The sequence below is a fragment of the Gossypium hirsutum genome, chromosome D12 (genome assembly GCF_007990345.1).
Source record: "Gossypium hirsutum isolate 1008001.06 chromosome D12, Gossypium_hirsutum_v2.1, whole genome shotgun sequence".
NCBI classification, from domain to species: Eukaryota; Viridiplantae; Streptophyta; class Magnoliopsida; order Malvales; family Malvaceae; genus Gossypium; species Gossypium hirsutum.
Genome location: NC_053448.1, coordinates 50,897,914 through 51,040,711, shown reverse-complemented (window position 1 = coordinate 51,040,711; position 142,798 = coordinate 50,897,914). Strand labels below are relative to the sequence as shown.

The following is a 142,798-nucleotide window of genomic DNA, read 5'->3' as shown; positions in this document are numbered from 1 at the left end:
TAAAACAAAAAAAAATAGATATATGAGTTGTCTACAGATATAATAAAAAACATAAATTAAATAAAAATTAACATATTTCTATTAAAATAAGTTTTAAAAACAATATGAATGCATCTAAATAAATTTAATTAATCTTTATATATATGGATGAACAATTATATATAATATTACTATTGAACTCATTTCGGTTCAAGTAAGAAAATAAAAAATCAAATGCATAGAGGACTAAAAGGGAAGCGCTTGTAAACCAAATTATAATTGTTGTATACAATAAATCTTAAGAATCAAAACTAACAAAAAAAAAAGGAGAAGCTAAAATTTGGGCTTCAATGCTTACTGCTTGAAGCTTATCAACCTAAATTATGCTATGGATTTATCATTTATTATTTTTGTATTTCGGCTCAAATAAGAAACCAAAAAATAAAAGAACAGTATCTAACAATTGTATATGATCAATCACGTTGGGGAAATCAATTATTAAAATCACATCACCTTCACCCAAACTGCGTGACTAGGAATACCCGAATGGACCACGAACAGCATATAATAACCCGGAGGTGCCACGTTAGCATTGGTCGGCCCATCCACTACCAGCTTGAAATTGGCCATCGACAATTGAACCACGCTCGCCGTGTTCAAAACCACCATGCGTTGGCTCATCCCGGTCGAGTGTGTCGTGAATGACGGCCATATCAGCGCTACCGAAACCGTGCCCTGCCTAAAAAGCGACACTGAAAAGGACACCCCGAATCTACGGCCATACGACACCGTACTCCCCGACTCCACCGATATAATGGAGGGCCTTAACGAGTTGAATTTAGCATCCAAGTAGTAAGGATTATAAGCCTCCAAACTCAGCTCGGTGGGGTACAATCCTGTGAATACATACGTAGTATGCGGATTGCCCCCAGCCACTAATATCCTGCCATCTGGAAGAAGGATTGCTGTGGAGTGGTACATTCTCGGGACCTTTGACGGGGACAAAACAGTAAATCTCTGAGATAGTTGTGCATTAACGGAGTACAGAATCGGACTGAGAACCGGGTTTACAGCATCCTCCCAACCTGCAGTCCCATTAGCAGCGCCGTTGATAATGATCACATCACCCGTGGGTAAGAGTATCATGTCAGACATGACACGTGGCATGGGCATGGCCTCCATAAGCCATTGCGGATTTGCATCGTTCACTCTCAGCCTGCCACATGTCCTCGACGCTTCTACAAAGACCTTCATCTTATCCGACTTCATGAATGCCCCCGCCGGTGCACCGCCGCAAATGAGCACCTCAACCACCGGAGGCCACCTCTCAGACAGCCTCAATGGAAGCATGACCGAAGAGCCGGTACTAGGATAGTTTCTCTTATCATCTCCAGGAATAAGAGGGAACTGTTTTAGAACAATGTCCCTTTTATAATCAAACAATATGGATTTTTTGTTAGCGAATATGAATAGATTCCCATCTGGCAATAAATGCAAGAAAGGGTAAAGATTGTTCTCTTCAGGGTCCCTAGTTTCCACCAAGAAACGAAGGTAAAAGCTCTTCCTGTTGTTGAGGGCGTCATTTTTAGGGTAAAACTCATAGGTAAAGACCCTTCTACCGCCAAGAATGATGATTCGTCCGTCAGGTAAAACTTGGTTAGTAGCGTACCATCGACGGTCGACAAGGCGAGTAGCGTTGAGTTCATTCCAGTCGCAGGCGACAGAGTCGGCTCCACATGGGGCGAAGGTGCGAATCACGTGGTCGCCTTCATTGAATCCGCCGGTTTGGATAAGGGTACCGTTGGGGTCGAGGGCACCGGAAGAGCAAAAGGTGTCTGTTAAGACGTGGAGGGGACGGAGAGTGTTGGATACGACATCGTAAAGGACAGAGTGGGCAGTGCAGTCGTTTTTAGGACAGAAGCTGCCGGGGGGTAATGAAATGTTGGAAGAGCCGAAATCCGTACGGTCAAAGATGACAACTTTGTTGTTTGGTAGGAGTTGGAGGTGCATGGCGGAGACGCCTACGCTTGATTGTAAGAGCTGCCAGTTACCCCCTGATACATTGGAGGAAGGCGAAGTTTGGTTGACCAAAAGCCATGGGTCAGCTTTAGTTAACTTCAAGAAAGAATAAAGAATGCATAAAGAGGAGAAGATCATGAAAAGAGATGGATTCTTGAACCCCATTTTAGCTGGTTCTTGATGGCCAACCAGAGATTTTAACGGGAATTGATTGGTGTAGGAATATATTAGTATGGAAAGAGAAGAGATTGCAGCATGTGAAGCTGATGAGTTACAAAACACCGGATGTTTAGAATTAAAATTAGGGAAATATTAAAAAGAAGGAGATGCCGCTGCCTGTCAATGTTTGGATGGGACTTATGAGACTCTGCGGAGTATATAGATGGGTTTGATTCATAGTGGCCAAGTTTGAGAAAACTTTGTAATGGCTGAGGAGTGCGGACTTTATTATTGTCTTCCAAGAGAGACAGCTTTTTCGTTTTTTTTTCTTTTCCTTTCAAGCAAGGGAATTGAAAATTTTGGAAAGAAAGCTTGTGATTGGAAAGGATGATTGCTTACGTGTGGATTTAAATTAAAAAGATACCTACGTGTGGGAATTAGGGTTTGTAATAATGGAAAATATGTTGCTTCATGGTCAGTGATTCCATTTTTGGAATCACCGGTCAACTCTTTGTGATTTAAGATTTAAATTAGCATTTATGATTTAGCATTATTTTTGGAAAGTACAACTTTGAATTTTTACTACACTAGAAAAAATGCTTTAGAAAACAAAAGTGCTTTTCGACTTTTAAAAAATCACTTCTGAGTTTAATTATCTATTTCCTCTCATTCATCTCACTCAAAATAAGGTTTTTTTTTTCATTTCCATTTCTAAAATTATTAAAATATAACATTAAAGCTTAAACCAAAACTTTTCATATTAAAGCTACAATTTTAGATTTAAAATTAAACTTTTCAAAAGGTAACTCTTGGTATTAGTATTTAGTGTTTAAGTTAATATAATTATAATTTAGTATTTATGAGTACTGTTGTAGAAGGCATAAAATAATGGAGAGGCAGAAATAAGCTCGTGAATGTTTGTCGGATCAACGGGTAGGGGTGGATTAACTTTCAATGGTTCATCGTTAGCGATAGTGTTGGGTTGTGATTGAGAAGCTAACATGGTTAGCCAGGCTGGGCGAATCTTGATTCGTAACTTACAAGTGGCAAAGGGCGTCCCCACCACTGTTGGATTTTTGTCTATCATATCGTAAGCGGCGGCCCAGTTCACATGACCTTATCAGTTTCATTTTGATAATTAATTTCAAGTTCCCTATCAAATATATAAATTACTAGTTTTTATTTTTTGAAAATGTTACAAAATTGGCAATATTTCAAAAATAATAAGATTGAAAAAGTAAAAGCAAAATAATTTAATATAAAATTTATTTTAAAGAGGTTGGTTGTATGTGTTAATTAAAATATATTAAATTATACTAATACATTATATTGTTAAATAATTTTTTTACCTACCATGTACTAATTGATTGTATGAATCAATTAAAATAAATTAAATCATTTTTTAATTTTTTTATAAATTTAATGAACTATTTATGGAAACTAAATTTAACATTATAATTTTTTATACAATATTATATTTTTATAAATATATAAATATATATTAGATTAAGTGAATATTTATTGTTATCAAATAATATATCGAAATACATGTATTTTTCAAAGCTATTTACAGACTTATAATACTTGCCAAATTATATGCATTTTTTTCTCAAATATATGTGTTGGAATATACATATATATCTTAAAACCATGTGAAATTGTTAATGCAAAGATTAAGGCCTCCATTTACTGACTTATAAGTCACATCAAATTGAGTAATAATTATGGAAATAATTTGTAACTCAAAGAATTCAACTACAACTAAAACTTTCTTAAAATTTCAATGTTCCTCACCTTATATTATAGTATATGATATATAATTTGATGATGCTTAAAATTTATTATTATAATTATTATTAATGGCAAAAAATTATATTTATAACTTATTTTAAAAAACAGAACTACTTTAAATATAATTAAAAATATATTTTCAAACTCAAATAATTAATCAGAATTCAACATTTTCATATATTCTCTCGTACCTTCTTTTATATAATATATATATGATTTTAGAAATCATATAAATAAATATTTATACTTTTTAATAAATGATATCATGTTATTTATTATCAATACATTTTAAAAAAATGATATTACATAATTTAATAATTTATATTTTTTAATTTATTATCCTTATATGCATTTATGGTGAAGTTTGTTATTAGTTTTTTGTATTATGTGTAAGTTGTTGTTTTAGTCTTTATATCTTAATTTGATCAATTTTAGTTTTTATATTTTTTGAAATTTAAAATTTTAATCTTAACTTAAACGATAGCTATTAAATTTATTAAGTCAAATTCTGCTATTACTATTGTATTATGCATAAATTGTAGATTTAGTCATTGTTCTCCAAATTGATAATTTTTAGTTGTTTTTGGATGGGTGTTGGTTGTGGTGTAGTGGAATCTTTTACCTCACAACTACAATAACTAATCTCACCGTTATCGTTATTTTTAATCTTATTGGAGGTAAACGCACCGCCCATCCAAAAGCACTCTTAGTTAGGCGAACCTTACATTAAGCAGACCTTAAACATCATGCAGCACCATGACAAAACTAAGCCATCTCTGCTAAGAGCGCATGGAACGTTGGGCCCATTAATTACTCAATCGTCCTAAGATGTCACATCACCAACCTAGAAGGTTACATCACCATTGCTACAAGGAGACAAGATGTGACTGTGCCGTCATTAGTGAGCTTATGATGCGTGGCATCCCTTGTCCCTTGTATATAAGTCCACTCACAACACCAAAGAGACCATCTCTCTCTCTCTCTCGTTTATGGGCGGGCTACCCACCTAGGCCCGAAAGCTCGTCTGAAATTTGGGAGGGTTTGGGCAAAAATATTGGGCTCGAAAAATGGGCTTGGGAAAAAATTAGGCATGTTTATAAAATATGGGCCAGGCTTGGGCTTGAATATTTGAGGCCCGAGCCTGACCTGACCCATTTTTAAAGTTTCTAGTGTTTTATATCATGTTATTTTTATATATAATGTAGTTTATAACACACAAAAATTAAATCTATACTATTATAAAGTAAACATTTAAAAAAATCAAGATGACTATATATAAAAGGTCAAATTATGCTATTAGACCCTGTACTTTGCACAAGTTATGGATTTAGCACTTGTACTTTTATTTGGTCATTTTCAGTCTCTGTACTTTTAGAATTTGAAATTGTAGTCCTGACCAAATGGTAACTATTAAATTCGTTAAGTTAAGTTCTGTTATTTTCGAAATTTGATGCATCAAACAAATTATTGAAGTGGAATGCTATGCCAACTTGTTGTTTCTATATATTACGCACAAAAAAAATCAATTAGTAGGTTTAACGACCATCATTTACATTAAGATTGAAATTTTGAAATTCAAAAAATATAAAGACTAAGAATGATCCAGTTGGAAAACATAGACTAGATCTATAACTTTATACATAATATAGGACTAATAGTATAATTAAACCAAACAGATTTAATTGCTACCATTTGGTCAGGACTAAAATTTTAAATTTTGAAAAGTACAAGGACTAAAATTGATCAAATTAAAGTACAGGTACTAAATCCACAACTTATACAAAGTATAAGATCTAATAGCATAATTTGACCCATATAAAACTATAAAAAATAAAAAATATATAAAATTATTAAATATTAAGTTAATATAAATATAAATAATTTTTTTAAAAAAATAATATGGGTGAGCTTAAAATAGACTTAGGTTAACAAATTACAAATATGAGTAGATTTGAGCAAAATTTTAGACCCATATTTCAGGTCAGGTCGGGCTTGACAAGCATAAACTACATTTATATTTCAATTATTTGTGTTGATAGAGAGAAATGAAGAGGGTTGATAGAGAGATAGATAATAATAAAAATATTTATCTAATTAATCTTTTCTATTTAACATAAGATAAGAAAATTAATTTTCTAGCTTTCTAAAATATAAAATAATATTATTTCAATTATTTTGAAATTAAAAACTATAATAATATTAAATTTTAAATAAAATTGAATAAAATTGATACAGCCTTAATATTTTAGAAAGCTACTTTGTGTTGAACATTTTATAAAATTGATACAACCTTAACATAGTAACATTTATGTTGTAAAGTTATTTTATATTTTAGAAAGCTACATTTATAGTTTTTAATTTCGTGTAGGTTACAAACAATCAATATACATTTTTAAAAAAATCTATATAGGTTGATACAGTGTACGTTATTTTTTTTCTTTTAACATTCAATATACAAAAATTTTAAAATACAGAAAATTATTAAAAATATTTAAAAATATAGAAAAGTGTAAAAAAATATAAAATTATTAATACTTTCAAATGTTACTAGATGAAATGTGTATAATTAATTCAAATATAATAAAAAAGTATATATAATAAAACGTTTTATTTTGTTTATAAATAAGTAAGGTAGACTATATAGATACTCACTTAATTATAATAAAAAAATACACTTTAGGCACCTAAAACAAAAAGCTTATAATTTAGACACCCACATTACATAATTTGTTCATTTTAATTACTTCCCTAAAAACTTTAACACAATTTTGATATGACATTTTTTGACATGTGGACCAATCGGAAGTCATATGCACAATTTACCATTGCATACCACTTTAAACTTGAAAGGACTAAAATATAATTCACTCAATACTAATTATTAACTAAAATAAAATATCTTATTAATTATTGAGTTTAGGTTCCGACCCACCCCAATCATCGCTGACCTAACATCGTCCTAAGCTATTTATTCCGGGTCAATTTACTCACTGCTTCCCCGCTCTACTCAACTATTTGCACCATAAAGAAATGGAGTAGAAATGGGCATTTGTTGCAAAGCATTTAACGAGAGTGATCAAAATGAACGAGTTACGTAACGTGGGTGCTTAAATTGTAAAATTTTTATTATTATTTTATTTTAGATGACTAAAATGAGAATTTTTGATAGTTGAGTGACTATATATGTAGTTTACCCAATAAATAAAGGGTAGATATCTACTTACACCAATGTAAACTTAATTACTTTTACACCGGTCTATAATTTTTTATACTATTAATATTTTAAAAAATATTAATCGTGTAAAAGGCTGCACCGGTGTAAATAGATTTTAGGCAGCTTTGGTGCTTCCTTGGAGTGCGATAAGTACTTTCTTATGAATGTAACGATAATTTATGAATTTATTTTTATTTAATAAAAGATAAAATTTATTAATTTAATTTTTATAATAAGTGTTATTCTTAATAAATATTTAGATTAAATATTTAATAATAAAATTTAGTTGTTAATTTTTAAATTATTTTTAATTTTTAATTTTAATTAAAAACAAAATTATTTAAATTTGTCTAGCATATATTTTCTAAATATAATATGCATATATAAAATCATGAATATATTAAACTTATTTTGGAATAAATTAAAAAAATACTTAAAATTATGATTATTTTAGCTAAAAGCTAAAATAATGAATTCCAAGTATTGCCATGAACAAAACTACAAATTATTAAATTAGATATCTAACCCACAATTCTTACCTAACTTAAATGGAACAATTCTACTCCTATTTTATAAAAAAATAAAAATAAAAATAAATGTATAATCAATTTTATCATATTCGTGGAAAAATACAAAATTAAATTTTAAGAAAAGTAAATAATACTTTACATACCAAATACTGATGAAATTTACCTTCCTGCATGACACCGGAATATTTGCAGTTTAAAGTTGAAAAGCCAAGTATTCAAGTCGCAAATCATGGAGTATCAATTGGAATGGGCTGGAGTAAACTGGTACGAAGCTAGAAGAAATGGGCTAAAGCACGCAATCGAGCAAAGCCCCAATTTCTTGTCTTTTTTAAAAGACGGGCGAAAACCAGATTGAACAACCGATGTATTATAGTTAAAATGTCTCCTCAGGAAATTAGATCTTCCTTTCTACTGCCACCGAACAGTTAAGAAAGAAGAAAAGGATAGCTCATAAGCATTTGATCTCCGATCAGGTAAACAACCGTTCACGATTTTCCATTTTCCATTCATCTCTTTGTTTCTTTTGTTATGTTTAATCAAATGCAAATTGTTCAATCACATTTTTGTTCTTGAATTTCATTTTTCGCTTTTTTTTTTCTTTTTGAAATTTATCTAGCTTTGGATTTGCCTGATTGTACACATTCGTGATTAATAAGGAAATCGGATACTGTAAGAGTTCACAGCTTAATCCAGTTTACGAGATTTTGTTTCCTTGATTTCACTTAGTTAGAATTATTATTTTTATTATTATATTTTACTTGAACTTTATTGTAAACTTTGAAAGTTAAAACTCAAGATGATTCGAAGACCTGAAGGGAAAGGAATTCGGTGAAGAAAATTTGGTCTAGTTTAGCTTATTGTTGGAAGAGTGGTTTGGTTCATTCAGTTTCGTAGAATTTAAAGTTCACTTTTGCTTGAGAAACTGGAGCTGAGTGAGAAACTTGATCGATTTTGAAAGAGAAATAACCATTAGTTGTGCGCATTGTGATGGCATTCTTGTTTTAGAGTAGAACTTGTTCCTCGAGTACTTCAGTTGTAAAGTATCATTGCAGAAGCTGATTTTGGTGGAAACAATGAACATTCTGCTGCTGCGGTCCAATCAACAGGGAACACCAGAATCACCTCCAGTACAAGAGGATATGGCGGAATCATCTTATGTTCCTAAGTCAGTGACAAGTTTGGAAAGGCTTATTGTACAGGATCCATTTCCAGAGTATCTGACGGTTGAAAATCATGGACAAAGCAACGGTTTATTAGGCAAGAATGCTGGTGCTGCTTGTGATAAGAATGCTTCAGTCATTGCTAGCCACACTGATATTTCCGAGGAAGATGGATGGATCATTATTCCAAATAGTAAGTGCAAACTATCCACTAAAGCTAACTAATCCACACATTGTTGTTTGGCAATTTTTGGTTCTTGTAGTTTTTCCCATCTATATTTATGGTTTTATTGATTGAATTTTATTCATTTTTGTTATTTTTTCTCCTCTCCCTATTCCTTGAAAACAGTTAAATTTGTAAAATACTGATTTGTCTTTATTAGAGATATTTGCTACTAGTGCATGACCTCATGCTGTGCATTGAATCAATATGATTTTAACATCCTATATCTGAATAATTGAGGTTGTGTAGAAAGCCAATGGCCTGGTATTTGTTTTAATTGCTGATTTATAATGTCTGGAAACTAGAATGAGAATGCACTAATCACTGAAATATGATGGTACAAGAAGTTATTTTGATCATCTAGTTGGTTAATAAGGTAAGTTTTGGTAGGCTGTGATTTTAGTATAGGAGTCATTGGTATGGCATAGAATTGTGCTTGTGATGGCTTGTCAGGTTCACGATGTTGCTGGAATTATTTTAAGTATATTTCAGTTTGATAATAATTTCCTGAAGTTTGTATAGGTGCATGCTCTTGATCTACTTCCTGAACTAGTATTCAATTTATTCCATAATTCTTAGTCCTATATTAATCTTGATATGCTTTTCTAGAGGATCTCCCTGATGATTGGGATTGTGCACCAAACATGCGTTCATTACGCTCCCTGGATCGTTCTTTTGTTTTTCCTGGTACCTTTTTATTTTTCAGATCTCTTACTTCTCTAAGATTTAGTGTGCTGTTGATTTGCAGTCACTTAGGAGATATTGTGTTTGTAACTTGAAACTATTCCTGTTTCCTTCTCCAGGTGAACAAGTTCATGTTCTAGTATGCTTATCAGCATGTAATCAGGAAACAGAAATTATTACACCATTTAAAGTTGCTGAAGTGATGAGTAAAAATGGCATGCGGAAAGGCACTGAGAAACAAAATGGAGACATGGAGGGTGAGACAAGTTCAGTGGCTGGAGGAGAGGAAGTGAGTCCTAATGGTGCAGTAATAAGTCAGAATGATGAAAACTTGGAGAAAGAGAAGATTGATCCAGCAACAGATGTCTCTGATAGTGAATCATTTCTTAGAATGGAAGAGCAGAGAAGACAGACTGAAACACTATTGAAAAGGTTTAATAACTCTCATTTCTTTGTGAGGATTGCAGAGTGGGATGAGCCTTTGTGGTCAAAAAAAGGTGCTTCTCAGATAGCTTCTGATTCATATGAAAGTGATAGTCAACAATCTATTGCAAATGAAGCCAAAAACATTACCAAGAATATATCTAGTTGGACTGCAGTTATTGATAGAGGAAACTTTGATGCTAATGTTTCTAGTGGAGTTGCTAGAGATACTGTTAACTGTTGCTCTCTTTCCAATGGAGATATAGTGGTAAGAACCACTGAAGAACTAAATTGTTAAAGATATTGTTTTCCTATTTGCTTTGACTTTGAGATAAATGTGGCAGGCATTTGCACTTAATTTCTTTTAGCTGATATTAGCAAGTTAACTGTGTCTGTTTTACATGCAAATGGTGTTATTGTAAAAGCTGCTTGATAGTTCTGTCTAACTATGTTGGATGTATTATTGTTGAACCTGGTAAACATTTAGCTGGGTGTAAATGAGCAATGCTCACTTCCCTAGAGAAAAGAATGGCAGGGGCAGGGTCACATAGAAGTTATACATTCTCTGCAACCTATCTCTGACTCTTGCTTGAACCATCCCTTTCTGTCTTGCCTCCAATTAGAGGCTAAAGCGTTTTCCAATCCCCCACTGTCAAAACCTGGCAAGAATTCACCTTTCTATCCCAAGAACTGTCTCCTTTTTCTGACAATAAATCTTTTAAAAACAAAGCTACAGACAATTGGATTTCCTACGAAGCCAAACAAAAAATTGAAAAAAGAAAATGAGGAGAATAGAGAGATTTTGAGCCAAGTTGTTGAAGATTAACCATATTGATGACAAGATGGGTGCACTATTCGTTAGTACCTTAATGTCAAGTAGAGCTCCTAAACTCCATCTTTGTGGATCTTTGCTACTGAGAGTGTTAGACATTGCCGTTTGATATCAAGATTTGCTGATGTAACCTATATTCAAAGACTTGAGTTCTTGGATGGTGTTGTGAGAAAAGGTTGGTAACTTCGAGGAATGTAAAAAGTAATTTCAGGTAGGCTATTCTTACCTTATAATTTGGAGGGTTGCTTATGAGGGCATTGCTAGTCATGTAACCGAATTTCAATATGCTACATTTTGCAACCTGGCTGCTGACTTTTTGGTTCCCTTTTTTACCCCCAGAATACTGGAGGAAGCTTATTCAGATTTTAAACTACTTTCAGTTAACTATTATCTAGGGCTTCTCTTGTTCTAGAATTGACTGCAGAAGCCCTTAGATGCAACGCTTCTGTTTTGTTTCATAATCCATTGTTCTAGTTGGCATATTGAATCAACTGTTTTTTTGGCTAGTTGACTTGTTGATTCAGACTAATGATTCTCATTCTATTTCTCTGTGTGGAAGGATGCAGGTACTTTTACAAGTAAATGTTGGCGTTGGTTTTTTCAGAGATCCTGTCATTGAAATTCTTCAGTTTGAGAAATATATGGACAGAAACCTGTCTGAGAATCAGGACAACGGAGTTTATGCAAATCATGATCCATGTGGAGAACTGTTGAAATGGTTGCTTCCTGTGGATAACACTCTTCTTTCACCTCGTGCTTTATCTTCTCATCCTTTAGGTTCTGGAATTGGTAGCCCATCTCATAGGTCTACCCTTTCTGCCTCCTCTGGCTCCCAGCTCTTTTCTTTTAGTAATTTTAGAAGTTACTCCATGTCATCGCTTCCTCAAAATGTTCCTCCTTCTCGTGGACCCGCTAAAGCACAAAGTTCTAAATTATCATTTGACCTTGATGAGGTGGACCATTACTCTTCTCAAAAGATTTTGAAGAGTCAAAGAACACGGATTGAAGATATTTTATCATTTCGGGGTGTGTCACTAGAGCGAGAAAGATTTTCTGTCCGTTGTGGATTAGAAGGGATCCATATCCCAGGAAGAAGATGGAGGAGGAAACTTGAAATAATTAAACCTGTTGAGATTCATTCTTATTCTGCCAACTGTAATACAGATGACCTCCTTTGTGTTCTGATAAAGGTAAATCTTAATGTTTACTATACCTGATAAATCACAAACACTTCGTCTCCACTCTCTGTGGACATGGTCGCTAGGTTCTTTTATTTACTTGTGAAGTTATTTTGCAGAATGTTTCTCCAGCACATATACCAGATATTGTAGTATACATAGATGCTATAACACTTGTTTTAGAAGAGGCTTCAAAAGGTGGACCACCTGCTTCCTTACCAATTGCATGTATTGAAGCGGGAGACGGCCATTGTTTGCCAAATCTAGCTCTCAGGTTGTTTTCACTTTAGGTACCTTAATTTACTTCTCAATGTTTTTTGACATTTAGCAGTTTAGCATGATGATTAGGGTATACCCTGAAAAAGAAAAATATATTCATCTTCTTTTGCCATATCTAGTCACGCTTTCTTAGAATGTATGGCGTAATGTGCTGGTTCATTTTACGAGCAACAAAACCAAATTGTTGTAGAATATTAAATAAGCAAATTTGCTACAAATGTTGCATACATGACGACTGACTTTGAAGGGTATACTGTATACATATATTTGGCTGTTATCCAATATCTTGAAGTGGGTCTGGAATTAAGGTTTAACAGAATTCTATCCCGTGAGCTTATTGATGGTTTCTGTTGCAGGAGGGGTGAAGAGCATTCTTTTATTTTAAAACCAGCTTCTTCTATATGGAAAGACCTCAAAATTTATGGAGGAAAGTCCAAGTCATCCACTTTGAAACCTCGTTTGAAGACTTCCGACAAAAAGGGGAGTACTTCAAATGTTCACAAGTATGCAATTATGATATCATGCCGCTGCAATTACAGCAGTACGTGCTTGCATTTCTCTTAGTTTACAGTATCATCCAACAAGTTTGCAGTAATATACATGTTGTAACTATTAGCGTATTGGTTCCTTTTTATGTTTTAGAATCAAGATTGTTTTTAAAGCAGCCAACAAATTGGAGACCACGGGTTTCAAGGGATCTTATGATATCTGTCACATGCAAAATGTCCGGACAATATTCTAGACCCAATGAAAGAATCACCCAGCTTCCAGTTCAGGTTTTATACTATTTGATTCTCACCCTCTTTCATCCTCGTGCACTATCAATATTTCTAACCATGACAATTCTCATTCAACTGGCGTGATTGTCAGGTCTTAACTCTACAGGCATCAAATTTGACACGTGAAGATCTAACTATGACAGTTCTTGCCCCAGCCTCCTTTACCTCACCTCCATCTGTGGTATCCTTGAATTCTTATCCGACAACACCATTGAGCCCATTTATTGGTTTTTCTGATCTTGCGGGGAAAGCAAGTAGCGAGAGGCCCAATAGTGCAGTGAAGAGATTCAGCTCAATGCCCACTGTATCAGAGAATCAGAAACAGAATGGTGATGCTAGGACTAGGTTTACATCTTCCAATGAGCAGTTGACTACAATATCTAATTTTATTCCAACTTCCTATTGGGGATGTACTCATCTCTGGCTGCGGAGTAGAGTACCATTAGGGTAATGCATCACCTTTTATAATACTATTTTTAAATTTGGATATAGAAAATGATAACAATTTGATTGATTGCTTCAGATGTGTTCCTGCTCAATCTACGGCTACCATCAAGCTTGAGCTACTTCCATTGATTGATGGCATTATAACTTTGGACAGTTTACGGATTGAGGTTAAGGAGAAAGGTATCCATTTGCTATTATTATTATTATTATTATTATTATTATTAAATGATCTACCTTGCAAGTGGCATAATTGAAAATTGTTATATCTGGTTTCTATGTTTTCTATGAGATCTATTTATGATTTGATAGTTAGCCTCGCACTGATCTTGAGCACATCATATATCCATGTATGACACTGAAAGATAAAACTCCGGTGCATTTAGAGCATAATAGAATAGTGCTTGCATTTTCTGGATTGCATTGTATTTAGTAGTCTCTTCTCTTCAACCAATAAGGTAGTATATTTTATGTTCACATTCTCTCGGGCACCTTTTGCAGATCTTGCTGATTTCATTTTAGTTTCTTCATTCCATAAAATGTTACGCTTTGTTACTGGATATCATCAAATGTAATGTTTATGGTTGATCCCAAAAGCTAAAATTTTCACGGTGACTCCCCTTATGATGCAACAGATCGTACATATATCCCAGAGCACTCACTGAAGATAAATGCAACTTCTAGTGTCTCCACAGGGATTATTTAGGATGGATTTCAACTTGCGTCTCATATGTTACTTTAAATTGAACCATCAAGGATTTCAAAGCTTCATTTTGTAACCTGGCATTGGGCTTTTAGTGCCAGATTGTGCAGAATCTTTGAAACCAAGATGGTTATCTTCCTGTGTTGAGCAAAAAAAAAAAGCACTTGCTTTGCTAACCCGTATGAAAAATACAACCGCGAGGATTTCTTCAAGCGGCTGCTATCTTGAGAACGGCATTTTTTATATACCCTCTTTGACAAGAAAGAAATGTTCTTTTTAGGAGAATCTAGAGGCGTGAGAGTGTACCAGTTGCAAATAAAAAAAATCAGAAAACCAGAGTGCTTTATAGATAATCTGGTCATACAAAAAATTATTAGGATTCTAAGACAGCGATGTTACATTTGAAAAATAACGATTCCGTAATCCTCTTATAAAAACTGCTGTAACTCATGGAGATGGCAGCAAGCAACCCTGGTTCATGAGCATCTCACATGGCTTGAAGTTTGCAGATCAAGAAGACTAGCACCAGTTATGAAGCTGGTACTTGTGTTTTTTTTTTCTTTGGCATTTGAATATTTTATGGTGGATAAGATATAAGTTGCTATCTGCATCAGTCAGTTTGATTACTGGTCATACAGTTCATCCTTCCCTATTCTACCTTTCTGCTTTGCCAATTTTAGTTCCGTTTTCAGTTGGAAACTAGCCGTCTTTCAGGAGCAAAATAGGCTACATCAAAATGGAGGAATTAGAACACTAATTAAGGCACCAATGATGAGTTTTAATTTAAATGAAAGCCAACCAGAATCCAACTTAAATGCCAACTTTAGTCGAACGATGGGACCATGAGAAAAGTCAGCTTCCGATGATCAAAATCTGGGGGGATGTTTATCCCCGAAACCAAAATCCAAATAAAATGTGAACTAAATTCCAATTTTGGAAAAAGGTCGACTCCAATAGTCCATTGACCAAAGATTAGTTAATGTAAATATTTTTGGACCATGAGAAAAATCTACTCCAATAATCCATTGACCAAAAACTAAATTATTTTTGTAAATCTCCAGATCTGAAATCCACTAGCCAAACAAGGGCCACTTTAGGATAAGATGAAGAGTTGGCTGCTTTGTATTTTCAGATAATTATTAAGAATACTTTTAATAAGACATTAAGAATATTGTTAATATAAGAATTGCTACCCAAAGTTTTCTAAGGTTGTTCCGGTGATTTTAGTGAGAAATGAAAGATTTTCGGAAAGTTTGATAATATTTTAATGTGCAAAGGGTTTTTTTTTTAGTATTTTGGCGGTGAAAAATTTTATATAGCCATTGAACTTGATGTGGATTTTTTTTTTGGACAACTGTTTTGCTAAAGCGAGTCATTAGTTGAGTTATAGTAGATTTTCTATACGTGTACTCAAGTGTGATTGCAGTTATTGCTATAGAGTTTTAAGTAGGCCATCATGTGATTTGACGATGATTCATATGCTAAACATATAAGAGATAAGTGTTAATGAAAGACATAGTCTTGTCATTGTATGGTCGTACAATATTAGTTCAAGTGTTCCCTTTAAACAAAGTAACTTCTTAGTTTTGACTTGATGAGCTCTTCGTTGTTTTGGTCTTGGATCAAAGTGATTGATTTAATAAAATTACTTATTGAAGTGACTGCATAAAGTACGCTTTTTATGTTGTTATTATTTAAATTACTATATGTATAATAGTTTATTGAATATATAAAAATAATAAACAATAATCATATCAATATTATTATTGTAACACCCCTGCACCTAACCCAATTATCGAATCAAATATAGGAATGCTACATTAAATATCAGAGTATTAACCAATCAAACTTTAACAAGCAAAGCCTCAATTTGGACCTATTTGTAACTTATCGAGTCATTAATTAACCATTACCAATGTTAGGAAGGAGCACAAAAAGTTCCTTAAACATTTTAGTATTTAAAGTAGTGTTTTAAAGTGAGATATGAATTTTTGCGAAAAACGGGGCACATGATCGTATGGTCAGGCCGTGTAAGTCTCTGAGGCCATGTGGTTCCAAAACTGACCAATTTCAGCACTCACATGGTTGCGTGGTTAGCCCGTGTAACTTTCTAAAGTCGTGTGAGCCAAAATTGAAGGAAATTTTGTAAATTTTAAATTTTTACACCTTAGTCCCTGCATATCAAATTCCAATAGCAAACTAACCAATTGATAATTTAAACATTTAAAACCACCATAACACTATCTTACCATCGTACTACTCAAACATTTAGATTAAGTTCTTATAATTTATAAAGTTTATAAGGTTTACATTTTTGTCCTTTCTAATAGAAACACACACTAAATACCTATGTACATGTCATTCTAACCCAAAATTTAAAAGTCATACTCTCTTGGCCTCGAGATGTGATGAGACGAGTAGGCCTCAAACCACTTCTAAATTCTCTTTCCCGCTTCAACCTATGTGTTAAAGAAAACGCGTTTAGCTAATGTAGCTTAGTAAGTACTGCAAGAACTAAATCATAAACTACATTTTATATTGTAAATACATATGTATATATAATTATTCATAGTAACAATCACATTTATCAAAATTACACTTACCAATTCGTATTTCACTTACAAGGCCCAAAGAAGATTGATGAGAATAATTAGGACATACGGAACAAAACTGAACACCGCCGAAGTGGATAAACAAGAAGCGCGCAATATATTCCTTAAGAGCATGCCATTAATATCTTAATAATTCATATCCATCTACTTGGGCTTAGTATCAATTATACCAACTTTCAATTTCTTCCAATTTAGCTCTTAATCTTATAATTTCACATATAACTTCCATTTAATTTCACATCTTTTTTACAGACATACAATAATTTTAATACACTTAACTTACTTTACCACTTTAATTCTCATTCACATTCTTGTATCATAGTTTACTATCTTTATAATTTAGTCTTTTATATTATTACTATACATAAATATAAAATTAAACATTTAATTTATAATTCTTACTATAGATATCTAAAGAAATAGGATTAAATCCTTGTAGAGTTTCCTTCTTCTTCACTCCTTGACCATACCTTTTCCTTTTTCTTCAATTTGATCCTCTTCTTTCTTCTATTTTTCTTTATTTTAATAGCAAATATATATAACATCCACTTGTTAAAATCATAACCATATAACATATCCATGCACAAATAATGAAATTGACATGAATACCATGAAACATTTTCATCCTCTTACATTGATTTCTTGTTAATACAAAGTAACCTTAACTTTCTCTCTCCTTTCATCTAACTATCAACTCCTTTTTCATGAAGCTAAAATAACTACCTTGCTCTACTCTTGATTTGGTTGAGAAATCATGAAAGAAAAATGAAAAAACAAGCTTGTTTGACTAAAAAATGGTGAAAAGGACATAGATGAAATAAGAGTGAAAGTTTGGTTTTGAGAGAAAAGGAAGTGACGGGTGGGTTGCAAGAGAAAGATAAGACTTTCTCATCTTTTCTTCCAATCTCTTGATTTTTACTAAAAAATTGGCTAAATTGCTACCTAGTCCTTCAACCTCTCTTCTTTACACTTTGCCCCAAATCATAGTCCATAAATATCTTGCTTTTCTAATTACTATTTTAACCTTTATCATCTTTACAATTCCCATGCATGAATCACATTTTATTTGGTAAAATTTATTCCTAATCCTTCCTTGTTTTTCATCTACTCCTATGTTATTAACTTAACTTTTATTTTTTACATTTTTGCCCCACTACTTTTCATTTTCATATAATTTAGTCATTACTTCAAATCATAATTTCCTATCCTGAAAATATTTCTAATTTCTACCAGCTCTAATTACTTTCTATACTTTTACTCTCAAATTCCTATTTAGTCTATTTCCAAAAATTCTCTAATTTTCCTAACCTGACACGCCATTGAACCACACCCTCTATATTTTAATGATGTTACAATTATAAATATTATATTAATCGATCTTAAAAAGAAATAACTTATGTCACGATTTGGCCTTCAAACTAATTTTTTTTCTCATTTTAGCACTTTTTTTGGTCTCATTTTGGTACCTAAACTATTCTTTTTTATAGTTTTCTTGTTAATAAAGTTAAAGATGTAACACCCCTATACCCGATTCGACCTAAGGAACCTGATGTAGGGATATTACATTTGGTGCCAAAGTGATTTTGGCTAATCACTAATATATTTTGAACATTAAAAAAAAAGTTTTCATAACTTATATTTTAGTCCCTACTACTTGAAACACACTTGATCTTCCTAAGTACATGTCATTCTATTCAAAATTTTGAAACATACCCTCTTGGCACTTGGAGATGTAATGAGATGGATGCCTACAACCTCAATTACAACTCTTCAAAATCACTGTACCTAATCTGCACATGGAAAAAAAATTGTACACTGAGTAAAACTCAGTGGTATTTCTATAATCCGAATATTTAAAGACATGATAATATAATATGCATATTTTAATTATAAGCACATTTGAATATTTAAGACCACATTTATTCAAACAATGACATTAGCCATTCAATATTCAATTCATAAATACATCATTTTATACCATTCTCAAATCGCATCACTTGCTATATAATAGCTTTTCACAATTTAATATATATAGATCATTTATACAATAATATTATTTAATCCATATCCAATTCATGAATACGTAATTCATGTGTCTCATTTTCATGTTTCAATTCACTATCCCATTTTCATTTCACATACAATATCATCCAATATCAATCATAGTACTATTTTATTTAATTACCCTTATTAACACGACTCGGACTCGAACGGATACACGGATCCAACCAACACACCAGTTTGGCACCCAATGCCTCATCGAAAAATCCATAGTAATATACGCCTAGCGCTATATAAATTTGACACCCAATGTCTCATCGGTTAAACCGAAGTAAATTGGCACCCGGTGCCTCATCAACTCGAAGTCGAAGAAATCCCTGAATTCTTCCTATCCTATGGCATGCCACTTATATCCGACTCAGCCGATACAATTAATAAGGTTCCAAATCACTTTCCAAATACAACCTATATCCAATTATCATATTTGCACATTATCACATATTTATTCATTTCAATTCAAATAATCAATACATTCATAATATGTATATCAATTCAATCCATTTTAATCAACTTTAATTCAATTCAATATCAAAGTACCAAATACTCACCTCAACCACTTACCATATGCATTAAATCAAAATACAACAATTAGTAACTAGGTTCGGATTATAGGAATACAAATCAGGAATTCCGAGCTATTCCACGTCAACTTTATATTTTCTCTTTTTAGTTGAAGATTCCGGTACGACATTAACAATTAAACTTTGAAATTTTTGAAACCATTGGCCGTGAGTTCTTCTTTCTTTCTTTCCCTTTTTCTTTTCTTTCTTTCCTTTCTGATTTCGTTGGCTTTCTCTCTTTTCTTTTATTCATTCATTCTTTTATTATACTTATTTTATTATTTTATTATATATATTTACTTAAATATTGAGTAAAACATATTATAATATATATTTTAACTTTAATTTATTAATAATATATATAAATTTTACACTTATGCCGCATCATTAAAGAACAATGGCATAATTGCTTCTTTAGCTCCTTTAATTATTCTTTGATCTATAATTTAACTTTCACCCTATACGTAATTTAGTCCTTATACCTAATTACTCTTAATTCAAGCAAATTCACTTAACCAAAACCTAATTAACTACATAACTAGCTTCGTAAATATTTATTAAAAATATTTACGAGTCCGATTTACGAAAATAGAGTCCCGAAAATATACTAAAAAAATAAGTGGCATACTTAACCAATGAGAAACGCACCATGTATTTGGCTTTTTCCCTTGCTATCGATGACATGACCATCGACCGATGAGGTGGATGTTGAGTGTTGTTGACTGTCATTGACTGATATTGACCAATGTTGACCGTCAAAATAAACCTAGACAATGGATATCTAAGTTCATTTAAATTTGGACAACCATTTGTGTAAGTTCATTCCAGACGAGATTTAAGATATTACAAAATTTATTAAAAAGTTGTAAAAATTATTTAAAATTTGTAATTAATTATTAATGATTATGAAAAAAATATTATAAAATTATTTAAAAATTTGACAATAGTTTAAAGATATCTTCAAGTTTTTTTTTTAATCATATTCCGATTTTTTTTCCTTTCCTTATAATGAGAAGGCTTTGTTAAAAAATAGCAGAGGTCAAAAACAAAGAACCAATAATTTTACTTAATATTTCAATTTTTTTTTATGTTTTCAATGGGTATTTGATATTTCCATATAGATAATACAAATAGAGAAATTTTAAAAGGTTTAAAAATAAATTTCCCTCATTTTCTCTCACTTTATATTTTTTTGGAATTTTTAATTTTAATTTATTTTTAGAATTTTGTTAGAAATTTCTAAACTTTTAAAAATAATTTAATTTTTTTATCATTTTTATATAAATCAGGATTAAATTGATAGAAAGTATAAAAACTGATGACTAAAATTGTTATTATACCAACTAAAAAAGTGTCACCATTAGTCATTTAACAATCGAGTGAGTAAAAGTATAATTTTGAAAACGTTAGAGATCAAATTGTAATTTTTTTAATTAAGTGATCAAAACAAAAACTTATCCACAGTTGAGTGACTAATAGTGTGGTTTACCCTAGTTAGGGGTGTAGTTGAGCCCAAATTCTACCAAGCTCGAGCCCGATACTCGACTCTAGCTCAATCAAACGTCTATTTTTAAGCTCGAACTTGGCTCTAGATATAATCAAACTACTTGAGCTTGAGCTCAACTCAATAAATCAAGCTTAGGGTTAGTAATATATATTAAGGATGATAATGTAATTTAATAATATAAAATATGAAAAGCTCAATAATGCTTGTGAGCCATTCGAGTCACGTATTACTAAGCACGAACTGCTCAAGCTCGGCTCGATTAATACTGAATCGAGTTTGAATTTTTTCAACTCAAACTTAAATAGTTTGCAAGTACCAGTGTCTCATTTACACCCTAATCCTAATCATATATCATATCTAATCACATATATATAATATAACAAGGTATAAAAATATATAGTGATGCTAAGTTGCAATCTCTCCATTTTTATATTTAATTATTATAATTTTTAATTATCCATTAAATTTTTTAATAAAATCATATTACAAGTATTTAGTAAAATTTCAAGTTAAAAAAAATATATAAAAAAAAGCTTATTGATTTTCAAATTATATTAAACATGTTTTATCTTAAACTTCAAATTAAAATAAAAAATCATTAAAAAATAATCTTAAAATATAAATATAAAACTACAATTAACATACAATAAAGTAATTTCATAAAATCCTAAGTAGTGTAATGCAACAAAAGCAAATGGATAAATCAATTTTCTTTCTCCAAATCATCAAGCTTTAGAGGATTAAGAAATTCACTGAACAATTTAGAACATATTATTTCAATTATTTTGAAAGCAAATTTTCGACAAGCTAGCGAGAATGAAGAGGGTTGACAGAGAGATAGATAATAATAATAAAATATTTTTCTAATTAACATAGGATAGGAAAATTTATTTTTCTTTATTCCTTTCAAAATTAAAAATTATATTAAAAACATGACAATCAACGTTTTAAAATCTTATTTGCTTACTTAACCTTTAAATATTTAGTAAATTTTGAAATTAAAAATATAAAAAATCAATTGATTTTCAATTTATATTAAAAATTATTTATCTCTAATCTTAAATTTAAAATTTAAAAAGGTTTTGTTAAAAAATTATCTTAAAATTAAATCAATTTTATTTAAATTTTAAACTAAAAAAAGGCTTTATCTTAAAACTAGAAATGGAATAATATTTGCTTATTATTTATATTTATAAAAGGTTAAAAAAGGGTGTTATTTATATTTCTATATTAAAGTTAAAAATTAAAAATATATTATTTATATTTATATTTATCTTAAAATTAAATTTAAAATTTAAAATTAAAAAGTGACTATTAAAGTAGTTTTAACAAGGATAATGAGTAAGGACTAAAAATTATATATAGAGAGGAAAGAATTGAAAGATGAGGAATAAGACTGTTATCATAAACCAAATTTCATCTTCCACCAAGTGAGAGAATTTTGGTAAAAATATATATTTAAAATTGAGTTTATATAAAAAATAAGACTTGTTATTTAGATGGGCCAGGCTTCGAGTAAAATTTTATACCTTTAGACGTTTGGGCTATTCGTCCAAAAATTTCATGAATTTAATTTACTCGAATTTAAACTTTTCATTTTGGCCAATCAACTTCATATTTGTATTTCTCGAAAATTTTATTCAAGATCTTCATTTTCTTTTATTATTTCAACATTGTAAAAATATTATCAATAAATTTTCATTTTTACGATTCCATAATTTATCATATTGGTATGATTTATTGAGATTTTCTTTAGGAGCAATCAATTTTTTTAAAAATCTTTTGTCCAATCAATTTGTGAGGATTCAGGCATACATTTACTAAATCAAAATTGTGATTGCCAATGCCATGGTATTTGCAAATTGGTTGCGGTAGGTATTTAAATTGTAAAAATAGAATATCGGTAATGACAATATATCGCAAAGAAAAGAGAAATAAAAATAAAAAACACACAGATTTTTATGTGGAAACCCTTTCGAGACAAAACCACGGGTAAAGGAGAAGAAAATTCACTATGTCAAATTCGAATTATTACAAGAGGAGTTTCGACTTCATCTATTTATAGGTTAAAAAAACCTAATTCTAATCAAAGTCAAATATATTATGTTAATAAATGTTAACTATATTATACTCATAAATACTAAATCTTCTAGAAAGAAGATATATTTTGTTTAACTTGACTTGCAAGTAATCTCTTAGAATTTGGGTCACACAACTCTAACAATCTCCACCATGACATGAATTCTCAACGAAGAAGTTTTTCACCTCTTCCATAAAACCCCTTAAGGGTTTAACTTCAAAAATGAACACCAACCAAGTCTAAGCAATGCTCAAACTTGGTTATAGGAAGTGACTTAGTCATCATATCTGCAGGATTTTCATGAGTATTAATTTTGCTCACAACAATATCACCACAAGCAATAATATCACGAACAAAATGATACCGAACATCGATGTGTTTTGTTCTCTCATGAACATTTGATCTTTGGTAAAGAAGATGACACTCTGACTGTCACAAAATATTGTACTGATTTGAAGGTCTTCATTGAGTTCACTAAATAGTCCCTTCAACCAAATAGCTTCTTTACAAGCCTCAGTAATCGCCATGTACTCAGCTTCAGTGGTAGACAAAGCGACTGTAGTTTGCAAAGTGACTTTTCAACTAATTGCACAACCTTCGATTGTAAAGACATAACCTATGAGAGATCTTCTTCTATCAAGGTTTCCAACAAAATCAGCATCAACATACCTAATAACTCTATATTTAGTTCTTCCAAACTATAAACAAACATCAGTAGTACCTTGTAAGTATTTTAAAATCCACTGAACTGCTTTTCAATATTCTTTACCGGGATTCGTCATGTATCTACTAACTGCACTGACTGCATATGATAAATCTGGACGTGAACAAACCATAGCATACATGAGAGATCCCACTACACTAGGTATGGAACATGTGACATTTACTCAATCTCATCATCTGATCTTGGAGACAAAGCCGATGAAAGTCTGAAATGGGTTGTTAAAGGAGTACTAACAGGCTTAGCACTCTGCATATTGAACCTGCAAGGAACTTTTCAATGTACTCCTTCTGACTTAGGTACAATTTACTTGCTTTTCTATCTCTGAGAATCTCTATACCAAGTATCTTCTTTGTTGGTCCCAAATCTTTCATCTCAAATTCTTCACTTAGTTAGGGTTTGACCTTTTTTATCTCTCATTTATCTTTTGCTGCTATCAACATGTCATCAACATAAAGGAGTAGATACACAAAAGAACCATTACTGTTTTTCTTAAAGTAAACACAACTGTCAAAACTACTTCTTTTGAAATCATAAAAAGTTATAAATGAATCAAACCTCTTGTACCACTGTCTTGGTAACTGTTTCAAACCGTAAAGGGACATTTTCAGCAAGCAAACATAGTCCTCTTTTTCTGAGAATGTAAAACCCTCTGGTTGTTGCATGTAAATATCCTCCTCAAGTTCTCCATGCAAAAATATAGTTTTTACATCTAATTGCTCAAACTCCAAATCATGCATGACCACAATACCAAGTAAAGCTCGAATTGAATTATACTTCACAATTGGGGAGAACACATCTGTGAAATCCACTCCTGGAATTTGACTGTAACCCTTTGCAACAAGCCTTACTTTATATCTGAGTTCTTCAACTCCTAGAGTCCCTTCTTTCTTTTTAAACACCCATTTACAACAAACAACTTTTTTACCTTTAGGAAGTTTCACAAGATCCCATGTTCTGTTTCTGTAAAGTGATTTCATCTCATCTTGCATAGCAAACATCCACTTTTCTGAGTCTCCACAGCTAACCGCTTCAAAATAATTAGATAGCTCTTGGTTTGTATCTATATCTTCAGCCACATTTAAAGCATAAGCAACTAGATCAGCCTCGGAATACTTCTTTGGAGGTTTAATTTCTCTTCTAGTTCTATTTTTTGCAATAAAGTATTGTGGTAAAGAAGCAACTCTATTCTGAATTTTTGTACTGGCTTGAAAAGTCAACTCTGTTGTAGATTCTGGATTAATCTAATGCTCCACCTGCTTTTGATTTTCTTTATTGAAAGAGTCTTTAAGAGATAAATTAGGTGGCATAACAGTTTCATTAAAAACATCTCTGTTAATCACAGCTTTTCTATTTTCAAGACACCATAACTTATACCCTTTTATACTAGCGTTATAACCAAGAAAAACACATTTAATGGATCTCGATTCCAATTTTCCATTATCAACATGAGCATACGCAGGACACCCAAAGATCTTTAAATCAAAATAGTCAACAAGATTACCAGACCATATCTCTTGTGGAGTCTTTTTCTTAATGGCAATGGATAAAGATCGGTTGATCAAAAAACATGTAGTAGAGGCTGCTTCGGCCCAAAACGACTTTGGTAAGTTGGCATTTGACTACATCGAACCTTCTCCATGATCGTTTTGTTCATTCGTTCTACAACGCTGTTTTGCCGTGGAGTATGACGAACTATCAAGTGTCTCACGGTCCCTTCTGACTTGCACAATTTATTAAACTCATCAGAACAGAGCTCTAAGCCATTGTCTGTGTGGAGGTATTTTATTTGTTTTCCCTTATGTTTTTCAATCATAGTTTTTCAAGACTTAAATGCGGAAAACAGATGGCTTTTCTGCTTCAGAAAGAACACCCAAACTTTTCTGAAAAAATCATCAATAAAAGTTAGCATATAATTAGCTCCACCTCTCGAAGGAACTCTGGATGGCCCCCACATATCAGAATGAATATACTCCAATGTTCCCTTCGTGTTATAGATTCCTCTAGTGAATCGAACTCTCTTTTGCTTCCCAAAAACGCAGTGCTCACAGAACTTTAGTCTGCAAATTCCTTGCCCATCAAGAAATCTTTTTTTGCTCAATTCTGTCATGCCATTCTCACTCATATGCCCTAAGCACATATGCAAAGTTTAGTAATATCATCATCTAACAACGAAGAGGAAGCGAAAACTTCATCACCAGTAACAGTAGAACCCTGCAAAACATATAACTTGGCAGTCTTTCTCTGCCCTTTCATCACAACGAAGGAACCTTTGGTAATCTTTAAAACCCCACTTTCAGTTGTGTATCTGTACCCTTTTGAATTAAGAGTACTCAACGAAATTAAATTTCTCTTCAATTCTGGAACATGTCGCACGTCACTAAGTGTTTTGACAACTCTGTCAAACATCTTAACTTTAATCGTTCCAACTTTTGCAATTTTACACGAAGCATTATTTCCCATCAAAACAACACTTTCAGACACTATTTCGTAAGTTGTAAACCAATCCCGATTGGGACTTATGTGGAAGGTGCAACCCGAATCAAGGATCAATTTCTCGCTCACCTTAAAATTGTTGACAGAAGCGACTAGAAGTTCACCATCGATGTAGTCTTCTACAACATCAATTTTACTAGAATTTTCTGGTTGTTTTCCCTTTTGATTTGCAGCCTCTCTTTTGATCTTGTTCTGTAGCTTATAACACTCAGATTTAATGTGCCCTTTCTTCTTGTAGAAATTACAAGTTTTACCTCTATTTGAAGACTTCGATCTACTCTTAGATTTATTGCGAGGATTTCGTTCTTGTGTCCTTCCACGATCATCATCAGTATTCCGATCTTGTCTCTCATGAACAATGAAACCCTCTCCCTTACAGTCTGGTTTAACCACAAGATGCTTCATCTTATCATACGAGGTCAAAGAATCTTAAACCTCATCAATTGTGAGAGACTCGTGGCTATATAAAATCATGTATCTAAAGGTTGAATAAGACGGTGGCAACAAACAAATTAGAATCAACTCTAAATCTTCCTTATCATACAAAGTAGAATCAACGAATAAAGTTTAACAAGGTTGAACCTCCATGGCCTCCAAGTTTGAGAGAATTTTTTTAAACACTGTTAAGTATTCATGCATAGACGCAGCTTCCTCTAAACGATGAGCATAAAGATGCTGCTTCATATGCAACTTACTGGTTAGAGTTTTCGACATACATATTTGTTATAGCCTATTCCATAATGTAGTGGCGGTCTTCTCCTTCATCACATCTTGCAAAATTTCGTTAGACAAATGCTGATGTAATTGTGTTAACGCCTTTCAATCCTTACGCTTTTTTCTCTTCATTCGTTAATGTCGAAGATATCTTATCTATCCCTAGCAGGGCATCCTCCAGATCTATTTGCGCAAGAACTGCTTGCATCTTAATCTGCCACAACGCAAATCTGGTGTCGCGATCCAACAGCGGAATTTCATACTTCAAAGACACTATTACCTTAATCAAGACGAATAACCCGAAAGCTCTTATACCAATTTGTAAAAATAGAACGTCGGTAATGACTACAGATTTTTACGTGGAAACCCTTTCGGAAAAAAATTACGGGCAGAGGAGAAAAAAAATTCACTATGTCAAATTTGAATGATTACAAGAGGAGTTTCGACTACATCCATTTATAGGTTGAAAAAACCTAATTCTAATTAAAGTCAAATATATTATGTTAATAAATGCTAAATATATTATACTCATAAATACTAAATCTTTTAAAAAGAATATATATTTTGTTTAACTTAACTTGTAAATAATCTCTTAAAATTTAGTTCACACACAACTCGAATATATAACTTAAAATGAGGGTAATAAATGGCAGCTTTTGCTGATTTAAAAGTTGAAACTGACAGAGAAAACGAGTCCGTAGACTAAACGTCTCCAACTCCTTTTCCATTGTTTCCTAGCAGATTCTTCTTATACGCCGTCGTTTCCTGGAAATTGCATAATCTTAATTATATTACTATATAAACCATATCTTTTGGCAGCAGAATAACAGCACACTTTGTATAAAAAACAAAACAGCATACTGTATTTTACTCAAACTTTTTGGTACTCTTCAATTCCGATTTCTCACCTTCTTTTAGGTATTTCAAAGATATTCTTTTGTTGTTATTTTTAATTAATGCAATTCAGCTGCAATTTTTTTTATTTCCTCTGTGGTTTCGCTTGCTTCGTTTTCTGTTTGTTTTGCTGTCGGAAATTAGGGCTTAATCTCCAGTTTCTTTATGACTTCACTCGGTTTCTTCGTTTTCTGTCAGAACCGTCATGATTTCCTTATTTCAATTCAATCTTGACTTTTTTAAAAAATATATATTTTTTGTTTTACTCGGAATAGTTTAAAATAGTAGTAATTTTAAGTTAAACAATATTTTAATGGAAGTAATCTTCTTTAACACTTTGAAAATGTTATAGGTGGTTTCTCAGGCCGGGTTTGCTGTCAAATTTCTTAGTTTCTAAGCAACACAACGGCTGACGATTTTTCGCATTTGATAAAGTTGTGTTCTTTTTCAAAAAATGTTTTTTTATATGTTGCGTATTTTGTTTGCATCTTTAAATTATAGTTATACTCAGACTGATTAGTTCAATGAAAGGGTTGAACTGTAATTGCATCAGAATGGCTATTAATTCTTTGATTGCCGTCAGTTTCAATGTAGAAAAATTCAAAGAAAGTTTCATCGTTTTGTTCTTATCTTTTCTATTTTATCTTTTTGGTCCGAAAACCTCGATTATAACTGGTAACATCTGTCTTCTTTAACATTTGTTTATTATGATGGGTGTTAAATATTAGTACGAGTTTCTTGTATTATATCTTTTTGGGGGTAGTTAAAGGACTTATAGAAATCGCTTATTCAGTTTTCTACAAACCAGGCGAGAAATGTGTGTAAAAGGAATTTTTTTTTTGTGTGTGTGTGTGTGTGTGCGCGCGCGCGTGTTTTTGGATTAAAGTTAGTGTATTGATTGAAGGCTGTGTATGCGTATTGATTTTTGGAATACTTTATTTTGATCAGAAAATGGGGCAGGCTCTTGGGTGTATTCAAGTGGAGCAGTCAACTGTAGCTATAACAGAAGCATTTGGGAAGTTTGATGATGTGCTTCAGCCTGGTTGTCATTGTTTGCCGTGGTGTTTCGGGAAACAGGCAGCCGGTACTCTCTCCTTGCGTGTGCAGCAACTGGATGTTCGATGTGAAACAAAAACCAAGGTTTGTTGTTGCATAATTGATACCCGCATGACAATGCATCTTTTTTTTAAAAAAAAAAGAACAGTCAATCCCAAATAGCTGTTATTGTGAGATGGAATGCTTGCCATCAGGTAGACAAGGGGAATAATTGGTAAAGGAAGTTTAAATTTCATTCTTTGGAATATATATAAAGAGAAAGGTGTAATTAGTCTGATACCAGCATTGTGACCTCTGAATCATTTATATTGATGCTATAGTTGGTTATGTGCTCATTTAAGTTGAAAGGCTTTTTGGTTTAGTCCTCCATCATTTATTCCATCTGATTCTGATATTTTATTATGCCTTCAGGATAACGTGTTTGTTAACGTGGTTGCTTCAATTCAATACCGAGCCTTAGCTGAAAAGGCACAAGATGCTTTCTATAAACTCAGCAACACTAGAGCCCAGATTCAATCCTATGTCTTTGATGGTATGTGTGCTTTAGATTTCCTTAAATTGTGTAAAAACTTGAATGATAGCTGCTCTGCTCATAATCTAGAATGTCAAATATGTGGTTTGTGCTTATTTGAAGTTTGTCTATAATTATTGCAAAGGTTGCAGGATGCTATTGTGGTTTATTTGCATATCAGGGGGTCAGTATGGAATATGGGGTGTGGGACTTAAATACTTATCTACTGTGCTTCTATGGGCTCTTCCTTGTGAAAGTTTTCAGTTGAACTAAATCAATATATCTCTTCTAACTTTCAAAGAAAAAGGAAAATGCTAATGATGCCCTCTATTTGACATGTTTAATTTCCCACTATAATTATATTGTTTTAGATGAAAGTAACTTATGCTCAGCATTATGTATGAATTATGATTCGGTTCATGGGTTTTGGGAATTTAAATAGCCCTACCACTAACTTCCTCATTTTTCCTCCTCCATTATCCACGGAATCATCATCTTTTTCTCATTGGACAAAAAAGGGATCTATGAAGATGCAAACTGCCACACCTGGACAGAAAGACCCTATAGAGCTTCACTTTTCCTAGGATTGGCTTTGGGCTTTTCCAGTTGAGCTTAGGTTCCAATCTTGTCTCTGCTGTATTGCAGCTTATGAAATGTTTCAATAAGGATTTCCTTGCAATTATTTTAGAACTTTCTAATCCATTATTCTCTTGCACTGTTTCATGACTACTCTAGACTTTCATTTTATCCTCACCTCGTGGAGGATGTGAATAATTGATATAATTTGCAATCTGTGTTTTCATTTTATCATGCCATCTCATACTTTTCCTTCTCGTAATTCAAGTCAATCTGGTTGTAGATCACTGTTCTGACGATGAACTAATGGGATATACTTTAATTTAGTTATTAGGGCAAGTGTTCCGAAGTTGGAGCTGGATGCAGTATTTGAACAGAAGAATGATATAGCGAGAGCTGTGGAAGGGGAACTTGAAAAGGTATTATTGCCCTACCTGCATTGTTGTTTTAGGTTTGGATTAACCAAGGTTGTACAAGGTAAAACTTACGTATTGTTTGAATCTTTAGGCCATGTCACATTATGGGTACGAGATTGTTCAGACTCTTGTTGTGGATATTGAACCAGATGAGCATGTGAAGAGGGCAATGAATGAGATTAATGCAGGTATGATTCGTGCAACTTTATGAATTATATATATTTATTTCGCCTTTTATTTGGCTCTTTTCCCCCTAATTTTTTGAGAACTTGCCTTGTTTGTTAATGTTAATTGTCCTCGCTTGAAGAAATTATGTTTGAAAATCTTTAGCTTGTTTAACATAAATTTTGTTCTCTCAAAAAAAAACCCCATAAATTCTGTAAATAGGTCTGATATATGTTGGCTTGTTATAAATAGCGGCAAGAATGAGGGTGGCTGCCAATGAGAAAGCTGAAGCAGAGAAGATATTGCAGATCAAGAGAGCAGAAGGAGATGCCGAGTCAAAGTATCTGGCTGGGCTTGGTGTAGCTCGGCAGCGACAGGCTATTGTAGATGGACTTAGAGACAGTGTGCTGGCCTTCTCTGAGAATGTACCTGGTACATCATCAAAGGATGTCATGGACATGGTTCTTGTGACACAGTACTTCGACACAATGAAGGAGATCGGTGCATCGTCAAAATCCAACTCAGTTTTCATCCCACATGGGCCAGGTGCTGTAAGAGACATTGCTTCTCAAATCAGGGATGGTCTTCTTCAAGCAAGCCAAAACAACTGAGTACCCTCAAGTGCTGCTTAGTAGTTTGGGCAACTCAGCATAGTATTGTTTAGTCATTCTACTCAAGAACAATGGCCTTCTTGATATGCATTTGAGTGATAATCCGAGTTTGGCAAAACGGTTGTTATACGTCTTAATAGCTCAAGGTTTTAAGGTTCAGATTTCCTTTATAATTTAGGCTTATTAAATATTGTTTGTGAAAAAATAATGATAGTATTAGCACTTTATTATTGTACCTAAAGAAAATGTGACCCGGTTTATGAATTTGTATAAAATGTTTTTATGGCTTTGTACCTAAAGATGTGACACAATTTAAGATATGATCAACAAATCAACAAAATGCAAAATGCCAATTGCCAGGGTGTTAATTCATTTCAATTGTATTAAAACAAAACAAGCAGTATGTTTAATAAAAAATGGTTTAGATAAATAGTGATCTCTGGAAGTTAATCTGAAATCAAGCAAATAATAGCAAATGACCAAATCCCATGTCTGCCTGCAAGATTTGTGACTGAAAGAAGTAAACAAGTTGAACTAATTGGATGTAAGCAACACTTGTTCAACAAAGCAAATTGCTAAAAAATGGTTTAGATAAATAGTGATCTCTGGAAGTTAATCTGAAATCAAGCAAATAATAGCAAATGACCAAATCCCATGTCTGCCTGCAAGATTTGTGACTGAAAGAAGTAAACAAGTTGAACTAATTAGATGTAAGCAACACTTGTTCAACAAAGCAAATTGCTAATTTCGGTTTGCCAATAACATTATTTTTATAATCCATGAAAGTACACTATTTTTCTCCAAGTCCTCAACCAATCAAAATTAAGGCCCACCTTCCATATGACACAACAAAAACAGTTTTGCCTTTGCCTAGGGCTTGAGTGCCAAGGCCAGCCCAACTTTAGCACTTTTTTCAATTGCTCCGGTGTCCACCTCTCCAGATATTGTGATGAGCGATTTTGGGCGCCATTCATGCTGGATTAGAGCACTTGCTCTGCCATAGTTATTCAGTCGAGCCTTTACCGTTGTCAATGGGTCAAGAGCATGCTGTGTACCAATTGTGAGAGTGTTCTCATTACTTGAAAAGCTATGGCTCAGCTCCGCACCAACCGCTGTGTTAGTCAATGGGCTAACTATGTGGTAGTAGGAAGCATTAAGAGTGTCGCCTTTATCATTCCTAGAGTTAATCAACAAAACTACCTTATCAAAACCAGAAGCATAACAAGTAGAATAATGCAATCAGTGCACAAGGGAGAAAAAAGAAAGGCAGATATTTCTAGGCAACTTTCAATGCTTATGAACCAATAAATGACCAGAGGATCATATAAAGCAATGCAATACAAGTTCCATGTGAAACATAAATAATCAACCCCGGCTCCTGCTCCGGTGAAAGCACTTACAATGTCAAGGAAGCAATGAGATCAGAATGGGTGAAATTCAACCCAGCATTCAATTTTGTAAAGTTACCACTGGCAGTGTCAAATGAGAGATCAGTCCCAACAGTGACACTATTGTTTCCAACCACACCAGAGAAGTTAACAAGGGGATTTGCAGTCAATCCAATGCTAGTGCTTATGCCAGCATATTCATGTTGGTATTGCAGTTCCACCTGTTACAACAATAATAAAGACTTTGTCATGTACTCATGAAACCTACAAGTTTACAGAAGGGAAGGACAAACAAGAAGCTCAAAATGTTGGTATTTAAGAACAAAAAGCTTAATGGCAGGAGTAAGGAAGTCTCCATTACCTTGCCAGACCTTTGATCAGGGGCAATGAAACAAAAGATTGTCTTCAAACCCGGTGCAGGTTCATCAACAGTAATAGTGGCGAAAAGCTGAAACATAAAAATAAAACCCCCAAAAATCACAATTAGATAGTATATCTAAGAAGGTTGAATTCACCATGGCATGAGTTGTACAAGACAAAAACATTCCTTAACTTTGTATTCAATGTAATGAGATGGCATGCATCGAAATTAAAGGTTTACCAAATGTGAAAAAAGAAAAATTGACAACTTGCCTTAGAACTGGTGTCAACTTTGACATTGGTTGTGATGTTCTTGTTCTTCAGCTCGGTGCTTATATCAGCCAACAGCAATTCACCTTTCTTAGTTCCAGTTGATGTGATTGCCTAAATATTTATCAAATTAAAGAACAAGAAAATCAATTATATAAGAAGTAAGAAGGTAGCACATACAAAAGAAACAAAGACCCTAAACCATAAATCTCTAGATTAATCACAAAACCAGGCATACAAAATATTCATGCAACTACATCAAAAGAAATCATATGAAATCTTTATAACTAGGCAAAAGCAAAATGATTTCATACATAAACATGGCAAGTAAATAACATGCTGAACTGCCACACATATTTTACACATAAGTCTTGAAATTATTCAACGAACATAATAGACTAAAAGTCGATGTAAATTATGGGACACAGATAATAGGGAAGTTAAAATGTGAGTTCGTTCTTACAAATAAAAATAAATAAAAAGAACCGGAAATGAACAGCAGAAGCTTCGTGAAATTAGCTGAAAAAGGAAACGATATTTAGATATCCAAAAAGTAAAAAGACGAACTCACGACTCCATTGGAAGTGTAAGTAGTGAGAGTGAACTTGTGGTCGGCCTGGTAATCCTTGTAAAGAAGATCTAAATTAAGAAAAGAAAAAAAAACTAATAAAAACAGTAGAAAAAATTTTAAAAAATAAAGATAAACTAAAAAAGCACGAGTAATTGAAATATCACCTCTAGCCTTTTTGCCGATATCGGTGTAGAGACCAGGACCTTTTCCCATGCTTCTTTTTCCCGAAAAAATGGAGAGGGAACGAGAGAAACGAGAGCTGGTTTTCTGGCTTTTGGTTGTTTGCGAAACACACGGAAGAAGAAAAAGAATAAATTAAAAAAGCAAAATTAAATATTTGGTGATTCTGGACCATTGATCTTGCGTGGATAAAAATATTCGCTGTTCTTGACCGTTGATATTAACTACTACGGTTGTTGAAGCCTCGGGAGTAGGGAATCTAGATTGGGCATATTCGCCGCATCTCATCACGTTTTCGGTCACGGACCTGTGATAATTAATATGTGTTTTATGTAGGCCCTGTTTGGTTTTCTAAAACTATTTTACTTCGGCCCAATCTTACAACCTTCTTTTTAAGTTAGGCTATATGTTATGGGCTGCAGATCAAAATTTGTTAGGAATATACATAAAATATTTCATGAAGATTAGTTGATTAAATGAGACTCATTTAACTCACTTAAATTAGCTCGATTCGTGAAACACATGGAGAAATTCATTTACTTAAAGCCTTAGTAACCCAGTGGAACACTCCAATAAAACTAGAGTTACCATGGTGAATATTATAAATCTTAAGGGATAAAATTGTAAAGAGTTTAAATCCCTTAAGACTTTCATATTGTAGATAAGCTTTAATCTCGATCATCGATGTAATTTAAATTGTATGTTGGATTTGAGAGAGCTCAACTATAAATAAAGGCCTTCTTCTTCATTTGTAATTTTTCAAAGTAATAGAAACATTTTGGGAGCATTTACTCAAATAACTGGCGTACTTAGTTTTTTTGTGGTTTTCTATTCATTTTTTGCTTCTTCGTTTGAGAGTTTGCTTCTATTTTATTTCAGTGTCTTAAAGAATTTCCCTTGAGAATTCTCTTCTTTTTAAGAGATAGGCTAACTTAAGCGGTTTTGAAGCAAAAGAATCACCTAAGGCCACACATTTGCCATACAAAAGTTCTAGTCTCGTGACAGTTGGTATTAGGAGCTAGTGTTCGATAAGGCACCAATTGAGATGACGAAAAGAGTAGACGAGCAGATTGAGCCTAATGAGACCCTTGGGGGGCAAGAAAGCTAACAGATTGAGGGATATGCTGTCAACTTTGGAAGGCAAGGTTGCCAAACTCAAGGTTCCATGGGTGATGTAAGGGAGACTCTTGGAGTAGTTGAGCGCGCACTGTAAAGGTAGACTCGAGGAAAGATCAACTCAGTGAACATGATTTAGGTGTCATCAACGCTAATGTGGAAGAGATGCAAGGGACTCTCAAATCCACCGATGAAAAGCTAACTAAGAGGAATGATGCTCTTGAAACTATGATCATAGTTTTGAAAGAGAAAACTGAAACCATGGCCAGGAAAATTGAAGAGCTCGAGGGAGAGCTCGTTGTGTGCGGAGCTATCGTGAGAAAATGGATGATGGGGGCAACACCCAAACGTAATATAAATGTTTCCAAACTGAAAGAGTTTAAGGGGACTAGGTCCGTAAGGGATGTGGACTACTTCTTACGGGGGGATGGAACAGTACTTCCATACGATGGGCATTAAAGATTATGCCACTAAAGTAAACATCGCTCCAATTTATTTTACTAATGTTGCTTTTTCATGGTGGCGTCGTAGGTCCACAAATGAGAGATAAGGTGATATTGCTATTAGGACTTGGGTTGAGTTCTAGAATGAATTTAAGAAGTAGTTTTCCCCCCGAGCAGGTTGAGGAATAAGCTTAGGCTAAGTTGCATCGACTTAGGCAACAAGGTACAATTCGAGAGTATGTTCGGGACTAAGTTGTTACTCCAAATCCTTAATTTGAGTGGAAAAGAAGCATTCTACTAGTTCAATGATGGGTTGAAGCATTGGGCGAAGAAAGAGTTGCATCAATTAGAGGTCAAAGAACTTACCAAAGTTATGGCTGAGGCAAAGTCCTTTGTCAAGCTTGGTCCGAGGAAAGAGAAGTTTGAGTTTATAAGACAAAGAGACATGCAATGGTAGGGGAGATCATGAGGAATAACAAGATAAAAATGACAACGATGGAAATAGTAAGAATGGTGGTAATGGGAAACCATAGAATGAGAAGAGGAAACCCAACAACCATTTGAGGGGTAAAGAGGATGAAAAGAAGCCAATACAATGATTCATATGTTGTGCTCCATAAATGATGCAAGATTGTTTGGAGCGATCTAAGATATCCACAATTAGTAAAGAAGAGAAAGTAGATCTTGATGAGGAGGACATTAACATCGTAGGCCAAAAGAGGAGTGCACTTGTTGATACAGGGGCATCTAATTTGTTTATGTCGAAAAAAGTCGTGGAAAAACTTGGTCTCTCAATTAGCAAATCAATTAAGAAGACAATATGATAAATTTCAAAGAGGTCTCAAATGTGGAATTAGCATAAGGAGTTGAGCTACAAATTGGCCAATGGAAAGGTAACGAAGTCTTCAAGGTAATTCACTTAAATAATTATGACTTTGTTTTTTGCTTGAATTTTCTTGACAAAATTAATGTTCTTTTGGTTTTTTTTCGATTGCTTATGTATTTCAAATACTAGTCAACAATAATGCGTTATGCTGGTGAGTCGAGACATGAGGAGTGAAGCCAATATAGTATTGACAATCTAGCTAATCAAGGGTACTCCTTGAGGTGGGAATGTTGACTTGGTAAATCGAAGTGTTAAAAAGATCTCATTGAAAATGCCAGAGGTATAAAAAATCGGTATGAAGTTTGTTGAGATATCAGTGGGGCTACCACCTATGATAGAGGTGGGTTGTGCATCAAACTTTGTGAGAAAATTAGTGATGCAAACTGGACAGTTAAACAGAGTAAATGCTATGAGCGAGGTACATCTCAAACACTTTTCTAGTGTTTTTCATTATAACTTACCATTGGCTTGGCAAAGACATAGGGGCCCTTTCAGAGTTCTAAAGCGGGTAAGTCTTGAGGCTTACAAACTGGAGTTGGCGCCAATACTCAAGGTTAACCCAATGTTCAATTTGGGTGTGCCTAAATCTATTTGTGAGGATTAAGGGGATCTCGATCGAGGCAAGTCAAAATGGGAGTAAGTAAAAGTGGTAGGCTCTTACAATTGAGATGCACAAACGAGAGAGATAGTTCAAATGAGACGACTGTGGAGACATAAGCCAAGAAAAATGTTTCGAGGGGTGAAACTACCCAACAAAGAGGTAGTTGGGAAATGGTCGAGGCATTGAGGTAGTTTTGAGACGAGTCAAACTAGTGTCATTTTGAGGATGTGATGAAGGCGTCACAAGAATGGGTGGGGAGAATGTCACGAGCCGCTGACCAAATCCCATGATGAATGCACACAAAATGTCCCATGGAGGTCAATTGATTAAATAGGGTTCATTTGACTCACTTGAACTAGCCCGATTTGTGGAACACATGGAGAAACCAATTTACTTGAAGTCTTGGTGGCCTAGTGGAACACTCTAGTTAAACTAGAGTTACCATGGTGAATATTGTAAATTTTAAGGATAAAATTGTATAGAGTTTAAATCTCTTAGGATTTTCATCTTATGGATAGACTTTAATATCGACTGTTGATATAATTTAAATTGTACCGTTGAATTTGGGGGAGCACAACTATAAATAGAGGTCTTCTTCCTCATTTGTAATAACTCAATTTTAACTCTTCAAGGTTATAAAAACACTTTGAGAGCATTTACTCAAACACTTAGTGTGTTTAGTTTTCTTATGGCTTTTTGGTTCACTTTTTGCTTCTTCGCTCGAGAGTTTGCTTTTGCTTCATTTCGGTTCCTTAGAGAATTTCCCTTGAGAATTCCTGCTTTTTCGATAGATAAGCCGACTTAGATATATTTGAAGTAAAGGAATTGCCTAAAGTCGCACGGTTTGTTAAACTAAAATTCTAAGCCCATGACATATACATGTTTTTTCTATCCGACTAAACAAACATCTCTTAAGGTTTAGGTTAGCTCCTAAATAATGCTTATATATGAAAATATGTTAATAAAATTTTTAATTATTATATTTAGTATCATGTTATTATTACAAATTAATAACGTATCTAAATTTTTGAATTGCTTTTATTATATTTATTGTGACTACTATTTTTCAATACATATTTTATAATTAATTTTTTTATATAAAAATTATATATGTTATGTGAATGTGAAATATTAGATCACATTATAATACATTTTTTGGGTTAAATCATTATTTGGGGTTTGAATTTGGTAACTTTTTTTATAATGAGGTATGAGCTTTTTTTTAAGTTAAAATTGGGTCCTAAACTTAGCAATTGTTCTTGCATTAGGAGTTGGACTTGGTAGCTTTTCCCACATTGAGCCTGAACTTTCTTTTTTTGTTAAATTTAAGCATTGAGCTTGACAATTGTTCCCATATTAGGTTCTGAACTTACCAATTGTTCCTATATTAAAGCTTGGACTTTAGGGCTTTTAATGACTAACTTAGATTTTAAAAAAAGTTGAAGTTCCAATGTGGGAACATTTTCCAAGTTTAGGGTCTAACTTGGATAAAAAAAAGTCCAGATCTCAATGTGAGAACAATTCTCAAATTCAGGGCCTAACTTAAACAAAAAAGTTCGGTCCGAATATGAGAAAAATTGTCAAATTTAAGTCACAAAATGTAATTTAATCCTATTATTTTACTTATTTTTCTGTCACATGCATTATACATGATTTTATGTAATAAACTTTTTAATTCATTAAATTATTTGTTTTTCATATAATTAATATAAGATTTATTATTTAAATTGTTGAATCTATTAAAATATATTAAATAATTAAAAATATTATAACAATTAAAAACTTCAAAGCATAATTAATAACTAAAAGTAATAATGAAATTCTATTTTTTTATGATTTTTTAATTTTTAATGAAATGAAAATACCTAAATAGGGAATGTTAATGCATCGCATCTATTTTATAAGTTTTAGCTTTATGCTGGTGTATTTCAAACATTGAATAATTTAAATCGAAAGTGTAATTTAACATATAATTTTGCCTTCAATAAAATATTTCAAAATCCACATTTAATTATACAAATAAAATATTATTCTAATATTAGAAAGTATTTTGTGGATTTTTTTTCTTTGTTATTTCCTTCTCGCACGTGGAAAAGGGCGGAAATGCGGCGGCTCATGCCTTTTCAAAGATAAGTTTAGACTTGGCTAGGACACCTTTGTAGACCCAAATTTAATGCAAGAAATGAAATGTATAATTTTAAAAAATGAGATAATATTATCTCAATTTTTATAAAATATTTAATGCAATATTTTTATTTTAAAAATGTTGAATTAATATGTATTTTATTATGATACGTTGTACCTGTTAATTAATTATTTAGTCAATAAAAATTTTGATACGTAAAATAATTTTTTAAATAATCAAGTTCATGTGAATAATATAAGCGATAAATTAAATAAAATAAATAATTTAAAATTTAAAACAAATAATTAAATATATAGTTAATTAATTCATTTTAAATTATAAAAGAAGCTGTAAACATCTACTACATGAAGTACTATTGCCGGTAAAGCGGTGTATATGCTGACATAATGGCTTTGAATTGGGAAGAAAGTTTAATGTAAGAACTAAGAATTTCCTAATAAGGTTACGAAACTCCAATCTAACCAGAGTTGCAGGCCAACAATCTTAATACTACCTCTTCTCACATTCTTACTCTAAGCTGAATTCAAGGGATAATAATAGGGACAAGGATGTCTTCATGCTTATCAGCAGTAATGGAGGTCTAATAGCTCGATCTTGTATCACCTAGGATTTAGAACAAGCTATAAACTACATCTGCTATATTAAGTATTATTGTCGGTAAAGCGACTTCCCATCAGAGTGGATCTGCAAGTAAGAAAGGACAAATAGGTTTTGCACTTTATCAAATGAGGTAAAAGTCACCCGCATTAGAGGTATACGCCATTAGTAGAAGACATCAAGATTATGCACAGTACAAACTACCAATAAGATATTATAAATTATTGTATAATTACTATAATATAAATGTTATTGCACGCAAAAATAGTGCAATAGAAGAGTAAGACAAACTAACAATAGTTGTTACATTAAAAAGTTTGGAAATTAATTAGAGATGCATCAACTTGATCAACAACCAATAATTGCATATTAGAATAATTATCATCAAACTATTTTGAGAATGAACTTCGAACAACCAATTAACTATTATCAAAGGCAGCCAAACAACCCTATCACATCACTGGGACATGAAAATCTATCTTCCTTTGCTTAATCATCTTGGAGTCCAATCTCATAACCAACACCTTAATGCTCTATTATAACGAAGTCCTTTAATAATAGTTTTCAAGAAATTTAATAGTGTAATTATCTTGATAAATATTGTGTATACACTATAAAATAATTAAAAACAAGAAACTAAAATTGAAAGAAACAAAGCTAGAATCATTATAGCTTTTTGAAGAAAATAGGGCTGTGATGATTCTTGCCATCATTGGCCCAAAACTTGAAGCTCGCGTATCTAGATTGTATACCAAGCTTGTATAATAATAGGTTTTTGTAGGATGAATACTTACATTCTCTTGTGAAGTCACACGTGAGATCGCTCATAGAACCATATAAATACGTGTTAAATCTAGAATAAGATATGTGTTTAAATGCATGGAACCTACTTAGTATGTAGGGGCGAAGCCATAAATTTTTTCAATGGGCCAAAATTAAATTTTAATTCTTATGATAGTAAAAATATAATTTCACCATTTTAATAGCCTATATCTTTATAATTTTTAAATGATTAAATCAAAATTTCATCATTTTAGGGGGGTAAAGTGTAATTTTACATTTACTAATTTAAAATTTTAAAAATTTCAAGGCCTAAATAGAATTTTTTTTTATTTTAGGAGGGTCGGGACCCCTAGTTTCACCCCTGCTAATATGTCATATCAATCAATAATACCTATATCATATAAATAGAGATACTCACCAAAAAAACACTCAACGGTAAATTAAAATTAAAAGTAAAAAAAGAAAGCTATTATTTATGTATAAGCTTTCATTTAATAGGTTTTTTTTTTCAAATTCAACTCAATTATTATATTTATTATTAAACAAATTAAATTATTAAATTAAGAAATCAAAATACACATCTAGGCAATCCTTTATTAAACAATTAACGGTTGACTCTTTGGACGTACGTAAAGAGCAAAAGTGTAAAGCAGGAGTAGAAAGTAGGCAGATTCATATTTCCCCTTTTTCATTTTGCCGAAAGTAATGGAGATAGACTTGGAAATTGGAATCGACTTCTCCAAGCCAGTAATAAATGATGATTATTATTATTATTTCAGTTAATTTACAGAATGAAAATTAAATCCAAATATTATCTCCATCTTTCCTGAACTAAAAGATTTGTGTTTATAATTTCAACTTACATTAGTTTTGAATTTTAAAACAAATAGACTAAATTATATATTTGTCATTATAAAATGTTAAAATTAACAAAAAAATATATAATTTATTTGATGAGATAATTTCGAATTTTATTGTCATAATTATTAATAAAATACTTAAAAAATGAAATGTAATCAGTATTTTGGTATTTCTGTGTGTCATTGCTATTAATTATAATTAACAATCACATTCTCATGAAAAAGACCAAACTGTACCTTACTTCTTTTGCAACAGGCTTAGATTAGATGTTTTAAATAAATTTGAAGTGCTCCATTCGAATCTGTCAAAAGCCAGAATCCCACACATTTATGATATGCTTAAAAGGGGATACAGTTGCGTTATTTGAAGCTCAACGATATTTTCATTTTTGTTTGGTGCCAAATTAACGATTCAGATCGAACTAAAAAAAAGAAAGAAAAAACGTATACGATTGAGAAAAATAATACAATAATAATCCAATTATCATCTCCTCAACTTTCTCGTTTACGAGATTCTGCAAAAAAGTACTATAAAAATAATATCAAAATCCACGTCTTTCCACTTCCATCGGCGGCCAACCATGGCGGCGGTTACCATAGATTCTCTTCTCCAGAACCCTACCCTGGTATTTCGTCCCAAAGCTAAGGTGTTGCTGAAACCGCCTCGCTCGTTGGATTGTTCTCGAAATCGAAAGCTTCCCCTCTCTCGGGGCTCTTGCTTATGTAGCTTCAATCCTCGTCGGACGATTCATGTCGTCAGAGCCAGCTCCTCTGAAACAGCTCTTATTGGCAACTTCGACATCTCTTCTTCCGATGACATCTTGTACAAAGATATTTTTCCCGTCAAGCGAATTGAAAAGGTTTCTCATCATTAGCTTTATATTGTTGTTTGTATGTCGAAATGGCTGCTTCATGTGTTTTGCTTGTTTCGTTACCTGGAAATGGGAAGTTTTTGAATTTATGTTGAACTTTTTTTTCTTTTTCTTTTCTAAACTTGGATGCTTGGTGGCTGAGAAAATTTCTGGAGGAAAATATGAAAAATTTAAAAATTTTGATTTTAGTTTTGTGAATTCGGCTGGCCAACGATTCTTTATTCAATACATGGTAAGAACTTCTGGGGAAGGTACTGTTTTTAAGTCGATCAGATCTGACTGTTCTGTTCTAGTATCAGTGTGTCTTTGAAAAGTGAAATTACTTCAATTTTGAGCAGAGATCTGGGATTTGTTTTCAGTTTGATTAGATGTTTTCTTATTTTGAGGGGTCACTAATTTCGTTGATTTTTTTTTTGACAAAAAATTTCGTTGATTTGAAATGTTAGGTGGAGGGAAAATTTTTCATCAGGTTGGATCGATCAAAGGATCAGCATGATTGGCAACTTACAGTAGGATGTAGTCTTCCAGGTAAGTGGATTCTTCATTGGGGAGTTTCTTACCTTGGAGATAGTGGCAGGTAAGCCTTGATCTTGCCCCTTTGGATATTTATTTTTGCATGGAAAGATGTTACTTTGCCGTTTCTATTGAGAACTTTTTCTGTGTGCTAAAAAAATTGTCTTTCGGATTTTGCAGTGAATGGGATCAACCTCCTAAAGGCATGAGACCTCCTGGTTCAATTCCCATTAAAGTATGTATTGGCTTCTAATTTTGTATGGAAGGCTGTCTTTTCATTATGAACATATATGTATGAAGTGGAATCTTTTCAGGACTATGCTATTGAAACTCCGTTGAAGAAATTGTCTGAAGGGGATATTTTTCATGAAGTAAAGATTGATTTTAATCCTATCAGTGAAATTGCTGCTATACATTTTGTCCTGAAGGTTCGTATTGAGGTTTTACATTAGACATTATAATCATTAGTCAATCTTATTATCATATCATCTTGCTTTTGCCTTTCCCTGATTTTGGGGATAATATGTTGCTGCAGGATGAAGAAACTGGAGCATGGTATCAGCACAGAGGTATGGATTTTAAGGTGCCTCTTGTGGATTACCTTGAGGATGATGGCAATATAGTTGGAGCGAAAAGAGGGTTTGGCGTATGGTCAGGTTGCTGAAAGTGTTATATTCTGTTTTTGCATGTTCCAGTTTATACAAGAAATCAGTTTCCGCTATTAATTTAAATTCATCAAGGATGGTTTTTTATTTTTAAGTTTCTGGTGTGATAATGCGTACTGGTTGGTGGTCATTCCTGATACGTTATATATTATAGATCCTGGAATTCAGTGGTCTTGAATTAATAATTAACTTTTACTAGAAAAAGACAATCGCTTAATTTACTTGAAAAGATGAGTAGGATTAACATCACTGAAATCACACTATTGTTATCTACCTTGTCTGTTCTGTGGTTTGTACCCTGTGCAATCATGAGTTGTGGTTAGTGTATCAGAGGCTGAATTTTGCTTTCTTCCCCAAAACTCTAGGTGCAGTTACAGGTCAATATAGAATAATGAGTCAAGTGGCCTACTTCCAGGTAATTTATAGGATCCCATCTGAGCCTACTTTAGGGGATGTGGGTAAGGGTGGGAACACAATGAACTATTTTCCCACCATATCTTTCATATCCTTTCCCTTCCTTGTTTAGTGATATACTGACACATTTCTCTGTCTACTCTTGATACCAGGTGCTCTGCAGCAGTTCTCTAATGTGCTACTTAAGTCAGAAGCATCACATGCTGATAGTCAAAACAACAGCATAGAGTCCAAGGACTCCAAAAATAAGAATAGGTGCCTTGAAGGGTTCTATGAGGAGCAGTCCATTGTAAAAGAAGTTTCTGTTGGTAACTTAGTGAGTGTTGCAGTTAGGAAGTCCCCTGAAACAGGAAAAGTTATTGTGTGTTTGGAAACTGATATACCTGGAGATGTTGTAGTTCACTGGGGTGTTTGCAGAGATGATGCTAAAATATGGGAAATTCCTGCTGCCCCGTACCCGCCAGAAACGACTGTATTCAAGAACAAGGCTTTACGCACTTTATTGCAGGTATGAATTGTAATTATATTTTCTCAGCGAGAACTTAAACATAGACTCAGCTCTTACTACACATAAGTAGTTCCATTCTTGCTAAAATATGTTGAGCAAGCTTATATTTTCTTGTTTACATGTTAGGAAATAGTTTTTATTAGTTTCATGCATTTGTTTTGTTTTCCTTTTGTTACTTCTGATAAAATGAAGATTATAATTGTTTGGGGTACAGATGCCAATTTTTTTTGGTTAGATTATGCTGGAACACCTTTCTGCAGTAACTAAAGGATGAAAATATTATAAGAGATTACTAATCAAAGGAATTGAATAGTATGATCGTATTCTCTACACACCACAGTTGCATTTATTTTTCTTCTTTTTAGTTTAGTAACTGTATGTTTGAAAGAGCTAGTTTTTGACTAAAACATATTGTTCGTCTGATGCACTCCAATAATTTTGAAATGAACTTAAGGTCAATGATTAACAACAATTAATTTTTTTGTAACTATGTTCTAGAGTTTTTGACTTTTTTCTCTTTTTTACCCTCTTCATTGGATAGTTTTATCAGGATGTCTAAGATCGGTTTTCTTCTTTTTTTCTTTATCCTTGCGCTTTGTTTAATTTATCTTGATTTAGAATTTTTATTTTATTCATTTCTTTTCTTGCATCAAAATCTTTTTTGCAGCCAAAAGCTACGGGGAACAGATCAGGAGCATTATTCACTTTAGATGAGGAACATTTTGGATTTCTTTTTGTACTCAAGCTGGATGATAATACTTGGTTGAAATTTAAAGAAAACGACTTCTATGTTCCCCTCTTGGGTACAAGTAGTGTTCCAGGTCTATATGGTCAATCTGACAGTACAAGTGAAGAGATTTCTAGTAAATCATATACTGATGGTATCATCAATGAGATACGAAACTTGGTTAGCGGCCTTAGCTCTGAGAAGAGTCAGAAGACCAAAAAGAAGGAAGTACAAGAAAGCATTCTTCAAGAAATTGAACAGCTAGCCGCTGAAGCGTATAGCATCTTCCGGAGCTCCATTACAACTGTTCCAGATGAAGTTGTTTCAGAAACTGAGACAACAAAGCCTGCTGTTAAAATATCCTCTGGAACAGGCACAGGGTTTGAAATATTGTGCCAAGGTTTCAATTGGGAATCTCATAAATCCGGACGATGGTATATGGAACTCAAAGAAAAAGCTTCAGAAATATCTTCACTTGGGTTTACTGTGATTTGGCTACCACCACCCACAGAGTCTGTGTCACCTGAAGGATACATGCCGAAGGACTTGTATAATCTAAACTCCAGGTACATATTACGAGCTTGTGTTAAATAATCAATCTTTTGGGTGTATTAGATGATGCTTGGACTAGGTCATAGAAGCTGAAACTTGCAAAGATGAACTTTCAAGTTTTCCTTTTCCAAGAAACAAGATGAAACTTTGTCTTTTTATGTTTGCTTCAGTGGCTCATATAATGTTGGTGTCCAAGTATCAGATTTTGTACCTTCTCTTCTCCGCTTTGTTGTACTTAAAAGAAACTGTCATTGTAAAACTAAAATGAGACTTCTGTTACTTGTATTAGTCTAAAGATAGCTTGCAAACTACCTATTGGACATCCAGAGATGTAGAAAGTCAATAGTTATGTCTTGTTATGAAAGAAATCATGTGTTACATGCTCCGCAAAGGGCCTAAAGCAAAAGGTTATGTGAATTTCTTGATTTATCAGATATGGAACTATTGATGAGCTGAAGGAACTTGTAAAAAGCCTCCATGAAGTTGGTATGAAAGTTCTCGGTGATGTTGTATTGAATCATCGTTGTGCACACTTTAAAAATCAGAATGGTGTATGGAATATATTTGGTGGTCGCTTAAATTGGAATGATCGTGCAGTGGTTGCAGATGATCCTCATTTTCAGGTATTGATGTTCTCTCTGGTTCTCAAAGCTTTAGCAATACAGGGAACTTTTGAGGTTCATGGATAGCACATCTTAGAATTCTTGGTTGACTTACAGTTCAGTTGTTGTACAAGTTCCCATATGGCTTACCTCTAACTGTGCTTGTTATAGGCAACCATCGTTCAGCTAGCTTCATGCCGTATTTATGCATGTTTTCCAAATTTTCAATCTAGACCTGAAGAATATTGCTTATATTAAGCTTGGTATCGCCCCTTTTGATTGAACTTTATGCATCTTACTGTTTGATGTTCCAGAAGGTATGAACTTTTTTTTTCATACAGGGACGGGGCAACAAAAGTAGTGGAGATAACTTCCATGCTGCTCCAAACATTGATCATTCCCAAGAGTTTGTGAGGAAGGATCTGAAAGAATGGCTTGGCTGGCTGAGGTTAAAACTTGAATTTCATTTCCTTCCACCATCTAGTATGCATAAGAAGATTACTAGAGCATGTATTTTTTTAGTTTGATGATGCTTTTGCATTCTTTCTTTCCCTGTCAAAAGTTGCGATGGACACATACCTACTGAATATTTGGTTTAACACTGGTGCCAAAGATCCCTTGTTTTGTGTCAAGAGCCTACTTAAAATGCTCTAAATTGAGAATAGAAGATGTACAATATAGGTATCATGAAATATTTAGATTTTTTTGCCACTACCATGGATTGGGTTGATTGTTTATATTAATTGTATATGCTGGCAATAGGATGATTACATGAATGAAGTAGAAACATAGTTGCAGTTGTAGTTTATAATAAGTATTTATCTTGAGTTTCTAATAAAAATGCATGGCCTGGCAGAAATAGGTTGTACTGATGGAAAATCTTCATTTTGTAAACAAACAAGGTGCAACATAGTTGTTCCCCAATCCTCGACATTTGAAAATTTCTACCTTTATGCTGGTTATATGGCTTAATTTTACTAAAGGTTTTGTTAAAATTTAACAATATCATGTTCAAATAATGGATTCTCTCGGCATCTCTATTACTAGTTTACTTGCATCAAAATTGCATTCTGTTGAGATATTTTATTAATTCAAATACTTAAAACTTAGGTTCAATTTTATGGTTACGTGTCCCATATTTACACCTTAACTATTTAATTTTTTTTTATTTGGTTTTTGTTTTGAACTTTCTCATTATTTAATTGGTGGCAACTTTTATTCCACGGAAGCTGAGCTGATATACTGTTAATAATTAGGAATCTATGAACATGTTATCTTTGTTTCTTTCAAGAATATTTCTTACCCCATATTCGTCTACATGATAGGACAGATCTATTTCCTTTTCTCCATAATACGTACTTCAACTGCATGAGTTTGTTCATGTAGTATTTTGCTGGCATTTTGTGACTTGTAGGGAAGAAATTGGTTATGATGGATGGAGGCTGGATTTTGTCAGAGGATTTTGGGGTGGTTATGTCAAGGACTACTTGGAAGCAAGTGGACCTTACTTTGCTGTGGGTGAATATTGGGATTCTCTCAGTTACACTTATGGTGAAATGGACCACAATCAAGATTCCCACCGACAGAGAATTGTTGACTGGATCAATGCCACTAATGGAACTGCTGGTGCATTTGATGTCACAACCAAGGGAATTCTTCATTCAGTAAGCATTTATTCAATTTTCTCCTGTTAAGCGTTTTCATGGACACAATCTATAGAATTTTATTCAAACAAAAATTTTGTATTGGTTGTCTCCATAGCTTTGCCCACAAACTGGGAATCACTATTTGATGTTTCTAATTCTAGGTATGTTGCACCTGGCTTTTACTGGTCCTTGCTCTTGGTCGTTTGTCCTTGCAATTATTTCAAATAATTTATTTTCTAAAGTAGTAAGGCACAGGACATATTTATGGATAATTGTTCCCCTCAGGCTCTGGAAAGATGTGAATATTGGAGATTATCTGATCAGAAGGGGAAGCCTCCTGGGGTTGTTGGATGGTGGCCATCTCGTGCTGTTACCTTTATAGAGAATCATGACACTGGTTCTACCCAGGTTTTAAGCTCACTTGAGTCTTTCACTCTTCCTCTTTGTCATTTTTTCTGAGCTGAAGTAATCCAAAGAAGCAATGATGCATGCCAGTCAAGTGTTTGTGATAATAGCACTTTTACTGAAATTGAGGCTTGAAGAAATTGTTGTAGTTCTGTCTTCCTTTGTTTTCCTCTTTCTCATCTATGATAATTGATTTTCTTCTTTAGGTTTCAGTTAAAATTTACTAAATTCTAAAATTTTATAGAAGAGAGCATCCTCACATATGTTAACATGTTTCAGTAGATAGTTGTATGAATTTCTTAATAGGTGATCATGGATGGCCTGTATTACAACTATTTTGTTTGATGCTTTAAGCAAGTTATTATTATTTTTTAAGATTTAAAGGTAAGTTGACTTTTAATATTATGTTAGGCTGACAAAGTAGTCATCTTAATTCTTAATAGATGGTTGATTTTTAGTATATGATTTAATGTGTATATCCACTGCAATTTTTCTTTGATGAAAGGATTCTTGTTTAGACCTTGCTATGATGCTGCTTCCATGGTTTTTTGAAAAGATTTTTTCTCTTACTTATCCTTTAATCCATTTTTGCAACTTTTCTGAAGGGTCATTGGAGGTTCCCAGGTGGAAAGGAAATGCAAGGATATGCTTATATCTTGACTCACCCAGGAACGCCGGCTGTGTTCTATGATCATATTTTCTCTCATCATCGATCTGAGATTGCCAGCCTTATCTCTGTCAGAAACAGAAACGGAATCCATTGCCGGAGTTTAGTAAGTATTAATAACTTTGCTTCATATGTGTGGACCAAGTTTTATGTGGAAAGCTTTTCCCAAATAAATTCAAGTTCTTTTATACTTGGGAACTAAGGCAATCTGAGTGACTTTATGAAGAGAGAATTTTGGGAAGTAATATAAACACTGTTTATTAGATTTCCTCGGAAACCCTTGCTGGACTTGATCCAAGTGTATCTAACTTGCTTATATGGATTGCTTTTAACTGTTCAGGAACAAAATGAAGTATGATGTATAAATCTAATTGATTTTGATTTTTCTAGTTTATCTCCGCCACAAATTTGCTACCTTACTGCTCTTCATTTTCGCTTCTAGAAAGAGTTTAGGCACCTTTTGTTGGCAAATCACCAACCAGATTAAAAATTGACAAGCAGATTTTGGAAAAAGTAAATTATTGACTTGATATTATGAATTATATATGGTAGGTTAAAATCGTCAAGGCAGAGAGGGATGTGTATGCTGCAATTATTGATGAAAAGGTTGCGATGAAGATCGGACCAGGTTATTACGAGCCTCCTAGTGGTTCCCAAAGATGGTCCTTGGCCCTTGAAGGGAGGGATTACAAGGTATGGGAAACATCTTAAATGTAAAACCATTGATATTATTTATGTTTCCAAATGTGTATATCCTATACGGATGCCAACCATCAAGTTGAAGAATGTCGAACCAGTGTCTTGTTTGTTGGGGATAGCAGGAAGGGTGTAGGCCCTCACTGATAATACTGTTTGCTAGTGCCATTGTTGTACCATTTTTTACTCAGAAATACATAGGAGTGATTGATTAAAGGCAAGGCTAGACCAGGTGATTATTGGAGCCAGTTAGCTAATGTCGAAGGAAAGGTATCCTTTCCATACTATAGTTTATGTGTAAATGCTTTACGAGTGTTGAGATTAAATACTGGAAGGCCGATTTCTTGCCTTCTACAAATAGGATACATATATTATATTCTTATTGTTTTTTCTATTCATATTAAATTCTAGTTCTCAGTGTTCCTGCGATCCTGCTTTTTAATAGCCTGGTTCTATCTCTATCTAAATATATCATCGCGATTGTCAGGTCAAGTTTTTTGAAAATTGATATGACCTTTTTTATACGAAAATATAACTGTTAATAGTAGTAGTAGTAGTAGTAGTAGTGGTGGTGGAATGAAAGAATTAAAACCTGGAGATCTCAAAGCTTTGGGCATACTAAGACATACTAAGGTAAGTCACAACTTCGATTAGGACTTCTTCACCGTCCCGAGAGAAAAGATTACCTTTCCAACTCTAAATTTTATTCCAAGCTTTATCGTTGATGAACCTAAAAGTGGCAGATTTGGACCTAGAAATCCATACAAGTAGCCCCAAATAGACTGAAATATAATTATCCCACGAATCAATAAGATCCTTCAACTTTGCCAGGCCCATTTTTTACTAAAAATAAAAATTTTATTCTTATTAACTCGTTGGTTGGAACACTCTGCATAAAGACGTAACATATCTTTCAATAACACGAGCTCGGATGAACAATAACGCACCATTAGCACCAAAAAAAAAAAAAAAAAGGTAAGATATGGATGAAGTTTAATTCACACCTCCATGAAGTTCACCTCAATAAACCGCACCCGTAAAAAGAGCAGGGAGTCCCTCTACGCATAAAATAAAAAGGTATGAGGACATCAGATCACCTTTATGCTATCCCCTCAAAGCCACAATTACCTTCGAGAGACATCGTTAACCTTAGCCCTATCCAAAGTCGAAAATAGACACGGTCACCCATTGAATCCATCTCTCATTGAAACTTGGCATGATCACTTCGAAAAAGTTATAGTAAACTCTATCATAATAACTTTGTAGTAATTAAGATAATTTCTGAAACAAATTTTGATTTGCAATACGTTTCAATTATTGATCAAATTTGATTAGCTGTAAAAGAATTTCATTTTAACAAAGATTGAACAGAATTAAATGGAACTGATTAAAGATAAAATAAAGCAAGGAGCAAAATAGGAAGAGATAACGCAGTTGGGATTCCGGTACAACTATTGGCTAAAGCCGAAGCTACTCTTTACACACATGGATATTTTTAGCTCCAAAGTTGAATCCAAATCGTTACAAACCACTCTCTCAAATACTTCACTTTACAATTATAAAACTCTCCAAAAAAAAAAACTTAAGAGTGTCACAAAATAACCACAAGAAAATACAACAAAGTTATTGACAAAAACACTCAAAACTACCCGAGAATGTGCAACATAAACAACCTATTTATTGGTCTCTTCAAGATCAAGCAACAATGTTTTGATAAAATTGAAAATCTTCGACATTTGTCTTATAAAAACCTTCATAAATAAGTGCTCCAACAGCTTGAAATACTCTTAAAGATAAGGATGAGCATCCACCAAAGTTCAAACTTCTCTCCTTTCTTTTCAAGGCTAATCAAATGGATAATGGTAATATTCTAATTTACCATGAAATTCTCTTATCATTTGTTGTTAACTAATATTAAAATATAAGTTATTAAAAAGTCAAATATACCAACACCCAAAATTTTAATTTCTCCAAACAGCTTGTTCTCAATGTTGTTCAAATAAGATGGTCAAAGTTTCCTACAATCTCCCCCTTTGACATTTTTGAAAAAATCCTGCAACAACTGATTAGCACACAGTCCAAACAAGTCACATACTAAGGGAATTAGAATATCTCCCCCTAAGAGGTAGAATCATGCTGAAATAACCACTTCTCACATCAACAACCAAGCTTGTTCATCACAAAATTAACTACGCATAAATCAAAAACCCAAAGCTAAAAACAAAGGATATAGAGCATAAGGTATAAGTCAAATTTATGTCCATCCATAAAAATTAAAAGTAACAAACTATTATCGAATCAACAAAGTTTTTAAAAAATCAAAATCATATTTCCCTTTGACAAAAGCGAAATACAACAACTATAACTATAAACCAGATCAAAAACATATTCAACAAGTCAACAATAACATTTCATTTACTGCTATCATTTTCTCCCCTTTTTAGCAAAGATGTCAAAAGTGCTCCCCCTCACCAAGAGATCTTTTCAGCAAAAATGACTTTTTAACTATCAACCTTTAAATATAAGCATTAAATAAATTCATATCGATCCTCAAAAACCCCAAACTTGAGCTTTTTGGACAACCAAAATAATAATGTTGTTTCATTTTCGTTTCTCCTTGTGCTTTTTTATCCACCAACCTCTTTAATGCCATGATTAAACCAAATCATATCTTAAAAAAAACTTGTCTTCTAAAATCAACACGAATATAGCAATAACAACGGGTAATAATATCAACTCAGAAGCGTCAACTCAAAATATAGAAACATTAAAAAACAACCATAAGTAAAATCAAAGTAGAAAAAAATCACAAATCATTACTTCCCTTACTATTCATCCCCTGATAGCTTGTATTCTATTGTATAGAGGGGATGAGACTAAAAGTTACTTCATCAACAAGATGAGTTGTAGCTTATGGAACAACAATAGTGTTTTTCACAAAATCTAGATGACATTTGTCCAATGCTCGATAAATCTTCAATATGATCTCCATCAGTTGTAACTTCATGCTTCACACGAGTATCAATCAAACGTTGATCTTTATAACATAAATGTGCTTGATCCTTCCTCACCTAAACTTGTCTAAGTTGTGGTCTCCTTGTTCTTTTTGTTTTGGCAATCGAGTTAAACTTCTTTCAATCTTCCGTCATCTTAAAACAGTGGGGATACGAAGTTTCCTTTCTTCTTGTGACATATGTTGTTGTCTAGGTGTTGTTCCATTAATTGTTGCAATATTAGATTGAATTTTCCTTGTGCTTCTCCTTCCTTGATCATTCATCAACTTGTAACAATGATATCTAATCTGTCTGATCTTTCCACAATAGTAACAAACATATTTGTTATTCTTCCTTTTACTTATCTCAAAGGAAGAAGTAGCAATCATCTCATTAGATTTAACAAAATTCGTAGGAGATATAGGGTTTTTACCAAGTACATTACAACCAGGTTCGGATCTCCCAACAGCTAAGATATCTTTACTTTGCCTTTCATATTTTTTGAGAATGACTTTGGCATCATTAACTCTTGCTCAATTGCTTTCAAAGTTGCATCCATTTTAGCAAAATGATCTCATCCTTTTTTTTATTATATAGTTTATCAAAATTTGCATTGGCTTTTTTAAAATTGATGACAACATTATCTTTTTCTTTGACCACAATTTCAAGCCTTTATTTTTCTTCTTTGAGATTGATAACTTCTTCCCTTAAGAACTCGTTCAATTAAAATAACGCTTCCATGTTCTTCAACATTTGGTTGAACATTTCCTTGTGGTTGTTGAAAGGAATATCTATCATGGTTTGAATTTGATGCTTTAATCACTGTAGGTGGACGTGAGATAGAACAACATTCTTCTTGGACTTCATTATTGCAAACCTTAGTTCAAGATCTCCTTCAAGTGTGTTTGAAGCCCGTTCTGATACCAATTGGAAAAGCCTTCAATTTGTACTCCATTCCAACTATTGTTTAAATAGATAACTTGGTTGGTTGTAAAACAATTTCATTCTAACTGAAATTGGGACAAAATTGAACGGAACTGATTAAAGGCAAAATAAATGAATGATCAAAGAAAGAAAAGATAGCACATAATGTTGGTTAACATAATTCGGATTCACCAATCCTATTCTGCGGAGCCTCACTTAGAAAATGATTTTATTTAACAATGTATCTGGTACAATTATTAGCTAAAGCCCAAACTACCATTTACACACAGATATTTGTAGCCTCAAAGTCGAATCCAAATTGTTACAAACCACCCTCCCAAATACCTCACTTTATAATCAATAAAACTCTCCAAAGAATATCTAAAAAGTGTCACAAAATAATACAAGAAAATACAACAAAAGTGTTGACAAAAACACTCAAAACTACAAAACAATATGTGACACAAACAACTTGTTTATATGCCTTTTTAAGTGTTCAACCAACACCGCTTTAATAGCCTTGAAACACTCATTTAAAAGTTGATTCTATTCTATTAATTATCTTGAGATACTCTGAAAGAGAAAGAGAAAGAGAAAGAGAAAGATAATGATGAGTATTAACCAAAGTTCAAACTTCTTTCCTTCCTCTTCAAGGCTAATCAAATGGATAATGATAATATTCTAATTTACTATGAAATTCTCTTATAATTTGTTATTAACTAATAATAAAACATAAGTCGTAAAAAGGTCAAATATGCCAACACCCAAAACTTTGATTGCTCCAAACAACTAGTTATAACTCTTGTTTGAACAAGAGAGTCAAAGTTTCCAATAGTTTAGAAATAACATAAAAACTTAATTATTAATTCTTGTTAAAATTTACTAAATAAAAATGCATAATAAAATATCCATTTTATTCATATCTATACCATTTATTAAGAACAACCCCTAAGGATTCTGGTAGTGACACCTGGCTTTTAGTTTTAGTTGGGTAATTCATGTGGGTTTAGGTGAGATGATATCTTTATTCAAACTTATCAAGATAAAGCTTTAATGTTGAACTTGAAATGTGACAAGTTATGCTTAAAAACAATCTTAAAGGTTTCTGAGAGTAACATCTTACCTTTTGTTTTAGTTGGGTAATTCATGTGGGTTTGGATAAGATGATCTTTTTGTTCAAATCTATCATTGCATGAAATTTGAAATGTAAAAAATTATGCTCATTAAAAAAAAAATCAAACTTGGAAATGACTTATATGGTGGTAAGTTGCATGTCCATCAAGTGGTTAAAGAAAAAATAAAAAATTTCTAAAGGCATAATACACTGTTTAAAAGTAGCATTGTCAAGAATCTCATATGATGGCTTAATGGTTAAAGGTATTCACTACTTTAGGTGTGGCTTAGGTTTGAGTTGTGTTGTTGTTAGGATTTTGTCCTATTATCGTAATTCACAAAAAAAAAACATTGTCAAGCAGCCCAATCAAAAAGTGAAAGAAAGGAATTTTTAAAAAACTACTTCTTTATAATTTATAAAATTTTAAATTAATAATGGTAAATTTCACTTTGGCCCTTTTAAAATGATAAAAATTAGATTTAATTTTTTTAAAAATTATAAAAATATAAACTATTAAAACTGTGGAAGAGAAAGAGAATTTGTAATGTCCACAGTAATGGCGGTGGTCCAAACAAGCATTTCTCCTCTATTGGTTAATTCTTTGAGGGTTTTACCATATTAGTATTAGTTTCCTGAACTTACAATTATTCTTGTATAAATATAAATATAAATATAAATATAAGTGATATGAAACAAACACAACCCAAGCAAAGTTGAGCCAAAATACTAGTTTAGTTAAAAGCCAAACAAATCCATTTTACTGAAGTAAAAGATTAAACTAACCATATTTACACTCCTTAAAATCTGTTATAAATATAGTTTCAAGCCTCTTATTTTTATAGTAAAATAAAGAGAAGGAAAAATAATAATAAAAAGCTGCTTGGAAGTCTTGAAAAATAAAATATCTAAAATTAAGAGAGAATATTATAGGTTCTTTATGTATATAGTAGAAATCGCCCTAAACCTCAAGAGCTCCGTGGTGAATGTTTCTTCTTTTTGGTGCAGAAAAAAATAAACTAGTCAAAATTTTCAAATTTAAACAAAAGAAGCTGCAGATGAGCTATGATTGCATATGGAAGTTTCGTTGACGAAAAGTCCTAAGGACTATGCACAATCAGACATATTTTCCTGTCAGACATGGTATATCCCAGAAGACAAAAACTTGCATTTTCTTGGACATAAAAAACCAATTTCATTTGTCATACCAAACTTGTCGCCTTGGCTTCCTTTTAACCTTCCACTTTGTCCATTATGATAATATAGATATAACAAAAACTCTCCCCATTGATTATAGTAAATATCAACCATAGGAAGAGTTAAAACCATTGCGTTACAGCCGCTATTTAAACCATAGCTACCAGTTTCTGTCGTGTAAAAGTTTAAATGTAAGACCTGGTTTTTAAATATCATTAACATGGTATAACCTTATCCAAGTCTGGAAATGGTTTAAGAAGGGATTAGATATATATGTCAAAGTCTGAAACCTTGAAGATAACGAGGGAACAGGAAGGAGTCAGTTCTGATTACACTAGACATCCGCTATATAGAATAAGGATTATTCTCTTAGGCCTTCATTACAGTCTTTGTTCAGACATATATCTATATCAGACATCACACTAGGAGTACCAGTAACTCAGGTAATTACACTATAGTTCCAGCTTGGCTGAATGTGGACACTTCATTTTTGTCTTTCGCTGATGTTGTAAGTATCGACAGGTTTTGTCCCTAACCATATCAGACAAATTGCAACAGCAAAGAAACAGAATAAGTAAAAGATCAAGTTGCCGCACCTATATATATCTCAGACACCATTTTTCAGTTTCTCATCGTCCAGCAACCTGCAAAAGTCAATTACAGAACCATGGAAATTGTCACTGCGAAATCTGAATTCAGACCCGGAAGAACTCGTTTGTGCACGGCGGAAGACAATGCTATCGACACTAAGTGCATCAAAAGACGTCGAAGAGATCACTCTAATGGTGCATTAGGCTTGAGTAATCAACAACAACAGCATCAACAGCTACAAGGTGATCAACCTACAGCAACTACTGTGAAGAGAAGTTCAAGATTCAGGGGTGTCAGCAGGTTTTTCATATGCACTTTTTTTTTGCTCTCGTAGTTTTCTTTGTTAAAATGTTTTAATTATCAAAAGGATGAAGCTGATACATGCTGAAACAGACATCGTTGGACCGGAAGGTTCGAAGCTCATTTATGGGATAAAGGTTCATGGAATCCGACACAAAGGAAGAAGGGAAAACAAGGTATTTTGACTTGTAAAATCCGATTTCTTATCAGACACATACACATATTTGCTAATGCTATGATTGTTTAATTTGTCACGTGGTTGAACCTTGGGTGAAAATTGCTGGATGGAACAGTCTATCTTGGTGAGTACTTAAAAACTTTTGAATACCATTTTTCTTTTGGAGTAAAGTAGATTAAATGGAAAACTTAATATCTTTTCTGGTACTTTGGCTATTTTATTAGGAGCTTATGATGAAGAAGAATCTGCAGCAAGAGCCTATGATTTGGCTGCCATTAAATACTGGGGAACATCAACTTTCACAAATTTTCCTGTAAAATTACTGTCTGTTCTGATCTGAGAGTTATTTTCGTTTCTTTGATGCCATGAAATCTCTAATATTTGGTCAAATGCACATACAATACACTTTTCAGGTATCTGATTATGGCACGGAGATTGAGATAATGAGAAGTGTAACAAAGGAGGAATACTTGGCCTCTTTAAGAAGGTAATTTCCCTTCCCAAGTTGCTAAAATGTCAACATTTTCTTATTTGGTCAAAATTTCCATGTATTTAGAGGGTCTCTAGAAGGCAGTATCCCTATATCCATTTTGGGATATGTATCAAAGACGAGTACGTAGATATCATGCATGACTTGAGCTTTTCTGTATTTAATCATTGGTTTTATAGGAGAAGCAGTGGATTCTCAAGGGGTGTTTCCAGGTATAGAGGAGTAGCAAGGTAAGCAAATAAGGAGACAAAACCTAACCTTTATCTCAATGTAGAAAAATAAATAAACATTAATTAACATCATTTACCAACTGCATTGCAGGCATCATCATAATGGGAGATGGGAGGCAAGGATAGGGAGGGTTTTTGGAAATAAATATCTTTATCTCGGCACATACAGTGAGTTTTTTACTTCAATGCTTTTGAACATGCCATTATTATACGTCCAACTTCGGTTAATTCCGACGGACCGGTCTCGTATTGCAGGTACACAAGAGGAGGCTGCTCATGCTTATGATATTGCAGCGATCGAGTACAGAGGGATCAATGCTGTAACCAACTTTGATTTAAGCACATACATCAGATGGCTAAAACCAGGAGCCAACGATGCCCTTATTTCGGAACAAATTAAGACAGCCTCGGCAACTCGGCCGATGATGACATCGAACATTTTCCCAACTGAGCAAACAAATGGCTTAACTCTCTTTAACTCCAATCCTCTAACAGAAGAAGCCATAGATATCCGAAAGAAGGGCGTTGTTAGTCCTTGTCCCAAGTCATCACCAGCATTGAGTCTCCTGCTTAGGTCTTCGATGTTTAACAAACTAGTAGAGCAGAACTTGAACGCAAACTACGACCAAACTGAAGAGAAGATGGCGGTTGGTAAGAATGGAGGGGGAGAAATGTTGTGCAATGAAGTTGATGGTGGTGTACTCCCTTTTATGTGCTCCAACAACACAGGTTTAGAATCAAAGGAAAGTAAAGTTCCATTGTACAATAAAACAGGGCAGTCCATGTGGAATGGTGCCTTAAACCTTTTAACTAACGCATAGGGTTCTCCATATTGGCCCGGCTCGAAGCAAAGCCGAGAAAAGTGATTTGGATAAAAAAAATAAGATTCATTTTCTAAAAGAGTTAAGCCTCATGTAAGTATTTTTTATCTGAATTTGAAGAAGAAAAAAAAACTGCTACTGTTTTTACTTTTTTTTTCATTGTTTTGCTATCGTTTTACTATTATATTACTATTATTTTATTTTTATTATTTAAATATTGTATAACTCTTGTTTTATTATTAATTTTGCTATTAATGTAGAGGTATTTGCTTGTTAAATTGTACTTATCTTAGTGTTATTTAAGTACATATATTTTTACATTTGCTGGAAACATTTATTTTAATGTTTTAAGTATATTTGATTAATTATATTTTTAAATTTATTTTTATATACAAAATTTTAATACGAGCCAACCTGATTCAGATTGTAATATTTTTATCTGGATCGAATCTAACAAAATTTTACATCCATTTTTTAAATCAAGCCGAACCCAAACCTGAAAATCTTTTAATTAGCCTTATCCAACTCGTGTAGAACTCTACTAACGCAGATAAAGAAGAAGTGGATGCCAAGCCGATCCCTGGATTTGTTTTCTACTGTAATAATATTTTTAATGGAATGTAAAAAGGATAAATGGGATCATCACCGAACTGAATGACGAGTAGTCGACTGATAATGGAGCCTTGCATTTGGCGACAAACCACTGTCATGGAGAATTATTTTCTTTACAAAAAAAAAAAATCCTCTATTTGTTTTCCTTTTCCTTTTTCTTTAACTATAAAATTAGTTATCCATTTATCAAAGTGTTTCTATTTTGATCACTCAAGTTTAAAATTTTTCATTTTAGCTATCAACATTATCAAAATTTAATATTTTGATCACTACTTCATTAATAAATTTATACCTTTAATGTTTACTGTTCTATCAGTTTAGTCTAAATCTAAAAAAATTAACAAATTTAGCCCTCAGTTTTACACATTTTGAAAATTTAGTCTTATTTTTAAAATAAAATTTTTAAAAATTTAAGAATAAAAATTTATTTAAAAATTTATTTTTCGATAAAAATACATAAGATTTTATAAAAATGCATACAAAATTATAAAAATATTGATAAATAAATAAATATATATTTTCATATTTTCTAACATGAAATTTATTTATTAAAATAATAATTTTATAAATAAAATAATGGTCTTATAAATAAAACAATTTAATAGGGAAAAAATTATGAGAAAAATTTATGTAGATTCAACTTTTACCTTTTTTTCATCATTAACGACCATCATGTCTTGAAATATGCTAACTTTGAAGCTAAAAATCTCAAAATAAGTTATGACTTATCTCGAGACATAGAGATCCTTGTCTCGAGACATGAATTTGAAATTTAGTATTTGAGTTTGAATTCGAGTCCTAACTCTAATATTAACCTATAAAATTCTATAAATTGATGAAATGAAGTCATTGAATTTCTAAATACATGTATATGAATTAGATGATGATTAAATTGAATGTATTTGTGTTATAGTAGCTTGAGTTGCTTGAGCAATGTAATGTAGCATCACAAATTCAGGTCCGGAGATTGGATCGAGTGTGGGGTGTCACAAACTTTAATTTAGAGAGATGAAATTGGGATATACATGTTGCTATAAAAGGGAAAAGCATTGTTGGCTAACCTTCATCTATTCCTGAGAATATTTCACTCGAAGAGATTGACAACAATGACTTTTTAGTCATATATTTTATAAGCATTAAGAAAGAAATTACTTTTTTGCTTTTATTGTTAATCACTTTTGAGCTTTGTCATGTTATTCTTTTGCATCTGTGTTTTCATACTTTGATATTTGTTAGATGAGTGCATTGCATTGATTTAAAAAAAATGCATTTGTTTAGGCCTAAAAAGGTAGTTTTGTCGTAGAGAGGATGACCAGCCCTTATGCCTATGTTTTTGCTATGGTCATTATCATCATGGGGCGGAGCCTCTCTCCTTCGTCTTGGTTGATTCATCCAATAGGGATGAGACCTCGTACTTTTGTCTTCATGGGCATAACGGGGATGAAACGTTGCACCTTAGCCAATTCATTGATGGAACAAAACTTCACATCTTGACTTTCGGTTGTTTTTTCAAGGAAATCAGGACTTCATATATTAATTTTCGTAAGTGTAATAGGATTAAGACATTATGCCTTGGCCTTCAATTAATTCTTCCACAGGGAACAAGACATCACATCTTAATCTTCTTTTCCATATGCTAGGCCAAATTTTTGTATTCCTTGTTTGTTATTCAAGGGAAACGTCAACCACTTCTTTGGGACTATTATATTTGCCGTGAAGAGGCCGAACAAGATGTCCTCCCTTTTTGAACATTTTGAATAGGATGTCACTGCTAGTGTTGTGCCTTTTGGGTGGATGAACATTCTTTCAATCACCTCCGCTAACATTTTCATTCACTGGTTTCCTTCTTGGTCTTCTATTGAAGTTCTCATGTTGAGGAGGTCGCAATTGTCCTTGTCTTTGCTACTATGAAGATGGTGTACTGAAGAAGTTGAACGAGATGTTTGTTGATAACAATAGTCAACGAAGGTGAGCTAAGATATTCCCCAGCTACTAACCATGGAATTCTCTAGGTCACCCTTTTGAACCAAAGATCTAACATCATTTTCTTATTGTAAAACATTTATCGATCCATCCGTGTTTTGGCAGCAAGGCTCTCATCCTTTGTCACCTTACCAATGGATGCCTCGTTATGCCCCATTGGTTCGTCTGTCTTATGGTTGTTTTGCTTCTTCCTTTCTTGATGATGCCAACCTCTACAATGGGAAAACATTTTGGCCATGTTGGAAAAATAAATTTAGAAAATAGTATTTTTAGGCAAAGTTGAAGTTTAAAATTTTTCTTAAAACCAAGCCTTATGATATTTATAGTAATATATTCTTAACTAAATTATTACTTATGCTTTGTACGAAGCGGTCCAATTCATTTCTCGGCTTTCTTTCTATCAATCGATCTTCTCCTCTATCCTCTATCCTCTATCCTCGAATTGCTTTAAGTATGGGCTCAAATAAAACAAACCAAGTGTACAGAATAAAAATTTTTATTAACTTTAAGTAAAAATATTAATTATTTCTACGGAACCAAAAACTATGAGCTTTTCAAAAAAAATAGAATTTATTCTAAAAAAATTGTCACTATGTTTTTACAGAATAATTATGCTCAATGGCAACGTAATTATTGCTCATAGCTTTTATTTATAGAAAAACGGTACAAAAATTTTGCTTGAACAAGTGTTAACTAAATAATAACATTTTAATATAAAATATAATATTCTACTAGGTCAACCACATACCCTTGTTGGTATTGAATAACTGTCTCGCATATTGTTAATTTATCTAACAATTATATTTTTTTCAAGTTAAACTTAAAGTTGTTCTCACATTGAAGCCTAAATTATTTTTATCTAAATTAATCTCTAAACTTGATACTTATTCTCACTTAAAACTCAAAAATTTAAGCTGGATAAAGAAAATTCAAACCCAATATTTAGCACTTTTAATTTCATACAGCATATCACATATTTTCATAACTTAGTTCCAATCATCATCGTCAAAAAAAACCTTTATCACAATTACCAAAATTAAAGGATGCCGCGTGTATGCATGTCTAATGTATATTTTAAAAGCTTTCCTATATACTTGGAGATAATAAGAATTACGGAAAAATGAAGAATCAAAATAACATAATAAGATTAAAACTGAATCAACTGTTAAATGGGTATAGTTTACAAACAGAGATAGACAATATGAAGTTAATTCTTTGTCCTTGGCTAACTAACTCTTCTGTACTTGGATTTATCATTTCATTACCATGTATAGCTAATTTCTCCTAACTGCCAAACTGCAAATTGTTGGTTGCCAACATGCCATCAACACCTACCTGAAATGCTCCTGCAAATATCAAATTTATGTGAAACAAAATGGACCGAAGCTTTCTTTTTCCTTAAGACTATCATAATATTACTTTCTTTTAGCTATTACAAAATTTTAAGAAATCAACTCCAGAATATTTTTTTAAAGAGAAAAAAACTACAGCCACAATAATGGCATGCCCCAAGAGTTGTAATAGCATTGCCATCCAAAACAGTTTTCCACAGGTTAAAACTTGGCTGAACTTTCTTTAAGAAAAAAAAAAAGATTTCCAAGATTGTGAATCACACCCGTGCAGGCCTCTTGGCTCATCCTCCAAATTATAAATATCATCTTGCACGATAACATCTCGACCTGAATCTTTCATACTTGCAGAAAAAATATCTACAAAGTCTTTCAGACCCTGAAACGAACCAGGTAAAACTATTATAGAAAACAATATGCATGTCAAAATTTTAAACTCCAAAGTTATCAGTTTAAACTCCAGCAAGCAATCATAACCCGGGAAGCAGTAGAGCAAACACATTAATTGGGTTCATCCATGAAAGTTTAAGCTATCACATTCAAGCTAATATTGATAACCTGTCAATGCACACTTCATTCAACCACATGTTAAGTGCGCTACGTGTGTGCATGTGTAGATGTGAGAGCACAAGAGATTTAAAATTTATCTATGAACACAAAAAGATACCTTTGTAGTTGGAGTTCCTGAATGCATGAGTAAAGAACGAGGTTTCCCAGAAAGTTTAAGTTGCTCCTGCAAGAAAATGTCAAATCAGACTATAAGATATAGTCATTAAAACATTTGCAGAGATGGAATGAGAAAGGTTGTTTTTTAGTACAGAAACATGAATCATGTAATTATTACAGACTAGCAGGGATTACCATCAGATTTATAAGATGAAATGATCCAATAAGGAAAGACAAATGACAAAGACAATCTCCAAAACTCCCCATTTTTCCCCCTTCCTTTTTGCTTTTAAATATGATGGAATGAAAATATCATCACATTGCAAACACAAAATGTGCAAACAAATTAAAAAGTCATCTTCTTACTAGTACCAACCTGCAGGGCTTCAGGCATCTTTGCTTTCTTGCCCCCAACCATGTTACAAAGGTACCACACACCAGCATTGGCAAGATCCTGCCAAAAAATAAACATGTGGGTAAATCCTGTTAAACAAAATCAATAAAGAAACTGCATACCAAAAGAATTTAAAGTCAGATGTGCATGAAACTAAATATCACATTCTTTTTCATCAGTGCCACAATCAGCCCATGCAGGTGATCACAGGGTAAAGCAGCAAGGTCAAATAAGTACAAGAAAAGGTGAAATAAGTTATTTACCTGCTTATATTCCAATGAACCTATTTTTCCATCCTGCAAGTGGGCAAAGGTGGAAAAGCAAAACAGATCAGATACATGTACACAAATACCATGACATTCAAGAACAAGGTAAAGCCATTAAAAAGAAATAGCAATGCTCCTTTATGTTTCTGGAGAACCAGATTTCATTAACAAGTTTAATATCTCCTGACATGGGGCAAAATGAAAGAAAGAAAGAAGAGATGCAGCCAATGTGATACAATATAACAACTGCTTCTCAATAACAAAACTGCAAAATACATTAGAGAAGAACAAAAGAATTCTGACCAAACCAGAAATCATTCTCTGCAGTGCGTCCAAATCATATTCAATGTTGGAAAGATCCATACGAGCCTCTTCTACCTGTTTACATATATGAACAACATTAAAGATGGTAAAACATTAATTTGTTTGATCTATCCAATTTGTTGTCTACTGACCCTAAAATCCAAGTATATTAACCAAGAGCCCAGTACCAAACAGCAAATAAGCGCATGATAAAGCTCATATTCTAACACCAAGTACGAATGATCCAAACCCACTTATTTTTATTGAAATCATCACAGATTCATCGTCACAATGAGAAGAATTTGAAAAAAATAATGTCTGACCTACTCTCTTCATTCCTTAAAACTAAAATTCATACGCAATGCAAGAAGAAACAAGTGGGGAAGTGGGCCTTATTCAATGAGGTTGTGTTGCATATGATATTCTGACGTCAAAGTTCAGGTAAAAGAAAAGGAAAACATGTCACTTACACTTTCTTGAATGCTTTTTGAGATTTCCTTTTGTGTTTCCATTTTATCATCCAGGTTCTGGATACGTTGGGTCAAATGCTTCTTTGCAGCCTGACCACATAATTTGTAAAGTAGTGAAAGGTGGTTTTCATACAAAATTTATATACTAACTAGGTCAACTCATATTAGAGATGCACATGATATTGACAATGGAAATCATTTGGTTCGTAGAAAACATGCTCAATGAAAACAAAATGCTAAGAAAATGAAAACAAGAGAATATAAACTTACAGAGAGAGCATCTGACACAGAATCCAGATGTTTTGTTAAGTTCTCCACAGCCAATGCCATATTGCGTTTTGTTACCCAAAATAGATCAGAGAACGAAATGCCCTAGTAATTAAAAAAAGACAACAAAAGAAAGAAACAGAACATATTAACCTAATTATAAAGCAGACCACATGAATGGACAGAAAGAGAGCTAGTTTTTAAAAAATAATAATATCAGTAAGCAAGAGTATGATTTTATCCTAAAGGTATTAATAATGTGGAAGCAAATAAATCAAAAAGGGATAGAGAAATGAGCCAGGCAGTTTGGGCATCCATGTCACGTTCATGTATTTTGCCGTATCATAATCATATTTAAGGCATTTTATATTTATACAAATGCCAGTCTGTTAATAATTCGTATCGTATAGATTTTGAGATATTCCTATCATATTTAAGGTAGTGTTGTTTTCTCATGTTGTCAAACAAATCATGGAAAAAATGCCAATATATCTATAATTTACATACCTTCCACCACATGTAACCATAACCCAATGCCCCCAAGGTAGCAGCAGGGATTACCAGAGAGGTTAACTTAACTGCCAAATCAGAAGAAAAGAAAAAGCAAACAACTAAGACACATTCACTTAGAAAATGCACCGTTCAGTCTAGCTAATATAATCATAAACCGGTTTCACACATTTTCTAATTTTAAAGCTACCAACTACTATTTAAGCAGATATAATTAAAAATACCGCCGGAATCCCCATTCAGAACAGTTATCTGCCGTGCTGAGGCCAGTTGCCTAATCTCCGTTGAGAGACGACGCACCTACGGATTAGTTAACACAAAAAAAAAAGAATCAAATTACAACCAAAAATTTTAAAATTTGAGCTCTATTTAATCATATACCTGAGCCAGAAGGGCATCTGAATCATCTGATTGGTCCCCAGTTTTTTCCAGTCCCTTCACAAGAGACTACCAGATAAAAAAAAAAAGGAAACAAGAAAAAGAAAGAAAGTTAGAAGGACATAATTTAGAGATTAATAAATAAATAATAAACCGAAGGATAGTAAGTTCAATGAGATGGCAGCGAGAAACTAACGAATTGAAATAAATGCGAAACGGTTAAAACTAACCTGCAATTCGCCTAACATGTCCGATAGCTTACCGTTCTTGAGAAGGATCGTACCGGTGTAACCTGAAGAGAAAAAAATTACGAAACGAGAAAAGTCAAAATTGAACTAGAAGAAAAAAAAAACGAGAATATAAGGATGATTGAAGTAAGAGAGTGAAAATGAGAAGTGCCTGCGCCGGCAAGGATCAAAATCTTCGAAAAGCCGACTCCGGTTTGCATCGCCATGGCGGTGATTCTTTTGAAGGGTCACCAGAGAGAGTTTGGTTGAGACTGGGAAAATTTTAGGGAAGAGAACAGAGGAGTAAAATCACGGAGGTATTTAGGTGGCTGCTGAGACAAGTTTGTTTTCCACATGGTTTGTCATTCCTAAACGACGACGCTTCAAATCTAATAGCCTTACATATTGAGGAACTAGGACAGTGTCGTTTTACATATGTTGAATGTTGCGTTGGACTTATATGAGTTGGGTTGGGCTAGTCTAACCTAGGGCCGAGGCCTGATTCCAAAATGATTTTCAAACCCGAGCTTGAGTCTGGTTCAGATTCACCCAAATAGCTTGCTTTACAAATTAAATAATAATAAATTGATTTATTTAAATTTAATTATAAACTTATTTTATATTATTTATAAATAGGAAAATGGATTGGACTGAATCAGACCAATTCAGAGTTGAAAAACATAAACAAAACAATTATCAAAGGAATTTGGGACTCATCTCAAATTTTAGCTAGAAAAGGTATAAAGCATGAAACCACTATATAAATGTTCTTAACAAAATGGTTGATTCATTGAATGATGACATTTCCGATGTCAATGTCTAAGCTATGCTTTCTCTTAGGGCAAATTGAGGAAGATACTTAATAAAGAGGAGCAATATTGAAGCCATCAATCTACGGGGACCTGGCTCAAGAAGGTGATCATGACACTACATTTTTTCATGTCAGAGTTAGTAACCGTAAGAATTTCGACTTTTTTTTCTTGTTAATTTTTAGATTTATTGAATGATGAATTTTTATTTGTAGAGTTTGAGTATTTTTATTATTATTGATGAATATTTTATATTTAAATATTATTTAGAATTATTTATTTGATATTTATAAACATTTTCATTTACATATTTTTTGTAATATCGATAAATATGAAATGATAGATCAAAACATATTGATATTAGCACGTACCAATTCCAATAGAAAAATAGTGGATTCACCTGTGCAATATTGTCTACCTTAGCCTTTATTCCATGCATGATTTTAATTCAATTAAATTGTGTATTTTCATATGCAAAATTCATTAAAAGGTGTTGATTAATCACATGAAACATATTATTACTCATTGCATTAGCTAGTTTTAAAGTGCATTTGTTCTTGATAGACTTATTTTGGATATTGTATTGGTTGTTTATGAGTTTGTGCACTATCTTAAAAGCTCCAAAAATGCCCTTATAAAGGTTTTACATGAAATTGGACATGTTGAAAGTGAATGACTATGTGAAGTAGTCCTCTTTTAGGGACATCATATTTTGTATGGGTTTTGATGCTTCTTGAGATAATTTGATAATGAATTGTGTAACTTTTTTTTCCATTTCTTTTGAATTAATGGTATACTACATAATCCTTTTAGCTTGAGAAAGGTATGAGATAAGGAGATCATTTGTCCCTTTATCTCTCCCTAATATGTACACAAGGTCTTTCAGCGACGTTAACTCAATAGTAGGATTTGGGAAGAATTTAACTATTTGAGGGGTCAAGGCCAATCAACATAGGCCTTAGATCAATAATCTTTTCTTTGCAAACAATAGTCTTTTGTCTTATGGAATGCGAGATTTATGGCTGAACAAGTTAAGGAGGTCCTTAACATATATAAGGTGGGTTCTAAACAAAAAGTAAATTTTGATAAATCTCTCATATACTTCAGTCTAAATACTTATGTTGAGCAGCAATGCAACACCCCATACCCGATCCGATCATTGAGTCCAAGCTACAAGATGCCATATTCGTTGTTGGAGTAACAACAACCATTTACAACACAATTTAACCATTTATGCATGTTGGCAAGTATAAAACATATTCACAATACGTTGTTTAATCATTTTCGGGCCTTATCCAAGCTTACGAAAGCTCTTTTCTAACACGAGGTCGAAACAGGGCCAAATTGTAAGATTTTAAAACTATCAGGTTGACTTTGTGACTTTGGGATGTAACTCATTGACTTCCCTCATCATGACACCATGGATATCATGTCATGACCTTATCAAAACAACAAGTGTTGTTGCGACTTTAAAAGACTCAAGGTCGTGACGCCACTCTCTGTCAATTCAAGTCGCGACGTTAGGAACTCATCGTCGCGATGATACCTCTTGTTTGTGCAATAACCTCTTTGGTACACATTCAAAGCTTCCAACATAAACCTTATTAGCATATGATGGTTCATCCCAATTTAACAAATCACCACATCATGCAAATTTGAGCACATAAGGCTTATGAAACTTTTGAAAACAAATAGTTCAAATAACATTAAACACATGATCATGAACTAGGCATAATTAGGCCTTTTCTGACCTTGAAATGCAAAATCAACCTTAACATACAAAGCAACATTAACATTCAAAACATGGATGAGCATTACTTAGAGAGAGACACTATATATACATGTCACAATGTTAGGTACCAAAATGAACATACTCTTTCTGTTTTGTTGATAGTGTGATACCCATATTGATTCAACCTTAAGATTTTTAACAACTAGGGATGTATGTCAGGAAAACAATGATAAGTGAGAATTTAACTACTAAAAGAATTAGACACATATCTAACTAAATCAAGGCATATAATGTTATAACATAGTGAGCATAGGAAATATAGGTATTCATATATGTCAACATTATAAACATAACCATAATATCATCAAATTGTACCAATTCATATAAGATCAACACAATCCCACATACATTCACTAGACTACTAGTTTATACCTATACGATTATAACCACATACATTTATAACTTATCAAATCCGATTCATTTTCATTTCTCGATTCCAAATTTTAATTTTAACATTTCGCCCAATGCAACCTTAATAAAAATGAACTCGTATACGTGGGTAAACTACACCACACCACACCAATATAGCTCATTTGAGCAAAAACTACACTACACCAAAGCACCGAAGTGCTAAGCCTGTAAGCATCAAATGCATATTCATATGTAAATACATCCCTCCACCACACCAATGTATCCAAAGAGACAATAAGTACTCAATGATCCACAACAAATTTTGGATATCAAATGACATCATAATCTCCACATCGTCAACAAAACTCGTCCATAAGCGCACATATGGCCTTATTGGTATGCCAACTGTATCTTAGCCTTTTGACTGCATGCGCACATGTGCATAAAACAAATGATTTTATAAAACAAATTTAAAGTGTGGTTTTATTGCAAGCATACAGGTAAATTGTAATATTTGTAGTGTTACTATGGAACACTAGAGTATTCCAAGGACCAAACCCAAATGAGATGACGATTGAGTGATAAACAGCGTACAATATAGAGTCTAAGCAACTACTGATATGATTTTATAGTACGACAAATCATAACAAGAAAGTTTTGCAAGAAAATTGAATATGCTAATCTAGGGACCAAATTGTAAAGAGTACAAAACTAAGAGATTAACCAATAAATGACTAACGGTGGTTGGTTGATTTCGATATGGTTCACCGGTCCTCGAATGAGGGGCTTAAATAGCTTAAATTACTAAGTGGCTCCATTTTATCTATTGATCTCAATTTTACCAACTTAGACAAATTAATCTAATTTATTTCTCGATCTCACCAATTAACCCAAGACTAATGAATTGGTGCACAACAAGATTACCTCTCGGTCTCACTTGTCTAAATATTCCCTTAGGGGCATCAATTCCTAAGTTTTTAGGTCTATTCAGTTTAGTCTAATTTATTACGATTTAATCCCTTGTCCAAAAAATCAATTTACCCACATCTCCATCAACCAACCCCCTTTGAGGTTTAGCTGCTCATGTTGAAAATAAAGATAATGCTCATGAAAATGAAAAGCAAATAAACCATTAAAGTAAAGCTTAAGAAAAATATAAAAGTTTGGATTTTTATGCAAGAAAACGTAAAGAACATGAAACTAAAGGCATTTAACAAGAAAATCTAAAGCAATAAACATAAAAGGATCAAACTTTAGTTGATTTATAGTAAAAGAAATTGAAATACATTAAACTAAAACTAGAAATGTCTTAAAACCAAGGTACATGGATTAAAAGTGCAAATAAACCTAAGCTACAGTGATAACTAACTTAACTAACACTATGAACATTAAGAACAATTAGTAAGTGCAGAAAAATAAACTCAAAAACTAAGCAAGAAAAAGAGAAAATAAAAACTCTAAATAAGTTGTAGAAAAAATAAAAGAAAACCTAGAGAAACTAAAGCTGAAAACTTAACTAATATGTCTCTCCTCCTCAGCCAAAATTAACTATTTTAGGCTGAATGCTGATGAAATTTCATTACCAAAATTGCCCTTACACGAGCCTTGTGCGGTTGGTGCATCGAGTGGACAAAGACTACCATTTCTATCCAAGTTTGTCCTCCTTACAATATCAGTGTTGTAATACCCAGAATAAGATATCGCGATACCCCAATCAGTTTCGAACTTGAAGGTCTTCTTTGAGGGTGGATATCATGATACCACTAAAAGGTGGTCTCCAATCTTCAAGCCTGTTGGAGGTATCGTGATTCCAAGGTATAGATATCATAATACCCTTTCATTTGGTGTCGCGTTCAATCTCCAACACGTTCCTACACCACTCAAACACACATTAGGCCCCCCTAATGACACTATTGGCCAATTTGGGTTACAAAATGAGTAAAAATGAGACATTTAAACTTATTAACTTCAAATCTAAAAATTACGAAAAAGACTTGCTTAAGAACAAGATCCTTAAGTATATCGGGAAAGTTTAATTTTCCATATCAAATTATGGCAGATCATCTTTCTACTAATTTTACATGGGCATTAATCATCCATATATGCATAAACATAAGTTGTAACCATCACATATTAATTGTTGAAATTTATCGATTGTATTAGAGTACGAATCACACATACAACTAGTGATACATTTAAAGATATTTTGTCATTCGTCTAGTTACAAATCAATAGATATAGCACCATTCAACTTATCACAGTTCACCTTAATTCATTTATGGTTCCTAATCAAGTATGTCAATTTCCACTATAATCTTAGCATAAGTTCAAACATAGATGAAATGAAAATAAATACAAGGACACCTATCAAACAAGGAAGGGTAGTTAGTTCCATAATAAATTACCTTTCAAAACACAAAAAAATTGAGTAGATCTTTCAAGGCTTATTCCACAACTTTAGTCTTTCCTCTGCAAGCTCCACTTCCATCCAATTCTTGCTCTATACAAGTATATATATACATACCAAATCAATATCATAAATTAACATATAATAGTCACTCAATAGTTTACCAATAATGATGCCAGGAGATGCATGACTGTAACACCCCTAACCTGTATCCATCACTGAAATAGGGTTACGGAGCATTACTAGAGTTTACAAATTAAATACACAAACATTTCAAACATTTCATATCATACAATATTTATGTCAGAAACCAATCGAAATTAAACATATAGTCCCTTATACGAGCCGTCGAGGCCCAAAATACGCATTAGAAACAAGTCGAGATTAAATCAGATACTCAGAATTTTTCGAAAAACATTGAAATTTTTTCAAAGTTGCAGGGGTCACATGGCCATGTGTCTCACACGGTCAGGAGACACGCCCTTGTCTCAGGCCGCGTGGGCATTTGAAATAGGGACACACGGTCGTTTCCCAGCCTGTGTTTGTACCCATGTAACTCCCTGACTTAGGTCACACAGCCAAGTCACACGCCCATATGCTAAGCCGTGTGAGTATACTAACTTGCATTGTTCGTTACGTCTTTTAAGAAGTTCCTCTCGCGATTCAGAGCTTTGCAGTGCGTCTTCAAGTTCTCCTATTTTTTTCTTCAATTCTTCAATCTTATTCAAGCTTGCTTTTAGCTCGATCACAGAGTTGCGACTACGGCACAAGTGAAGCGACCTTTCTAACTCCGCTACCCGATCTTTCAATCTTACTTCTTCATTTTGGCATTCTAATAAACTTTTTTCCAAGGCGCTCTCTCGAGCTCGGGCACCTTGAAATTTCTTCTCCCACTGATCAACTTTGCTCTTTTCTTCCTCGATCTCCTGTTTCCATTGTTCCGATGTTTTCCCCAAACCCGCAGTTCACATTGACAATCGCAGCCTCTTATAATCCGTTTTTAAACTATCTAAATCCTCTTCAGCCTTATTCTTCCCTTTTCTTAACTTTTCAGCTTCCAACTTGTGGATATCAACGTCTAGTCCCAAACGCATCTTTTCATCTTCTAGCTATTTTATCCTCTTTCCAAACTCTGAACTTCTTTTTTCGAAGTCTTGCTTGATGATCTCTAGTTCTGAAGGGACTACTCGTAAATGCTCTTCTATAGGACGACCACATTCTTCTCTTGGCTTTGGGATGTTATCATCGATCCTCTTACTTCGCCATCTGTGATATTCGGAAGTTGTCATTGCTGGAACGTTTCGGCCAAAATTGCTGGAACGGGTGTGACCTTCCTATCAAGTTGATCAAACAAATCTGTAACAGCTTCGTCTATATGCCCCAACGCTTTAGGAAAAATAACCAGCCCATACATACTCAAAGCAAAAACATCAACCTTTTTCTTCGTATCCGAGTGTGCCAAAATCTGATCTCGCAAACTTCTCCAAGGGATACATCTATTTTGTCCCTTTTGTTTGATTCGTGCGGTGACCCATTGCTCACTCATTTCGGTAATTCTCGTTAACTTCTTTGTAAAAGTCGAAACATTAGCAGTTCTAGAATAAACTTTATCCACTTGGATTCTTGGACAACGAAGTAAAGTTGTATACTCCTCCACAGTAGGCACCATGTCTACCTCCCCAAATGTGAAGCAACTATAAGCGGAATTCCAAAATTGGGCCAGAGCTCGAAATAAATGTTCATCTACATTGATGTCAAGCAAGTAGGGTAAATCACCATAATTATAGTAAAACAATTGTTTAACTTCATCATCCCATTGAGCCCAAATTTCTTTCAACTCCTGAAGATTGTTCTGAGTCACATTGATGCTGGTGTAATCCCATAACTCTGATGCATACCCCATTGTCAGACTATCACCTTTCTCGAGTTGCGACTTTTCTGACCATATTTGGATAACCGCATTATCTTCCACCTTGCTAAGAAATTCACTTTCCATGATTGGCTTTTCTATCTAGTAATCGAATGTGAATCAACGCCTTTTATAATGAAATGCCATGCAGACAAAATGCCATGCAATCAAAACAAAATAAGTTAGTATCAAAATTAAAATCTGATACAAGCAAGAAATAATAAAGCACCTATTTGGATATCTACTATGGGTTTGAAGTAGTTCTATCTAGGCTGGGTTCCTAGAGTTCACTACATGTGGTTTGGTTCTAAAGATAAGGTATCCGAACCAGCAGATTCCTCGATCTTCACCTATTATAGGCTCATATAGATCGAGTTCGGTTCAGGGGAATACATTTCCCTATGGCTGCACGGAGATGAAAATCTCACGAAGACATAGGTACGGATGTATCCCGAAAGCGATCTATTATCCTGCACGGAGGTGAAAACCTCACGAAGAAGTAGCTTCTCACTTCCACTTAAAAAGGTGTGACCAAAGGTCATGCAACGCAATGCAAAAGATACCAAAATTTAAACAAAAAGAGCAATTATAAACCACAATGATGAAAATTATAATGAAGAATGAAATGCCATGAAAGGATCGTAAATTTAAATCAAATTTTCAATTTTTGACAAAAAGACAAAAAGTAATCAACTCGTGGCTCGACTCACTTATTTTGAAAAAGTCCCCAGTGGAGTCGCCAAGCTGTTGACACCATTTTTTTGATGAAAAACGGGGTCGACTTGGGTTTTGAAAAATGAAACAAAAACAGGAGTCGCCACCAATCCTTTTTTGATAAGGTGTGATCGGATCACCTTGAAAAGTGGTTATTTTTAATAAACAATTTAATTTTACTAAAATAACGATTTTGGTCCACGAAATTCAGAAAAACGGGTTCGGGAGTCGGTTACGCACGAGGAAGGATTAGCACCATCGATACGCCCAAAATTGGTACCTAGTTGATTACTTAATGTCTTAGTGTCGAAAAATTGAAAACTTTAAAGAAATTTAAAATACAATCCTTAAAAAAAACTCAAATAGCATAGATTAAAATTCAAGAGGATATTTAACAATTTGGTTAAACAAGAAATTGTAACCCAACACCTTAGAGCACGTTCCTCGAATTTCCAAACGCAAAATGTTGCCTCATTTTATAACTTTTGAAAGGATATTTAGCTATTTGGTTGAACGAGAAAAATCGACACCCAGCACCTTAGGGCATGTTATCTCGAATCTTCAAACGCAAAACATTGCCATATTTTGAGATTTTTGAAAAGGATATTAAGCCATTTGGTTTAACGAGAAATCGCAACCCAGTACCTTAGGGCACGTTCTTCGAATTTCCAAACGCAAAACATTGCCTCATTTTATAAATTGAAAGGATATTTAGCTATTTGGTTGAACGAGAAAAATCGACACCCAGCACCTTAGGGCATGTTATCTCGAATCTCCAAACGCAAAATATTGCCATATTTTGAGATTTTTGAAAAGGATATTAAGCCATTTGGTTGAACGAGAAATCGCAACCCAGCACCTTAGGGCACGTTCCTCGAATTTCCAAACGCTAAATATTGCATCAATTAGAAATATTTTCCCCTTTTTTGAAATATGATATTTATATGCATGATGGAATAATAAACATGATAATGTGAATAATAATAAAAAGAACAAAAACGAATAATAAGATAAATCAATCATGCATATACCATAGCAAATAAATAAATAAATAAACTAAAGCATAAAAATGAGCATATAAATAAATACGTAAACAAACATAATAGGAAAATAGGTGAAAATTATAAAATGAAAAGTATGTACATAAAAAGGGACTATATATGTATGTATATACATAAAATTATAAAAATATGAAAAATATATATATGTTATAAAATATAAGTATCTACATGTATAGTATATAGGTTATAAAATGCTAAAATATAAAAAATATAAGTATGTTCATTATAAAAACATGTGTATGTACATAAATATAAAAAAACCAAGATATAACAATGTGCATATATATTCTTATACAAAATTAAAAAATATGTACATACATATATCATAAAAACTTGTTCACTCATATATATACTTGAGATTATAATAAATATGTACAATAGTTTTAACAATAATATATAATAAAAAAAGTACATATTAAAATAATGTATACACATATATATAAGGTAAATGAAAATATAAACAAAACAGAAATTAATAAATAAAGAAAAATAAAATAAAAAACGGAGGGGATTAAATCGAAATCAGGGATAAATTTAAAGGCCCAAATCATAAAGTGAAAAAAAGGTAATTAAAACACGCTACAAAAGAATGAGGACCAAACGTGCAATATTCCATGTCACTCAAACGGTGCCGTTCCAGCGGAATCTAAGCACACGGTCTAAGGACCAAATCGAAACAACAGAAAAATTTAAGGCCACAATTGAAAATACGCGAAAAACTGCATTGAAAACACCACAAAATCAGGGGGACCAATTGCGCAAATAATCCAAGAGGCAAAAACACGCGGATCCTCCCCTCGGGTTGGGTCACCGCGCGGGTCAGAGACCAAAACGACGCCGTTTTTGGTCTCTGAAACCTAAGCCCAAACGGCGTCGTTTCATTTTTATTATTTAAACTAAAATTTTTTTTATCCTCATTTCAGCCCCAACTTCTAAAAAAAACAAACTATCCCCCTTCTCTCTAGGTTTTCAAGCCCGGCCTAAGCCGCTGGCGAGCTTGCACGGTGGCTCCGCCACTCACTGCCGTAGCTCCGCCGCGCCGGAAGGCCCAAAATAGTTTTTTTAGAGAAGGGTTCCTCTTCCTTTTAAAAAAATAAAAAATAAATAAACCCTAAATAGAAGGGTGACCTTTCGGCCTCACCGTCCTTTCAGTCATGGTCCGGGCGAAACCCTAAAGGCTTCCGTAACCCCGACGAACGGAGAAGATCTCCGACGGTGGTTTGTGTCCGAACCTCAGGTACGTTTCAAAACCCCCTATCTATATTTATTTTGTTATTTTTTATCTACACGGTGCGCGAAAAGAAAAATAAAAATCTAAAAAAGAAACAGAGGCTTGAAGTAAGAAAAATATCAACCTTTGACGCTTTGATTGATTTTTCTGTTTTGTATTCTCTTGTTGTTTAAAGATTACATTTTTCTTCAGGCTTTATAGCCGATTACAAAGGTTCTCTCCTTTTTATTTCTGTGTTTCTGTCCTCTTTTGGCTTTGTTTTGCAGGGTTAGGCAAGGTCAACGGAGGTGACCTTGCCATTTCGGTGAAAAGGGGAGGCAGACCTCGGGACGAAGCACCTCGGGTGGCCCGAAAAAGGGGGGAACGACGCGAGAGGGGAGGGAACCCTAGGGTTCCCTGGTGCTTGCTTGATTTTTGGGCTCCAATGGGCCGTCTAGGTTTTTTAGAATTTGGGCCGTTTTAGGCCTGTTGTACATGGGTCATTTAATTTTGGGCCCGGGCATAAATTGAGTCCTACACTTACTTTGAGAAAGATCATAATGGTGGAGTAGGACGAGGAGTGAGAGCAAGAGATGCAAATGGCTTTATCATTGGAGAGCTTATAGAACCATTGAGAAAGATTTATTTTGCAAACCTAATAGAGGTGAGGGCCTTCACCTTGGCATTCAAATTTTCTAGAGATAAAGGCTAACCAGACATTGTGATTGAAGAGAACTCCATTGTTGTGATAAACATTCTCCGATCGAGTGACACAGATTTATTCTTACTCGACATTCACCTCTAAGAGGCTAGGAACATTATTAGCACTTTTACTTTTACTTCTATTTCATTTTCTTTTTTTAGTAGAGTTGGACAACTTAGCTAGATGGGTCATGGGTGCATAGTTGTGTTTGATTCTTTTTTCTTTCTTTTTTTTTTACTTTCATTTCAATTACCTGTCTTTTATTCATGATTATGTAATCCATGACGTTATGGATGCTTGATGAATTATCTTATTACCTTAAAGAAAAGCTTAACATAAACCAATTAAATAAATTGTTAGTCAGCCTTTTTTTTAATAAACCATTTGAAAATATAAAATCAAGAGGTCAAAATATATATTATTAGAAAGATAATGATGTAGTAACCATATTTTCTTCGAATCAAATTTGAATTGAGCTTGAATTTCATGACTTTTGATATTATTATTTTATAATGTTTTTATTACTATTATTTAAGTGTTTCGCTAAGTTGGTTCATTCATCTATTGAGTTCCAACTCAATAGTGAAATTACTCAAAACCATTTTTAATGAAGTATTTAGCATTATTGCTAGCGTGTTTTTGTCTTTTATATTAAATTGTAGAAGAATACACACATGATAAATTTTGAACTTGTCTTGTTTGATTTTTACATAAAATTTTATAAATATATTTGTTACATGAACGTTTTCTACCCACAACATTGTTGTGCCATAATCTAATTATTTTTATCATTTATTTATATCTTATCATTATAATTATTATTTTTAATGTAAGTTTAAATGGATAAAGAGGGACAATTTTAAAAATAGGGTTAGAGGTAGAAGTTAAAATATATAAACATGGAGGGTTTTTTTATCGACCTAGTTTCATTTTTATCACCTTTATTATTCTTCAACGCCACATTCATTGTATTCACTCCTCAACAATGTTGCTTGATGTTTTGTGGGTCTACCAAAATATTTTGGACTAACTCAAGCTGTCGTTTCACCAGGCTAGCGTGTTGCCCCTCCATAATGTGAAAACAGATGATGGTCACTTGTGCCTTGAATAACACATACTACTAAAAAATTGTCTTTAGTACAATGACAAACATTGCATTGTCCAGGTACGACATTCACCAAAACTACAAATATATACAAATACATTTATATTATTTAATAGGAATAATGAATTGCATTGGATCCAAATACAACATCAACATACCTTTTCATTGGCTCGTCAATTGATTTATTGTCACATCCAAGTCATGTCTCTTCTCTAATATATAAGATCCAAGTGACCCCTAAATCTATTTAAATATTCAATACAATAGGGAAAACCTATGGTTGTGAAAGGATGAACACTAACCACAACATCCATATACACACCCATGTTTGTAGAATATTTTGTTACTCGATTTTCACATCACCTTACAGAGCATCCTCTACAAATATGCCAGAGTCGTAGAACATAAGCTAAATCTATCGATTGCATTAAAAGACTCCAATAGTTGAAAATACATGCTATGAACATTGTTGACAAACTTGTCTGGCAACAATACTCTCCCTACCATCTAAAGCATCTAATCTCTAACACATCGATGTATCTCCCCCACAATTGCATGTAGTAGAGAGGTTGGTTGGACAAGCCTCTCTAACTGCATGAATTTCACCTGATTCACATCTAACTCATTCTCTAGCTTATCTTTAGACAAGATGGTACCTAACAACTGATGACACTTGTACACTGCATCGGCGTTACTAGCTCTAATTATTGTCTATCCACCGATTAGAAGGTTGGTTATTAAAGCAACACATTTTAGCATTATAGCTGCTTCCCCGCATGGAAAATGGAATGTATGTGTTTTCAGTCTCTATCTTTCTAACAAGGCGACAAACAACTACAGTATCATAGTGAACTTCATCATCGTAGATGTTGCATATAAGCTAACCGTCTCTAATACATTTATTGGCCTTTGAGAGTTTTAAATTATGTTGAGCATGAACAATTTATCTTTTAGCTATTAAAAAAACCAAAAAAAATAATATGACCAAAAGCAAAATCTTAAAAATATTTTTGCAAAAAATACAAAATTAAAAAATAATTGAATTGGAATTTTTATCACGGTGATGGCATAGTTTGCAATGTGTTCAACGAGTCTTTTTGGAGGGTTTGAGAGTTTAATAGGATTTTGGGTAAGAAGAAAAGAGAAATGGGTGGAATATTTATAAATTGGACATTGACATCTACAATTACTGACTTCTAATACATTAAATAGTTTAGTTGAGACAACAAGCAAATAAAATCCCCTATTCAAACTTCACTACGAACTCAACACATATAGGTGTTGAGGTACTATTGATTGTACTTTTCAATACTTCCCTATCGATATCCACAGGTATTAAAGTAGTTTTAAAAGAATGTATTTTGCAAAATAACTTACCTTTTAATAGATAGTAAAAATGCAATATTCTAATAAAAAACCCTTTTCGTAATTTAATACTGTGAGTGTATATATATAAACTCTTTTCATTTCCTAAATCATAACATATTTAGCATATTTTATAGCAAGGATTCGATTTAGAAGAAAAAAAAAAGGTATTCCTCTAATATTTTAATTATTTTCATATGCAAAGGTATTATAAATTTATATAATTTTTTTTACAAATTAAGCAATTCATTTTACAAAAAATTCCACATGCTTGTATATTTATGTTATGTTAATTTTATTTTTCATAACTTGAGATTCACAATATTTTCTGTCATATTTTAGTTCATTTTATAGTTTACATAATTTTATCACTAAATTAATATTTTTATTATAAATTCATATATTTAAATTTTGAATCATGTATCTATGTACTATCACGTTTAAAAAATTATTCAAATTTGAATGTTGAAGCATAACAAATGAATATATTCTAATTCTAATTTATTCCAAAAATCTAAACAGAAAAAAAAATTATATGAATTTGTCAACATCAAAATGAGCAAATCCCCGTCTCCCTCTATTTGGATTTCTATCACTAAAGGGGTAAATATTAATAACTAATTTAACTTTTTTTTCTTATATTTTATAATTAAATTTTTATTTTTTAATCTAGTACAATATTTTTAATTAATAATTATAATTATTTTTAAATAAATTATAAAATTTTTAACTTTTTTTTATTTTTAAATGTGAATTTTTAATAATATGATGGTGGGTTGAATTCATACTTTTATATGCATGAGGATAGATATGAATTATAGATGATAGCTACTGTACTTAAATTGAAACTTAAAATAAATTATGATATAGAAATTAAAAAAGAAATGTAAAGCTAACTATAACTATAGGTATAGATATTATTTGATAATTACGATTGGATTAGAAGTTGAATCAAGATAAAAATGTTACTAATCAAGTAAGAACAATGATTTCACCATTGACCATAAGCTCTGTAGATCAAATTATAATTTTCCAGCCGACATCAAGTCAGAAGTTTTGATTATTGGAGCATCTTTTTTGCACAATTGTAATGAACATTCTAGAAAAACTAATTAAATTACGTATTATTATTCTTTTCGTATATAATAAAAGAAAATTACACGTAGGAATATTTTATGCATGGCGTCATTTCGCTATACCACGGGCCCACTCAAATAAAATATAAGTGAAATTTAAAAATATTAAATATTAGAATATTAATGCAATTTTCATTAATAATTTTCATTGAAAAAAGAGAGAGTAAAAAGGAGAAGTATATATAGAGGACTGCTGAGCTAACCCTTCGTCGCCTTTCTTTATTTATTTTATAATAATAAAAAGGAAAATAAAATCTTCTCCTTCGGATCAATTGGTTTATAATTAATTGAGAGAGGAGAAATTAGATAAAGAAAAATGGTTCTCTGATAAAAATTTCCGTTTGTTTCCTGAGCAAATCTCGGGAAGGAATACCCTTTTTTTCCCCCTGTTGTTAACTCGTTGTGATTGTGAAGCTTTCTTTAAGAGAATCCTAGTTAACTCGACGCGTTTACCCGGAAAGTAAGAAATCTCTTTTTGTTCCCTTTTTTTTTCTTTGTTTTCTATTTAGGTTCATTTTTTTCTTGTTTTTTTCTTTAATTTTGTTTAGATTTGTGTCTAGTAATTACATGTCAAAGGAAAATTATTGTTTGATTGCCAAGATATGTTGAAGCTTTTTATCGTTGTCATGGTTACGGATCTTGGGTTAGGATTGATTTCTCTTGGGTGTTAATTAGATTTGTGTTTTTAGCTTATTTCCATGGCAATTTTAACTTTTTATGCTTAGATTCTCTTGGATTTTCTATGCTTAGTTTCATATTTAATGGTTGTGATTTGCTGAATCAGTGTCCAGAGCAGAATTTAAAAGCAATAGTGTGCTTTATGCCCCGTATGATTTTTTTTTAACTATTGCGTAATCTGTAAGCAAATAAAAATATCAACGTTTATGATTGGTGTGCGAATTGATGTTTCCCAGCGATTAGAGCTTGAGATTCCTAGTTGGAAGAGTTTAATTCGAACCATGCGATGTTAACTAGAGCTTATGGGATTGAAAACAGTCTCTTCCTGTTGTGTAGCTCGTGACTTGGCGGGTCTTTGCATGCACCTCAAAGTAAATATTGAGATTTGAATGTCAATTTACATGTGAAGCTATAGAACTGATGTTCTAAACTCGGTTTAGTTGTAGAAGTCCGGTTTTCATCTAATTCGTTTGCTGTTTATGCTAAAGAACTGTGGCCTTTTTTATCATTTATTTTGTGCATCTTTGTATTGATTTGGATTGGCTTCCTTTAAATTTACAGGAGGTGAAGATGTCAACTCCTGCAAGGAAGAGATTGATGAGGGATTTTAAGAGGTTGCAGCAAGATCCTCCTGCAGGAATTAGTGGTGCACCTCAAGATAACAACATTATGCTTTGGAATGCTGTTATATTTGGGTATATTATGAAATAAGACTAGAGAATCTTTATGTACTTGCTTTTTAGATTAAAGTTCTATTAAATTGTGCTAATGTCTTTACTTGATGGATTTGCAGACCTGATGACACCCCATGGGATGGAGGTAAAGTAAATTCTGGTGTTTTGGTTTGAAGCATCAATTTTTCTATGTTTGTTTAGTTGATTTGTTTGACCTTCTCTTTAGAAGGTTGCTATGCTCAATATATGTTGATGTAATCTATTCAAAATTTCTGAGCGGTTTTTTGAATGATGGATTTGTTTTCTAAAACGGAGTAAGTTTTGGCCCGAAGATGAAGAGAGCTTCTGAGAATTGTATGAACTGGTACTTAATGCAAAAAGCTGAAGGTTAGATTTGTTCAATGGGGAGTGACATTGTTAATGGGCCTGTAGACTTATTTTTCATGTCAGTAGTAAAGCAGAAGCGGAACAATCTTTCATGGACTAGAACCTTGTGAAATCTTCGAATTCAATGACCCTAAGATTATTGTTAAGGATGTTGACGGCCATACAACCCCTTCATTTTAAACTTTCTAACCAGGATGGAAAGTAGTCATACTTATTTCTGTTGTGAGTTTTAGTTTGAATGGTAGTTCAGGATTATTTAAGCTATTGCTTTGGGTTTTTTTTATCATATAATGTAGGGAAACTGCTAACAACTATAAAGTAATGTCTATTTTGATATTTTTTATTCTTTCAGGTACGTTTAAGCTGACTCTTCAGTTTACGGAGGATTATCCAAATAAACCACCAACTGTTCGTTTTGTATCCCGAATGTTCCATCCAAATAGTAAGCCTCTAGACTAATCCTATTCCCTTTAGCTATATCCACATTTTCAGTTTACATTTTCTTTTATTCTTGCATGCCATGCAACTTAGAATTTTTTATTGTAAGCTTTGACTTTTTTCATATTTATGCTAGATAAACTTATACTTTCTTGCATTATAGGTGTAATAGATAGGGTGAGACTATAGCGTTTGTGCTTATGTCACTCATCATACTATGATCTTTTAACTATACTTGTGAACGAGTAGATCTAATACCGAGAAAGTGATGGATACTTGTGGTTGCTGAATTGGTATACCCCCTACTCCAAAAACCGGTTCTCAAGGAGAACTGCATGTAGCATTTGTTTATGAATCTCCAAATAGGAGCTAATATTTAGGAAACACAAGGACATCATTTGTTAGTTGTTTGTGTTATAAGCACCCGGCCATCCATGCAACCGAAGCTTTAAAGCCGATGTTGACTTGGCAAATTTACAAGTTCAGATTTAGTTCTGGTTCTCTTGGTTGATATCTATATTATATCTTCTTTGTTATTAATAGGTTTTATCTCTGCTTTTATATAATTGTTAGGCAACCGTTTTAGGCTTTCTTGATCTGATCCCTATTTATCCTTTAAATTTGTTAGTTTATGCTGATGGTAGCATCTGTTTGGACATTCTACAAAATCAGTGGAGTCCAATTTATGATGTAGCTGCAATACTGACATCTATTCAGGTATGACATCGTTTCTTTAGGCTTTCATTTGTGGCTATCTAAGGATAAAATATCATTTTTTCCAATTCAAGCTGTTATGTTATCTGCTTCAAAACCACCTGCCTCATGTAGTAAACTTCCATATGAAAAATGTGGAAGTGAAAACACCAGTTACCTTTGCAAAGCTCTACAGACAACCATTTTTTATTAGATCTTTCATTGTAATGAGCATATATATATTTATCCCATCAGTCATTCAAGTGGACTCAGACCTTTAATACTTTCATCCATCATATAGGATAAGGTTTAAGCTTTGTCCTGGTGTGTGTTTACACACGTAGAGCATATAGAAATTGGGCTTCAGGATAAACAGTTGGCAGATAACTTCTTCCCTTCTTAAACATGTTGGTGCTTCTAAATGGGAAACCTTGGTTCTAATCCAGATAGGTTGTTATGGAGCTGTGGCATTGATGAATTTAACATGCATACCACTTATGGTCCTCTCTCTCTCTATGCATCGTTGTTTAAGCTCCTCTAATTTTGTCTATGCAGTCATTGCTTTGTGATCCAAATCCTAATTCCCCTGCAAATTCTGAAGCTGCTCGGATGTTTAGTGAGAACAAGCGCGAATACAATAGGAGAGTACGTGAGATAGTCGAGCAGAGTTGGACTGCTGATTGATCTCTCATGTTGGATTTCCATAGTCAGAACAAAGCGTGGATACATTAGGAGAGCATGTGAGACTGTCAAGCATAGTTGGACTGCTGATTGATAGCTCAACGTTTGGTTTGGTTTCTATGGAACGTCAAAAATAGTCCAATGTCCTGTCTAAATAACATTGAACACCGCAAATGTGTTGCAAACTACTTTGTCTTTATTATGTTGTTTGTGTTAAGAAAATGAACGCTGTTCCTTGGGCAGCATATTTCATCTAGTACTCCAAGCATAAATAAACCCTAAGTCCCAAGTAAATCAAACTTGAAACTTCCATTGGGAAGCTTCTTGGTGATGATTTGTGTAAATACTAAGTTTATTTTTGCTACAGTTATTAAAACTATACTGCTATATAATGAATTATGGCTCTTAAAATACAAGAGGAAAAGGAAATAATGCATGTGAATGCAATCCAAGTACTGTAGACTTTCTCCTGTTTCATATACCATAAATAACAGGGGAATATTGCACTGCCAATTTGTCCGTAAGATGACAATCAAACAATATATTATCGGTCTTTAAATCGTTCCCATAAATGCCAGGCGCAATCGCCAATTTCCCATAATTGCTTACCATAAAATTATACAATATATTATCTCCATCCACTAACAGCTTTAATTAACAATTAAAGCCATCCATTTGGCCCATCTCCATAATAATAACCATCCATGTTAGAATTCAACAAAAATTATCAATTACTTGAAACAGAAGTAATAAAATAACTTTCAATCGAAAAAAAAGAAGCAAATCATAACAAAAGATCAGTAGTCTTCCATTTATATGTTTTCCAATAACTACAATATGTTTACCTTGAATGAACAAATAAACAAATAATAGGAATTACTTGAAACACAAGTAATAAAAAATAACCAAAACCGATTCATAGTAAAAACTGGTGCAAGTATTAACATTTTTTTTTCAAGGAGTACAGTATATGTTGACGAACAAGAAACAAGAGAAAGCAAATCCGAAGCTCCAAAACTCTTTCACGTTGGCAACTCGAACCGGCAAAGAGGACAATAATGGCTTTGTTTCAACCACTTCTCGATGCAACCACTGTGAAACATATGAGAACAAGGCATTTGAGAAGCGGATGAACCGACCTTGATTTCCTCTAAACATATAGTGCAACTTTCAGCTTCCACTCGCCTTTTTTTGGTACTTTGTTGAACATCTTGACGTTGATCTCTGTCTTCAACTCGAACCCTTTTCAGCATTTTCTTAACCGATGTTTCATTCGCTGGAACCATGGTATTGTTGGTCAGTAATGCAGATTCCGCCAAAGCCCTTCTTAGCAAAGCTCTATCGTCGACTAAGTGACGCGTAACTATTTCCCATAACTTCGCACGTACAGGCAACACTTGACGACCCATGTTGGAACCCCACTTTGAGATTCGAAGTCCGTGTCGGATAATCTTATCAATGACAACGTCAAAAGTAAGAGATGTGGGGCCGATTGGGAATCTTCTCAACATGGCACCAAGGATTTGGTAAGCCTGATCCTGGTTTCTCAAAACTTGGAGGTCGAAACGACGAGATTCTTGACGGAAGTGGGTGTCGGATACAGTGACGAGTCGATCAGTTAAGCAGCGATGGTGGCGGGTTATAAGATTGAAGGAGATGGTTACTTCGATTTGAACGCATTGGGGAATGGGGTACAGACGTTTTGACCTAGTACGGGGTTGATAAACATCATTGTACAGGCCATCACGCTGATGCGAAAAGGACGAGGAATAGGAAGCCATGGGAGAAACTTTAGGAAGAAGCTATGTTTTTGAAGATTGGAAGTATCACTAGTAATTGTATTTATAGAACTATGAGAATGGCGGTGTAGTGAAACAAGGGATTGGACGATCGAGATTTATACTAATATCTTCATTAATATATGCTTATCAGGTCTCTTGTCTTAACTAAATAACTAAAAAAAACATATAATAATAAATTTTTTTTTTAAAATTTAACCTACTTGGCATTTGAACAAACATAAAAGGATTACCCTCGTAATTTTATTGGTTATCATTAATCTTTAATCATACATAATCAACTCTTTTAGTCATCCAAATCAAATTAAAAATGAATTTCTCCAAATTTAGTAACTAGGGTTTTACTATCAAAATTATATCTATTTACGTGAACTTTTTTTTATTGTTACTTTAAATATGAATAAAAATAATTTAATTTTAACATATTTTGATTTAATTTATTTCAATAATGTTATTTTTTAAGGCTTAATATAACATTTGGTACTTGAACTTGACACTTTTTTCTAATTTGATACCTAAACTTGACACTTCTTCTTAAGTTGGTACTTAAACTTTTTGGGGTCCAATCTGGTACCTGAACTTGACTCTTTTTTCTAATTTGGTACCTAATCTTTTTTTTGTTCAATTTGGCACTTGTCAAACGTTTTACAAATTACTCCAATATACTAACAATATTTTTTTTATGAAGTAGCAAAATAACCAATGTATTACCGGCATGTGACAAATGATATGATATTTTTTTTATATGTTCAATTACTTTTAGTTTTATTTAATTAATTAATTATTTTATTAATTGAAAATAATGAATTTATTTTAATTTGGGGTTTTAAAAAATCTTTTTTTCTCATTTAATATTAATTCGTTAAGCATAACACAATACCTATTTTTTTAACATGAATTTCCTGTAACACTGACAATATTTTTGTAGCATAAATTTTTTTTAACACCGTTAGTGTTTTGCATAATTTTTAGTAAATTTAGGTACTAAATTGAACCTAAAACAAAACTTAGGTATCAAATTAGGAAAAAATGTCAAGTCCAAGTACCAAATTGGGCCTAAAAAAAGTTTAGCTACAAAATTTAAAAAAATGTCAAGGTATTCTTTTTTTTTTTAACAAATTAAGGGAGAGGAAATTAAATACAAACCTGCATGGGAAGCAAAAAAATTTTCAGGGAGAATAAAGCAGAATTTAATTACATGATTTTTTTTGAGAGTTTAGCTTATAGTTTTATATTTTTAAAAAGATTAATTTTACTATTACATACAATTTTTTATTTTAAGGTGGCGACCGGTCAAGGCTTATGCCGCGCTGCAGGCCTGGTCATTGAAGTATAAAGGAGCCTTGTTTTGTTGGTCATTAATGTTACTTTTATTACTTAATACTTATTAATCAAAATTGTTATTCTTAATTGTATTTAATGTTTTGGTTTAATTTACATTTTTTCAAGGTATTTAGAATTGGTCCATTCAATTTGATTAAATATGTCATTAAAAAATCATAATAATTAAAAATAATAAAAAAATCTAATTCAACTGTTCAACCAATCCGTACCCGTTGTTGGATCAACTGATCCAATATCTTTCCTCGACCCCATACCTTGATTGGTACCCGATTCAATCCGGTTCAAATATTTCATTATTGACTTTCTTTAAAAAATAAAAATAAAACTCTCCATTTATATAAAAAAAATATTTGGCACACTCAATAAAACTTTTAAACTTCACAAATAATATTAGGGGTTGAGAAGTGTCATATAAAGATATAATAAATTATTAAAAATATATATTTAAAAGAAATACGCATAGCAACTTTTTAATATTACTTGCGAAATAAAAAAAAATCAACCTACCAATTATTCACCACTTATATAATTCCATTTTACTTTTTAAAACATAATTTTGATTTTAACATTAAAATTACCTTTATATAATTTGATGTTACAATTTTATAATCGAAATGATGTTTCAATTTTATTAAAATTTACAAGTATTTGTAAAAAAATTTTATAAAAATACTAACTAAAATATTAATATTTTTAATGATATTGACATGATAGTTTATGTGTATTTGTCTTATTATCATATCAATAATATCTTTTAAAAAATGAAAGTACTCAAAAAATTATAAAAATTCAGAAAATTGGTATGAAGTTTGCATGGATTATCATGCGAAAGTTGGAAATGTAGGTGACAAAAGAAGATAGGGAGCATATTTCCTGATCAGCAAATCAAGTTGCTGATTTCATTGCCATTGACAACAGCTTTCCATGATTGGGTTAGCTCAAGGGGTCACATGCAAAGTTTCTTTAAAAAATATTTTTATTATTTAAATTGAATTTAGACTAAACCAAACTGAGTTTAGATTAGATGAATTATTCAATCCTCGAATAAATTTAACCACCACCTTATCACAATAATAATGATATCAATCGAATTAATTTTTAATCGATTTTATTTTATAATTTAATTATCATTTGTTATATTAATTTATATTTTATAAGCTCTAAAAGATTTAAATTATACTTATTTCATTAATATATAGAAGTGTTATGGATGTTTCTTATTTTTTTTAGTGGAATAATTATAAAACAAGAGTTGAATTTAGACTTGCTCATAGGTCGAGCCACTTTTCAAAGTCCGAAAATCTGTTAAAAAAATGGTTTGGATAAAAGTATGAGGTCCGAAAAAATATACTGAGCCTTGGACAATTTTTTTTTTTGCTTAAGCCCGGCCTGAATATATTATGTTATAAAAATTAATTATATTAATTATATATGTTAAATAATTATATATATTTATATTAAATCACTAACCCAATAACAATTAAATTCATTACCCAAAACCTAAAAGAACTTACCCATCTAAATAATTCAACCCAAAATATAAAATTTTAAAATTATATTTAATACAATAAAATATTTATGGTAGTTTTTTTAAATATAATAAAATATTTATTATATTTATGGTAGTGTTTTTAATATAAATACTTTTTAATGCATTCTTAATGTATTAGAAAAGTTTCATTTTAAGGTTTTTTTTAGTATATTTAGTGTACTATATTTTTAAAAAAATTATTTTTAATAAAAATTAATCTAAAAAAATCAAATATGGACAAGCGGGTCAAACTTAGGTTTAATTTTTAAAATTGAACCAGACTTGAACAAAAAGTGAACCGATTTTTTACCAACTCAAATTTGAAAATTTGATCTAATTTAATCCATGAGCACCTCTAGTTGAATTCTAGTTTGTCACCTAGAATAAAAACATAAAAACTTACTCCAAAATAAATAGAAATAAAAACATTTTATTAATATTTTAGTCATAGATATATATCACATATATCTAGTGTAAATTATATATGTCATATCAGTGCTGTCAAATTTCTATAAATATTTGATAAGAAAATATTTTTTTTTGTTTTAAACAACACAAATAAAATTTCTTTTGTATAAAAAATTAATTAATTATAATGAAACGAAAATTAGTAATAAAATCAAACATCAAAATAATTATTCCTCAACGGACAGATTTCAAATTACAAGTCTTGCTTCTAAACCAGATTAATTAATTGAATTCACAATTCGCTCAAATAGATGAACAGAGCAAGATCCAACAACAAGAATTGGTTTAATGTGCAGAAGCAGTGGCTGTCTTCTTAAAATCAATTTTGTCGACCTTAACTTCACCATCGATGAGTTCATACACATATACCACAACACGCAAGCCATCGATGTCCATGAGCACAAAGCTCGGGTTAACATCGTAGGTGAAACTACTATATGCACCAGTGGCCGAGCCTGGATTTATGACGACACCACCCTCATGCTTGTATGCTTTGAACTGATGAGTGTGACCAGTTACAAGGATATCCACGTCCAATTGCCTTTGTACCATTGCTAGTGAATCCAAATCCCCCCATGGAATGACCTGTACAAAGTTCAAAAGCCAGGAACAATCAATGATTGCTAACTGGTGTCATAACCATAGGGGCATATATTTATGATAAATCGGGCTGCAACTAAAAGCTTGCTATCAAACAATTTGAAATACTTCCAAGAATGCAGCCCAGCTTAAAGCTTTTATGTCTCTGGAAATCTACCATCTAGCACCAGAGAAGTGTATTTAAAGCTAGTTAGGAGAAGCTCCCGCATTTGAGTGACCATGAAGCACCGGGATTCCACATTTTCTCTTTGCTAAGACAGGACTTAGAAGTCGGTTGGTTAAGCATGTAAACTACACATTATAGAACAAAGTTGAGACATGTCAATGACACGGTAAAATAGCTTCACACTATAAGTCCCCTCAATCCCAAACATTATTCCTGCATCCAACATGAAATGGTATCAACAAAGGAACAATGAAAAGCTCTCCACAGTTTCGTCCCATTGCCAATCCATTGACCAAAACTGATTGCGTGTACAATATTGAGGTCCACGAAAGTAAAACTTAGCAATGCAAGATGTTTGTAAATGTAAAAAGCTTGGGACCCAAATATATTATCTATGGCCACTACACATACAGAAAATAAGGAACTAAATACATCACATGTTTCTGTAATGCAAAACAAAAACCTTAATTAGGACGTCATTTGATAGCAATTATTTTTACGCTCAGATTGAGGGTATTTGAAAGTAAACAAACAGGATGGTAGAAACCTGATGCCCATGGCATATCCCAAGCTTGAATTGACCAATTGTCAGTGTTTTGTTCTCTGGATAACGGGAATCTTCATCATATTCACCTCGAGTAATATGCAGATCAGGACACAGAGTCTTGAAGTAATCATGAACTTCCTGGTCATAAAATCCATGTAAAAGAATAACTTTACTTGCAGTCTAAGGCACTTGTGAGAAAGGAAATACAAGGGAAACATTATAACCAATCTACAATACTACAAAGCAAACATATTGTTTTGAGACATCCTGAAAGCAGGTAAAGTACAAGTCAACCCTCATACAAAAGGGAAAAGTGATGCCAAATCAATTAGAAAAAAAAGATACAAAAATACAACAGAGTTTATGAAATTATTTCTGGTAGACTTGAAGAAATCACACAAAATGTCGATGATGCATATAGACTATCATTTTCAATTACAACGACCATGTAGCATAACAAGTTTCGAGCCACATATTCAAGATGCCTTTGCAGTTCAGTAACTAGACAAGGCCACTAGCGTCTGGTGTTACTAATAAAATGTTCATTACATATCTATAAAAGATAGAACTACGGCTAAACATATAAACAACAATCTGCATAAAAGCACAAAAGCACAATTGATGGTACACATCGGAAAATTATAGTAGTTAATCTAAATGTATCACCACCCCTAACTCAGCCCTCAACATAGACATCATTTGTTAGGACTGGAAACAACATAAATATGTTCTTTGTAGAAACTTGTCTTCTGTAACACCCCAATATAGCATAAAAAACATTAGAAAATCTTTTCAAAAAAAGTATCAATACCATAATTAGATAGAACCAAAAGAAATACTTAATCTCATAAACATAAAAAAGAGAGAGTGAAGTTGATTACTTTGATACAGAGATTGCCAGTGCAAATGATGTGCTGAATCTTGCCAGGAACAAGCATGGACTTGAACTTTGGAGGCAGATCAGGTGCCCTGTGAGGAATATGAAGGTCTCCTATTGCTAAAACTAACACCATACTTCTATCAGCAAGAAGTCAATAACGTCAATAGCTTTCCTTAATTCTACACAAAGAAAGGGGGGGGGGGGAGTCCCTTTTCTCTCTCAGTACTCAATCATCTTCGAGAATCTGCATAAACCCAGATCATTTATCTGCAATTTCTTGATAAAAACAAGACTACCCATATGCAAAAATTAGAATTTTGGACATGGGAATTATCAGCTTTTAAACCCAGAAATAGTCCAACATATTACAAATATCAATTTAACAAACAGGAGAAAAGTGGAAGATCATAAAGAAATTCTAAAGGAAGGATCGTTATTTACCCATAAAATGAAAGAAGAAGAGACCATTAGCGCCAACTTTTAAGTCAATAAACAAATCCAGACTGATTCCTCCAACTCCGTCGCCGTTAAAACTAAAACCTGGAAATATCTTTCCATTAATTTATTTTATTTTTACTTTGTAGCACAATTTTGAATTGGTTAAAATATACTCTAAGTCCCTGTACACTTTATACATTTTGAATTTAGTTCCTCTTACTTTTATTTTTCAAAATTTAATCCTTTTATTTTTCAGATTTAAAAATTCAATTTTCGTTAGAATTCTTCTATTAATTCAGTGACATTTTGAAATAAAATAATACAATAATGATCTTGAATTTAACAAAAAAATTTAACAGTGTTAAAAATAAGACTTACATTTTTTATCAAGAAATTGAAGGAACTAAATTCAATGAGGTAGCATTCAGGAACTAGAATTTCAAATTTTAGATTTGGATTTCAAAAATTGTGTAAATTAAATAGTAAACTATTTAAAACAAAACATTCAGATCCTAGAATTTGTTTGATGCCTATTTGGTGATGATTTTAAATTTCTTAAAATATTTTTGGATTTGACAAGTTCATGTTTTTATATTTCTTTAATATATATTAGGGTAAACTACACCTAAGATCACTAAAGTATTAGTAAATTTATGTTTTGGTCACTCAACTTCAAAAAGTTACAAAATATCACTGAACTATTCAAAAGCTTTCATTTAAGTCATTGAACTATTCGATAGGTTTTATTGAAGTCACTGGTTGTTAAGTTTTTTTCTTTTAAAGAAAAAGTCCGGCTAGTGAGATCCAAGCGACAACTTGACGATCAGTACAATGGATCAGTACCCATCGAATAGAAAAACATAACTTAGATCTAAGCTGATCTGACGATCAGTGTGGGAGACCAAATAAGAAAGTTATTTGGATTTTGGTTTGCAGATTCTTGACTTTCGAAGCCGTTTCATGAAAAAAAATAAACAGTAGAAAAGAAGAGTAATGAGAGCATTTGATTGATGCAAGCAATGCAAACAAAGAAAGCAATACATCAACGATTGTAACAGTGACTTAAATAAAGCTTTCAATCAATTCAGTGACTTTTTGAAGTTAAATGACCAAAACATAAACATACTAATAATTTAGTGACTTATATTGAATATCAACTAATTTGTCTCTTATATGTAATTCATTGATATTATTTTCATGTTTTCAAAAAGAGAAGAATATAAAAGTAAAATGTAGGAAGGATAGAAAAATTTAGAGTGTATTTTAATCAATTAAACTGCTGCTCTTATCTTGCACTTATGAATTAATAACAATTTTTTTGGAAGAATATAATGAACAATAGTTTAATTCATAAATTACTGTAATTAACTAGTTTTCTTGTAGTATTTTAGAATTTACTAATTTAGAATGTTTGCATTGTAATTGTATTGTTTAGATAAATAATTATTGAAATTTTATAAGTTAAAAAATTAATTATAACGATAATTATACTCAAAATAATTATTATAAAAATTATAAATGGTTTTAATAGTATAAAATCTAAAAAAGCATATTAAAATTAAATAAAAATTATGTTTTGAAAAAAAAAATTGATTACTCAAATCCCCTCCAAAAAATTCTTACAAACTTTAATCAGAATGAAACTCATTTTTCCAGGAATTATCACTAAAATTAATTTAATTAAAATAATAAATCAAAGTAGGCTATGCTACAGAAAGAACATTTCATCATCAAAATCAAAAGTGAGATACATAGTTTCCCCAGAAAAGTGTGGACAAGAAAGTAGGCTATATTACATACGACAAATAAATTCTATTTGTTGAGCATATTATTCAATCATCCAAATGTATTTCCGTGAAGAGATCACAAATGTTGATTCATGATGGAAGGGAAGGAGGTTGATTCAAGCCCTAAGCCTCTGCGCATTGAAATTCATATTCACACCACAGATAAATGATGGGTTCCATTATAGTGTTTCATAAATACAATGATAGAATTCATAGAATGGAAGGTTATGATTAATATGCATCATAGAGATGAAGGTTGCTATTACACTGACCACAAACTCTAAACAAAAGGTGTGCTATGCAGAACTGCATAAAAAAAAAAATACTACACGCTCAAAAAATTGCTTTCTAAGCAACCAAAAAGATATAAATACATCTAGAAAATTTACAGATGGAATCTCAATGTACCCGCGGAGATTGTCTGTGAGATGGTAATGGAGATGCACTGGGTGTTAGATGCATAGGCGATCGACGGTGTCGCATTGGGGATTTCCGAACAGGAAGTGGAACAGCATGCTGTTCTGCTTGACTGTGTTTGGATGCAGTTTTGGGGGCTTCTAGCTGCTCCAGTGCTGCCAAAACTTCTGACATTCGAGGCCTGAGTTTAGCTTCACTATTTAGGCACTGTAAAGCAAGGGTAGCTGCCGTAAAAGCACCTTTCTGGGGGTACTGGCCGCCCAACTTTGTGTCCATGATTCGGAATAATTTTCTTTTGTCACCCAAATATGGTTTTGCCCAGTCTACTAGACTCTGCTCCACGCCAACTTTTGTTTTATCAACAGCACGCCGTCCAGACAGTAGTTCAAGCAAAACAACTCCAAAGCTGTACACATCGCTCTTAGCCGTCAATCGACCTGTTCAACAATGGAAGCTTTCATTATATGTAACTTCCGACAACATATGAAAGATAGAACCCAGGAAATAGTTGCTTTGCCCAAGTATCCTACGTTTGGACCAAAGGCATTGCATATAAAAGACAGAACAGGCTAATATCTGGTTCATATAATACGTTTAGATGCTTTCATGGCAACTATCTGGTTCATTTTTCCCCTCTAATAAAGATGAAATATAGAAACCCAGAGGTGTAAGAACGAAACAGGACAGAAAATTATCAGAATTAGTTGCAGATAAAGAATCATGAGTTTTTCAGTTCAACCAGACAATTTTCCTTGTCAGTAACTTAAAGCGTTCTTTCTTAACAAACAATGTAAAGTAGGTACCTTCTTGGTTTATTATAAGAACTAATTTTCTTCGGCAACAATTATCTCTGATAGCTAATTAAGATAACAAAGAATATATCGGCAGGCTTCATATACAAGTATTAATATGGGATTTCACTAAAACTCATACCTGTGGCGACATATTCAGGTGCTGCATAGCCTTGAGTTCCCATAACCTGAGTCGATACATGAGTCCTATCGCCAGTAGGCCCTGCCTTGGCCAATCCGAAATCAGAAAGTTTTGCATTGAATTCCTACATCCGATGGATTATTATCATCAAAAACTTGGTAGTACATACAATTTAGATATAATATTGAAAGGCACAAAATTATTCTTTTTCTTTACTCAGCATACCGCATCTAGTAGAATATTAGAAGCTTTGAAATCACGATATATGACTTGGGACTTCAAATCATGAAGGAAAGAGAGCCCTCTAGCGGCACCGATGGCGACCTTAAGCCTCACTGCCCAAGAGAGTGGCTGCGGCCCTCCTGTTTAGCAAGACATAGCATCAAAGGTTAAAAAATACTTAATAGTTCCAAAAAAATGTGGATACCCCATTGTTTGGTAGTTTAAGACACAATAGTGCATAGGAAGCAGCCTTTTACAGGCTCGTGATAGTCATGTGGCTTTGTCTGTTGGGTATAATGCATGCTGTCAAAACCTTGTGAAAAATCCCAGACAAACATGAAGGAAATAATACACATATAATTAAAGTCAAAGCGAAGCAGAATAAGCCAATCAACTCCACTTTGTGTCATTAAGGAAAGCCCACCTCGCCTAGGACCTCTAGTTTATTGACTTTTCTTGCTTATGATCTATTTAAGCCTACATGGATGCATATTTAGAACAAAAACAATTATATTCTAGCCTATGGAAAAGTAGTTCCAACTTCCAAGCTTTTCCATTGCTAAAGAACTAGAAAGATGGTCCTCAACATGACATTCATAACTTAAAAAGTAGTATAACTTAAAATGGTAAAAATGGACAATTAGTATTAGAAAAGAAAATTCATCCGACATGTTCACAAAGACATGGGTGACAAGGAAGGATGCTAACCCTGTGTTTTATCACCACAGAAAAGGAGGAAAGAAAATTTGAGAATCTAATTATGACAACTTGAGCTGACCAATACATGTAACAGCAGCAGAGTACTTGCATTCTCCTTGAAACTAAAATATAAAAAAGTAAAAGTTTGGAATTCCCTTTGCAAGTTTCATAGCAACCTCTTGAGGGTAAGGGTTATTTCCAGAGCACAAGAACATATAATGCCATGGAATTGGATTCCAAAAGCCATTCTTATCAATTCAGGGACCTATTACTTTTAAAAAGATGATTCTCCAGAAAAATTCAAAGATGTGATACTTACTTCTAAAAAGATGGTTCTCCAAGCTTCCTTTAGGCATGAACTCGTAGACCAAAAGACGGTTCTCACCCTCTGAACAATATCCGATTAGCTTAACTAGATTTGGATGATGAAGTTGCCCGAGATAATCAACTTCAGTCTGAAATCAATTGACTATCACTAATAGGGCACAAACACAAACAAAAACAGGGAGAGGAAAAGCAGAAGCAATAAAAAGATAAAAGAACTCGTAAAAATGAAACCTACCAGCCACTCTTTGTGGCCTTGAAATCCTTCGGGTTTAAGCTTCTTGACAGCAATAACCATTCCTGAGCCAGGCCTTGCAGCAGCTAATGTGTTTTCATCAATCCATCCTTTAAAGACATAACCAAAGCCACCTTCACCAAGAAGACTGTCGGGACGAAAGTTTCTGGTGGCATTCTTCAACTCATTGAACGAGAAAGGTTTCAAATTGGGGGATGCCAATATTTCTCCTTCAGTCCTTGGTGTTGGAAGACATCCATTAATACTACTTGTATCACTGAAAGATGGAAGAGTCAAGCTTGAAGGAGCTGAAGATCGACTGGTTTTGCTAGAAATTCTTGAGCCTCCTGATGCTGAAAAGCAAAACAAGTTCCTTAGGTCCAGTTGTTAAATAGATTACATAGCACAGTATCAAATGCAAGAGGAATTCAAACTTAAACTTATCTAACATCTATGGTCTTCCCATGAGGTTATGCATCCTGAAACCACCCAAATCAGTAGATTCTTTCATTCATGTAGCATTTAGTATGAGAAAATGCATTATTGTATTTCCATATATACCTTTCCCTTAATTCTTTGAAGCAAACTCCTTTTAAGTCTGACTTATAACAGATGATAAAACAACTAAGGGATTAAATATAAATCTGCTGATCCTCACTACTCGTGATGGCGAAGAAACAATTGTAGGATTAATCGAACAAATTTGTCTCAATTGAGATTTGCAACAATCATTAGTTATAAAATCACAGATTATGCAAGGGTCATAGCACTCCAAGCAAGCACCACCCTTTCCTATGCATACCATTTCGTATTCCCTTCAAAATATAAATTTGTAGATGTTTTCCCCCCAGAAGAATCTTGCGTATTCAAGTATATATGAACACACCGAACATTACAACAGAAGCCTGCAACTCATGCCTAAACTTTTCTTCAAGTTCGCACACTGAAACTCGTTTTGATTGAAAAAGGGCACTATCCAAAATCAAATAATAGTTTCAAGTGAACAGGATCTATTCCCCCACAAAGCTCAAACTCAAGAAATTGAAGAAATATCAAGAACCAGGGTTATGAATATCAGAAAGTATAAAATGAATGTAATTTCTAGGTATACTCTTTCAGAAAGCTAAAAATAAACCTTACGAAACCCCCAAAAAGAAAGTCAAATCCGACATAAAAGTTTAAACCTTTATAGCTAAAAGACCATAACAAATGAAAAAAAAAAGAAGCAATAATCGACCAAAACAAAAAAATACCCATGGAAAGAAAGAAATGATTACCAGAAGTTGGTTGGGGGCTTTGGGTAGAATCGACTCTAGTGGAAGAAAAAAAGCAGTTGCCCATCAGAGAGAAACTAATGCTTCAACAAGAAAAAATAGTTTTCTCTTCTTTGTTCACTATTCTTTTATAAGAGATAAAAGTTTTACAATTCAACAAGGCAGGTAATTTCTAAGATCCTAAACAGAAGAAAGGAAACTGGAAAACGGCTCTCTCTCGTATTTGGAAATTGTTTCTCTTACATGGACCTTTGGGTTGGGTTGGTTCGGCCGGTCTAGCTACGGAGGTTCAGGAACTAAATTCTTATAGAAGAAACTGAAGTTGGGTGGTCATTTTTCTCGTCTTTGGGGAGGTTTTTTTGGATGTGCCGAACGAAACACGACAAACGCGTGGGAAGTGTCGAGAGGGGCAAAGGGGACACTTGGCGTGGCGTTAGCTATGACGTAAGCACCCTCCCCCGAAAACAAAGGCAAATCAAACCATGCCAACTCTCACTAAGCTTGGTTTGGGTGGCAAGCAAAAGCATGACCTCCTTTTTCTCTACATGTGATATAAATCCACCTATCTTGTAATGTTGCGTCCACCAAATCACGTCTCTCTTGAATCTTATTTCTTCTCAATTATGAATGATCAAAAAATGATATTATTAAAATTAAGTGATTCGAATTATTATTTAAATAAAATATATTGGTAAAATAAAATAAAAGTAAAATTCATGTAATATTTCTTTTATTTTATTTTAGAATAATGTTTTTTAAATCTTATTAAGCTCTATCTATTTCATATTTATTAGAATAAGGTGTTTCAATCTTACTATACTCCTATTAGAATATGGTTTTACAAGTCTATAAATAGACATAATCTACTCCTCTTGTAACAATTCAAATTCGACATAGTGAATCATCTTCTCCTCTTCCCGTAATTTTTTTCCAAAAGGATTTCCACGTAAAATCTGTGTGTTCTTTATTTTTCTCTCTCTTTTTCTTTGTGATAAATTGTCATTACTGATATTCTATTTTCAAAAAATTGGTATCAGAGCTTCCGGGTTGTTCAGCTCAATCATGGTAATGGCATCTTTGAAGTATGAAATTTTGTTGTTGGATCGCAACACCAGATTGGTATTGTGGCAGATAAAGGTGCAGACAGTTCTTGCACAGATGGACTTAGAGGAAGCCCTGCTAGGGGTAGATAAGATGCCTTCAACATTGACGGAGGAAGAGAAGAAGCACAAGGATCGAAAGGCCTTAGCACAGTTACATTTGCATTTGTCTAATGAAATTTTACAGGATGTGATGAAGGAGAAGACCGTCACTGGATTATGGAAAATGTTGGAACAAATATGTATGTCGAAAACTCTAACTAGCAAGCTGCATATGAAGCAGCGTCTTTATGCTCATCGTTTGGAGGAAGGTGCTTCTGTGTATGAACACTTAACAGTATTTAAAGAAATTCTCTCAAACTTGGAGGCCATAGAGGTTTAGTATGATAAGAAAGATCTAGAGTTGATTCTACTTTGTTCGTTGCCCCCGTCTTATTCAACCTTTAGAGATACAATTTTATATAGCCGTGAGTCTCTCACAGTTGATGAGGTTTATGATTCTTTAACCTCGTATGATAAGATGAAGCATCTTATGGTTAAAATCGACTCTTAGGGAGAGGGTCTCATTATTCGTGAAAGACAAGACCGAAAAATTAATGATGATCGTAAAAGGACACAGGAACAGAATACTCGCGGTAAATCTAAGGGTAGATCGAAGTCTTCAAACAGAGGTAAAACTTGTAACTTCTGTGAGAAGAAAGGGCACATTAAATCTGAGTGCTATAAGCTACAGAACAAGATCAAAAGAGAGGCTGCGAATCAAAATGGAAAACAATCAGAAAATTCTGGTAAAGCTGATGTTGTAAAAGACTACAGCGATGGTGAACTTTTAGTCGCTTCTGTCAACAATTCTAAAGTGAGCAAGAAGTGAATCATTAATTTCGGTTGCACCTTCCACATGAGTCCCTATCGAGATTGATTTACAACTTACGAAACAGTGTCCGAAGGTGTTGTTTTGATGAGAAATAATACTTCATATAGAATTGTAGGTGTTGGAACAATTAAATTAAGATGTTTGATGGAGTTGTCAAAACACTTAGTGACGCACGACATGTTCCAGAATTGAAAAGAAATTTAATTTCGTTGAGTACTCTTGATTTAAAAGGGTACAAATACACAGCTGAAAGTGGGGTTTTGAATATTTCCAATGATTCTCTCGTTGTGATGAAAAAGCAGAGAAAGACTGCCAAGTTATATGTTTTGTAGGGTTCTACTGTTACTAGTGATGCAGCTGTTGCATCCTCTTCCTTATTAGATGATGATATTACTAAACTTTGGCATATACGCCTAGGGCACATGAGTGAGAATGACATGGAAGAATTGAGCAAAATAGGACTTCTTGATGGGTAAGGAATTTGCAAACTGAAGTTCTGTGAGCACTGCATTTTTGGGAAGCAAAAGAGAGTTCAATTCACCAGAGGAATCTATAACACGAAGAAAACGTTGGAGTATATTCATTCTGATCTGTGAGGGCCATCCAGAGTGCCTTCGAGAGGCGGAGCTAATTATATGCTAACTTTTATTGATGATTTTTTTCAGAAAAGTGTGGGCATTTTTCCTAAAGTAGAAAAGCGATGTGTTTTTCGTATTTATGTCTTGGAAAACTATGATTGAAAATTAGACGAGAAAACAAATAAAATACCTCCGTACAGACAATGGCTTAGAGTTCTGTTCTGATGAGTTTAATAAACTGTGCAAGTCAGAAGGGATCGTGAGACACTTGACAGTTCGTCATACTCCACAGCAAAACGGCATTGCAAAATGAATGAACAGAACGATCATGGAGAAGGTTTGATGTATGTTGTCAAATGCCAACTTACTAAAGTCGTTTTGGGCTGAAACAACCTTTACTGCATTTTTTTGATCAATCGATCTCCATCTGTTGCCATTGAGGAAAAAACTCCATAAGAGGTATGATCTGGTAATCCTGCTGACTGTTTTGATTTAAAGATCTTTGGTTGTCTTACGTATACTCATGTTGATAATGGAAAATTGGAACCGAGATCCATTAAATGTGTTTTTCTTGGTTATAAAGCTAGTGTAAAATGGTATAAGTTATGGTGTCCTGAAAATAAAAAAGTTGTGATTAGCAGAGATGTTGTTTTTGATGAAACTGCTATGCTACCTAACTTATCTCTTAAAGACTCTTCCAATAAAGAAAATCAAAAGAAGGTGGAGCATTAGATTAATCTAGAATCTACAACAGAGACAACTCCTCAAGCCAGTACAAAAATTCAAAATAGAGTTACTTTTTCACCATAATACTCTATCGCCAAAAACAGAACTAGAACAAAAATTAAACCTCCAAAGAAGTATGACAAGGCTGATCTAGTTGCTTATGCTTTAAATGTGGCTGAAGATATAGATACAAACCAAGAGTCATCTAATTATTTTGATGCGTTTAGCTGTGAAGACTTAGAAAAGTGGATGTTTGCTGTGCAAGAAGAGATGAAATCATTCCACAAAAACAAAACATGGGATCTTGTGAAACTTCCTAAAGCTAAAAAGGTTGTTCGTTATAAATGGGTGTTTAAAAAGAAAAAAAGGGACTCCAAGAGTTGAAGAACCCAGATATAAAGCAAGGCTTGTTGCAAAGGGTTACAGTCAAATTCCAAGAGTGGATTTCACAGATATGTTCTCCCCAATTGTGAAGCATAAATCAATTCGATCTTTGCTTGGTAGTGTGGCCATGCATGATTTGGAGCTTGAGCAATTAGATGTGCATTTTTACATGGAGAACTTGATGATGATATTTACATACAACAACCAGAGTGTTTTACAATCTCAGAAAAAGAAGACTATGTTTATTTGCAGAAAAAGTCCCTTTACGGTTTGAGACAGTCACCAAGACAGTGGTACAAGAGATTTGATTCCTTTATGACTTCTCATGATTTCAAAAGAAGTAACTTTGACAGTTGTGTTTACTTTAAGAAAAACAGTGGTGGTTCTTTTGTGTATCTACTCCTTTATGTTGATGACATGTTGATAGCAACGAAAGATAAATGAGAGATAAGAAAGGTCAACACCCAACTAAATGAATAATTTGAGATGAAAGATTTGGGACCAGCAAAGAAGATATTTGGTATAGAGATTCTCAGAGATAGAAAAGAAAGTAAATTGTACCTAAGTCAGAAGGGGCACGTTTAGAAAGTTCTTTGCAGATTCAATATGCAAAATGCTAAGCCTGTTAGTACTCCTTTAGCAGTCCATTTCAAACTTTCATCGGCTTTGTCTCCACAATCAGATGATGAGATTGAGTACATGTCACATGTTCCATACTCTAGTGCACTGGGATCTCTCATGTATGCTATGGTTTGTTCACGTCCAGATTTATCATATGCAGTCAGTGCAATTAGCAGATACATAACGAATCCGGGTAGAGAACATTGGAAAGCAGTTCAGTGGATTTTAAGATACTTACGAGGTATTACTAATGTTTGCTTGCTTACAGTTTGGAAGAACCAGAGATGGAGTCATTGAGTATATTGATGCTGATTTTGCTAGAGACCTTGATAGAAGATCTCTCACAGGTTATATCTTTACAATCGAAAGTTGTGCAATCAGTTGGAAAGCCACTTTGCAAAATACAGTTGCTTTGTCTACCACTGAAGCTGAGTGCATGGCGATTACTGAGGCTTGTAAAGAAGTCATTTGGTTGAAGGGGCTCTTTAGTGAACTCCATGAAAACCTTCAAACCAGTACAGTATTTTGTGACAGTCAGAGTGCCATCTTCCTTACAAAAGATCAAATGTTTCATGAGAGAATAAAACACATTGATGTTCGATATCATTTTGTTTGTGATATTATTGCTCGTGGTGATATTGTTGTGAGCAAAATTAGTACTCATGAAAATCCTATAGATATGATGACTAGGTCGCTTCCTATAACCAAGTTTGAGTATTTCTTAGATTTGTTTGTTGTTCATTGTTGAAGTTAAACCTTTAAGGGGTTTTATGGAAGAGGTGGAGAATTTGTTCGTTGAGAGTTTGTGATGAATAACTTGTTCATTGAGAATTTTGTGTCAATGTGGAAGAATTAAGTGACCCGAATCCTTATTTAAAAAAAATACATTGGTACAATAAAATAAAAGTAAAATCCATATAGAACTACACTTCTTTTATTTTATTTTAGAATGAGGTTTTTTAAACCTTATTAAGCTACATCTATTTGATATTGATTAGAATAAGGTGTTTCAATCTTACTACACTCCTATTAGAATATAGTTTTACAAGCCTATAAATAGACATAGTATGCCCCTCTTATAACAATTCGAATTCGACATAGTGAATTATCTTCTCCTCTTCCCGTGGTTTTTTTCTCGAAAGGGTTTCCACGTAAAATCTGTATGTTATTTATTTTTATCTCTCTTTTTCTTTGTGATAAATTATCATTACCGACGTTCTATTTTTAACAGATATATTGTTAATTTTTAGAATTACACACAACAGTATATTAAATAGTTCTTTTTTAATGTTATCTCATTTATCTTTGACTTTCTTTTGCCTTATTAGAACAAAATTAGTTCTACTATGCATACTTATTTTACTAATAAAAAGATTTACTCGCCATCCAAATTGAATTTTTAATTAAGAGTCAAAATCAATTTTTAAATTGGAATGGAAGAGGAAGACAAACGAGGCATGTCAATTGTCAAACATATAATTATTCATCCCCAACCAAAACATTAGTTTTAATGTGTTCAAATTTTGGTAATGCTCTTTTTTTTTTTTATGTTTGTACCTAAGATTTACAAAACTTTCAAACTTATTAATAATAACTTTTTTATGTTTGTTTTATAAAAAATAATTTCACAATTAACTTGATTTTTATATAAAAATTAATTTGAGTAATAAAAATAAAAATATTAATTTTAAAAACTTTAAAATATTGATATCAAATATTATAAATTTTAATATTATTAAACATACATATTTAAATTTTTAATAATATAATAAATTGTTAATATGATTTATTATTTTAATAAATCATTTAATATTGCAGCTTTGTTTTAATAATAAATTTTAACATTAATAATTTTAAATTTTAAATTTTAAATAATATTCTTAATATTTTATTGAAAAATATTTAATAATAAATAATTTATACTATAAAATATGAAAATTTTAATAGTACAAATATGAGTATTTTGCTTAAATCATACTTAACTTTGTTTATCCCTTTCAGCTCTAATGTGTCACAATCCACTCTCATATATGTAATATATGTAATTTCAAATTAAATTGTAATTAGACATTAAGTTTACATAATATATTAATTATTATAAAATACAATTTTATTATAAAATTAAATTAAATTGTCAAAAGAAAATGTTTCTTCTATAATATTTATGTTTTTATACCATATGATGTGTTTGTTTTACTAAAAACAATTTTTAAAAATGATTTCAGGAAAATTTGTAAAAAAGAAAAAATATTTTACGCACAATCATCTAAATATCAGAAAATATTTTACTAAAAATCAATGCATTTTCAAAAAATTATTTTCAATAAAACAAACATAATTTAAATATAAATAGCAGCACGAATGGACAAAAAATACTCTCACCATTTGAATATAGTTAAATTGTTTGGTAAAAATTAAAAACAAAAGAGATGGTAAGATTAGTTAGCGAAATCATAACAATGAAATTAAAATTAACCGTGAGATATGTGTTTAGATAGAGGATTCATTTTCATTCTCTCAAACGATACATTCCCCCTTTCCTAATGGTCATGTTCACATTCTAACTCCTTCAAAGGATATGTCCCTACTCCCTCCAATGATAAATTCTCACTTTCTCAAGTAATAAGTTATTAGTCCCTCAATAACCCTAAAAATCACATTCTCAATATCGTCGATCCAATTTCATGGACGAGGTTTAGGCCCCTTGTAAGCTTTTCTCAACTTTTTGACAAAGATAACACTATTATGACTACAACCTCACCAATAAGAGTAAGATCAGTTTGATTCGGTTTTTTCGATTTTTTTAAAATCTAATCGGGCTATTCAATTTTTCGATTTTTTGAATTGAAATCGAACTAGTGGACATAAGAAATCGCTTGTTACCGAACCACACAAAATTTATTCGGGTTTTGGGTTTTCATGTTGTTTTTTGACTTTGAGATTTTGGACTTTATTTTGATAAAAAGTGTCTTTGAATTTGGACCTTTCAACTTTATTTAGGTAGAATTATCTTTGTCTTATGTTTCTTAGACATTATTTGAAAGTTTTAATTTTTATTTTTAATTATATATAAAATCGTAATTAATATATTTATCTAAAAAGTAATTTGTAAAATCTATAGTTATAAATGTTTATTGAAAATCTAATTAAACCTTGATTTAATCCGTTTCAATTTTCACTAAACATAATCAAATGTTAAATTATTTATATTTTATAACTATTAATGTGTAATGACAACAAAAAAGCACATAACTTGAAATGTTAATAATGATACTAAATTTAGAAATTTTAACAACAATAATAATAGAAAAAAAAACACAATACATAATAAGTAAAAAAGAGATGAACAGTTGAATTCTTCGAAATTTTAACAACAATAATAAATAAACAATAAATTGTGAGAGACTAGCACTGAAATTATATTTAGGTTTTATTTTTTTATTTAATTATAAAATATGTAAAAATATAATAAAAGTTGTATTTAAAATTTAGAAGCAATGGTTTTGTTTTGAGTTTTAAATGAGTTTATGTATTGGGCTATATATACAAAAAATATTGGTTTTTTAAACGATATTTTTGTGGGCTTTTTGGTGTCTAATGGAATAAAACGAAATCAAACTGAATTAATGCGGTTCAATGACATTATTTAACCAAAATCGAACTATAAAAAACTGAGACCAAACCGATATGTCGATTTAGGCCAGATTCTCAATTTAGTCATTTTTTTGCTCAGCCCTACCCACCAACATAACCAAATAGACGAATCCTCAAACTAATAATGAAGATAAGTGATCAATTATATCTACTCAAAAAGAGCCTTATTCCTAGACATTGTGTATAAAAGAACTTGAAAGGTAAGCAAGACATCTTCACAATCATATTAAAGATATTAATCAACAACTAATGTCTAATAGCCAAAAGCCTTAGGAGATGTAACCTAGTCAAATAAATTGACCTCCACAAATTGGCTCCCATATAATCAATAGAGCCAAATCTCGTAAGGACGAATTCATATTAAGTAAACTTACTCAATCAATCATTTATACAATATTCTATTGATTAAAGTATCGTAGCCCATAAGCACTTTAACACAAGTGTTCTCCAAACCACATTATAACTTGCCTCAGACCTAAGATAGAGGGAATATATTTTTATACCATATTAACGGAGTGCTAGTTGTCAAGCAATTAGCCTAACTTAGTAAATGGGGACCACTCTACATACGTCGACTTAGGGCCTATTCTACAGTGCTTAAATAAAGCACTTCTGGCTCCAAAAACATTTTTGAAAGACAAGTTGTGCTAAACAAACTGCTTTTGGCTGAAAGTTTTAGTTTTTCAGATGTGCTTTTCAAAAGTACATTTAGTGCTTAATTATTTTTTCACCCCTCCAATAACATAGAACTTTCCATTTTTTCTTGTTGGTGCTTAATTACAAATGTGTTACAATTATTAATTAAAAATAAAAAAAATATTTTTTAAAAATACTAATTACAAATATTTAATGGTTATGTTTAAATATTTAAAATATAGTTTATATATTCTAATTAAATTTTATAAATAATTAATATTTATTGCTTAAAAATATTTAAAATTTATATTTCATATATTAAAATATTAACAAGTTATAATAATTTTTTTATATTTTTACTAAAAATATAATAATATTAACTAATTTAAATATTATTTAAATATATATTTGTTACTTGAGAATAACATGTCTAAAATGAATATTTTATTTCTCAATAGCACTTTTTGAGAGTAATACTAAACACTCAAATTTTAAACCAAACTTCTCAAAAGCACTTTTCCAAGTCACTTTTCCAAACCATTGCCAAACCAGCCCTTAGTACAACGTGAGATTACTCTTTAAGCCAAAAACCAATAAGAAACAAACTTGGGGACCAAGCACAAGAACAAGTCAGAGGTATTATCTCCCAGGAGGGGTGTCACTTCTTTATCTCCATCTTCTTCTCAATCAAGTTCATTCGCTAATTTAAGCTTTGGTGTCTCTATAGTTTACCTTAATCTTGTAGGAACTCGAGAGCATTTGAGCACAACTCCGACTCGGAGTGATTAGTAATATTTTTTAAAACATCTATATTTTACCATATTCATTTTTCTTAAGATTTTTATTTTAATTTATGTCATATGATATTTGATAATTAAATTAATGATTTTAATAACAAAAGAACCTAATGAATGTAGCATGTAATTAAAATGATTTAGAGTTGAGTGAGGAATTTAGAATGAAGGTGATAATTGGTGCAATTAACTCATATTTTAATAATGAAATCTCTTACCTCTTATTCACAAATCTTATCATTTTGTTGTTATCAAAACACTGAGAAACAATGATGAGTTTAAGGCGAACGTTGGATTGTTGATGTGTAAATAAGCAAACAGTTGAGGTTAGGTGCTACTTTTTGGTGATGTTGGCTTGAAAATATATAGTTTAGTGGGTAAATGTTAGTTAAATTCTCTCTTTATTTTGATTTGAACCATAATTTCTAAAATAAGTTGTAGCTGCTACTTTCAAATCCAATCCTTTTGTTTTACTCCTAATTTACCTCTTATTCCCACAGCTTCCAACTAACAATTATCTATGTACTAATTTACCTACTTTTACCCAATCATTTTACTCTTATTACCTTATACTAATATAATTTTTTAACTCATGAAATATTCCAAGTTTTTTTAGATTTTTAATTTTATAAATAACTGATTTAGGAAATTTTAGGTTATTGGAGTTTTACTGTGGAAAATGCCTCGCATTTTTAATCGAAACAGAGTTGACGCCCCATCGAGGAAGAGGCGTTGTCCCGACGACGCGACGTGTTATACAATTTTCTTCTGATTAGTGTAAATTATTTTAATATTATTTAACTTATAAATTTAGTCTATAAATTTATTTATTTTTTTAAATATATATAATTGTATCGAATTAAAATTATATATATATATGAATACAGAATCATAGCTTTGTAGGTGGGTTGATGTCAAGATTGTAAAAAAGGCTAAAAATGTACAATTTCACCTTTTCTGAATGGTATTTATACCAATTATTGCTTCAGTGAAATAGGTAGAGTATGCTAAAAATGTACAATTTTTGCAAAACATAGGATGGGTAAATTAATAAAGAAAAGTGAGCAATCGCCGGCGTCTTTCAAATGTCACCAACCAAGAGACAAAGAGAAGAAAGGTATTATTTCCATATAATTTTGTTATACAGAATATTTTGGTCCCCATTTTGACCCAAACATTTATTTAATACATCACTTCTTTTCTTTCTACTTATTTCCATCATTTTGGAGGAACTTCACACAAAATTCTAATTTATCTTACACTTTTGCTACAAGGTCAAGTGAACCACATATTTTCACACGCACAGTTGTGTGCAGCATGAAGAATGGTCAAATATACTACGACTACAACAAAAGAAGAAAAAAAAACACCTTTTGCGTAAGGATTGGGTTTAGACTTTAGAGTAAATATTTTTAATGCAACTTTGTATTAATGATAAGGTTAAAATTTTAAAATTTTATGTTTGAATCGTTGTGTTGGTCTTATAATTCAAGTTTTGTAGGGATTAGTTCAATTTAGTCTCTCTCTTTTCTTTTCTTTTTATTCTACTTTTGGGTTTTGGGTTCTTTTTTCTTTTTTTGACAAAATAAGTTTAATTTTGGTAAATTTCAAAATCTTTTCTATAAATATCTCTTAAAAAATTATTTTTATATAGAAGTTTTATATTATTTGTACTATTTTAAATGTAAAATATTTGTTTTTAGATCATAAAAATTACTATAAAATATAGAATTTAGATAATTGGAATTTTTAAACTAACTATTTAGAAACCTTCCAATTTCCCAACATCACGAAGCAATTCCATTTTCAGTTTTATGTGTGGATCCTATTCAAATTTATTTTGGTTTAAGTTTGAATATTATTTCAATTATCAGTTGGATTCTACTTTGTAATGTTTAATTCTGACTAGGGTGAATATAAATGTTTTTAGGAAGAGTTGAAATTGAATTATAATTTTTTGAGAGATCAAAATATAATTTTATGATGTACTAATTTATGATTTTTTTGAGATCAAGGCTCCTGTCTCCTCCTTTAGATTTGCCTCTAATTTTAATCATAGTTAATTATTTGTAATAGTGATTGTATCTATAATTATCTTTTTTTTTTTAAGAAAAGAAATTCAGAATATCCAAATTAATTAATAATAGAATAAATAAATTAAAAATATAAAAGTAAAATGTAATAATGAACATATAATTTAAGTTTGGAATGGATGAAGTTGAAGACAATTTTTGCTAATCAATTGAGATTATAACAGTGGTTTCCATGACCCATGTGGCTGGCGTGAGAAATCATATCATATACAGTAAGGTATCAATAACTTGTTTGAAATTTCCCAGAGGGAAAGGCCTGCCTGATGAAGTGGGAAACCAAAATTGATGCACGTGGCTACACTAGACTAGACTAGACTAAGACCACAGTGAGCCTTGAGTTAAGACAGCGAACCACGTTTTATCAATTACTGTGATGTACTTCATAAAATACTGCCCCGATGGAGTGGCGGTCCTCCCTACCCTTTCTCGTTGAATATTCAACAACACGGCCACGAGTTTCTCATTAGTTTTCTGACTCCAGGAAAAATATTGGATTTGGCTGCTCACTGCTGGAGTGGTTGTAAATCTCATAATAATGCTTGCCATTTGCTGCTGCCTGCTGGGGTCTCTTCCTTCACATTCCAAGTGAAAGAGGAGTATTGATCTTTGTTTAGAAACAAATGGCAGAGTCACTTATGAATAAAGTGGTTTGTTTCTTCAACCACATTTTGTAATTTTGTTTGTTGAATAGTGAAATCGACCTTTCCTTTTTTATTGTTAGAGATGGATGAAAGCAGAGTATAATGAAATTTCATGGGTGAAGTTGATGCTGGATCTGAATCATCATCCATTTTCAGACAACAGATCCCTAATAAGTTGCATATGATTTTTTTTCCAAATTGTAAAAAGAACTCACACACCCAACACCCTTGGTACCCCTAATAAATTGCACAAAACAAATATCAAATGACAAATGAAAGAAATATTAACTAACAAGGATTTACATTACATATCATTATTTACATAATTACACAGTGCATGTTAATGAGATATCATAAACATTGCTAGTCTTCCTCTTCCATAGCCATCTATCTTATTTTTTGCATGGAGTTTTTACATTTACTAATTTTGAATTTTAGAATATTATTATTTTAAATACCATCTTTAATTCCAACATAACTAATTTTAAACTGTAATACCAAATATATATAATATTACATCCATCCATCCAACAGCCTTAGGATCTTACTGCTCATTTGCATCATTCGACCTTCGGGAAGAGTTGAAGTCCAACCAGGCTAGACTTTGTTTTGATGTCGTGCTGTTTCCAACAATTAGTAACCCAGGAAAAATTCTTAGCCACAAGCAACAATTATTCGGGAACTTAATTTTTTAGTACTTTTTACATTTTTTAAATATTTTTAAAAAACTTAATTTTTTTTTCTCGTAATGATATCACAATCTAACACATAGCAATTTATGATTAGTTGAATATTTTAATTGTTTTTTTAACGTTGAAAGGATTCAATCAGTGAACAATTAAAAACATTAGAGCATGAGGTGGACCCAAAAAAAAAAACTTAAGAATTAGAGTGAAAAAATAAGTTTAAAATAATTAAAAATCAGTTAAGCATACTTGATCAAACTGTCCAAGAAATATTCTTGTTAATCTAGCTTATTTGTTGAATATGTTTCAAAGTAAATTTAGGAGCAAAAGCTCCTACTCTTCTTCTAAAGGAGAACTTTGGTTTATTCATTGCAAAAATGTTAGCAGCATTAGTGATGGTTTAATTTAAAGGCCTTTTCTTTTATTTTCTGAGATTTCAGCTCGTGTTCTTCTTGTACCACTATTTTTTTCTTGATATTTTCATTACTATTTTGAACGAACCTAGTTTTTAGAGATAATTGCAACAAAGAGAGAGCAAATTTCAGATTTATAACAACTAGCTGGCTCAAAGATGCATTTAGTTTGTAAATCTTAAAGAATGTACTTTCTACGAGCGAGGTTCATGGGAACTAAAAAACCCAGCTTGCTGTACTTAAAACTTCTATTCCCCCATTTACTTACCATAGCCTCTTAAATTCTGTATAACATGATCAGATACTAGCACAACTGATTTTCACTTGTTAATTTGAGTTTCTCTCACTTTGTTTGGTTTTCTTTGCTTAGGTATCCAAAGACAAGTGCTTGAGATATCAAGTTGGGAACGAACTTTGGGGGTACCATATACAACATGATCTACATGTTTGGTTGACTACAAGGGAGTGGCTTTGTGTAACACCCCTTACCTGTATCCAACACCGGAATAGGGTACGAGACATTATCAAAACACATACACTTGTAAACATATTTAACCGAGTTATAAAATTTCATCTAAATTAAAACTTTCAAAATAATTAACATGTTTCTATAACTTTTCACAATATATCCTCAAAATATTATAATCATAATAATTAGGGCATACGAGACCCGATACATACTCATGCAATTTAATGCTTCATTTCCATTTCATCCAATTCGCAATTTCTCATGCTCACAATTTAAATCATATCACTAACAATTTCCATTTAATTCACCTACAATTCAATGACATTAAGTTCAACACTAATACGTATTTACCATTTAACTCAACTTTTATCGATTATACCATTCAATAACACATTTATGAAATTCTCAATTTTGCAATGAAAATATCACTTTAGCTTATATAACAACATCATCCTGGTATAAATACACTACCACTTATCCATTTACTTTAATTCTTTTGGGCCCATTTGTCACTTATCATCCTTAATCAAATTAGGGAACGGTAACGGAAAATTGAGTACTTCACTTTCACTTTGCCATAGTATAACTATGGTCTTACGTATGACCACTTATCACTTGTCCCTGATCAAATAAGTGTAGCTAGGCTACCACTTATCACTTTGTCACTTGATCAGATAAGTGTAGCTAAGGCTACCACTTATAACTTTTTCACTTGATCAGATAAGTGTAGCTGAGGCTACCACTTATCACTTTGTCACTTGTCACTGATCAGAAGTACTCAAATCCGATGTTCCGCTCATTTGATCATTTATTCAGTTTTCGCATTTTTATTTTATTCTCATTTCAACAATAAATATATCTCAACATACATTATATAACTCATGAAATTAACATTTAATCGTTGGATTTAAGTCATATGAATTTACTATTTCAATGCATAACTTATAAATTTAACGTGGCATAATCTAGCCACTACTTGGCCAAAGTCTAAGCATGTACACTAAATATGTTAGCCAAATACACATATAGCATAAGCATTATAAGCATGGATGAGCACAATATTTATTCATGTATCACGCTTACCAACATGTGTTAATTCATAAACCATTCATGATATATTTTTTTCATGCCAAATCTTATACCAAATATACCATACACACATTCTATGAAACTTTATTTTCATACATGAGCTTAGACCATGACCAATAATGCACAAATATAAGCATCATTTCTATTTCATCGTTTATCAATTATAATCAAGAATATAACCAATTATACACAATTCATTCATATACTTTATTGTCCTCCTCCTCCTCTCCATCCCACATCCCTGATGCATATAACACACTTAAATAGCATTATACATAATTTTAATATTCACTTATATTTAAATTCAAAGTTGTTTAGTCGAGTTACAGTCACTAAATTATTTTTATCTGGAACTACAGAGCTCCAAACTAAGATCCGTAAATTTTCCCTAAAACTAGAATCAGATATATTCTTACCATAAAATTTTCAGAATTTTTGGTTCGGCCAAATAGTATAGTTTATTCTTTAAAGTTTCCCCTATTTCGCTGTCTGACAGTTCCGACCACTCTTCACTAAAAATGAATTATCTAATTGTACAGAATTCGGATGATATTTCCGTTTATTTTCTTTGAAAATAGACTCATTAAATATTCTAAGCATATAAATTATAACCCATAATTATTTTTCTTAAATTTTTTATGATTTTACAAAGTCAAAACAGGGGAACCCGAAATCATTTTGACATGGTCTCACAAAATTTATTATATCTCATAATTTACAATTCCATTACTTGCACCGCTTCTTCTATAAGAAACTAGACTCAATAAGCTTTAATTTCATATTTTATTCACCCTCTAATTCAATTCCCAAAATTTTTGGTGATTTTTCAAAGTTATATCACTACTGCTGTCCAAATCTATTTTAGTGTAAAATGTTGATTTCATTTTTTTCCCAAATTCCACAGTTCATACAACTCAGTTCTTGATCAATTAACCCCTCAATTAAGTTATATTTTCTCAATTAGTACTTTACCTAGAAATTATAAATTATTTCACAACTATTGAAATTCAGAATTTCCACATAAAACTCTAACTTCAAACTCTTTTACTATTAGGTCCCAAACATTCACTTTCTATTCAATTCTTTCAATAAAATCAGCATATGAACAATTTAAAGCTCTAATTTCATGCTAAATCATCATATACTTCCAGCATGTATTTATAGCAACTTTCAACTTCTTTCATAGAATCAAAAACTAATAAATACCATAAGTGGGTCTAGTTGTAAAAGTCACAAAAACACAAAATTTTCAAGAAATAATCAAGATTTGAACTTACTTGCAGTAAAAATAGGAAGAACCAGCTTAAGGAAACCCTTCTATGGTGTTTTAGCTGATGAGAATGCAGAAAAATGAAGAGAAATCTAGATAATTCCACTTTGGTCCTAACTTTATTAAGTAAATTTTGTAATATTCCAATTTTACCCTTAATTCTCCTGACTTTGTTGCTTATTTCATGCCTTTGCCGTCCAGCCCAAATAGACCTTGTAAACCCTCTTCCTTTTATCATTTAAGCTATGTAATTATTTCTCAAAATTTTGCATTTGTTACAATTTAGTCTTTTTTGTTCAATTAATTATCGGAACTTTAAAATTTCTTAACGAAACTTTAATACTAACTTTTTAACACCCCATAAATATTTTTATATCTCAAATATTTTTATTAACGAAACTTTAATACTAACTTTTTAACACTCCATAAATATTTATAAAAATATTTATGACTCGATTTAAAATTCCCGAAGTCTCGATACCTTATTTTTGATTCTAATTATTTTAATATTTATTTCTAGTGCACTATTCACTATTTCAAAAAATTTCCTAACTTCAAATTTAACTTATACTCACTAAATTAATAATATTTTCTACCAATTTGTCGAATTTAGTGATCTCAAATCACCGTTCCGACACCTCTAAAAATTCAGGCCATTATATTTTTTCTCATCGGATTTGTGGTCCCAAAACCACTATTCCGACTAAACCCAAAATCGGGCTGTTACACTTTGAGGCAATCCATTTCTACAAGCAGCATCCAGAAGCAGCTTGGGGTATTTTCCTTTATTGCCTCTGCGGTGCTGTTGTCCAGAATTTCATGTTTTTGATTCGGCCCCTTGCCTTCAACTATATGATTTTTTTTTTTTGAAAAATGAGCAAACATGTGTTGTATACATATTTATATTTGAAACTCAACCTTGGGTCGAGTAACATGTAATGATTATATCTCCCATCCCACATTTCCCATTCACATTCTTCTGAATACAATAATGGGCAATTTACCTACTCTACATAAAATAAATGTACCTCAACAAAACAGTGGGGAAAAATGAATGAATTTAGATATGCAATTCGCATATCTTTTAGTATGAAAATTATACGTACGAATGACGGTAGAGGCATCCTCTGAAAGCAAATGACAGCACTTTTGTGGTTGCTAAGAATCATGATACAAAGTGGGTTTTCACTTTATTACGGAAATTGTGGTCCTTAACCAAAATGAAAACCAGACGACTTGAAGGAACTTGACAAATCAGGCAGCCTGAAAGTTGCGATAACCCCTGCAGCCAGAGCGCATAAGGAACCCAAAATAAAGGCTGGCACATTTCCTCCACCAAATAGAGCATCCCACGGACCCGCACCCAGCGATACAAATATCTGAACAAACCAATAAATACGTTCAAAGTCAGTTTTAACTTAATTACATGGAATTGAGATAGCACAAAAGGTACTAGTTTTTCTTTCAGTTTACAATCAACTTTTTATTTTATACGTCCAAAAGTTTCCGATATACAAAGGCACCCAAAATGTAACTAGAAATATTTGGAGCTAAAATCCAACTTATGTAGTAAGAAACATTCTGAAAAGGTTATAATGTGCTATAGGTTCCTGTACTATTCACAATTTCGGAATTTTGTCTTCTACTTTTCAGATTTCAAAATACAGGTTAATTGTTAACACTTTTTTTTTTTAATTTGTTGGTGTGACATTTTGAGATATAGAAAAAATATTCACCCAGTAGCAATGTAACTAGAAATATTGACGTTGTAATGAACCGGAATTTAACAAAATATAATATAACAATGTTAACAGTTGAATCTGAATTTTGAAATCCAAAAAGTAGAGGAACTAAATTCCTTTAAATAAAATAGGGGCTAAATTCCCAATTTACGAAGAGTACAGGGACCTGTGCATATTTTTACCTTCTGAAAAAATATAAAAGCTCAAATTAAATAGAAAATGCATAAAATTTCATACCTGTGGAACAACAATTGCAAGGTTCAGAACTCCAATTGCCAATCCTGCATAGACACAACTTGTTACGTTACAGAAACCATGTAAAGTAGGAGAACACGCCAGAGAAGACTATTGAGATGTAAACCTTGGCCGCCACCAGATTCAGCAGTTAACTCTGCTGTAACAGAAAATGGAACACAAAAGGTAATCTGCATAAACAAAACATACAAAAGAAGCATTATTTTTGAAAAGAAAAACTGAAGGATATAAAATCTACAGCAACTCATTTGATACATACAGCTAAAGGAAAGCCTAGAAGAATGAATATAACCAAGGCAGCAATCCTGATTGCAGCATTCCCTCCCATTACATGTTCGATCCCTTGAGAATATTCTCTGACAGATACCAAACTAATTATAGCTGTGACAGCCATACAGCCAAACACAATATAGTTGCTCGTTGCCCAAACAAGTCTTGACCCCACCCGTTTACACATCAGTTCAATAAAGAGAGAACTAACACCCAGAACAACCTACATTGAAATGATTAAAACAAAACTAATCACCAACAGCCCTCATCGAATAACACCATAACATTAATCAGAAGATTGAGAGACAATCTAAGAAAGACTAACTGATGATCAACTTTGAGTTCTTACAGAATTTAATAGCAAACCAAATGCACCTTCTCTGACACCTTGATCATACAATTTTATTTCAGAAGCATTCCCCTTTGGATCTCCATGATATACTTCTCTTCCCATCCAATCCGTATCAAACAGAAAGAACGGGAACAAGGAAAGCTGCAAATAAGATCCAAGTACACATAAAAACAATAATAATAAATGATTCCTTACTTTTCCTACTTTTCTTATTTCTCGATGGGGGAAGAGAAAAGGTTCTGAAACTGTACAAGAAATCAGATCAAAATGTTAACCATCCTAGTGTCTGTGATCAATCAACAGACAATTGACTCGAGGCCGATCTCAAAATAAAAGTCTAGAGAACAAAACATTGAGCCTTACCCAACTGAGAGCCATAACAATAAGCACTGAGTGCATTCCAGACGGTAAATGCCTTAAACTGGTCAACAACTTGACAACAGCACCAGGTCCATCACTGAAAACTTCATCTTGAACATTTGTATCTTTTCTCTTAGCATGCTCAGATTTTGACACTCGTTCATATCCATTTTCAGTATGGTTCCTATTAGCATTGACAACAACAGACACTTCAGATTTTGATTTTGGGTGTTGAAAGCCATGTTGATTGGAATCATCCAACAAAGGAGCAGAATCCGATACGTGAGCTGGCTGGTTTGCTGGCACTGAAAGTGGAACCTCCTTCGCAAAACATATAGTCACAAGAGTACAAAAAAAGAGAAAGACCTGCACCAATACCACACAATTTTTTTGAGCAATATGGACAGCATCAAAGAAAGTGTTAGAAAACATGAGCGACCACAAAATGCAAAAAAATGGCATCCCAACAGGAACTACTGAAAAACCATTTAAAGTTTAGAGAAGCTATACCACATGTCTACATGGTTAAACTTAGACACTAATAAGAATAACTATTTCAAGGTCAACTTGTGCGAATATTTGGCCCCACAAGAAAATTATCTTCATAGCTCATGGAATCAGCAGGACAACAATAATAAATACAACTGAGATCAACAATTTCAATCACAATATGCCATGCTCATATTAATATCATTATCTGAAGAATCAGTAAGCATGTTAAAGTGACAACATAATTTAGACCATATATAAACAAATAATACGTATTGAAGTAACGTTTAGTAGAATTTCAGTTTTAACATTCTAGAAAGCTTTATAAGTGTGAAAAGTTCAATGGATAAAGCTACTTACAACAGCAACAAGAAATGCTGCTTTAAGATTGGCACAGGCTTCACAGCAAGCTCTACTTTTCAAAAAAGGAAACCATCTGTGTCAAGATAATTTATAGAATTAGATCAATACCTAAATGCAATAAATGATGAAATAAAGAATTGGGAATGCCATATTTGTTCGTTTCATCACAATAACACACATGAAAACAAATTCCACCTGTGCCAACTCCCACTAGCACCAGCGGAAAATCCCAAGATGTTTCCAACAGCCATCCATAAGCAAAATATAGCATTTGCAGAATTATGTTGATCAGGACCTAATGCATAGCAATCCAACATTTTGTTATGCATAGTATTCAAATTTTGTGGTATTATAGGAGCTTGTAAACAAAAGGCATTGAACCTAAACATCTCAATGTTGCTATATCTAGACCAGAAATTTTTCCAGTCTTCTTAAAGGAGTTTACCTGACAGATCAGCCAGAAGGGCACGAGCTGGTCCCTAAGGAAATAAAAGTAATATTATTAGCTCATGCAGAATACAAGGTAAACTGGAACAAAAATTTAATTTTCATGGAAGGCTGACCTGCACTGTATTGTTTGCAAGATCCAACATCCAAAACCCAATAACAAAGACAAAAGCTGCCCTGGTTCGTGTACCCTTAAATGTACTGCATTGCATATATCATTCCATTAATATTTTTTTTTGGTTGAGTTGGGGGGTGGAGACTGGGGGGCTATAAGTTAATAGAAGGGATCAAAAGCAGGAAAGGAAACCTGCAATCCTCCTTTGTATCGCCTAATATGTATCCAACATCTGCAGAAAACCCGATTGTTATCACCTAAATTAAAAAACATAGTTTAGCATACATAAAACACAAAAAACATGAGAACAAATTATTTAATAGATGGAACAATCTTCTTTGATGCTTACAGCCACAGAGATCATGAGTGATCCAGCTAGGATAAAAGGTCGTCTCCTTCCATATTTTGAAGTGCATTTATCACTCCAAATGCCAACACAAGGTTGAACCTAACATCAAATGTAAGCCAACTCAATGAATGAGATGTAAAGATAGGCAGTGTTCTCCGAATTCTTTTTAACTGTATTTATTTACATGTATCACTGCAGTAGCACATTTATAGCCAAAAGGATATTAACAAATATATATATCCTAAATCAAATTTACACGAAGACACACATCAAAAGAGAGACCATGAAGTCAATCAACTGTCTACAGTGGGATAAAAGTACTACAACATTCCCAGGGTATGAAGGGAGACAATAAAAATTTGCAAAAACAAAGTAGCTTACTATTATGCAAGCCTATTCATAAATCTTCTAGGGACCCATTTTCCACCTTCTATAAGGATCAAGGAGGCATGAAAGTCAGCCCTTCGCTAACCCTTTTATGAGTTAGCTCAAAAAGAAGCACAAGCTGTTTTATAAGATTTACCAAGTTACCATATTAAATTGTCAATAAAGAAAATGGCAATAGTATAAAAATAGAAGCATATCTAAGAATTATATGTAACATGGTTCACATCACCTACCACAAGACCAGTTATTGGACCGCAGAGCCAAATAAATGAAGAAAAAGTGTGTCCTATTCCAAGTGTCTGCATGAATCAACCAATCACGCAATGTCAAACATAAAGGAAAGTATCATAAGCTAAAGAGAAGCTCAAAGCAGTTGAAAAGAAATCATGGCTGAAACTAACAATAAATAAATGAAGAGATGCTATTATACAAGTATAACTGAAAATCATATTATTTTCCAAAGATGTTCTTTGAAATATTACCATCATATTCTTCTCTTTCTCACACATATGCCAATAATCATCATGCAGAAATTGTTGGCTATCTAGTTGCTAGTAAACATTCCCCCCCCCCCCGACCCCCCATTTCAATATTTGTTTTCAACTGTTGGCCATCCTATATGATGTTTTTAAATATGATAAAGTATTCCTACAAATTATCAGAAGAATTTCTAGAAAAAGGAGAATAAAGAAAAAAAACACTTCTCTCAACACAATGATTTCTCTTTTCCAACTTGTAATTACACCCAAAACGCTTTCTGAATCCCAGAGAATTAAATAAATTTATGAGTAAACATCAAAGAAAGTAATGCCGCTATTCCAGTGTCAACTTTCTAACTGATTCAGTTCAAGAATGCTTACAAAAAGTATAATGTGCTGAATTGTTTTCCCTTCAAGTTTACAAAAAGAAAAAGAAAAAACATAATGGAACACAACAATGTCAACAAATAATAAAACTAATCAAAACACATTGCATCAAATTCAAATTTCACAACATTCATTATCAATAACCTATTTTTTTCCCCTTTAAATTTCACATAAACTAACGTAATTTACAAAAATGAAAAAAAAAAGCACTTAAAAGACCTGAATGTAAGGAGTCAAGAGCGATAGTTGCAAAGCCCAACCAAACTGAACCCCAGCTGCGATCATACAACTAAGAACTAGAGTCATTAAGCTAGAATCCTTGGACCTGACGTGGATCGGCGACGATAAGTTAAAGTTTCCGTGGGGAGTCCTCGACGAAGGAGACGAGGAAGAAATTGAACGAAAGCTGGGAGACGAATTCAGATCAATCTGAAAATGAGGATCGACGATCATTTCAACCTCCGATTCATTCTTTAAGTTACTGTACGGAACCCTGATTGACAATGAGTCACTCATTCCCGCCATAGCCTTTTTGACTCAGTCGCGGGTTATCCTCAAAGAGCTAATTAAATCAAGCCTCCACATTAAAAATTTAGAACATAAAATCGAAATAAATTTCTTTTTCTCTATTTTACTTGTTTGTTTTTCAAATTGGATCCGAATAAAATTACGTTAGTGCGAGGTCATATTTGGGCAGAGACAAGGGAAACGATTAAGAGGAATGACGGGTCTTTCGCTCGCATTTATTTATTGCTCATGTTCGCGTACGTCACATATGCATCAAGGATAATGTAGATGAGTTCTAAGATCTTTACGTGTAGGGTCAATGACAATGTTCTTGTTTTTAATAAATGATCATGACAAGAAAGGTTGACATCAAAGAGAAAAGCGAGAAAGGGGAGCGTTGATGGAGGGTGGGAGGGAAATGGATCAGCACCGTTGGTTAAAAGGATTTTCCTGACGTAAGAGAAAAACCCACACCCACCCGATTGCTGGGGTCGAGTGTACAGACAAAATTAGCGAACCAATGAAAGACGCGGGAAAAACAGCAGATACTCCGTCCCATGGATGGAGTTGGAGCATAATTTGAATTTGTACTAAGAATTTCAAAGAGCAAAATTATTGGATTAGAAAACCAACCTAATTCACAAACTTAAAAGTTTCTATATTTATTTCAAAATAATAAAAAAATTCATAAAAATTAGAAATATAAAAATTGAAAGGTAAAAAAATAGAAAGATGAAAAAAATATAATTTTTTATAGGTATGCTCGATGGAAAATTTAAAAGAAAAAATATTTTTATTTTTTTCATTCACTACCTAGGGTTAGTTTGGATGGGCGGTGTGTTTACCTCCGGTGAGGTTAAAAACAGCGGTGGCGGTGAGATTAGTTACTTAGCGGTGAGATTGGGTACTGTAGCGGTGAGATTAGAAATAATGGTGGAGTGTGTGTTTGGATTCAAACGCAGCTGTAGCGGTGAGGTGAGAATGAAAAATAACTATTAAGGACATCAGATTAGAATTGATATATAATAGAAGTTATTTAAATTATTTTACTTTTTTAAAATTATTAAAATATGTAAATTCATTTAATAAAATATTAAAATGTATCTTCCAATATTTTAATGAATTATATAATTAATTTAAATTAATTATTAGATAAAATGATAATTATTTTTAATTTTTTATAGTTATAATTAAATTTTTTTATAACAATGATAAATATTATTTTCACAAATAATAACATTATACTTGGATCTAATTTTGAAGTATTTAAACGGATGATTTTTAATAAAAAAATATAGTAACATAAGACATAACAAGTTTCATTATTACTAGAAATTAGGTTATGATACAAAATGTGTTTACAAATATTGATTCATTAAACTAGTTGCAATGGTTTCCCTTAACATTGTGATTTCAAGGTCACTTTTTCTGTTAGAAGAACTCGATTCACCTCTGTCAAACTGGCTTGAAGAGACTGGCATGTCCGGTATATTCTCAAATTCTCGAAAATCCTCATCATTTGACCAAGCATGTCTTCGAATGTAATTATGCAAAACCATTGTTGCAATAACTATTAAAACTTGCTTGTCGAATGAATAACTTGGAATATCTCTTAATATTGGCCATTTTTTTCCACACTCCAAATGTTCGTTCAATCACAGAACGTAACGAAGAATGGGCATGATTAAAGATTTCTTTTTTTCCAGATACTTGATGATTACCTCGACGAAAATCAGGTAAATGATATCGTTCCCCCTATATGGACCTAGAAAACCTGCCATTTGTGGATATCCGGAATCCACAATATAATATTTTCCTGCAAAAAAAGTAAAACATAATATCAAGTTTAAAAATAAATTAAAAATTTTAATATTTTTTATGTAAAAAGTAATTAAAAAATTAAAGTTCGACCTGGTGGAGGGTGTGGAAACTTCAACTCTTGCTTTCTAAGTGATTGCAAAAAAATTCTACTATCATGTGCTGTTCCTTCCCAACCAGGAAATGCAAAAATAAAGCACATGTTGAAGTCACAAGCTGCCATAATATTTTGAGTTGGTTCACCTTTCCGTCCGATATAAGGTATTTGAGAAGAAGACGAAATGCATGCTTTTATGTATGTTCCATCTATGGCCCCAATACAATCCTTTAAAATAAATACAAGTAATAAGATAAAAGTTAGAAATAATTTATGTTTTAAAAATATAAAGATTGTGTAAATTTTACCTTAAAGTGAGGCCAATATCTTGTATCATGTCGAATATGGTTCGGTACTTCCTCGAATTGACCTTCAATGGGTTTAATCGTGTCTATTCCCATTCGAGCAAATATATGCAACATATCAGTAAAAATTCGACTAACAGTTTCCCCAGATCGTTGAAATCGCTCTGTTGCATTTGAATTTGATTCTCTATTTCCAAGAATGTACAATGATAATGCTAACTTCTCCATCGCCGATACTTTCTCATTCTTTAAGCCATAATTTGTTTGCAAATCATGCAACAATCTGTGAAATATATTTTTTAGCATCCTAAAACTAATCATGCAACGATCATCGTGCCCATTTAATACTTCGTCCACCCACATTTGACCAGTATAATTTGAATCCATACGCGGTTGCATAGTGAAATAAGTTTCATGGTGTACCAATACACTGCTTAACACATATTCTTCCTCATTATGATAATTGTTGTGCTCAACTTGGGTAACAATTGTGGCTATTCTTCGTTGAGCTTCTTCACTTAATTTAGAGGTATCATAATTCATATCAAAACTATTATACATATGGTTAAATTCATCCATAACCTGAAAAAGTAATCAAATGAAAATAAATCCTTTAAAATCTCGTGACATTCTATACAACACAGAAACTTGATTAAAAGCATAACATAAAAATACCAAACATAAAAAGTAGCATACATTAGTTTTACATATAAAAAAGTAGTATAGTTATATTACAATAATATTTCTAAGGAGCTGATGGTGGAGGTGGTTGATGGTATGGTTGGAAGGAAAATGAGGATGTTGCTACCAATGATGAAAATGATGCAATTGGATTTTGTTCAGCATACTCACGTCGAAGCCACCAAACCCTATCATCTGGATCTAAGTTCAAAAACATTTCTCGTTTCACCGGTATTTGGAACATTTTGGTGGCAAAATAGTACAGTTCATCTCTTTTTGGAATTTCATCTCCCAAAGCACGCAAAGCATCCATTGCATTTGAAATAGTATATTGAGAGTGAGGAAAAATAATTTCATTCACTGACTTCCTTGGACTAGCCATACTCTCACACAATTTCTCAATCTGAGTAGTTAATGTATTTCTTGATGATTTTCTACTTGAACTTGATTTTTTCCCTTACCGTGTACAGCCCCAAGTGTTTGCTTTCTTCGATTAGGGATTTCATGAGAAGGGTTTGATGGTACCTCATCAGGGGGAATACCTTCATTCTCGTTACTATGTTCATCTGAATCACCAAATCCCTCATAAGGTGCATCATCTCCCATAGGAACCCCACTTGGAAGAACACCAGACGAAGGTGCCCATGCATTCTCTCCGGTGGCTACAATGCCACCAAACATTTGCCACATTAACTTATTCAATCGTGGCTCAATTCCTTTCTTCTTAAATCCTTTAAAATCAGGATTTTCCTACATAGAATGCTAAATATTAAATGTTATACTAAGATTTTTATAATTGTAAATTATTAATTTCAATAAACTTTATGCATTAAAATAATGATAAAGTTAACACTAACCTGTATTTTTGCAGCCCACTATTCTTCGGTAGCATTGACCGTCTTTTTAGATGGACACCATCCAATACCTGTAGATTCCTTAAGCAACTCCCTCCATAACCTCCATTCCTTTTTTAATGTATCCCACTTATTTTTCAATTGAGGTTTTCCATAATTTTTTTGTGTTTTTGCTTGAAAAAGAGCAATGACATTTTCCCATCCTTTTGAGTTTAGATGAGTTGTCGGTCTATTGCTAGCATTGACTTCATTCACGCAAAGTTCACAAAATATCAACGTCAACTCATCATCCCAAACAGCTTTTGTTGCTAAGCTACTATCTCCCTCCACAAAATTTCGTGTCTTTACCATCTATTATTATTTTGATTTTAAATGTCAATAGACATAAAACCATAAATAAATAATTAGATATAAAAGCAGTTGTGATTAATTTCATTGGAAATGTATAACTCTTTAGCAATAAGTCCTACATCATTACACTAAGGGAATATTCGTACTCTAATCACAAGTAATGCAAAATAGCTTTTGTGTTTATCTGCTATTTGAGTTAAAAGTCTTTTATTCTCTATTACTTGTGTACTTAATTTTATCTACCTTTTCCTTTCAATTTTAATTGCTTGTTGATGATGTTCAAGAGGCTAGTATTGGCTAATGAAGTTTGCAAAGTCCTTATTGCATGCAAGGTAGCAAAAATTTAAAAGCAATTGGCTTTGCATGTCAGCCACATGCACTTGCATATGCATACATACATGTACCGAATTTGCCAATAAGGGCTCAGTAGCTTTTGTTTTTTTTGTATATGCTTTCCATTATATTATCATTGCTTAAGCACTTAAAGTTTGTGTATGAAAATACAGTAACTTGAACAAACAAACTAATATAATGTATGAAAATACTTATCCTTCAAAATTTTTTATGAACCTCTAAGTTGTAACCTTTAATAAAAATGTTGGTTAAAACCTTTAATATATGAAAGTGGAGAGTTGCAAATTTTTTAATTGACTACTTTATATTTTTTTTAATTTTTAAAATTTTAAATACAATGCAATTTCGCCATTCCCATCTCCCCTCTTCCATCATTCCCCTCTTCCACCGTTCCCTCCTCCCATTTCCTATTCCCATGCAATACCCATTCCAATTTCCCATTCCACTGTGCCGTTCTCCCATTTCCCATTCCCATCTCCCCTTTTCCATCGATTCCCCTCTTCCACCGTGCCCTCCTCCCATTTTCCATTCCCATGCAATACCCATTCCCATTTCCCATTCCCATTCCCATTATCAACAATACCAACAGCAGTAGCAGCAACAACAGAAACAGCAACAAGGGTGTAAATCGGATGAGGTTAAAACGATCTAGGTTGGTGACCTTGTTCATTGGATGGATGAAACTTTTCTCCACCGTTGCTTCTCTCATACCGGCGAGGTATAAGCAAATACAATAGTGTGGTTATAGCACGAAATTGATAGATGCATGTATTGTCATGAAGCTTACACTAGATCTTTTTTTGTTTTATGTTTTGAGGAATCTATTGTTTTAGTACTTTGCTGCCTTTTTTGTTTGCGGGGTTTAAAGATAAGTTAAGGTTTGAGGTTTTTTACTAATATTTGTGGTTTATGTTTTTAATGTAATTACAGTTTTAGAAAATAATATGCCTTTATGGCCTAAAACTTTTTGCCCAGAACATTAAAGCTAATTAATTTAAAGACAAGGATTGTTTTTAATTGAAGCTAAACAGATGAATAGACCGTATAGTTGATTGCCATTATAAAATAAAATTGGATAATTGCCAAAAGTCAATTTAAGCTGTGTTGTAGACTGCCTGGATGATTAGCTTTCGGTTAAAAGCAGTTTACATCTCGTTTCATAAACATGGAAATTTAATAATAAGAAAAAAGACCTCTTATTTCACATCAAAACTTTGCTGCTGATGCTTTCAAGAAAAAGAACAAGCTTTGCAGCAGTAGGAATCATAGTTGTTATAAAACTAGACATGTAATGACTTTTCATGTTGGGTGTTAATTAGGGGAGATAGGCTGGATTACGAAATCAATTATGCTTAAAATTCATTTTCCCCTGCTACATGGACTCCTCCTCAACACTCAGAATTTTTGTTTAATATAGGCTTTTTAATGTAGATAACTTGTTGAACACATAAAATAGGATCCTCTTGTTTTTGTTTAATATAGGCTTTGGATCAGGTGTCTTAGCTCGCTTTGTTGTGGAGTGGGAATCGGGTAAAGAAGGTTGCACAATGCATGTGTCTCCTGATCAACTTTGGCCTCATACCAAGGTTCGATTTTTTTCTTATTTTGTTTTTTTCCTCTTTCTTTTAAAATAATTTCCTCAATTCTTTTCTCATACTATTTTACTTATGTTCCTTAGTATCATTTGTCAGCCAATTTGTTTCTTCAACATTTCTTTTCTTATGTCATATTAAAAATTTCATGGATTAAGATGCTATGTTGGCTCATTTTGCTGCTTGGTATGGTATCATTTATTTCCTGAATTTTTTAGAATTACTTGTGCCATGGTGGTTTACTTCTATGCTCGGGTAAAATCTTTTATACCTTTGTTAGCTTTTGTTTTTTTTTAAGATTTGCTGATTCTTAGCATATATAGATCAATTTTTTCATCCTTTTTCTTTTTATGCTTTACTTCATTCTAGTACTTCGGCAAACTCATAGATTTTACATGTTCTATAATTTTTGTTAACATCATTAGAAAATCTGAAATGCATCACTGCAATTGTTAAGGTGTATTCTGTTAATATTATCTATTATTTCTGTCTCGATGCTTAAGGCCTGGTATGTTGAAGTTATCTCCATTCCTTATTTTTTGGCAAATTTGTTACTGGAAATTATAGGTTGTAATGACTTTTTGGAGTCCTTTTACTTGATTTATTTTCCATTCATCTTTCTAAAGGACTTAATAATGCAGGTATTTTTAGCTTTTGGATTTGTGCATAAGATTACTACCTTTGGGAAGACAGCTGAATTTCAGGTCAATGAATTAAATCTCCTTCTTCCTAGACTGATTGGTTTGCAATTTTTATCATTTATAACTTGTTTGCAGTTTTTGATCTGTTTAATTACTTGACTAGTGTTCTTTGTTTATATATAGTCAGGGATATATATATTTAATGGGGACTGATGCTATTGAAGTAGGGGAGACTCCATTTGACTCCTATCCTAGTTCCTTTGAGGTACTATTTTCGACTTCCTTTCACTTTTTTTCCTGTTCTAACTTTGAATCTATTGTATAATTTGATCGTTATCGGGAATAATTACATGCATTTATTTGTGTTTTTTCTTTGCTTAAGCAAGTGTTAAAAGCCTTGGAAATTCGATTTGTAATGTTTTTGAGTTTAGATGTTTAGGTAATTTCATTGTGTATGACTTAAAATTATATTTAGTAATAATATTACTGTAAACCATGCTAAATTATAGGTCCAAAGATCAAAAGATAAAATGTTGCTACCTATGGGATAAGGTCAATATATCATTTAGAACCAGACTACTCAAAAGAAAAGCAATAACAATAACAACAATAATAACAGTGAGTGACAGCAAACCATCTCACCTTGAAGGATGAATAACACTTTCTAACCAACCGTCCAAATGTAGACTTCCCCTGTCAATAGAGAAAAAAGGTAAATGTTGAGCATGAGAAAATAGAGGGAAAAAAACACAAGATATCTCTAACTTGTTAGTTTGATAGAGGAAACAAAATATCCTAAGCTCCCACAACCAAGAACAAAGTAAAAAAGAGGGGAGAAACTAGCAAAAACGAGGGACAAACCAGTAAACAAGGGAGAAACCAGCAAGAACGAGGGGAGATTTCTGTTGTTTTGTTCCCAAATCTGAAAACAAATAAGATTGGGAAAGAAATTAGTTTAACATCTAAGGATAAAATGGTAAATTAATAAATTAAAGTAATGGTATTATTGTCTCCTAAATATGTCTATTGCCCCAGCTTGTCCTAACTGCTGCTTTATCCACCAGTTAGCCCAAGGCTGTCCAGTGCAGTAGAAATCTCTCACTGTGCTGGCAGCCAACACATCCAAAGGCTGTCTCAGTTGACTCCAGTGCAGTCAGACTGATATTAAAGGAGAAAAAATCCACCGCACTGTTGTGCGTTGCCATCCAAAGGGGGCCCTAGTAAAGTTGAAAAATAAAATAAAATATATATAAATTTGAATTAAGATAAGCTTTTTTTTTATTCTCTCCTTTCATCTTTCTAGTTTGAAAGAATTAATTTTTATCCATGAAAAATGATTATTTTTACTATTTTATTTCTCGAGAAAATAATTATCCATGGAAAATTATTTTTAGCATTTTTCTAACCCTAAACTCTACATTTTAAATGTAAACATTTGATAAGTTTTGCTAAATTATTTTCTTCCAGCTCTGACTTCAACTAATTTCATAAAAATAGAGTGATTAAATTCATATTTAAATATGACTTTTTTTTTCAAGCATTTAAGCATGGTTCGTATGCGAAGTATATCTTCTAAACTACACCTAAAGGCTAAAACGAGTATAACGAATTCAAAGGTTGAAACCCATCTGATCGAAGGTTAGGCCCTAAAGATAATTTGACATGCAGTAAATCACATGTCCGCCATTGTCCACAGCTTCCGAGGTTTGACCTCTCTGGGTCCACTCTTTAAGTCTAAATCTCTCTCTCTCTCTCTCTCTGCTTAATCTTAACTAAAGGTTATTAACAGAACTATTAACGTGTGCACAAATCATAATATTATAGCCAGCCATGGCTAGCTTTCCTCTATAATTTGAAACTTTGCCATATTCATCTAATATACATTAGAACCGTAATGTCGCCATGAATAAACCAATATAATCTTAGTAAAAATGGCTTAAAGTGCTCATATTTCGTTTTCTAATTTGCTGTTGAAGTTGTTTTAATTCTGAGGTGTTTTTGTCTTGGTGTTAGTTTGTAGGCATTTCAGTGATAGATGGTTATGATGTGTTTCCTCGTGCTGTTCTAATGCTTTGTAATTAGTTCTGGTGTTTGCTCCATGCAACACTTTTTTTTTCTTAATAAAATTTAAATTGCTGAGAAAAAGAAGAAGAAGGAATTTTCCTCACTATCGCGGCTGTAAATCAACTCATAATTTATTTTTATTTTATAAATATACGAGGATAAACTCGAACAGTATACAAGTCTCTTGATGACAAGGATTACGAAACATGGTTCACTGTAGCCACTATTCCACCCTTGTTCTGCATTACTACAATACAAGCGATGATAAACAAACCCTAGACCTGGAAAAAGTGAGTAATACTTAATCTAGGAAAAAAAAAACCAAAAATCTGATCATTACATAAGTAAACTCCTGATAATGGCTGCTTGGTCGCTATCGGTGTCTGTGGAAGCTAATAGCTGAGATAACCGATCGCTTAAGCCGTCAACTTCTCTGTGTAAGCTTCTGATATAGTTGCAGGTTTCCTGTAAGACCTTAGAAGCTGATACCTGAAGAGAAAATTACAAATTAGAGGGAGAAAACATTAATGAAACAACATGATATTTTTTAAGATTAATTATGGGATTTCCTTCTAAGGTTCAAAAGAAACATCAAATTTAATATATGTTTGAGTAGAGCACAACAAAAGTGAAGGAAGGCCATAGAAAAGAAAAGGAGAAATGTATAGATAAAAAAAAAAAGAGCACGGTAAAAGTACCTTGTCGGGGCGTCTTCCACGAAGCTCAGGGATAAGCTGTTGCAACTTGGAAACAAGATCGATGATCTGATCATCAGTGATCCTTGAAGCACCTGATTGCCTAGAACGTGATCTTCTGCTTGACATTGTACTGATATTTGGCTCAGGAAAGTAATCAACAAAGTGAAAGTTTAAGGATATTATAAATATAAGTTTAAGGGGAAAATGGGATGAGAGGAGGAAATTAGAAACGAAGTAAAAAACAAGAGCAAGAAAGGTAGAGAAGAGATATGCTTGGGTAGTAGAATTATAAGGGACAAATGCATGGAAGAAAGCAGTGGGCTATGCTTCTTATTAAATAGGGTTCTTATGGTGGATTGATATTTATGAATCAGAATTATATAAATAAATATATATATAAACTGAAATAGAATAAAAAGGAAGAGAGATACGCCATACTGTCCTTATCGGAGTGTCTGGGAACTGGGGTAAGTAGGCAAGTGGGTTAAGGGCAAATGTAGTCAATAATCACCCATCTACGCGGCCCTCCCGTCTGTCAGTTTAGCACGCAAGCCCACGTTCTCTTATTACTTCCTGTCTTTTGAATTATACTCACGTCAGTCTATAAGTTTAAACTACTTAATTAATAATTTTCTATTTTTTTAAACATACTACATACTTTAATTTTCTCTTCGTATTTAAATCTAAATTATAATTTAATATGGGTAAAAATTTTGATTTAAACCTTATATTTATTAAAAGAATTATTTAATAACTGAATCGTAAACTTGAAGTTTTAAAAGTTATAAATTTTATGTCTGGTTTTTATTGATTTAATATAAAAATATATAAAAGAAATATAATTTATTTTGAATTGATATTTAATTGATTCATGGCATCAATTTAATCTATTAATAAGGCATTCGAAGTGTTGATAAAAGATGAAGCTATGAATCTTTGAGTTTACGAAAATTATGTATTAATTAATTAACTTATTGTGAATTATTTTTTTTAGTGAATAAAAAATTATTTAGCGATATGCCCAAACCCCTTGGGGGCGTTTCAAATAGCTAAAGGCCAACTTTATTACCAATAGTCATTTTAGTTAGACTATCTGTTTCTTTATTGTCTTCTAGATACATGATGGATCGACCAATGCACAACTTTAACTAATAAAATTTGAATTCTTCTAACCAAAATGGAATCTGATATCTTTGTAAAATCACCCTGTATAGCTTGTACCACCTCTAAACTATCTGATACGATAATCATTCTGACAAACCCTTTATCAGGTGTAATCGCCAAACCATCCAGAATAACCCATAATTCAGTATCGAAAATAGAACAGGTTCCCAAAAATCGATTATAGCCAAGAACCCATGTTCCATTCTTTCTCATATGATATTCCCAATCATGGTTAATCTGCAATCCTCTTTTACTGCACCATCAATGTTCAATTGAGTTGTTTATTTAATTTAGTATATAATGATTGATTTAATGATTAAACCTAGTGATATAGTTAATTAATATGATTTTAAAGAAAAAGCATAGCACTTTCCTCACTTTATTTCCTTTAAAAGGAGTGAATTAAATAAGAGTGGGTTAAAGTAGTTCGTAGAAGTTAGACCACAGATTCTCCCATTATAGTTAAATTCCTAGGTTTTGCTTAGGGCATGAGATCTTACTTATCTCACCTAGATTTAAAAGTTTAGTTGTGTTTAAATATTTAAAAGAGAAAGGAGAGGAAACATATAATAATATTATTAAAATAGACAGTACTTTTAAATAATTAAAATTAGGGTGTTCCATTTCCATATCTCCACACGTGATAAATCACATGTTCTACCTTTCTTCAGCTAGATTTAAAAGTTTATATAGCTTCTCATGGTCAAGTCTCCTATTCAAAACTTTGTTTATTTTAATTAATCCTGAGTCTATACCCATAACATCGACTAACACCGACTTAAACTTGATTTTCAACGATAACAATAATAATAACCACATATTATTATTATATAGTAAAAGAACGTCGGTAACATCCCTTAATCAATGCTATTAATCGTAATTTCCTCATTAATCAATATGGACAAAAATTTGCTGCTTTACAGAACTGATTGGGGGGCTATATTATATACATAAACAAATCTTTTTAAGTTTTGGTTAAATTTATGTAATTAATTTTTCACCTTGACATCGCCATGTGTCATGTGACCTCCAAAACTTCATGCATATCTTACAACAGATTTCAAGCTCTCAATTGCGAAAATCTAGTTTGCTACCCTACACGACAAAGATTACAGGTTTGCATACTGTTTTAATTTTGTAACTATGTACGTTTATATAAGATTATTGATGGACTGCTATTTGGTTTAAGGGTAAATTTTATTAATAATCACTCAATTATAAATATATTTTTTTGTTTTAAATTATGAAAAGTTATAAAATAGTTATTTAATTTCTTTTTATCACTCAACTATAAAATATTACAAAATGGTCGTCAAATTATTTAATTTTAACCTTTTCTGTCACCAAAATGGCTAACGATGACAACTTTTAAAGTTAACATAATAATAACTTTAACCTTCAACGTTTATAAACTATGTATATTTAGTCTTGATTCTAAAAAAAATTAACCCTCAACATTTACATTGTGTAATTTGGTCTGTTTTTTGCATTTTTATTTTTCTTGTGAAATTGAGGGTTAATTTTAAAAGAATGAAAAAAATTACAATTATTATCTTGAATTTTTTAGTGTTGCCTTTTTTTTGTATATTTTCAATCAAATTCAGTTGATAAATTTGTTTTTTTAGCGTTTTAGGTGAAAGGGTCAAGAAAAGTAAAATTGCAAAAAAAAAAAAACAAATTACACAATGTATAAATGTTGAGGATTAAAATTGCTATTATGCCAAAATTTTAATAATTAATTGAGTGACTTTTTTGTAACTTTTCATATAGTTGGATAATCAAAAAAGAAATTTACTAATAATGGGTGACCATTTTGTAACTTCTCATAATTGGTTAACCCAAAAAATTACTAATAATTAGGTGATTACTAATATAATTTAGTCTTAGATTAATCAATCACTGCATATTACATTATTACTACCTGTTTTAGCCCTAATTTATTTGTTCTGCATTTGCATATCCATTTAAATTCTTACGGTCTCCAAAGTCTCGAATACTTGAGGAAAAATTCAAGGTTTTTTTCTTCATCATAATCGACATGCAACTAGGCAGTCACTAGACACAGGCATTAGTACATATGACTGTTAGCTTTCTTGTCTGATGCCCTACCCTTGCTTTAATGGAAAAATATTAGTAACTTTGGATAAATATACCGATGTTCAAAATTTTATAAACACAAATCATTATCAAAAGTTTATATAAATATAAATTATGTTAATCACGATTATGATACAAAAATTACATGAATATTATACAGACCCAAGCCAAGTAGAAGGAACCCAAAGCAAAGCAAAATCCAAGGAGAGGGGAGCTATGTGGCCCAAAATTGACCTTCGGAATCAAACCCTTGTGCCACTGTCTCTGCAACTCAACCATGTGGGATGTTTTCCCACTGCCTTGTTTCAGACATGTCCATCTTCAAGCCTTTTAACTCATGCATCCTAAGACTGCAACAACCTGAAGGTCGGCAACACGTTTTTTTTTTTAGGTAGTTCAGATTGTCGGGAAATTGAGTTGTATTTTAGAAAATTTTAAGAGTTCACCGCCATCAATGGTAAAACAGGTTTCATACGGAACTAACCATGTGATTCATTTGCCTCTTGCACTTCACTTCTTTTCCTAAATAATACTAAAACAACAACCTGGAACTTGTTTTTGATTTAACAGCATTTTCGCTTCAGACTTCAGATTTCATCATCTGATAGCAATGTTCATATATCAAACCAGATAAGTAGAAACCTTAGGAATAGGAAGGATGGATTAATGATGGGAATGGATGCATGTTGTAACGGGGACAACAAAATCCAAACTTGTCTATGAAGTGAAAAGTTACGTTCGGTTTCTCATCAAAACCAGTAAAAGACACCACATGTAATGTTTTCTTCTTTTTCCTTTTTTCTTTTTAAATTAAAAAAAGAAAAATGAATGTTTTTGAGGCACAAATGATAAAAAAGAGAGTTCAGAAAGACAACAGAAACGGTTAATAAAGGAGAGTCACAGTCGATGTCTCAAAAACTATAGCTGACTTAATCATACATGTGATTATGATGTGATTTGAAATCTTGATGTTGTTGTAGGCCCATCCACGTTTCAAGATTCAATGTTTACTAAATATGAATATATTTTTAAAAAAATAAAATGATAATTACAGGATCTGCAAACACCAGATACAGTAAGCCCTAAAATAACTAAAACAACAGCAAGAGAATAAGAGGTATATTCCCATTTTGTTGTCCAAGTTAAGCAGAAATCTATGCTAAACTCCAACCTATCGTTACCAACAACATCCCATCTATTCCATACTTCACAACGTTTAACATATTATATATAGAGTAAAACAAGTCAAAAATGGAAATCCTATTTTATTTTATTTTATTTTTTAAAGAAAGAAGAGTCAAGTGCCAGAACCCGAAGGGACAAGCATTCAGATATTATTGAGGTTGAATGGGAGAATTGCAAACTTTGAACAAATCAATTTGGTTGTGCTTTGTTGCGTTATATTTGTCGCTATTTATAGTAAAATTATGCATCATAAATTTACAGTTCTTACTTTAATTCAATGTTAAAAAATAAGCAGTAAGTTTGGAGACCTCTCAAGTGTTGTTTATAATTACATATGTATATCATGTTTGAATAATCATTGTAATTAGTGAATCCCATTCGATTGAGTATAATTGAAGCACTCCGATTATATTCTTTAATTTTCAAATGAGGGAAAAATTTGAGGTAAATATATAGATAATTACAAACAATTACACTTAAATCAAATACCATATTATTTTTTAATTACACTCGTACATGATTTAAGTTTAACTATGCGGTGAATTTTTTTTTTTTTAAATCTGAATAGTTATAAAAATTATATAAATTAATGCATAATATTAATCCACAATTTTTTTTTGGGAAATTTGTGATGGTGCGATTGACAATGCCTTTCTTGCAAATACACTCTTCTTATATTGTCTCTATCATTTCAATAACAATTACAGTAATTTTCTTTCACAAAAATTAAAATTATTTAAATGCTTTATGGTGTATGTCAAACACAAGATTTACAGTAATCACTAGTAATAATAATTTTTAAATAAAAATACTAAATTTCTAATCAATATTTAACAACTTTAAGATTATAAAGACAATCACTCCTAATTTCTCCATATATTTATGTCAATCAACCTCTAAAAATTATTACATAATAAAAATGTAAGAATCCCAAAGTTATCTTGTATGAAAATACTAATCTATCTCATTAAAAGCCACAATCTTAATTTTCAAGATTTTAATCAATAAGTCTTAGAAAAAATAGTTACCCAATTAGGGAGTCCCACTTTAAACTTTAAAGGTTAGTCACCTATCTTATAAATTTCTAGATAGTGTATAAGAGAATAAGAGAAATTTGAAAAAAAAATGATGAATATTGAATTAAATTAAAAGGATTAGGGATTTTGGGGTTTTAATGGGTGGAGAGAGATTAATTTATTTATAAAATATTTATTTTTCAAAAAAAATTGATGTGTATTTTCTAATTTTTTAGGTCAATTCATCAATTTTTTAGGTCAAAAAATTGTAAGTATTTTTACTTTTTCTTTGTGGGAATTGACACCATAATCACATATGTTAGCTCTGTAATTTTTATACAATAAATAGTATTTCTGTTTTAGGATGTATATTTTAAATTTTTTCAAGTATAATTACATGTTATTTTACTAGTTTCATTTAAATAATGTGTGTTGACACCATTTTTTTGATAAAACGGGGTCGACTTGGATTTTGAAAACGAAAACGAAAATGGGAGTCACCACCAATCTTTTTTCGATGAGGTGTGATCGGGTCACCTCGAATAGTGGTTGTTTTTAATAAACGATTTAATTTTTATTAAAACAACGATTTGGTCTACGAAATTCAAAAAAATGGGCTCGGGAGTCGGTTACGCACGAAGAAGGATTAGCACCCTCGATACGCCCAAAATTGGTACCTAATTGATTACTTAGTGTCTTAGTGTCGAAAATTGAAAACTTTGAAGAGTTTTAAAAATACGATCCTTAAAAGAAACTCTGATAACATGAATTGAAATATAATATTCTCTTATTCCGAAGGAATATCACATCCAGCACGTTAGGACGCGATACTTTAAACCATCGAAACCAAGATCACCTTATAGTTTAACGAAACCATACTTTGAAGTTTTAAGAGGATATTTGGCTATTTAGTCGAACGAGAAATCGAAACCCAGCACGTTAGGGCATGTTTTCTCGAATTTCTAAACGCAAAACATTACCTTATTTAGAAAATCTTAAAAGGATATTTGGCTATTTGGTCGAACGAGAAATCGAAACCCAGGGCACGTTTTCTCGAATTTTCAAACGCGAAATATTGCCTTATTTAGAAAATCTTTTTGAATAGTCGCGAGTACAACACTTAGAGATGTGCATTTATTTTGTTTGGGAGTAAAACAAAACGGATTATATCGAACGAAAACGTTGAAACATCCGCGATATAATGACATGAATTAAAATACGTAGCGCACACGGGACAATAACATACGAATACAATATCATGCAAGTGAATGCCAATGATATGAAAACGAATAAGCGAATTAAATTAAACACAAAGGCAATAATTTTACAACATTCATTATTCAAATTCAAACATCGATAAATAAAGACCAATAAATTAAACAATAATTTAGAAGGTATAAAGCAAATTAAAATTAAATAAAATGTAAAAAAATTAAAATGATAATGATGAGTTTAAAATAGATAATTCAAAACAAGAATTTTAAGGTTAATAATATACAAAAAAATTAAAAATAAAATATATATATATATATATAAAAGATAAAGCAAATAATGTATATATATAAAAGTAAGAAATATGTAATAGGAAGGAAAAGGAAAATCTTTGAAACGAAAAACAAATAAAACATTTTTAAATAAATAAGTTGCATTTAAAAGATATATAAAACAATTTTAAATAATAAAACAACTTTAACTAAATAATACATAAAATGAGTTCAAAATAAAGATAAAAATGACCATTTAAAAGTAGACAGTAGAAAGCAGTTTATAAGATTTGACATATATAATACATCTTATCATAAAAAAAGATAAATAATAATAATAAATAATTTATAAAAGCAAGTCAGTATTTTATATAAAAAGTTTGGAATGTAATATAGGAAAGGAAACTTAAAACGTTATATATAAACAAAAATGTTTAATATAAATAAAAAAATAAAAAAATAAAAAACAATGATAATAATAAAACTGTTTAATGAAATAATATATATAGAAAAAGAAAAGAAAAGAAAAATATAGCTATACGATAAAAAAACAAATAAAGATGAAATTAAGACAAATAAGAAAAACTAATGATAATAGACAAAAAAACAATTTAAAAGAAAAAAAATCAAAAATAAATATTTACAGAACCAAGGATGAAATTGGAATCGGGCTAGAATCAGTGGGTTAAAACCATAAATAAATAAGAGGTATTAAGGGTCCAAGTGGGACAAGCTTTAAATATGAGGGACTGATTGGGAAAATATCCCCAACCCTCATGCATTGAGTCCCAGCATGGACTAAAATGAAACGCATGAAGAATTATGCGACTGAATTTAAAAAAAACCAAAGACCATATTGCATTAAGGCATCGAAGAGAAGGGACCAATTGCATAAATTACCCCTTTAGGGCATGAATGCGCAGCTCTTCCCCTTCAAACGACGCCGTTTTGCGATTGTTATAATAGCTACAGTTTTTTTTGCTGTTTCATTTGTTACTAGAGGTGCTCATGGGCCGGGCCCATAAAAAAATTTGGCCCGGCTCGGGAAAAAATCATAAGCTCGGGCCCGGCCCGGCCCTGCCCATTTTTTAATAAATACAAAAATTTATTTTAAAAATTTTAAAAAGTATTTTAAAAATATTTTAAAATTAAAAATAATAAAAAAGTATTTTAAAATTAAAAAAATAAATATATTTATTATATCGGGCCGGGCCAGGCCGAGCCCGGGCCAAAAAAGTGGTGCCCGAGGGCCGGCCCGTTTTCTAAACGGGCCTCGTTTTTTTTGCCCAAGCCCATATTTCGGGCCTATATTTTTACCCAAACCCTCCCATATTTCGGGCGGGCCGTCGGGCCAGGCCGCCCGACCCATGAGCACCTCTATTTGTTACAAAAAACAGAAAAATAAAATGAAAGGGAGCTTTCCTTTTCTCTGCTAGGGCTCCAAGCCTAGCTTTGGAACTCCGCCGTCGTCCGCCACATCTCCACTGCGGCGCCACCAAGGACGATGGCCGGAGTCACACGGAAAAAGAGAAAGGTTTTTAGCCCGTGCCCACAAAAATGGGAAAGAAAAAGAAAGTCTTCCTCATCCCCTCTCTGAAACTCGGCCACGGCGACGGAGAAAGGGACTCCAACGATGGGACCGTGACGCCTAGGTAAGCTTTTTCTTGCTTTTCTATTCTAGTTTCGTTCAAATGGATTTGTAAAAAAAAATAAAAAGAGAAAAACAAAATAGGAAACAGTAAAAGATTTTAATCAACCTTTTCAAATTTCTGTTCTGCTTTTTGATTGCTTAGTGTGCGTAAAAAAAATACAACGAGAACATTTTGGCTTTTATAGCCATATTATAACTATTGATTTCTATTATTTGTCTTTTTGCTCTTTATTTCGCCGGATTCTTCTGTTGCCTTGCATTTATTTTTCTCTGCAGGTGTCAGAGGCGTGGAAGGCTAGTGATAGGCGGCGCTCGAGGAGGCGAAGCGACGACAGTAGCAGGGCATGCGGCTAGGGTTTTCTGCTGCTAAAATTTAGCTGAAAAAATTGCTTTAGATTTTGGGTCATTTGGGCCGTAGGGTTTTGATTTATTTAGGTTTAAATTGGGTTTATATTTTTTTGTAATTGGACTGTTGGGCCCAGGCAGATTTTGGGCTTTTGAAATGTGAAAATTTTATTCGCAAAAGATAAGTTGTCTTACATTTTGATCTGCAATATTTAGCTATTTTAATTACCAAAAAAAATATATTTAGCTATATTACACAATATTTATTATAAATTATTTATATTAATATTAATTATATTGCATAGTATTTATTATTAATTATATATACTTGGTTAATGATCAAGTAATAAAAAATATATGCTTAATGTTAGAGAAAGAATAACTCAACACAAATGGAATGCATGATTAATTAAATAAAATTTATTTTATAAGTTATCTTATTTTCAAATATTTTCTTATATTAATATATGTAGCTAATATATTTTCTCAAGTATAGTTGATATTTTTTTTTATAATAATTAAAATTTTTCATATTTTAAAGTTATGTAGTTGTGTAATTACAATTATATTATGTTAGCAAACACGTCCAGAAAATTAGAATTATGGGTGCATTTGGAAACTACTTAGTAATTGGATTTGGGTGTAAATGTTTATAATTACATATGTAGTCTGTTTGGGTAACCATTATAATTAATGGGTACCATTGAATTGCTTTTAATTGTAGTACCCTAATTACACTTTCAAAATTTTATACATATTGTAATCACTTAATTTTGTCCGGTTAAGGTTTCGTGTTGTAATCACAAGATTGGGTTTATCTTATTGGGCCCATTATGTTTGGATAATTGGGCTTTGGGCTTGTTTGGGCTTTAGCCCCTTATTGTTTTTTTTGTTTTGTTTGTTTTGTTTTGTTGTTATGCTTTTCTAATTTTAATAATAATAACAAAATAATGATAATAACAATAATAAATCAGAAAATACAACTTTTTAAAAAAAATATATTTTAGCCCCTAAACTTTTTATAAATTACATTTTAGACCCTAAACTTTTCATAAATTACATTTGAGCCCTAAAATTTTCATAAATTGCATTTTAGACCCATATTTTTCCACAATTATGTTTTTGTCCCAGAAGTTTTGCATCCTCTACAGTTTAGTTCTTCTGGACATGTCAAATCACCCCAATCAGCATCTGGGCGTGCACTGCCACCTTCAGCTACTCCGGTAGCCTCCCTAGGATCATGATGGCCTCCACTGCCACCTGAAGACAAAGAAAAAGAAGACAAAAATTAGCAAGATTAAAGAAGGAAAATGAAGAGAGAAAGAGGAGGTTTTTCAAAAAAAGAAAAAAAGGCAGCCAAACACACACAAAAAAAACAGCAACAAGGCCACCGCCCGAACCGTCACGCCACCATCGTCGTACCGCCACCGCGACAACATCACCGCCGTCGCACCTAAGCAAGCAAGCAAGAAGGGCTTTTCGAAAAGACAAAAAAAGAAAAGAGAAGAGAGAAAAAAAAAAAGAAGAAAAGAAGAAAAAAGAGAAGGGAGCGCTGGCCGTTGCACCGCCGGACGGAGCAAGGGAGCATTGACGGCGGTGGGCTAGGGTTTAAAAAAAAAAAGAGAAAAAGAAAGAAGGGCTAGGGTTTGGCCCGAAGAAGAAGAAAAAAAGAAAGAAGAAAAAGAAAAAGAAAAAAAAGAAAAAGAAAAAGGAAAGAAAAAAAAAGCAGCAGACCAGCAACAGGCCCAACTCCCTCATCAGGGCCACACCCAGCAGTCCAGGTCCACGCGCCCCAGCAGGCCAACAGCAGCAACAGGCTGCTGGTCCAGTCCAGCAACAGGCCCAGTGATTAGCAGTGCAGCAGCTCCAGTCCAGCAGCGAGCAGGCCAGCCCACCAGCGCCCAGCCCAGCAGAAAAAAAAGGAAAAAAAGAGAAAAAGGCCCATTCTTGAAGCCCCTAATTTTGGGCCGTTGGTGATTTTTAATCATTTTTTAATTTAGTCCATTTATTTAATTGTGGTTTTATTTCAATTGAATTAGCATTTTTAAGTAGCTTTTTTAGAAATATTATTATATTTATTTTACTTGCATTTTTAAAATAAAAATTATTTAAATGCATAAGGCAACAAACCGATTTAACATTAAGTCATGGATTTCATCGCTATATTGGGTGAATATCATTGGCTCGTGTTAAATACGGGACGCCCTTCTAAAAAATCAAGAAATTCAAAAATTCTTAGGTTAAAATAAAATGTCTAACTTTTGTAAATTATCAAATTATATTTTTTAAAAATATATAATAATATGTAATTTATCAAAATTCCTGTTTTAAAGAAAAAAGGAAAATGAAAATTTTGAATCATGGTTTAATATCAAATTCAACTCATATGTTTTGAAAATTAAGACAACACACGTTTAACGAGATACTAATTTTGGGCGTTGCGAGGGTGCTAATACTTTCCTCGTGCGTAACCGACTCCCGAACCCAAATTTTCTTTAGATTTTAATGTGGACCTAAAATTACCTTTTTTTTAAAGAAAAGTTTAAAAATAAATTTTTCTTCTAAAAATAGAATTTTGTAGGTGTTCGATCACACCTAAAGAAAAAGATCAGTAGCGACTCCCTTTTTTAATAAAATCGAGACTCTGTTTTCAAATTTTCAATAATCGCCTCAACTAGCGCCAGTGCAAAAATGTTTTAATTAAATTTTTCAAAAAAATTAAAGAAAAAATAAAAAAAATTATAAAAATTGAAATTAATAAATTTTTAATTTAAATTCAGAAGACAAATGGAAATAAAAAAAGAAAAAAAGTAACAAGTTTTTAATTTAAATTTGAGTAAAGAGTAAAAAAAGAAACAAATAAGTTTTTAATTTCTCCAAGTGTTATTTATTAAATATATATATATTTTTAATTTTAAATTAGTTTTTTACCTTCAAAAAGGAAATTTTTTAATAAGTATCTTGTTCAAAATTTTTGATGTGGCCCACGTCGTCACGTGTAACTTCATTGCAGGTCTACGTGTCAAAACACGTTAGAAATTAATATCATTTGGATGGAGTAACAAAGTGAAAAATGGAATAAAAATCGAGATATTAAATTGGGCAAATTGGAGCTACATAAACCACGTTGAAAGATTTGGTGAAGTATCAAGGAAATTTATGTCATTATCCCATATAAAAATGTACATTACAATTAAACTTGTACATAGATCAAGTCATCTAACGCGAAGGCCTGCCCGAAAAGTGGGAGGATTTAGAAAAAAATATAAACTAAAAAATGGGTTTGAACAAAAAAAAAACTTATTTTTTAAACGGGTCAGGCCTCGAGTAAGCTTTTTTTTGTTTAGGTCCGGCCTGAATTTGTAAAAATAAATTGATGCATTTTTATTATTTTGTCATTGTTTTGCTATCGTTTCGCTATTATATTATTACTATTTTATTGTTATTATTTGGATATTATATATTTCTTGTTTTATTATTAACTTTGTTACTATTTTAGATGTGTTTGCTTGCTAAGTTGCACTTATCTTAGTGTAATTTAAGTATAATTTTTTTATTTGTTGGGAAACATTTATTTTAATATTTTTAGTGTATTTGATGTATTATTTTTTAAAATTTATTTTTATATAAAAATATAAAAATATTAATACGGGAGGGGCCAGGTGTTTAAGTTTTAACATTTTATCTAAGCTGAGCTTAGGCAAAATTTTAGACCTAATTTTTTGGGTCAAGCCCAAGCATAGAAAATGGGCCTAACTTTTTTACTAGACGTGGCCCAACCCATAAACAACTCTAATTACAATAACATAGCTGTATATTAAGTTACATATTATTACTAACCTACCTTAATTATATAATGCTAATTGTATATATTATAATTTACCATAAAATTAATTACACGTTTAGGATTAATGTTACTTATCATAAATATAAACACATACATTATAATAACATAATTATATATAGTATTAAATAGCATTAATAATCCA

At 32.4% G+C, this 142,798-nt stretch overlaps 13 protein-coding genes and 1 long non-coding RNA gene across 29 annotated transcripts; 6 read left to right on the top strand and 8 right to left on the bottom strand.

The window, feature by feature from the left end:
• Window positions 1-243: 243 nt before the first annotated feature.
• Window positions 244-2,598, bottom strand: LOC107946423 (aldehyde oxidase GLOX). The gene has a single exon (XM_016880742.2). The coding sequence runs from the start codon at window positions 2,161-2,163 to the stop codon at window positions 484-486; it is 1,680 nt and encodes a 559-aa protein (XP_016736231.2). The 5' UTR covers window positions 2,164-2,598; the 3' UTR covers window positions 244-483.
• Window positions 2,599-7,873: 5,275 nt separating this feature from the next.
• LOC107946421 (uncharacterized) lies at window positions 7,874-15,023 on the top strand. 5 transcript variants are annotated; one of them, XM_016880739.2, is made up of 11 exons: window positions 7,877-8,165; window positions 8,799-9,045; window positions 9,685-9,762; window positions 9,879-10,450; window positions 11,581-12,204; window positions 12,312-12,466; window positions 12,828-13,012; window positions 13,114-13,247; window positions 13,342-13,697; window positions 13,774-13,877; window positions 14,196-14,472. In XM_016880739.2, exons 2-11 carry the CDS (start codon window positions 8,832-8,834, stop codon window positions 14,267-14,269), a joined length of 2,496 nt encoding a protein of 831 aa, XP_016736228.2. In that variant the 5' UTR covers window positions 7,877-8,165; window positions 8,799-8,831; the 3' UTR covers window positions 14,270-14,472. The 5 variants fall into 5 exon arrangements, with proteins under 5 accessions (XP_040962950.1, XP_040962949.1, XP_016736228.2 ...); XM_016880736.2 differs by having other exon boundaries at window positions 8,745-9,045; XM_016880738.2 differs by having other exon boundaries at window positions 7,878-8,165; window positions 8,745-9,045; window positions 14,330-15,023.
• Window positions 15,024-27,844: 12,821 nt separating this feature from the next.
• LOC107946419 (hypersensitive-induced response protein 1) lies at window positions 27,845-31,676 on the top strand. Of its 5 annotated transcripts, none has more exons than XM_016880729.2 (6): window positions 27,845-28,066; window positions 28,991-29,182; window positions 29,510-29,630; window positions 30,513-30,604; window positions 30,693-30,789; window positions 31,019-31,676. In XM_016880729.2, the coding sequence occupies exons 2-6, from the start codon at window positions 28,994-28,996 to the stop codon at window positions 31,375-31,377; spliced, it is 858 nt and encodes a 285-aa protein (XP_016736218.2). In that variant the 5' UTR covers window positions 27,845-28,066; window positions 28,991-28,993; the 3' UTR covers window positions 31,378-31,676. The 5 variants fall into 5 exon arrangements, with proteins under 5 accessions (XP_016736218.2, XP_016736219.2, XP_040962948.1 ...); XM_016880730.2 differs by having other exon boundaries at window positions 27,968-28,077; XM_041107014.1 differs by lacking the exon at window positions 27,845-28,066 and adding an exon at window positions 28,397-28,476.
• Window positions 31,677-32,055: 379 nt separating this feature from the next.
• On the bottom strand, window positions 32,056-34,280 carry LOC107946420 (mitochondrial outer membrane protein porin of 36 kDa). Its single transcript, XM_016880735.2, has 6 exons — window positions 34,131-34,280; window positions 33,967-34,034; window positions 33,399-33,509; window positions 33,127-33,213; window positions 32,778-32,986; window positions 32,056-32,554 (listed from the first exon to the last, which is right to left on the bottom strand). Exons 1-6 carry the CDS (start codon window positions 34,177-34,179, stop codon window positions 32,248-32,250), a joined length of 831 nt encoding a protein of 276 aa, XP_016736224.2. The 5' UTR covers window positions 34,180-34,280; the 3' UTR covers window positions 32,056-32,247.
• A 7,607-nt stretch (window positions 34,281-41,887) lies between these two features.
• LOC107946418 (alpha-amylase 3, chloroplastic) lies at window positions 41,888-50,274 on the top strand. Of its 4 annotated transcripts, none has more exons than XR_001696931.2 (13): window positions 41,888-42,438; window positions 42,897-43,027; window positions 43,144-43,198; window positions 43,278-43,391; window positions 43,499-43,619; window positions 44,195-44,550; window positions 45,218-45,843; window positions 46,263-46,452; window positions 46,773-46,879; window positions 47,846-48,095; window positions 48,193-48,238; window positions 48,363-48,485; window positions 49,088-49,257. XR_001696931.2 is itself a non-coding variant. In XM_016880727.2 (13 exons), the coding sequence occupies exons 1-13, from the start codon at window positions 42,160-42,162 to the stop codon at window positions 49,858-49,860; spliced, it is 2,679 nt and encodes an 892-aa protein (XP_016736216.2). In that variant the 5' UTR covers window positions 41,888-42,159; the 3' UTR covers window positions 49,861-50,274. The 4 variants fall into 4 exon arrangements, 2 of the variants coding, with proteins under 2 accessions (XP_016736216.2, XP_040962947.1); XM_016880727.2 differs by lacking the exon at window positions 48,193-48,238 and adding an exon at window positions 49,702-50,274 and having other exon boundaries at window positions 49,088-49,255; XR_005921781.1 differs by lacking the exon at window positions 48,193-48,238 and having other exon boundaries at window positions 48,239-48,485; window positions 49,088-49,107.
• A 6,341-nt stretch (window positions 50,275-56,615) lies between these two features.
• On the top strand, window positions 56,616-58,765 carry LOC107947604 (AP2-like ethylene-responsive transcription factor At1g79700). The gene is made up of 8 exons (XM_016882201.1): window positions 56,616-56,961; window positions 57,055-57,137; window positions 57,255-57,263; window positions 57,364-57,452; window positions 57,553-57,626; window positions 57,809-57,859; window positions 57,951-58,027; window positions 58,115-58,765. Exons 1-8 carry the CDS (start codon window positions 56,738-56,740, stop codon window positions 58,678-58,680), a joined length of 1,173 nt encoding a protein of 390 aa, XP_016737690.1. The 5' UTR covers window positions 56,616-56,737; the 3' UTR covers window positions 58,681-58,765.
• Window positions 58,766-62,396: 3,631 nt separating this feature from the next.
• Window positions 62,397-66,474, bottom strand: LOC107946417 (uncharacterized). Its single transcript, XM_016880726.2, has 13 exons — window positions 66,278-66,474; window positions 66,109-66,170; window positions 65,882-65,947; window positions 65,725-65,800; window positions 65,498-65,568; window positions 64,994-65,095; window positions 64,724-64,813; window positions 64,254-64,328; window positions 63,948-63,980; window positions 63,667-63,744; window positions 63,292-63,357; window positions 62,891-63,003; window positions 62,397-62,621 (listed from the first exon to the last, which is right to left on the bottom strand). Exons 1-13 carry the CDS (start codon window positions 66,330-66,332, stop codon window positions 62,600-62,602), a joined length of 909 nt encoding a protein of 302 aa, XP_016736215.1. The 5' UTR covers window positions 66,333-66,474; the 3' UTR covers window positions 62,397-62,599.
• Window positions 66,475-81,129: 14,655 nt separating this feature from the next.
• Window positions 81,130-84,474, top strand: LOC107946416 (ubiquitin-conjugating enzyme E2 2). The gene is made up of 6 exons (XM_016880724.2): window positions 81,130-81,716; window positions 81,907-82,040; window positions 82,139-82,164; window positions 82,759-82,848; window positions 83,473-83,561; window positions 84,093-84,474. Exons 1-6 carry the CDS (start codon window positions 81,648-81,650, stop codon window positions 84,219-84,221), a joined length of 537 nt encoding a protein of 178 aa, XP_016736213.1. The 5' UTR covers window positions 81,130-81,647; the 3' UTR covers window positions 84,222-84,474.
• Window positions 84,434-86,089, bottom strand: LOC121224197 (uncharacterized). The gene has a single exon (XM_041107012.1). The coding sequence runs from the start codon at window positions 85,997-85,999 to the stop codon at window positions 85,241-85,243; it is 759 nt and encodes a 252-aa protein (XP_040962946.1). The 5' UTR covers window positions 86,000-86,089; the 3' UTR covers window positions 84,434-85,240.
• Window positions 86,090-89,506: 3,417 nt separating this feature from the next.
• Window positions 89,507-92,131, bottom strand: LOC107946415 (vacuolar protein sorting-associated protein 29). Of its 2 annotated transcripts, none has more exons than XM_016880722.2 (4): window positions 91,995-92,131; window positions 91,555-91,797; window positions 90,674-90,811; window positions 89,507-89,945 (listed from the first exon to the last, which is right to left on the bottom strand). In XM_016880722.2, exons 2-4 carry the CDS (start codon window positions 91,684-91,686, stop codon window positions 89,646-89,648), a joined length of 570 nt encoding a protein of 189 aa, XP_016736211.1. In that variant the 5' UTR covers window positions 91,687-91,797; window positions 91,995-92,131; the 3' UTR covers window positions 89,507-89,645. The 2 variants fall into 2 exon arrangements, with proteins under 2 accessions (XP_016736211.1, XP_040962945.1); XM_041107011.1 differs by having other exon boundaries at window positions 91,555-91,845; window positions 91,995-92,099.
• A 1,810-nt stretch (window positions 92,132-93,941) lies between these two features.
• On the bottom strand, window positions 93,942-98,442 carry LOC107946414 (probable serine/threonine-protein kinase PBL3). Its single transcript, XM_016880721.2, has 6 exons — window positions 97,886-98,442; window positions 96,612-96,961; window positions 96,369-96,504; window positions 95,354-95,490; window positions 95,129-95,252; window positions 93,942-94,632 (listed from the first exon to the last, which is right to left on the bottom strand). Exons 1-6 carry the CDS (start codon window positions 97,947-97,949, stop codon window positions 94,178-94,180), a joined length of 1,266 nt encoding a protein of 421 aa, XP_016736210.1. The 5' UTR covers window positions 97,950-98,442; the 3' UTR covers window positions 93,942-94,177.
• A 16,367-nt stretch (window positions 98,443-114,809) lies between these two features.
• Window positions 114,810-120,924, bottom strand: LOC107946413 (sucrose transport protein SUC3). 4 transcript variants are annotated; one of them, XM_041107010.1, is made up of 15 exons: window positions 120,125-120,168; window positions 119,273-119,338; window positions 119,034-119,157; window positions 118,653-118,751; window positions 118,496-118,535; window positions 118,305-118,389; window positions 118,187-118,220; window positions 117,937-118,036; window positions 117,739-117,814; window positions 116,893-117,255; window positions 116,527-116,670; window positions 116,167-116,400; window positions 116,014-116,077; window positions 115,890-115,933; window positions 114,810-115,289 (listed from the first exon to the last, which is right to left on the bottom strand). In XM_041107010.1, the coding sequence occupies exons 4-15, from the start codon at window positions 118,717-118,719 to the stop codon at window positions 115,122-115,124; spliced, it is 1,419 nt and encodes a 472-aa protein (XP_040962944.1). In that variant the 5' UTR covers window positions 118,720-118,751; window positions 119,034-119,157; window positions 119,273-119,338; window positions 120,125-120,168; the 3' UTR covers window positions 114,810-115,121. The 4 variants fall into 4 exon arrangements, with proteins under 4 accessions (XP_040962944.1, XP_016736206.2, XP_016736208.2 ...); XM_016880717.2 differs by lacking the exon at window positions 119,034-119,157 and having other exon boundaries at window positions 118,496-118,560; window positions 120,125-120,915; XM_016880719.2 differs by lacking the exon at window positions 119,034-119,157 and having other exon boundaries at window positions 120,125-120,199.
• A 4,320-nt stretch (window positions 120,925-125,244) lies between these two features.
• LOC107946412 (uncharacterized) lies at window positions 125,245-127,168 on the top strand. Its single transcript, XR_005921780.1, has 3 exons — window positions 125,245-125,590; window positions 126,355-126,458; window positions 127,106-127,168. It is a non-coding gene; the product is annotated as an uncharacterized lncRNA (long non-coding RNA).
• A 2,106-nt stretch (window positions 127,169-129,274) lies between these two features.
• On the bottom strand, window positions 129,275-130,215 carry LOC107947601 (transcription factor PRE6). The gene is made up of 2 exons (XM_016882199.2): window positions 129,868-130,215; window positions 129,275-129,658 (listed from the first exon to the last, which is right to left on the bottom strand). Exons 1-2 carry the CDS (start codon window positions 129,991-129,993, stop codon window positions 129,506-129,508), a joined length of 279 nt encoding a protein of 92 aa, XP_016737688.1. The 5' UTR covers window positions 129,994-130,215; the 3' UTR covers window positions 129,275-129,505.
• Window positions 130,216-142,798: the final 12,583 nt, after the last annotated feature.

Excerpts from the sequence above, each read along its gene's own strand:
- LOC107946423 (XM_016880742.2), bottom strand. The coding sequence starts at position 2,163 with ATGGGGTTCAAGAATCCATCTCTTTTCATGATCTTCTCCTCTTTATGC.
- LOC107946421 (XM_016880736.2), top strand. The coding sequence starts at position 8,766 with ATGAACATTCTGCTGCTGCGGTCCAATCAACAGGGAACACCAGAATCA. Across the intron at positions 12,205-12,311 it reads TCCTTTGTGTTCTGATAAAG|AATGTTTCTCCAGCACATAT; the intron begins GTAAATCTTAAT and ends GTTATTTTGCAG. Across the intron at positions 13,013-13,113 it reads ATGCCGCTGCAATTACAGCA|AATCAAGATTGTTTTTAAAG; the intron begins GTACGTGCTTGC and ends TTTATGTTTTAG.
- LOC107946419 (XM_016880729.2), top strand. The coding sequence starts at position 28,994 with ATGGGGCAGGCTCTTGGGTGTATTCAAGTGGAGCAGTCAACTGTAGCT. Across the intron at positions 29,631-30,512 it reads TCAATCCTATGTCTTTGATG|TTATTAGGGCAAGTGTTCCG; the intron begins GTATGTGTGCTT and ends ACTTTAATTTAG. Across the intron at positions 30,605-30,692 it reads TGGAAGGGGAACTTGAAAAG|GCCATGTCACATTATGGGTA; the intron begins GTATTATTGCCC and ends TTGAATCTTTAG.
- LOC107946420 (XM_016880735.2), bottom strand. The coding sequence starts at position 34,179 with ATGGGAAAAGGTCCTGGTCTCTACACCGATATCGGCAAAAAGGCTAGA. Across the intron at positions 33,510-33,966 it reads CTTACACTTCCAATGGAGTC|GCAATCACATCAACTGGAAC; the intron begins GTGAGTTCGTCT and ends ATAAATATTTAG. Across the intron at positions 32,555-32,777 it reads CTCATTGCTTCCTTGACATT|GAATGATAAAGGCGACACTC; the intron begins GTAAGTGCTTTC and ends GATTAACTCTAG.
- LOC107946418 (XM_016880727.2), top strand. The coding sequence starts at position 42,160 with ATGGCGGCGGTTACCATAGATTCTCTTCTCCAGAACCCTACCCTGGTA. Across the intron at positions 43,028-43,143 it reads TACCTTGGAGATAGTGGCAG|TGAATGGGATCAACCTCCTA; the intron begins GTAAGCCTTGAT and ends CGGATTTTGCAG. Across the intron at positions 45,844-46,262 it reads TTGTATAATCTAAACTCCAG|ATATGGAACTATTGATGAGC; the intron begins GTACATATTACG and ends TTGATTTATCAG.
- LOC107947604 (XM_016882201.1), top strand. The coding sequence starts at position 56,738 with ATGGAAATTGTCACTGCGAAATCTGAATTCAGACCCGGAAGAACTCGT. Across the intron at positions 56,962-57,054 it reads AGATTCAGGGGTGTCAGCAG|ACATCGTTGGACCGGAAGGT; the intron begins GTTTTTCATATG and ends ATGCTGAAACAG. Across the intron at positions 57,627-57,808 it reads TACTTGGCCTCTTTAAGAAG|GAGAAGCAGTGGATTCTCAA; the intron begins GTAATTTCCCTT and ends TTGGTTTTATAG.
- LOC107946417 (XM_016880726.2), bottom strand. The coding sequence starts at position 66,332 with ATGGCGATGCAAACCGGAGTCGGCTTTTCGAAGATTTTGATCCTTGCC. Across the intron at positions 65,569-65,724 it reads TCTGAATGGGGATTCCGGCG|TTAAGTTAACCTCTCTGGTA; the intron begins GTATTTTTAATT and ends CTGATTTGGCAG. Across the intron at positions 63,004-63,291 it reads CAGGAACTCCAACTACAAAG|GGTCTGAAAGACTTTGTAGA; the intron begins GTATCTTTTTGT and ends GGTTCGTTTCAG.
- LOC107946416 (XM_016880724.2), top strand. The coding sequence starts at position 81,648 with ATGGGATTGAAAACAGTCTCTTCCTGTTGTGTAGCTCGTGACTTGGCG. Across the intron at positions 81,717-81,906 it reads GTCTTTGCATGCACCTCAAA|GAGGTGAAGATGTCAACTCC; the intron begins GTAAATATTGAG and ends TTAAATTTACAG. Across the intron at positions 83,562-84,092 it reads CAATACTGACATCTATTCAG|TCATTGCTTTGTGATCCAAA; the intron begins GTATGACATCGT and ends TTGTCTATGCAG.
- LOC121224197 (XM_041107012.1), bottom strand. The coding sequence starts at position 85,999 with ATGGCTTCCTATTCCTCGTCCTTTTCGCATCAGCGTGATGGCCTGTAC.
- LOC107946415 (XM_016880722.2), bottom strand. The coding sequence starts at position 91,686 with ATGGTGTTAGTTTTAGCAATAGGAGACCTTCATATTCCTCACAGGGCA. Across the intron at positions 90,812-91,554 it reads CTGGCAATCTCTGTATCAAA|GAAGTTCATGATTACTTCAA; the intron begins GTAATCAACTTC and ends TTTTATGACCAG. Across the intron at positions 89,946-90,673 it reads GGATATGCCATGGGCATCAG|GTCATTCCATGGGGGGATTT; the intron begins GTTTCTACCATC and ends AACTTTGTACAG.
- LOC107946414 (XM_016880721.2), bottom strand. The coding sequence starts at position 97,949 with ATGGGCAACTGCTTTTTTTCTTCCACTAGAGTCGATTCTACCCAAAGC. Across the intron at positions 96,505-96,611 it reads AAGGCCACAAAGAGTGGCTG|ACTGAAGTTGATTATCTCGG; the intron begins GTAGGTTTCATT and ends AATTGATTTCAG. Across the intron at positions 95,491-96,368 it reads GGAGAACCATCTTTTTAGAA|GAGGGCCGCAGCCACTCTCT; the intron begins GTAAGTATCACA and ends CTTGCTAAACAG.
- LOC107946413 (XM_016880717.2), bottom strand. The coding sequence starts at position 120,430 with ATGGCGGGAATGAGTGACTCATTGTCAATCAGGGTTCCGTACAGTAAC. Across the intron at positions 118,221-118,304 it reads TTGCAAACAATACAGTGCAG|GGACCAGCTCGTGCCCTTCT; the intron begins GTCAGCCTTCCA and ends TTATTTCCTTAG. Across the intron at positions 118,037-118,186 it reads CCTTCTGGCTGATCTGTCAG|GTCCTGATCAACATAATTCT; the intron begins GTAAACTCCTTT and ends GCTATGCATTAG.
- LOC107947601 (XM_016882199.2), bottom strand. The coding sequence starts at position 129,993 with ATGTCAAGCAGAAGATCACGTTCTAGGCAATCAGGTGCTTCAAGGATC. Across the intron at positions 129,659-129,867 it reads GTGGAAGACGCCCCGACAAG|GTATCAGCTTCTAAGGTCTT; the intron begins GTACTTTTACCG and ends TTTTCTCTTCAG.